We start from the raw sequence: 102,587 nt of genomic DNA, 5'->3' as shown, positions 1-102,587 counted from the left end.
ATCCTCTTGTCTCTCTCTCTTTCCTCTCTCTCTCTGTCTCTCTTCTCTTTCCCTTCTCTCTGTCTGTCTGCCTCTCTCTCTCTCTTTCTTTAACCTCCTTATAAAACTATCTGCCCTCTCTCTTATTCTGTTACAGTTGGCACAAATAATGAATGAATGATGAAAAGGGTAAGTCACGTTTGAGTGTGTGTGTGTGTGTGTGTGTGTGCGTGTGTGTGCAGTGTGTCTGTGTGTGCATTTGTGTGTGTGTGAGAGTGTATTTCTGCATATGTGTGTAGCTCACTCTTGTAAGTATGGTGAGGATGTTTATGTTTGAATGTATGAGCAAACCCACTAAAAGCAGCTGTTGTTATAAAAGCAAGTGAAAACAAGCTTTAAACCAAATGTAACATTCTTCTCTTTGCTTTCAAAAGAAGAGAAATGGGAGAAATGTAATGTTTGTAATTTTGCCTTCAGCACAATTATCTCCATCTAAAACGTCCACATGACCATGGCCATAACCTGTTTTATGCCTCGTTTTTCATTCGGTTTCATACATTCACACAACGAAAGGAGTGTCATGATGTTTTCATACTGTAGGACATAATGTCAAAACTTTTATTTTGAAAGGGGAAGGGGGTAGAGTAAGGCGAGAGGATGTGGAAGTGATGCAGCGTTTTTTTGTTTTGTTTTGTTTTTGAGTGGGTGCGGATTGGATAAAGCCTCAAAATCCATGCTTGAGATGTGTTGATATAAACGTGATTTTGTATCCTTTATAGATAAATAAACCTAGACAGGGTAAGTGGATACCAGCATTGGTGAAGTTGACTGTGAGAATGCAGTACAACGTAAAAATGATTATAAAGTCACAAGATAAACAGTAGTCAGATCAGGGTTTTTACTGGCAAATATCCACTGTATTTCTACTGTTTCTACAATAATCAAAACTTCTCCCTGGTTCCTCACCGGCTCTGTCTCTGCCCACCAAATGTTGCTACTCTTTTTCCTTGTAAAACGTAATTGGTCCGTTCTCATTGACATCACACTTTCCCCCCAAAAAGCCACCCGTACAGTGGAGGGAGAGCTGGAGAAAGCCATGCATGCTGTAGCCATGCTGGGATCAAAGAGGCCAAGAGAGAGAGAGGGGACCACAGGGTTCCCACAAAGTAGCATTAATCCAAAATCAGAATCAGTCGGAGTCTGGACTGGAATACGACTGGAGCGGCCTGGGAGTGTGAAGCCATGCAGAACACTAACCAAAGCTCACAATGTCAATAAAGCCATTTTATGCACAAAACAAACTCTTGAATGTGGTCTCACTGCAAAAAAAAGTAGAGTCAACTTGGCTCAATTTGAACTAAACTAAATCCAGATATCTCAAACTGACCAGATACGTCACATGTCAAGGCTTTATGGTCCCAAAAGGGAAAATTTGGTTGCAGTCAGGACCAGACAAAAACCAACCGACACGTTAGAAAAACAATAAAACACAATGAAGACACAAAAAACAGTAAGAGACGATAAAAAGTCAGACAGACAGTGGGGCAAAAACCGAACATTACCTGAGATCACTAAAAATGCAACTAAGATTAATAAAAACAATGAACCAACAGAGTTTAGCCATGGCTAATAAATGAAAAAGTGGGAATAGCTATGCAGGCATCATGTGAGCAAATTCAGCATATCAATAGCTGTGCAAATGAAAGAAACTCCCAGTCCAGATATCCGAGTCCTAGCACAGAAAAGATTTAGATGTGTCAGCACTGACCTGGGTTGACCTGCGATGTGACGCCTCCTAACAGGTAGAGGAGGATGAGCAGGGGGAAGTGAACGTCCCACAGGCGCTTCATCCCAAACACATGCACAGAGACAGGCTTCCAACCTGCAAGACAAGGTGGAGACAAGAGGTTAGATTTATTGTCACATAGTTTAATCTCTGCTAAAACAATAGAGTCTAAAATAGGTCAATATGTAAGCTTGTATTAGGCGATGAACACATTTTATTCAGTATTTACTCTTCTGTGCTCATGGGAACCAAACAATTATTTGGATATATGGGAGGAAAATGGGAATTTTATTGGAAGCATGTTTTTAATTCACTCAATAAAACACACAATAATTGCCACCTAACAGTGGAATTTCCATTTATTTAGTACTTTCTGTGAGAGAAGGCCTATTAAATCCTAATTGTGGGGATAGTTCAATATTGGCTTTACAACTGAGAATCATATCTCATTTCATATGCAGAGAAATGAATGGCACTTTTTTATTGTATTTATTTTATAATTTTACATAAAATTTTAATTGTATTATGATAAAAATGTGAGGTTTCTTTTTTAACGTTTGAAGTGATACATCCACACGGTCGGCGTATAGGAAGGACTAAATGGAGGGGTGAATGAGGGATAAACAAGCGAAGGAGGGAGAGGAAGAGAAAGAGAGAGAGAGAGAGAGGGAGAGAGAGAGAGAGAGAGAGAGAGAGAGAGAGAGAGAGAGAGAGAGAGAGAGAGGTTGAGAGACTGACTCACAGACATGACTTCAGCTGGACAGGAGCGCCAGCAAGCCGCCTCCAACTGACCGCTCAGTCCAGCAGCAGAGAAAAACACTAAGACTAGTTCCCGTCTGCATTTCAGTTATGATGTGACTACACAAAATGTAGAAGTACAAATGGACAAATAAGGCAAAGCGGGAATCCTAGGTTACTTCACATTAACCACTGTGCTTATCGTTATCGTTTACGTGTGCATAGTGTTTTACAAGGACGAGTTTACTCATACACATTTTTCACTGTGGAAGTAATGCTCTTACATCCCACTCAGCAGAGCACTCACACTCCTCACACATTAAAAAATCAGAAAGCAGAAGAAGCTTCCACTCTCTAGTTCGTTCCACTCAGACAGCTTTGCTTCGGCGGTTATCTGATCTCACACCATCATCATGGCCTGGTTAAGTGTTTGGAGAAACCAGTCTTAGGCACATAAACGCTTTACTGCTCCTCTAAGTCATCGTTACATAAGTGAGGTTGGTTTTTATTGTTCACCGTGTTAATTGCTTCTTATGTAACACAATGGCACATCAAGTGAGAAACGAGACAAACGCTATACATCTCTCATGTCACTTAATGTGGAAAATCTACAGTTTGAGTCTCAAAGGTTTTGGAAGCTTTTCTGCTATCTGATGATTTTATATATTTATTGTCGTAAAGGCTGTATCGGCTTTATACACAACTCAAATAAAAATACAAAAACACATATCCAGAAGCAGGGATATCTAAGACCAAACACACACTGCACAAAGCAGAACTACACTGTATACTGTGGGACATTTCACAGAGAAACACCAGTGTGTGTGTGTGTGTGTGTGAGTGTGTGTGTATGTATCAGACGTTTCCTGGTCTTCATCCCTGGCCAAACACAACGTTCTCCTGATGTTTCACCATTGGAATAACAGAGGGATCAGCCGTGTGCAGCTCAGAGCTACAGCAGTCTAGTCCAGTCTGTGGGTCAAGACTGGAACTGTACAAGCCAGTCTACTGTCCATGACTGTACAGTATCCTACTATAACTATCCTGTACAAACGGCATCTCTATGCTCCTTTCTTATCGCTTACATTCAATAGGGAATTTCCACAGGCAGTGACTTTGTCACATTTTGTAAAACTCTCTAAAGCTCCAGTTAACCTCGATCCAAACCTCTGACATATATGAAGTGCAGGTTCACATATGCTGCATTCTGACTATGGGAAACAAATCCAGATCTGTTGATTTTGAGCTGCTGCCCAAATTCACATTCTCTCTGCCCAGCAGGCTGGGTTTTTCATGATACCTGATATTAAAGAACGATTTCCTCTCCACACTGCCTGGCTATTAGGATTAGACATTCTCCGCTTTTGGAAATAGGGAAAATTACTTGTAAACAACGTCCCTGACAATTACAGCTTGATGATTGCAGCTGCGTTTCCTAAGTGGTGTGGATCAAAAGTGATTCTGCCTCTTCAATTAAGAGCCGAATGCTCAAGCAAACCTTTCAAGCCGTCGCAGAGCAAAAAAACAACCTCAAACTAATCTAGTCTGACTGCCGTTAATGTTCCTCCCATTGAATTTTGCGACACTAATCACAGTCTTTCATTGTGCCTTCACTCATAATCTTATTGCTTTTCTTACTTCCATTTCCTATAGCATTAGGTTACAGCCACTTCCCACTAAGACACAAGTTCCTTTACCAAGCTTAACTCCTCTTGGCTTTTCGGAGTTAATGAATTGCAAACAGCTGATGGCTTGTGTGTGTGTTTGAAAGTCACAAATTTGTTTACCATGTGCTGGAGAACATTTATGTAAAGGCTGCCTGTGCTGTGTGTTGCTTCTATGGATGGAGACTCATGAAACTGAAATGAGTTGAGCAGTCCTTTCAACCCAGTGTTCAGCCATTTTCAAACTTAAAAGAACTTTTCTAAGACTTCAGGCCCTGTATCAATTGACACAAGGTTTAAGATGTTTTCCTCTGGGTCTAGCTGCTTTGTCTTCTTCACACAGTGAAAGCTGCAAAAAAGAGATCCAAGGAAATCTCATACTCCCATATCTTGAGTTATTCCACAGTTTTACAGTGGAAACCTTCTGGATGGGCAGCCTTCAGTGACTGTTAAAATGTTAAAGTGGATTCCTTGTGTATCAGTTGTGTTGCTCTCCCCTCTCGTTACAGTTGTGTTCTCCATACCTGTGTCAAGCGAACAGCTGTTATTCCATAAACTGGCCTTTCCTATGGTAGCATCAGATCAGTCAGCCACACTAGGGTTACAGGTTCACAGCTATGGAAACTTCTCTTCATTCTCGTCTTACAGGAACACAGCAGGAAAAACTTATTCGTGTCCTATCTCAGTTTCAACAAGCATCTCTTCCAGAAAATCAAGATAGGGTTTTTTCCTTTTAACTTTCAAAGACGTATGTGAAACTTTTGAGGGAAAGATTGCAGGAAAAAGCAAAAAAAATGTCACTACATTATGAAAGCATTGTAAAACCATCTGAAGGTTTTCATCGATTTTAAAATTACTCATTGCCTGAAATTCATTATGCAGACAATTCAAACATTATTATTTTGCAAACAATAAAATTTAAGCCAGCTAATTTCATGATGAATTACACTTTATACCAGCAACAATTTAATACAAGAAGATGTCACTTTTTTTCTTTTTTTCAAACAGTGGACATTTCATTTCAGAATGAATGTTTTCATTGCAACAGTCAGGTTTTGCAGTAACACTCATTTTTCTTAGATGAAACACAGAAGGAGTGAGGGCAGCAGAAGCCCACAAAGAGAACCAGCTGCACAAACCCCCTTCAGCAGAGAATATATTCCCAGAGCTCCTGAGAGAGAGAGAGAGAGAGAGAGAGAGAGAGAGAGAGAGAGGAGGAAAAGAGAAGGAAGAGATCTGATCTAGGTCATCGTGCCGTCTCTACCTGTGTCAGAGGAGAGAACAGAGAGATATAGGTTTGACCTCTTGGCCTCTGTCATTCAGCATGCTGTACACATACAGCTTAACAGCTTACAACGGTGTGTTTCAAAAGCCACACACTATGGGCTAATGAATGAGTAATGCTTCAAAGCTTTTGGGAAATTCTCCTCTCATTGAAAAAAATAAAGACACTGACTTAACCATGAATCAGAACCAGTAGCTCTAGCAACAACAACAACAAAAAAAACCCAACGCTGAGTCAAAAATATCTCCTCGCAGGTATGTCAGGTATTTTCCTGCTGATTAAACAACATTCTGCAACTGCCAGCAGAGGCCAAAAGGCAGTGTTTGGTTTGGATATTATTCGTCTGAGGTAAAGTCTGCTCTCTCCTGCGCCTGTAACCATGGCGCCCAGGTAAACTGGGTCTATGTACTTTTCTCAGGAGAGTCCAGATCAACGGTTTGTCACAAGCCTCTAACCGACGGACCACAGCAGGTCGTCCAATGTAAACAGGTACAAGGAGAGTCATGGGGGAAAACAGGAGGGGAGGAGAGGGAGAAGAAGTGCAGGGTGTGAGGAGGTAAAGATGGATGGGGGAGAGTGGGAGTTTGGGGCACAGAGGAGGGAGGGAGTAAAGAGGCCCCTCCGGGCTTCAGTTGGGGGGCTTTTAGAGTGAGGGGCATCAGTTTGGATACAGACAGACTGTACTACAGGTCACAGCTCACACAGCCGCTGCAGTGAAGCCGAGAGCGAACTGTAAGACTGTGTTTGGCTCAGGAGTGGATTTCATGTCCCTAGTGGTTCTCAAAGTGAAGTCTAGGGACCTCCAGGGATCTCTGAAGGAGGTTTACTTACATGACAATTTGATTACTGATAATAGTTTATACACTAAATTCTGCAAAATCTACTAAGATGCGAGTCCCTGGTCAGATATGTCTCTATTTAGGGATGTTTGGCATCAAGTATTTTGGAGGTCTTTGCAATAAAATGGTTTGCTTAACTTTGTTATCAACATTGCTTAATTAACACTGTTAATTACTCTGGCATAAGGTGTGCAATATATCCTCAGTTTAGCCTGATGTGAAAGCCTGTACTATCGAAATGGCTTTGTGTCGTCTCATCTTTAATATAGGATGGCTGAACCTTCAACAAAGTCTATGTGTAAAACACCACACAGTACATAATACAGAGAGCTTCTAATGTATGTCAGCATGGATTATTGTCACATTTAGGAAAACAAATCAATGTCAGGTCCACTGACACTTCTAAAAGCTTTCAGAATAGGAACGAAAAAATAACCTAACCTGAAAGTGTGTGAATAAATCAAACAAAATCCATCCCAAAAAGTAACATGTTTGTCACATGTTCAGTGGTGCCCAGCGGAGCATTTCCGCATGAAACACAACTTTAAGTGTCACTGGTTATGAGAGCTAATTCAAACTCATGCACTTCAAAGATAATGAAAGTAAATGAAGGAAACATTACTTCAACAGCAAAGAATGACCGGAGGTTTGACTCAGTGCTTGTTGAGTTCCCAGCAAGTCCCACCTTTACTGTGCTGTCCTGCACCTCCAGAGTTATAAACTGGGTAAAGTTAGCCTCACATATTTCTACTCCAGAAGACTCTCCTGTCCCTCGATGAAATATTTTTTTCCATCAATGGCTCATTGTTAACAGTAACACATCTGGTTAATTAAAGGAAGGCAAAGCACATGGAGAATATGTGTGTGTGTGTGTGTGTGTGTGTGTGTGTGTGTGTGTGTGTGTGTGTGTGTGTGTATTACCTAACTTTCTGGGAATATAAGCATGTGTGGCATGTGTATGCATGTGCATCCCCCCCCTACACACACACACACACACACACACACACACACACACACACACACAGAAACCTGGTTGATAGGCTGACTTACAGGCTGTAAAACAGACTTTGTGACTTTATCAGGTGATGGTGTGACCGCTAACACACTACCTGACCTTCAGTAAAACTGTAGTAAAACTCACAAAGCTAGGTAATACTCTTTTTACACTAAACTGACTTATTTACTTGGGCCACTGCATTACACAGCAATCCTGACTGTGAGAATATCTTCACAGTTTACAGAAAGTCAATAATCTAGAGGAGAAATCTATCTGAGCACACCTACCTCTAACCATTTCAAGTGTCTTTATGTATGCATCAATACTTAATATTTAGAGCTATTTCTCTGTATCTCAACATCTTTTCAAAACTTACAGTACGCTTACAGCATGACAGCCATTTCACACATTCTGTTATGTTCCCACAGAAAGAAAATCAAATGAAAACAAAGCCATACATGCCAAAGGTTCCTGATTGTGGTGGAAAAATATTTTATGTAGGAGTGGGAGGTATGGTTTGTCATCTCATGATATAATCAGAAATCCTCTCAATATCTAAAATGTCAGTTACTGGCTATGACTAATATCTGTCTCCAGATGTATTCATAGATACATTAGACTAGAGAGCTCAATCATAGCAGCCATTCAGACCAGACAGACAGTATTTCACAAAGCACAACCTTCATCCACCCTGACTTGACCTTTGTTTGATTTCAAACAGGTTTGCATAAACAGCTAACACCAAATGTTGATAGCCAGCAAGCAGAGTTTATTGTATCAACTCAGAGCCGGCCGTTCCTGAATAGGACGACTATTGACTTGGATTTCTACTGCTGGGAAAAAGTCGGCTCCCCATAAATATCAGTTCCCTGTTGGCTAGTTCAGGAAGTGGTGAAGGACAGATACTCCCCTCCGAAAACCACAAGCTCATGACGCCCAGTCCAGCTCCAGATAGCATGAGAAACACCTAGCATACTGCAGAATTCAGAATCAGATCAACAGACTTATTAATAATAAGGGAGACACTATCATTGGGGGGTTTCCAGTGTTTTGCACAGGCCATAGAAAAGGCCATAACTAACAATACTAACCACTTTAATGAGTATAGACAATTCACTCACACATGCACACAAGTCTACGGTTGCCAGCCCCAGAAAACCCAAGTCCAGAGAAACCTGAAACAAACCCTCACATTCAGTAAGGGCGCCTTACCATGTGATCCTCCAAAGCTCTCACATTGCAAAGGCAAACAGGATAGTGGCTTTATTTTGTTTTTCCAGGCTTTCTTGTTTGCAGAAACAATCAGGTTTTCTTGGAAGGACTTCCTCCGCTCCAGGCCCGGCACACAGAGGAGCGTTGGTGCAGCAGCGGGCCGTGCACCCTGGGAGACCCCGTAAAGTCAACAACACACAGCTTCACCTGGCTCTGCTCTCTGTCTCTGTCCCGCTGGCTGTCTCTCTCATGTACACACACAAACACACACACACGGCAGTGTCAACACCCGGAGCTTTACCTGGGCTCCTTCAGCAGAGGCTCGGAGGGCAGAGAACAACTGAACACTTCACTACCCAGCCACACTGTATTCATTTAATTATGAAACTTATCTAACCCCATATGGATCTACTGTCAACAGGCCTCCAATGGAAAGGGAGAGAGGAGGGAGGTGCAAAGGTCTGAGGCTGGAGAGCTACTGGGTTTCTAAAAATGTGTTTCATAGCCATACCACTCAAACACAAACATTGGTCACAATCTCTATCAAACATGATACAAAACATGAACACCAAGCATGATTTCATATTGATAAAAGGCAAGTGAAATGTAATCATGATACTGTCACATAATCAAAATAGCATTTTGATGAGTTAATTTGCCTTGCAAGTTCATCAAACTGCTGGATGTTTGATGCATGTTTTTTGATTCACACACGACACATGTTTGTTGACTGTTGATTCATGTAAACTATAACCACAGCAAAATAACAATGAAAATACAAGATTCTGTCTATCATCATTGTCATCACTGCAGTTTAGCAGCCATTAATTTGTGTTTTAAACCCATCATATCTATCCTCGCCTAACGTCGCAACAGCCTCCTCAAAATCATCAAATCTAAATCTAACTCTAAATTGCATACTGTAAAGTCATCTGGCTACAAATCCAGAGGAACATACAATATAATGGAGGCTTACACAGCGACTGCAATGTAGGATATTTAGTTACATAGCACTGGAAGTGTACATCTCTGTAACGAACACCCTAACCCTATAATACATAAGGTTAGAAAATCAAATGTAATCCATCCATCAATTTTCACTACTTGACAATTTGGGGAACAAATGCTTGGCTGCTGCAAGGGTAGGAAAGTATGCCACATGGTTGCTTGTATTTCTTAGCAGTAAGAACAATGCACTGGGTATATGAGCTGTTAAAATCAAGGCAGGCCTAATTAGCAAAGAGCTAGATGATGCCAGCAACATTTTACTGGGCCTGTATCTACTACTTAAACCCAGTGCTCATGCTTAGGGCTTGGTAGATATAAAGTGTGTGTGTGTGTGTGTGTGTGTGTGTGTGTGTGTGTGTGTGTGTTTGTGTGTGCGTGCGTGTGTGTGCATGCTGCTGGTGCTGGGCCTGATTGCAATACAGTGTGCCCATGTGCTATGCACCATAACCAGTCACATGTGCTTTCTATTATATCCTCTTGTTTCTCCCTTAAGGCTGTAGCATAGCATCACAGATATTTTATTTTTATGGGAATGCATGAAATCCGAATCAAATTTCCAAATCAGAGCCAGGTGGAGTCATGTAAACAGATGGCAGTAAAATCGGAGAACGTGACACACTCACATGCATGCTTGCATGTGGGCTTACATTACTTTGGTGTGCATGTGTGTGCGCACACATTTATAATTAAATTTTCTTGACTGGAAGAGAAAACACCACAGACAACAATGCTCTATTGTCTGGGTGTGACACCCTGGGAGAAGTGTTTCATTCAACACACTCACATCATACACCACGTATACACACACAGTGATACACCACGCAGATTTAGAGCGTTGCTCTATGATGAAGTGGATAAAAACAAGACTCTGCTACATAAACAATGGTTTTACAGAAATATGAAACCATCTCCAAAGCTGAGGCCCTGGGACAGTCTGTTGGCTCCACAGGCTCAGTTGCATACCATGTGCTTGCAATTCATTAGTTCAAATCCAGCTGATGAAATTTGTTGCACGTTGCCCTCCTCTCTCTCTCTCTCTCTCTCTCTCTCTCTCTCTCTCTCTCTCTGTACTCTTTTGTGTCATTTTCAGCTGTATAATAACTGGCTTGTCCCCTACTAGGGAGGTCAGAGGTCAGGATCAGTGACAGAGCAGCACACCCAGAGCTGATAGGGATCTGTCTTCCTCAAGGACATTTCAGCAGGGCGGATGCTTGCCAACATGGGGGCTGGAAGCTGGTAGAGCGACTATATGACACTCCCCCACCCATATACTATGTAATAAAGCAGAAATTCAGTTTTGGGAGCCGTGTTTGACACTGGAGCTGCTTCTGTTTACTTAGACATCAATCTCAAGCTGGAGCACATCTGCTCCACTGGTGGTGCCATAAGGGACCCATAGTTACCTGAGGACATTTACTGTGCAAGCCAATATGCAGGCCCTCGTAAAGACTACCAGCTGATCTTAACTGCCCATGAGGGAGAAAGCAAGTGAGAGGCTGCGGACCTGCTGACTTCACCTGTAGACGCTCACAGACAGATCCAGGCCTGTAAATCTGCACCATATTTTATACACCTGCAAAATGTACCAAATATTTCAATGAAAGACTCGTAACTGTTGAATGTAAATACCATGCAATGAAATGAAACCAAACTCAATGCTGTCTTTGTTATGTAAGGAGAGAAACCTACAATCTTTGACTGGAAATCCATTTTGATTGAATATCCAGGGCCTAAACTTTACAGCGACACTGTCAGAGTTAAATCAAGCACCACAACTTTACTCGCTGGAAAAACAGCAGCTCAGGCCAAGAACTTATTTTTTTCCATTTCCCCCCCCATTAAAGCAGAAGTCCATCCCCAGTACGCTGCTTAAATCAAGAGCATGCGCCTCTCAGAGCTAAGACCGAGCTTACTTTCTTTAATTTCAACTGAAAAAGTACATTTAAATTCTAAAAAAAAACAACAAAAAAAACATATCAATGTCCGTACAAATACCGGCACTGAATTATCACACTGTGATAAATATACGCTCACCATTTTCCAATTTAAAAGAGAGGAATAAGTCTTTTAAATTACCTTTGTAATAGACAATAACACATTCTATTCTATTCTAATTCTGTTCTATTCTATTCTATTCTGTGAGGAGTGAGAAATAAGGAGTTAAGCATTTTAAGTTGAGCTGTCCAAGCAAAAGAGAGTTGAACAGATATGCGTCACTAACCTAAATAACAGAGAACGTCTCGCTCTGTCTCTCTGTGGACATTCAGATGCAGATCGGTTGAAACAAAAGAACAGACAGTAATGGTGCTGCAACAAGACAATAGCGCTGGTGCGGGAGAGTAAATCAGCAATGACAACTCTGTCTTCACAGCCCAGGCTATCATTAGAACATAGTGGTGGGCTGCCGAGCCTCATGAGGTTCGTGTCATGTTGAAATATGACCTCAGATCTTCTCTGACACTCTGCAATTAGGAAAGACGGGGAGTGAGAGGCAGAGCGAGAAAGATAACGAACATCAGGAAAAACAGACGAGCAAGAAGAGAGTGCCACATGTAAACAGGATGGAACGATGAAAGACGTGTGACAGCGCGCGAGGATGAAAGTTCCCCTGTCATAATCGTAATGAGAGATAGCTGATAATTGAGGAAAATTGTCAGAGGTCACATGTGCAAACAGAGAGAAGGCCTTCAGCACTGACTACTGTGTGTGTGCGTGTGTGTGTGTGTGTGCGTGTGTGTGTGTGTGTGTGTGCATCCGTCTGTTTGGCACCTCTACAGTCCTTTGGTCTCCATGATGTGTCTCTGTTCAGAGTAAGACTGCTGACCATCTGCCTCTCTCTAGATCAAAGCATCGCCATTCCTTTACTGCCATGTACTATTCTATATTGGGAAATGTCACAGAAGAATTTAACTTTCTGTCATATTTACCGTCACTAGAGCTTACTCACCGCCCCCCCGGCCTTGGAAACAGACTTCAAGTCAGAGAGAGACAAAGAAGACATCCAGTTCGAGTCTAGAATAAAGTGAGACAAATGTGCGCTCTCGTTTAGACTCCATGTAACCTAATCTGCCTCAAAGAGTAGGTGCAGGGTGGGGTGCTGGTTAGGGCAGGGTCGAAGTTCAAGCACGTGCGGGATACAAAATCAACAGCACGGTATTTAAGGGATGATGTTCTCTGAAATGACGCTATTTATACCAAATTACAGCATGCACCTCAGCTGCAGAGCGTATATCTGGTTTTCTCCTGCCAGAAGCATTGATTTGAAAACACTTCCAATCAAACAAGGCCAACATGGAGTTACAGCTAACCTAAGTAAGCATCGGGTGCCTCCGCTGCAGTGTTTTGAATGTGGGGTTGAAATTACAGCCTTTGCTGTGGTGTGTGATGAGGGTCGGTACGGTCTGTGCGCGAGGATGTCAGTCAGGCTCCGAGCCCCGAAGGGCAGGGAGGCTAATTGAAATGACATGTGAGAGAGACGCAGTGATAACACACTCCTAATGTGGTTCCACCAGCTACCGCCACAGACATCTCTCTCTCTCTCCCTCTCTCTCTCTCTCTCTCTCAAACATAATTTACAAAATCATTCTCAATATTTACATTTTCTTTTTATTTGGTGACATTTAGACACAAACTTTGCAGCAAGATTGATAGTTATTTTCTTTTCTCCCAATAACTCCTTTTAGCTTTTCTTTCTCAGTCAGTAAATGAAATGGTGGAGTCTCTCTCTCTCTCTCTCTCTCTCTCTCTCTCTGTGTGGGTACATACATATGTATCAAATATAAATTTTTTACCTAAGGTGTACCCTGATGGCCTGGGATCAATTCCTCCCATAACTTTCTCTGTTGTGTCTCCATCCATACTTTCCAACTGTCTGAACAAATAAAAAAAACACTAAATGTGGCTCGACTGTCCACTCTCCACCCAAGGCATTTCATATATTTTCCTCTCATAAGCAATAATTACTGCAGAGCTTTGACAAACAGCTTATTAACATTGATCAAGATAGTTTCCTATCCACCCATCCGGCTTAGCAAACTCTACTCTAATACCACAACAACACTGGAAAAGCCTTAAAGGAAAAATCCACCCTCTGACCCTTATTACTGTCATATATCATAAATCTGTGGTGTTCAGTGCGTTCCAGGAGTTATTTTGTGATGAAGTGTTGTAATTAAATTTTTTGGTGTACCCACTTTCCTCCAACCTGCCTCATCTACTTCTACTTCAGTTAGTGATTTCCTATGTTTCCCAGAATGCCTTTCAACAACCCCCAGAGAACGGGCCTGAACTTGTATTCAGTATGTGTAGGTGAGGAGAGCAATAGTGGGAGCGTAGTAAGAGCAAGAAAGTGAGTCTCTCCAGTCGAGAAGAAGCAAGAGTTGCACCCCATACTCAAAACTCAACATGTCTTGTGGCTGCATTGCATTCTGGTCTTTTGAGGCTGCTGTCGGTGGAGAAATCTGTATCTCTCCCTCTCTGTATGATTGTTGAAAGTTGAGTTCAAAATGGTGAGTCTAGAAGGAAAGCCCTTGCTCTTTGATTCTAAGGGACTGACACCAAAACCTGACGTTTACCATTTTTGTTTTAGATAGCTGAAACATTTTCTGAAATTAAACTTCATTGTATATATTGTATAATATCTCAGTGTGACGTCATGTTGTCTATGTTCAACCACTTATGAATAAGAAAAATCCACCACCAAACAACAAAATGGGCACAGAAATGGCCATTTTGAAATGTACATCACCAACAGATGTTTTTAACAGTGTTAAAGTGTTTTAGGGGGGATTTTTTCTTTAAATGTCAGGGACAAAAGACTGACTGATCAGTAGTTCCAGCTCGTCTGGCCATCAGGAGCCAGTGTCTTTCTCAACGTCACTGGTGGTGAACCTTTCTGAAACAGTCACCTTTAAATTCAGCAGGCCTTAGCTGAACTACCTGCTGTACATTCCTCTGATAACTTAAAGCACATGTGAAGAAGTCATCGAGGTCAGGATCAGCTATTATCGAGAGTAAGGTTACAACCTTAAGACAAATGAAAACATAGGGCATCCATGTGTACAGAGACATTAAGAAACACATAAATGTACGTACATAACACGTACGTGCATAACAATGTTGCCTGCATACTGCACACACACACATACACACATACACACACACACACACTTCCCAGAATGCCGTTAGGGTCACATAACAGGCTCAGCACCTTGACCTCTCCATAACAACTGCTCCATTGAGTCAACGCCATTTTTCATGAATCTGCTCTTTAGACTGTTTCAGGTCGTTGCTGTGAGTCCACACAAACTCTTAAAAACTCTTCAGATAACTGCTTTGTGTAGAGCCGTCTAGCGAGTGACCACATTATCAAAGTGTCACCACTCCTACAAGGCTGAAAGAGGCCTCTGTGTGGATATCTATCACCCACATACCACAGGAGGACACCTGCATACCACCTACATACCACCTCTGTAACACCTACATAACACTGAAGCAGATACGTACTACCTCTGTGACACAAGAGGAAAATCTGTTCAGCAAGCTTCTTTTTTTTTTTTTAAAGCTGATGCACATGAACATTCACCATTTGATGTGCTCAGTTGATAACAACAAACTTTAAGAGGATCCAAGCAGCCACGAATGAGCAACCAGGAATTGCTTTTCCACAGTTGCTTAACTTTTCCAAACCACGGTACTAACTATGTTGCCACAACAAAGCGAGCGAAATTTGCGTCTGAATGTGAAGCAAGACTCAAGTCTAAAATGAGTCACACAATTTCTACATTAGTTACGCTTCTTCTGTAGACAGTAAGGAGAATGCTCAGCGTCATTCAAGGAAGAAAAACAAACAGCACTGGCAGAATATGTTTACTTATTTTTTCTAGGCTTTATTCGGATGGTCTATTGTTTAACTTATTGTGTATTAATCTATCACTATTGTCACTTTTGATAATTCTAATTTGTTGGTTTGTGCTTTACTGTCTATGTCATTCAACTGCTGGCTGCTCCAACTGTTTTAAGTTCCCCTTCCGGGAAAATAAAATTTATTCTATTCTATTGTATTCTGCACAATAGGAAGGCATTTGTAAAACACAGTTATACAAATACTTCATTATAGCTCAGACAAGTCTATTATTTGAACTTATTAGGGAAGATTTTAAATTTTATGTATGAATAGAATAAAAATAAACTGCTTAAGTGTTCAGGAGTTGAAGAGATTAAATTTGAATTCTTTAGTTGTATGGACATTGAGAAAGAGAAGCTTTCATCCTATTTTTTATTTCTTAAACTCCAACCATTATTTAAAGTGAAAAGCTGTTTAAAGGGAAGAATGTGCATTAATCACATTTTAAGTCAACCACAGCAAAGTCAAACACTATGTAATGGCTTCTGTGTGAAACAGCTGGATTTGCAGCAGAGCAGAGTGGAGCTGGCAGGGCATTGCACTCTGCTGTCCTCTATTTCAATCCTGCCATGCAAACAGCAGCCACTTCACACAAAAGGTACATGGAGTTCAAAATGTGTAACTTGTGCGAACATGTTGAAAATCTCAAAAGAAAACCTTAAAGTATGGACAAAAGTTTCAAGAAAGCAGAAGCATCCCTCTGATCCAGGAGAAGTCCAAACTTTACAGTGGAATAAACAGACAGAAAAGGACAAAGTGTTAAAGTGGACAAACTAAGGAAAGAGGCAACTTACTTCTAAGATGTTTCTCCTTTCAGACCATTTGTTCAGATGTGGCTGTAGAGTATTCCAGTGAGAGTCTCTTTGTAAGACGGCTGGACGGTAGAATCCGAGCCCGTCTCTCTCTCCCTCTCTCTCTGTCCGTCAGTCGCCTTCACCAGGTCTCACTGGGCTGATGTAAGACACCCCTGCAAATAGGAAAAAAGAGAGGGAGAGGAGAGGAGAGAAAGAGGCAGAGAGAGGGAGAAAAAACCCTTCGCATTCTGTGGATTCTTGGGAGCGTGCCAAAGTCCCAGAGTTCCACATGCCACACATAAGGTTTCAATTAAGGCAGAATCCAATGCCCAATCAGAAAGCCTTTTTCCTCTTGAAAAGAGCCTTTCTTTTGACAGCTAGAGGCTGAAGCAACTCTAATTCAAGGTAATGTTTGTACTGCTGCGCTGTGAACCTGCAGGCTGGCGTTTTTGTATCATATTATGGCAAACTTGTCAGACACAAATTGTTTGTTGGTCTTAGAAGGTATCAAATCAAATATGTGTTATACGTTTAAAACATGAATAACTACATTAATTTAATATAAAATAGGCTTTGCTCATACACAAACGTTGATATTTGATTGTTGTAAACGTAGAAGAAGCAACATTATATTCAACTCAATGGCACCAACACTAGAATTTGCCATAACAGTCTTAACAGTCAAAGCTGATGCATGTACAGTATGAGTCAAATGTCAGAGAGAGGTCATCCTCCAATGACATCATACACCGAGTGCGTTACTGCTGATGTGGACTGCAGCATGTGACTCAGACTGAGAGGAAATCAAAGGGCCATTTAGAGCCGTGAAGGTTCGGTTCAACGTGTGACATTATGATCACAGGTTTGAATTGGCCTTTAAATTCCTGTGTCCTTGAGGTGGAAAAGTATAGTGTTGCCTGATGAGGAAACCACACTGTCCTCCAGCCCGGGGCGATGCACTCCGGGTTTTGTGCGGATGATTACTTGAAGGAATTTATTGCAATTGAACGGAGGACAATTGTCCACCTGCATGGAAATATTCCCTTCAGCTGCCTTTAGTCACATTCAGATACAGAATATAACATGTAGAAACAATGTAGTGTAACTTCATATACTTGCAGTTATGAACATCTGTGAAAAGATGAGGACACTGACAAAAACACCAGTGTAAGACTTTTTGTTTTTGCATGAAATTGACTATACTGCAGTCTTCCACATCATAATGCAGTTATGGAGTTGGAGAGTGCGTAAGAAAGGAAAGTGAGTCAGGAGAAGACTGAGAGGAGCCACAAAGCATATTTCCTGAATAGCTGCAGCAGTGTAGCATGCTGGCCCATCTTAAACATAAACCATGTGCTGGAAACTCTGATTCAAGTCACCAGGAGCTCTAATGCAAAAAACACACTCCGCAGGCACCAAGTCCAAGGGAAACTGACACATTCACATACTGTACGCCGATTTGTCAGGAAAGATTACTAATACCCGTTCTCACAAAACAAATGTTTCTGTGCACAAGTGTATGCACACAATCACAACAAATAAATAGTCATGCACACACAGATGACTCAAACAGTAGCTCTTCCAAGTAGGAAATTTCTTTAATAAAGATGATAGAAAAGAAATCATGGTGTCTCTTAAAGCTGAACAGTATCTTATTTTCACTGATTACAAGCAGAAAAGAAGCCGATATTATAAATACCCCCCACAGCCCGTACCATGTACCTTCATTACATGTTAGTAAGAAACATCTTTCTGATCTCAGCTCTATGTTGTAGCTATTTTATCCCCATGTATAAAAATCACTAGGTAAAATGAGTAGGTGGCCATTTCCACCTATACAGCATCTATCGGTACATATAAAAATAAGTCTCATAAGCAAAATAAATAGATGCGTCTGAAGACCGCTTCATCCAGTCGGCACAACAGGGATTTCGTCCTTCATCTCATGCTGTGTTCAAGTGCTCTTCAAAACAAATATGAACTATAAGAGTTAAGTATGACGTCGACATACAAAGCAAGCAAACTTGGCGCTAAAAATGTAAACAATACACTTCAGCTTCAGCCATTCATTCATCTTGGACACGAGAGCCTCCTTTCATCAGTTATTTAAAAGAACACATGGACGCAGCATTATTGCACAGCGATGACATCACAGTTTCTCCCTACAAAAACTCGAGAGACGAAGTGAGGTTGATCTTTGGGCTGTCTCTCTCTCTCTCTCTCTCTCTCTCTCTCTTTCTCTCTCTCTTTCTACACTCCATTCTTCACCAGCTCATGGACTCCAGTCTCGTCGATCATCAGCGTGGGGCGAAACTCTCGTCCCTTCACCAACTCTTCCAGACCCTGGAAAAAAGAAAAAAGAAAAAAGGATATTACATAATCAGGACATTGTTACTGGGCATCCAAGTTGATTGTTTCCACCCGATAGCTTCTAACAGTTCAAGAGTAGAAAACAGGAACAGAAAAAGCATCTGGAGTTTCCATTCAGCGAGTCAAGCCCCGCCTCCTTACCTCTCCTCCGTAGGACACCAGTGGGGAAATCTCACATTTGATTGGCAGGTCTGTTCCATCCTTCAGGCTGTGTTGAACGGGATGAGTTTAGGGAGGAACAGAAAAAAAAAACAACAAAAAAAAACAGGATGAGTGATTGTCTCATGGAAAGACAGGGGGACAGCAGTTGAAAGAAGCAGCTGTAAATCCTTGACCCAGCTGTTCTTCTACTGAGGCTTGTGATTAGAGTTCAAAGGCAAAGCATTAGGGCTTCATCATTCCCATACATGACCAGTGATTAGACCTCTGACCCAGAGAGACTTCCTCTAGAAGAAAACAGATGAATGAGAGGTAATGTGGTTGCAGCTCCGCCCAGTCCTTTGACTAACTGGGAGAACTTTCCACCATATTGCCATCACTCAACTTGTTTGTTTCTAGATACTGATTACAGACAAAAGGCATTAATCACACAATAGTTGCTTAATAGAAATACTGCTGAGCACTTCTGCCCACACAGCACACAACTATGTCATGTCAATAGTTTGAGAATGAAGGAAAAGTGATTGAGGAAGAGAACACGCGTTACTACAACTTCTTACACCCTTTCAGAGCAATACAGCATGAATAAAATTCATGGTACCCATGAATGTTATTGGATCGCATGCTCATTTAAGTCATTCTTAAACAAGCAGTGGATACTCAGTTGAATTTAAACAAATAGAGTCAAAGGTAAACTGGCAAGCAACAGATCTGTAAAGATGATTGGTCTACCTCGCCTTCAACATCGGACACAGAAAATGATCAACAGGTGCATCATCTATTGCAGAGTCGTCAATGTTCGCAAAAAAAACAAACAAAAAAAGCGTGCCTTGTGCCCATTACCCAGCATGCAATACATTCTGTGAATTAGTGGCGACCGTCTGAGGGGGAAACAGGTCATGACTGTATGTCATCTGACCTGGACTGCTAAAGAGGACTGTGTCTCCCAGTAGTCTAAAACTGTGATCCTCACTTCACATCCTCATTTCCTTCATTGGCACTGACTGTAAAGAAATAGAAAAATTCCGGGCGATCGGGATTCACCCGCCCAGATTCTCTCCTCTGTTCAGTGAAAATGAAGGAAAGTGGAACGCAAGGATCGGAAGCAATGATATACTGTTGACACTAGTGAGCGAGAGTGAGAGAAAGCCAAAACCCCATCACCATGCACTCAGTACCACAGGGGGATAATTACTTTATGTTGCCATCATCTGTGACACTGCCTGCTGCTCCGTCTCTGGAAACATTACACGGGACACACAGGGGCAAGACCAAGCATGAGAGAGGGGGGAGTGAGAGTGTGAGGCTGAAAGAATTCAATGTCCATAAAAACAACAAGTAAAGCCAATACATACAGTATGTACACAGACAAAGTGTGAAGAGTGCTGGGAAAGGGGGATGGCTATGAGGAACCAGTGGGAACACAAACAGCCACTTCACTCAGCACACATGATGTTTGCGTGTTCATGCCGATGCGTGTGTGACTTGACGTGTGCCTCGTGTGTGATATGACATGCGAAACATTGTGTGACTCACCTGGGTATGGCGGGCACACGCGTGCCGTTCTCGTCGATGAAGTGTCCCCCTGCGTTGAGGACCCAGCGGTGGTGGAGGGACATGAGGGCGTGTCTGGCGGTGCTGGGCGTGTCCTTACCGTCTTGGCTGTCTGCGTTCTTCAGGGGAGAGAACTCGTCCTCCCGCAGCACCTCATACACAACAAACGTCCTGTTGGAGACACACACAAACACATGAGCTCTCACAACACACACAGACAAACACGCAATTTGCTGACAAAGAACTGACATTGGTAGAGAGCACATCGGTATGACAACATTGCTTTCACTATTATGAGGAAAATGGCACTTTTTGCCTTGAGCGGCCCAGTTGTTTGTTTGTCTGTCTAGTAGAGCTGCAACGATTAATCGATTAATTGATTAGTTGTCAACTATTAAATTAATCGCCAACTATTTTGATAATCAATTAATCGGTTTGAGTAATTTTTTAAGAAAAATAAGTCAAAATTCTCTGATTCCAGCTTCTTAAATGTGAATATTTTCTGGTTTCTTTACTCCTCTATGACAGTAAACTGAATATCTTTGGGTTGTGGACAAAACAAGACATTTGAGGACGTCATCTTGGGCTTTGGGGAACACTGATTGACATTTTTCACCATTTTCTGACATTTTATAGACCAAACAACTAATCGATTAATCGAGAAAATAATCGACAGATTAATCGACAATGAAAATAATCGTTAGTTGCAGCCCTACTGTCTATTTGACTTGTAACATATGGTCACCATTAAGCTTTTACAGAAAACAATGTTGTATTTGTCATTCATCATTAAACTTCTGCTGCTGCTGTGAATCTAAAATAAAATCAAGCATTGTTTTGTCTGCTCAACAATTAAAGAAAGCTATGTTCTTTGTGCATGCCGAGAACTATAATATGAATCGAACGCATTAGCTACGGTCAGTATAACCAGGACAAGATACACATCAAGTGAAAGCCTACAGCTGGCACCAACAAAAGGGCACACTTACAGGTTATCAGAAAAATATGATCAGTTAATAAACAAGCTATAGAGAAGACATCGGCATTTACAGGCTTTCATGAAACAACAGCCTACAATAAACAAATAAATGAGCTATACAGAAGTCGGCATCCAAACATACTTACTTACACAAGTCCTACTTCACAAAATAATTAGTCAAAAATGATGCATCATACTGGATCCAGGCAAAATATGTATTATCTACATTAAGGTTGGTGAAACAACAACCACATGTGCGATGCCTATTTGAAACAACGTCTCTCTCATCCTCTTCCCGTTATTTGCTCACTGAACACACCCACAAACAGGCATAGAATAGAATAGAATAGAATAGCATAGATATATTTTTTCAAAAACACCTAGTCCTGTGGCTGAAAAGTGAGTCAGCCCATCTGGATTCTGCCATAACTGCCAGACAGTCAGTCCGGGCGTGACGGTAATCCAGTTCCTTAGCAATAGCAATACGCATTTGTCAGAATACATAGAACAAAACCGAGAAGGAAGCTGGCCATGTCTACTGCGTTTTTCCATCGGTCAATCAGTGCAGGAATCCTTTCATTAGATGTAAAGTTCTATTAGTAAGAGCGTGACTCAGAGGTGATGTCATGCAGCTCTGGAGGAGGAGGAATGAGGGGGAACAGCTCATAAACCTGCATCCTCTCGCAGAGCGCTTGGCAGGCCGAGGCTCCTGGACCTTGGAGCCACGGCAGGGCTGGTGGATGGGGATGGGGATCGGAAAAAGAGGTTGCGTAATGGATGGAAGGATGGATGGACGGATGGGGGAATGGGTCAGATTGCAGGGAGGGAGGCCTGTCAAAAGAACATATGCAATCCAGCCACCTTTCAAATAGGGCCAACAAATACTCATTCCATTCGTCTTACTTTTATGCCTGAGCAAGCACCTCTCAGTTTATTGGAGGTGAGATGCTGTCTGCTAATAGCACACACGCTAATAACCTGTATGGAAAAAAAAACCCCACTGCAACTCACTTGGCAAACTGGAAGATGTCAAAGACAAACTTTTCCATTTTAATCCCGTTTGGTTTCTCTGGCTTGATTAGCCGTCCCTGTGTGTCCACAAAGGGGATCTTCTTCTGGGCCACATGGTGCTGCAGCTGAGGCTCGTACTTCCTGATGGAGACAGAAAGAAAGAGGAAAGAAGGAGAGGAAACTGGTTGCTCGCTGCACATTTATGGTTTACTTAGTCTTCTCATTACAGGTAACCACAAACACAAAAAGACAAATAAGCAAATTCCCAGGAAAAAGAGCAAGTGTGTAAAAGCAGAAAAAAGGTTCAGTGCCTATCAGCCTTACTGTACTATGTCTTTGAGGAAGGACGAGGTGAAGAAGTGATTGGCTACGTTTCCCGCGTTGAACATCAGTCGGCCGTCGGCGCTGCGCTTCTCAGCGGTTGTCAGGGTGATCTCACTGTATTCCACCACCTGATAACGGCCGTCCACCTTACACACCACACCCACCGCCTCTGTCGGATTGGTTTTCTCCACCACCTGTAAAACATTTTTTTTGGAACAATGTAATTTCAAGAAGTAAGACAGCACCCTGTAGACCAGAGACTGCTCATTTTGATGGTGGCGATGACCAAAAAAACTTTGGGAACCTTTAGTACCAATGTGTATGAAAAGCAACATTTACAATCACTGTCAAACTTCTCAAAAGACCTTGGCTAACGTTCAGAAAGTCATAATAAATCTAGTAAAATAGGATTTGCCATCTTGAAAACAGAGAAATAGCAGCAGTAGCTTCTGTGTCCATCCAGCGGAGAGGAACACAAGACAAGATAAAATAAAATACTGAAAGTACATGAGAATTCCAGATCCATGATTAAGGAACGTTTAATAAAGTCTCTTTCTATTACTAGTCAGGACAAGCTGTTTTCTATTACTGCAAAAGGTCACTGCAGGTTTACTTAGCGTGCTTGAAAAGAAAACTAATCTATCAATAGAGTTACTTTGCACCAGATCATACTAGTTATCCTAAGGTAAGATTCAAAAACTGCTATGAACGGATGGGATTTGCACAAGAGAGTGTATTCCACTTTGTATATCCAGCAAGTTAAGTCTGCACTGAATGAAAAAAAAACCCTCTCCCCATCTGTTGGTTCCTAATGATAGAGTGTAGTCCTGATGAGGGGGTTGGTGAAAGAGGAGGGGGGGGGGGTGAAGCCACATGAACTGTAGCAGAGCTCAGTAATTTATGATGGGAGGGTGGGTCTCTGCTCTCCTCTGATCCGACCGTCCCTGCTCCACCGCACCACTCATAATGTCAAGCAGGAGTGGCTTCTGGATGATCTTCAGTTCCACACAGTTAAATATTCAATTTAACTTTGATTCTATAGCAGTTGGAAAATATAATATACTCAGCATGCTAAAATTTGTTTCTGTGTGGTATTGCAAAGAACTGGCAAGCTTAGACAAGGTCAGTGTGAGTCGGCTCGTCGCTTCAGGTTCATGCCCCTGGCACAATCTTCAAACAGTGTCTTCAACTTTATCTCCACCCATCGATGACTGCCATCAATGACCAACCAGATTCAAACTTTATTCAAAAATGCAGACTTAGACTTATATTATTTATCTTAGACTTATCACAGAAAAAACTTTTTTTTCAGAATACTCCATAACGTTATGGTTGAATTTGAGGAGGAATCAAACCATATACACTGGACTTACGTCCTAGCCTCTGATGATCAGAATAATTCATAATTTATGTGATTTCTTTATGGATGCCCTTAATGGAATTAAGGGAAATTCACAAAAAAGTTAAGTACCATAAAAGAAACCGTCTACCCTGCCTAGATGAAGAGTTATGGAGCCTTATGAAGAAAAGAGATTTTGCCCTAAGAGAACCAGCAGGAGGATATTCAAGGATCTGCGAGAAAGTTGTGAGTGAATTAAGGAAAGCTAAAGCCTCTTTTTAGCCACCTTAGACATAATACTATTCCATTCAATACAAGGCAACCACATTTGGCCAAATGGCCTTCTCAGTTAAAGCGTGGCACATGTGGGATACGTTATTGATCAATATCAGACAGTGCAGTACCTTGGCAAGCTTCCCAGCAAATTTTTTGCTTACGCGAAAACAATCATGTGACCATTAGATATCCCTGGCACATTTTTAAAACAATGTGTATTTTTTTTGAGAACAATACACACAGAAGTACTTCTTTTAAGTATTGCTTTTATATTGTAGAAAAAATGAATGTATTGATACATTTCTAATGCTTTCTTTTTTTGGTCTCTTCTTTCTGTTTTTGTGGCCTGTGGCCCAGGGACCGCATGGAAATTAGCTTGCATCAGCTTATCAGCTGGTGCAATGCTTTGTTATGCATAGTCCTTGTCTATTAAATAAATAAATAAACACGTGAGAGAGGCTGAATGAACACAGACATTTTCTGGTAAGAATTAATAAGCACTGTAACAATAAAGGACAAAACTGACAAAAACTGACTCGGCAGGATTTAAGCTACACATGCAGATCCAGTTTCCTAAACTCACTCCCAGCTGACAGACCTGTTTTTTGTGAAGTGGATCCCCACAATTTTGAGCGTGTGTGTGTGTGTGTGTGTGTGTTCCTGTTTGTACAGCTCAGAATGGTGTCTCCTCTTTGCTGTGCTGATGCATATTACAAAGTATCCATATAAAAATGGAAGGTTTGAGAAAAGAAGAAAAACCCAGTTTAACTGTTAAATAAATAACTGCCTTGCCCTGCCGCAGGAGTTTAAGATGTGCCATAAAGGCAATTTATTTGCTCAGAGAAACCAGTTAAGTTTCCTATTCAACCACTGTACCCTGCTTAACGTTTTTTTCTCCTCCTTGAAGTAAAAGTACACTCTGTCCAAAGCAATTGTTTAGGAAAAAGGGGGAATCTATACATCAGACTCATGTTATCTGACACCAGGAGGCAAAGTGGGCCAACATTCCCTGGCTGAGGAGAGACTCTGGGCAGAGATTTTAAGTGACAAACCAAACCCAGATTCTGCATCGAAAGTCGCCAAGCCTTTGTCTCTTGTCCATCAATGAACTAGGTCAATACAAAGTTATTTCAAGGCGAGTGACTGAATACATTGCCTGCCTAAAGGGGAAAATCTTCACATTTCCTAGAAAGCTTTATTGAATTTTATGCACAAAACTGCAGTCAATACGCCCATCATGGAACGGAACGTTCCAGTAGGAAACAAAACGGCCGACATCCCCACCCAGTGGTGCGTTACAGTAAGTGCAGTTGTCTATAATCAATTCCAGTGTGTTGACAGCACACTGACCACACCTATTCATTCAAACACAATATTCACACACACCCAAAATATCAAAAACAATATCTGACACACAACAGGACGTCCTGGAATTTAAAGGACTAGCCTGACCAGACCGGATCATTCAGCCTTCATGGCTCGATTCACAGTGTAGTTTGTTCACTTGCATATAAAGCTCAAATACACTTAAATACACTTAAATATTGTAATATGACCGGGATGAAAATCTCTTGACCCCGTTTGATAAGCTATCATCTTTGCATACACGCATCCTTGCAATAATATCATCTTCCTGGTGTGATGAAATAAAACTCTGGGCTCATATCAGCGTTACAGCTGCACACAACTGAGGGATCGTCATCATCAAATAATTGGAACAGCAGGAACAGGAGACCTACTGCTGAACCTGCTGCTGCTTCAACGTTTAAGTTTGATTTTCATAAAATCTGGCATGTGATTGGGGAGAAAGCACAGGACATTTTTAATGCCAGGTAGAATACAATTTTAAACCAATTTTGTCACAAAAAAATGTATTATTATATATTAGTGAACATATCATAATACAGGCGTTCTGACCAGGATGACTGGTTTCTCATGAGAAAAGCAGCACAATACAAAAACAATTTTAAGATCTGTGAAAGTATATTTAAGGCTTAAAGGCTACATTTGACTGTGTCTAATATATCTAAGGTCTCAAACTAAGCTAATTTAAGATATGTTAATAATTCAACTTAAGACAAACCTTAAGACTTTTTAAGGTCCTACAGAAACCCTGAAGCAGCAAAAAAGGGAGGAATAGAGAGAGAGAGAGAAAGAGAGAGAGAGAGAAAGAAAGAGATAGAGCGAGAGAGAGAGAGAGAGAGAGAGAGAGAGAGAGAGAGAGAGAGAGAGAGAGAAGTAAGAGAGAAGAGCTGTGAGATTGACTCACCTTCGCTCCACAATCCGCTCCCTTCTGCACACAGAAACCAACAAAGGCCGGGTCGGCCACTTTGACCAGGATGTTGTCTACACAGTAGACATGGATGAACCCGATCCCCCTCCGCTCCATGTCATCCATGATGCCCTGGTTCCCCAGCGCTCTGTAAAGGCCCCCATTGCCATCTGACACACAAACACACACACACACACTTGAAATACAAGAACTCCATTTGGCAAGTACGGTAAAGTCGGATATTCACACCAAACTGCATTGTCAACGGAGCCAAAAACCCACGAGCTTACCAGGCGCCATGGAGAGCTTTCCTTTGCTCTCCAGGATGATCTTGCCGTTGTAGTCCATGGCTGGCAGCATGCCTTGCTGGAAGAAGATGACGTTGTTCTTGCTCAAGCCGAAATAGTTATACCGTGAGAAGAACTCCTTGGTGGAGTCCATAGTCCTGCCACTGGTCATGATGTACCTGAAGGGAACACAGGAGCAATCTGTTGTTGATTCATGTGTCGTTTGTTCGCCTGCAATTCTGTAATTCTTTATCATTTGACTGAAGTGTGTAAATGTATGAATGTGAAGAAGGGAGCTGGTGAAAAAGACCATGCAAACTCAGGAAAACCCTTCAATAAACTCTTCACATGCTAGAGAACTTATTCTTCAATACCTATTTACAAGAACTCCACAAACAACATAATTGACATCAACAAAGCCCGAGAGATATAAAGTAAAAGTATATGACAGACAATAAAAACATAACAATTTCCTCATATAATTAGATATCATCATTTTTTTTGTTTTTTACATCATCTCCAGTAACCGTAAGCCCAAACAACCCTGTCCTGAGTAGTTAATGCACTCCACTGCCTTCCTGGCATCTCCATCTTTAAAATGTTCTAAGCACCCTTAGATCTAATCCACAGGGAACTTTAATCCCTCTTCCTGGAAAACAACTTCGTTGATTGAGGTTTCTCTCATGCTGGCAGTGATTTGAACCAGTTAATCATCTCACAGACAAAACTGGGACATAGTGGTTATACTCCTCATCAAAAATTCAGCCAAGATGTGGCGCCTGTCTACCTTTCAGATTCAGCTGATAGGCGCACAAGCCAAAAAGGCATTAGTGAATACTTCCTAAATTTCCCTCTATAGTGTAATTTTACCTTTAGCCAAGAAGCCTTACCAGGGAATACAGCACTTGATCTTGTGCTTCTGCTCAGCCAGCTGTTGCAGCTTCAGGATGCGTTCAGCCTGGGTCTGAAAGAGCGTTTTGTGGGAGGGCAGCCCCACGTCGTACATGCCTTTGGGGTAAGAGACCCCCAGCCTGGTCCCCTGGCCCCCGGCCAGCAGCAGGACGGCCACTTTACTCTGAGAGATGCACTGCAGACCTACGGGGGCACAGAGCATGAGAGTTTATCACAAACAGCAGGGTTCAGATTAGATTGCTTTAGAATATGTGTTGTAAAAAAGTGTATTTTAGATAGTGAAACACATCTAGGCATACATATTCTTACGCTGATACAAGATGCAGATTTAGTAGCATAATATCTAATCTCTTATGATGTCCAGAGTGCGTTCTTATTGCCTTTGGAAAGACGCCTAAGATAAACAACAACAAACTTAGACCTCACCAAACCTTTTATGACTAGACCTACAGGACTTTGGCAATGTGGCATAATAAATTAGCACACTGACTCACTGAGATGAAATCTAATAGCCGTAAACCAACTTTGATTACCTTATTATGGTTTATCTTACATAAACTGCTGCTACGTGACCTAAAGTACAATGCTCTGTCTATATCAAAGTGCCAAAAGACAGAATACCAGTGGACTGGGTGGGTCTGACAGACTTTGACTAACCCCCCCCCCCCCCCTCACCCACCCACCCACCCTACTGCACCCTCACACGCCCTGCACACACACAGCCTGTGCGTAAGTCCCGACAGAGCAGAGTGACCTCATCAGTGAGGGTCAAGCAGCACCTCTATTTACGTCAGGCCCAAAACCAAAACCAGATGTGGTCGTCTTCCCTCGGGCTGAAACTTCTTAAACAGACCCGCTAAACGGTCAGAGCCCCCGCTGCGGGAGGGATTGCGCAAAGCATAATGAATAAGGCAAGTTGACTCTTTCATATGACACATCTATGCAGGAGGCTGGAACTGGGAATGGTTTGAATTCATACAACACACAGCAGGCTAATAGGCTGCTCTCAACAACCTATAATTTAGGTAGGCTGTATACTTTCTCAATAAACTACTACAATAAACCATTACATAAGGTTGAATGCGCCTATTTCTTGAAATTGACCGTCCAAAAATATCAACAATACAATAATCTGGAAGCCCACTTTCCCATTTCAGTGTTACAACATCTGGGTTGCCATGTAATGTTTTAACCCCCTCTAGGGCTTCCATTTGTCCCCATCTGATCCCGGTCAATCCTTTCTCTCCCCTCAGCTGCAGGCTATCAGTTGCACATTTGAAGTCGGTCAACACACAGACATAATTGCGTGGCTTGGTTTCGGTCTCTCTGGAGGAAATTGCCTTTGCAGTAACTAGGTGAGTGTCGTTTAACAACTGTCCACACATTCTCTCCTGCTTTATAACATTACAATGAACCCAATAAAACCCAATAATACCAGAAATGTCTCTCCCTTTTTGCTTCCTTATAGCATGTAGTATCCCAGTAAAAAAAGATGTAAATTTTAGGATTCAATCACCTGCTTCCTCCCAGTCTTTGAGGCTGTCCCTGTCCCTCGTGACGCTGCCCAGCACCTCTCTGGGCACCGGCTCCATGCGGGCGTCCATCTTCTCGTGCTTGCTGTTGCTGGACGTCTCCATGGCGCTCTTGAAGAATCCGTTTATCTCCTGAAAGTCCATGGGCTCCAGGTCGAGGGTCAGGCTGGCCTGCTCCTCGGGGCTCAGCTCGCCCCAGAACTGCAGGAGGTGAGACTGGCCGGCTTCAGCCAGCCTCTGGACAAGTCTGCTGCTTGGCTCCATGGTCAGTTTACTCTGTCAGAATGAAATCACACAACCGCAAAGAGACAGATGAACAACTGTGATGAGTGATTGATAGACAACAGTTAAGAGCTTGACAACATGAAGAAACAGCATTGTTGGGTAATTACCAGCATTCACATTCAGGGCTGGAATTGTAAAGTAAACCTTCACTGAAAGTAATTACGGGAGGGCTTATTGCTCTCTTTGTTTGAGCCCACACCCAGAAACAGTGGCTTGCTGGACAAGAAATTCATTACATTACATGAGGTGATCTCACAGCATCTGAATGGGATGCTGTAACCTACGCCCATCAGTCGCCTCCTCATAGATTTACATGAAATTTGATGGCTGTCAAATATAAACATGATTTAACTCTGATTCGTGGTTTAAATGTTGTTATTAAGTTTCTGACTTGATGTTACTATCCGGCTGATGGACGTCTTGACAGCTCAATAGAGTATCTGCTGTCACCCTGAATCATCATCCTAAAACACCTTATGGGTGCCCCTCTCTCTTCACTTGTAGCACGGCAGCATTAGCAGGATGGGATGAGACAGACTGGTGTTACTAAACTCAACTATTCGCGGTAGACGTTAATATTGTGTAAAGTATTTGTCAAGCAATGCAGCTATAGTTGCTATCTCCAGCAGAAGCAGCACACGAGTGACAAGCGGCAACCACTAATGCCAATACAAGCATTTATTTACAGGGCTAACGATGGAATAAATACATTTTATGCCGTAGTTGCCTAAAAGAAAAACAAGAAATAAAGGTAATATGAGTGAAATAGTAAAAGCTCACCTTTCACTACCGCCTTCCTTGGCTTTATGAGCATTAATGCCAGTCGCTATGTGGAGTTTCTAGTGCTGGACACGGAGCCTCCTCCTCCCCAAACTACACCTCCTGGTTCGTCACGTTTGACGTGGCAGTAGCAGCGCGAGAGGACGGCCAGTCTCACACGCACATACAAGGAGGGGACACTGACGTCACCACTGAGAGCGCTCCGGATAGCTGGAATGCTGCCTTCAGGTGCTGCTCGTAAATTTTGTATTTTTTGTATTAAAATTTGATTTTTATTCAATTGAAATTTTGAAATTCTATTCAATTTTCAGTTGAGTGCTATTTTCGATTTTGATTTAGAAAATTAAACTGAAAAATAAAGTCCTTCCCCAAGTTCTCGAGTTCTCATTACCCTTAATGTAATTGGCAGGAGGTTGTCTTAGTAGAGACTTCATAAGAAAAGGCAAGGAATCTGCATACTACTTAAAATCAAGACTAAGAAGGAGGCCGAAAAAGTATTTTCAGTGTGCATTTATTGAGCCATGCTTTGCTCACCAAAATGTGCAAAAGTGCAAATACTAGCAGACAAACGTTTGTCTTTGTAGGTATGTCTGCTAGTATTTGCTTTGCACATGAATTATATAGTTCATGTGCGTTCGTCATAATTACGATATTTCTGTCAGCACTTGAAGGCAGCATAAGCAGTGTTACCAATATTACAGCTTCCATGATCGGTGGCTATTCTTTATCAATTGTTTTTACACTCATTGATCTAGCTAACTTACTAGTTTAGTTTAGATGGATTATTTGTTGGCACAACTAAATTATAAACAGAAATACGAGAGAAAAAGAAAATAGGTGAGACAGAGAAATCTCATGAGGCTTTTAAAAACATCTCACCTCACGGGGAAAGATGACAAAGACACAACGAAACTGGATAACTGAAACTACATGACAACAAACCCCAAGACGGATGATAACAATAGACTATAATACCAACAAAATGCATAAAAGGCAACTACATGAACTGAACTCACAGGGAAAGTGGGTGAGAGTGTTGTAAGCACTGTGTGGGTGTTCAAAAAGAGAAAGAATTTATGTGCTGCTCAGGGAAAACAAGCAGTTTCAGTAATTTCAGTAGCCTAAATTACAGATTCAATAATATTCATGATGAAAACAAACTGCTATAATATAATAGCCTGCACAAATCTAACATGATATGGATTATGTGGAACTGATATGGAATGGATCAGGTACAATGTTCTGATGAAACATAAAACAGGCATGCTTGAATATTTACAAATGAATTGTATCCAAACCTGTCTTCCATGATTATTGTGAGTCATGATGCAAATATGTTAACATACTAATTTTATCTTAAATAATGCGACAAATCTGTTCAGGTTTTACAGTATCTTACAAGAAGGGTTATGTTGTTCACACAAAATGACAGGAGTAAGTTTTCCCTGCATTTTCCGAGCTATAGGCCACAGGTGAGCAGTTCCTGGAGGAGACTTGCCAAAAAGGCTAACAGAGAAAATAAAGGTGGGGACATCCTTAATCACAGAATACAGACACTAAACTTTGATCCAACCAGTGCATGAATCTCATAATGAACAAGGTGCGTGAGTGAGTGAATGAGTGAATTAATATGTGAGTGAATCTAAAAATTTAATCAGTCATTAGGGACCCTGGAGTCACTATTTCGGTGTTTACGTACTCAGTTTTGAACCCAACCACAAGGGGGCGACTTGACACTTAGGCGGAAGCAGGTTTAGTCTGCTGTCAGCTGAATTATTTTTGTTTTGGTCCTCCTCCTTGTTGCTAACGCTAGCTAGCTGCTTTTCACCCATTTGCGTTTTCGCGGGCGGTATTTTCTGTGACAGTTAAAAGAAATGAAGAAGTTTTTTGATGACATTAAAAAAGACATGAAATTCAAATCCGCAGGGCCCGGGAAGAAACTTACAGAAGAGACCAGGCAAATAACAAACTTTCTTAAATTGCTCTAGCGCTACTTAGCTTTCTAACGTTTGCTAATTTAAGCTAGCTAGCTAGTAATGTTTAGTAGTTGGTTGTTAGCATGTCGGGAAGCTAACTAGGGCAGTACTGTTATGTAGAGTTAGTTCAGTAGCTAGCGGTTAAGTTAGCTGTTTGCTACCGTTAGCAGCAGGTTATATAATACTTAGGTTAGCTCGCATAACGGGAGGCGCCCTGTGATTCCAGCATAATCCCTAAAGAAGATAACGTTAAGACTCTAAAGTAACGTTAAAGTGATTGTACCGTTAATCACCCACCCACTAGAACAGAGGTTTGCCAGCCCATATACGTTAGTTGACAGTGTCCTAGCTAACCGTACCGTTTGCGTACGAAATAGCTGAGCTAACTAAACTAGCTGCTTGACAGACAACACTTTTGTGCTTTGGTTGTTGGGCTAATATAAAGCCGCAGCCTGTCTCCTCAATCCCCCTTCTGTCTTCTGTACACAACATTGTAGACCAGACCCTCGTGTGCTGCAGAGCAGTGTCAGTGCCAAGCCTCGCTATGCTCCCACTGAAGGGGCCCAGAGGGCAGGAGCCGCAGCCCTGGCCAGGATTGAACAGAAGCCGCGGCCAAAGGTCCACACGTCCCAGGACGCCATCAGGAACCAGGGTTAGATATACTCTCCAGCCACAGCAGTGTCTGTAATGTGGCTCGTTTTGTGTGGTACCTATAAACCCCTGTACACAAACTTACTGAGTTGAAATGCATCCCTATCTTCACATTGATATTTAATTGTTTATTTGAGAGTACATGCCCCACTTCAATATGAGGGCTTTTGGTTTTGTGGTGAAGGAGGCATAGTCCTGATAGTGTTGAAGTTGTAAATGCTTATCAACACATGTTGTACAACCAAGTCAAATTTTAGTTTGCTACCTTGCTACATACATGAAGAGAGTAGAGATTTGCTATGAGACCTGCCATGGTTCTCTGTGCTGTTGTCCCTTTGCTGTTTATCTCCCATAACTTGAAATGCATGGAAAGTGTATAACGCTGTTGTGCATTCTCCAAGTATATAGGCTAGTAAGGGGATCATGGCATCAGAATGTGTTCATAGATAATATGCATTGTCTAAGCACCAAGGTAAGTGCTTGGTAAAAGGTGCACAATTGCGCCTCATCTCTTTAATAATTGATGCAGCAGTAATGACTGTGTTGGTGTGTTAAAGAAATGGCTTACTGGAAAAGACATGTAATTGTCTGATTTTCCATATTGGCTTGTAGTGAAAAGAGAGCTGGAGGCAGAGGCTGCTGCACTGGCCGGAAAGGAAAAGGCTGCCACAGCCGAGGTACGTATGGGGTGATGAAACCTATCATTGTATCACCCACTCTTGAAATATAATTTATTGTACATGCTAGCTAATGACATGATGGCGAAACTAGGTTTGACCGATTGAGCAAAGAGTGTATGTAGGCTAATAATGTTGTTAAATTACTTTGTTGAATAACTTTCCAGGGATCCAGAGTGCCAGTGAAGGATCCTGCCTGTCTCTCAGTGTCAGGTGTGTATTTCACCTGTCCACTAACTGGAGCCACTTTAACTAAGAGTGAGAGGGAGGTACACATTAAAGAGGCCATTTTCATGGTAGGTTTGATAATAAAGATATTGTCACGTTATAATTTTAGCTCAAACTAGAATTTTTTTGCAAATCTTAGCAGCTCATCAATTCACTGTAAGCCTTTTGTGACCTGATCTGAATTGGATTGATGGAAGCTCTAGAGTAGCTTTGATGAAACGTGTGTCCTTGTTACTGTCAGCGGTTTGAGGAGGATGCAGTCGAGGCCTCAGTTATGATGGTCCACACCTTTAACAAGGACAGAGAGAAAGTGAAAGCTGCTGTGGACATCATAAGCAAGTAAGACACTAGATGATGATAATACTAATGATATATTGTATTTTCTATGGGGCTGATGCGCTGACGGAGAGAACGGAGGGATGTTCGTCTTTTTTACACAGCGTTGTCCGTATTTTATGTCAAAAGTTGAAACCATTTGAAGTTTTTTCGGACTGAAGTGTACTGTTCACTGGCCTGTCAGAGATGGCGAAGGCAGCCCCCTTACAGATTATCCACTTTTTTCACAAACGCCCCGCCTTCGTTTTGCGTTTCAATTGGATAAAGAACAGAAATGACGGACCCATATAAAAATTGTATACGTTTCATCCGTTTCTTTCATCTGTTCCTCCTGACTTAGAAATCTTGATTTCGTCTTTAATCTATCTTCATAGACTTGAATATTTTCATTAATTTTAAATTTTACAAACAAATACCATTATTTAATGTTTCTTCATTGTATTGCCAACAGGTACGTCGAAAATATATGTAAGAATCCCACAGAGGAGAAATACAGGAAGATTAAACTGAGCAACAAGGTGTTTCAGGTATGTCTGAAACTGGAGTCTCTCAGTATTAGTGGCCAACCATACAGTATTTATGTGCTGATTGAGATTTACTTTTGTGGCATAATTTTTATTCAACATGCTTCATCATTTAAACCCTGTATGAACCAAATTCTCAACTCGAAGATGCATATTTTGATACACATTTATTTTGGGGATTTTGTTTAGAATCCGTCTTTCTTCTTATGGATCTTGTGTACATTAAATAATCATAAATTATTGCACCACAGTCTAGGCTGGTGCATTGATATATTGCTTGAGCTCTACTAAATATGAAGCACAAAGTTCTCTGTCCGTTCGTAGCCTTCGACCCTTTCCCTGTCATATTAAATCATGGACTGTGAACGCTTATCACAGATTTTATGGCACCTTTTCAGAAGAAATACCATGAGGAAATAAAAAAAAGACTTTAACATTTTTATTATCATTCCCTCCTTTGTGTCCTTCTCCAGGAGAAAGTGCGAAGTGTCGAGGGCACTAGAGAGTTCCTGGAGGCCCTGGGCTTTCAGAGCAACATGTTCCCTGTAGAGGGACAAGGTAAATTCACCCTGATGCTTTAAACACACAAATCCTTTATTGATAAAGTGTTGTTCTCTGCACACTTCATGAGTCATCTGTGTTAGTCTTTTCTTAAACCTGCAGTAAGCGATATCAGACCTTATAACCAATCCTGAACCTAATATGTGCTATGTGGAGATTTCATTGGGACATGATGGTATAAAACAATATCCAGTTATTACAATGTAGAGTCCACACACTAGAAATGGCTCACATGGTGTTTATTACCACCACATGAGACGTTTGAGCGTAGGCCTGTGCTCTTCTTCAGACATGTCTAAAGCGCAGTGGGCGAGTGGCTTTGCTGTTTACAAATGTTTTGCAGTTTCTGTCGCCCTCTAGTGGTCAGAAAAAATCACTTATTGCAGCTTTAATATATCACTGTTAACAGACTGTTAAAAAAAAATGGCAAACACAATAATTTTGTCAAACACACAATCAGTCAGTCGCTCCCTCGTCTCACTCTCGCCCGTCTTTACTGGAGATCAGAGGAGGAAGAGGAGTTCCTGGTGCTGCCGGAGCAGAACGCCGACGCCCTGGAGCTGATGAAGGAGAGGAGGGATCGTCTCCAGAGGGGAGAGCCGGTCAGAGCTCAGCTGGACCGGCAGCCTCAGGTCTTCAGACCCTCTCCTGACGCCACACGCTTTGAGCTGCCGCCCGAGTTCTACAACCTGACGGCGGAGGAGCTCAAGCGGGAGCAGCAGCAGAAGTACAGACTCTTTGGCTTTCCATGTTCCACCCTAAATTATAATAACGACATTTCTATATCTCTTTCACACACACACACACACATAAACACAACCGTGCCTTCTCTATAGGCTGTCACTTTACAGCATCATCAAAGCAGACATGTTTGCATTCTGTATCCAATACAGCAGACGACATGACACAAAACTCTTGTAAACACCACCCTTGTATTGGGTGTCATTTATATAACATTTAACCCAGTCTCAATCTTTCACACTGACTTTTGAACTGCATTCTTCCCCAGTTAATAGTCTGGTGTGAAAGGTGTAATAGGGAAGAGATAGAATGGAAGGAAAATATAAGATAAGATAAGATTTCTTGTAGAATCTGTTAATTAGTTCAGCACAAAGTTGCTGTCATAGACAAATTTTCTTAATGCGAGTGCTAGTCTTAAAAACAACGCTGTAATATGGATTTTAATTTGTGTGGGACAGCTTCTTAAGTGGGACTTAATCTTAACAAACTGGTAGTGTTTGTCAAACCTCACAGGGAATGCAAACATTTTTAGTGACCCAGCACAGGAATGAGCAGCTTGTCTTGTGTGTGTGTTTGTCAGGAGCGAGTTGGTGGAGAAGAGCGCCATGCTGCGCACCAAGGCCATGAGGGAGAAGGAGGAGCAGAGGGAGAGGAGGAAATACAACTACACTCTGCTGAGAATCAGACTGCCTGATGGGAACCTGCTGCAAGGTCAGGATCTGCATGTTTTCTAAAACCAGTCAACATAAACAAAGTACAAACTGTCTTTTTTTGTTTATTTCCTTTAATAGGCCTATATTGAGTAGAACAAGAAGCAGTTTTGTCATTGTTTTGATGAAATTGTTAATGGAAATGAAAATTATCTGTGACCCCAGGAACCTTTTATGCGTGGGACCGGGTTCCTGTGCTGTTCGGGTTTGTTCGGGACTCCCTGGTGGACGGCTGGCAGCCCTTCGAGCTCATTGCTCCTGGAGGTCAAAAACTACAAGAGGCCGAAGATGTCGCCCTCGCAGAATGTAACTTGGTGAGTTGAAACCAGAATCCACTAATGAAACTGTCAACACAACGCAGGGTCCCTATTAAAAGGTATCATCTTTTAAACGACTTCTTGAAACATTTTTATACACAGTTTGAACTTTTTTGTGCTGTATATGACTTTTTTTTCCCTTTCTAACTTTGTTCTTTTATTGTTTATGCTATTGGCTTTTATGTATTGCTTTATTGTCTGTAAAGCACCTTGTAACACTGTAACTCTACAAATTAGGGCTGGGCGATAATCAATATCACCATAATCATAAGGATTTTTTTTTCGATGTTGATATACATCAATAATAATATGGCTCACATATGCAAAATCACATAAAATGATCAAATCCCATTGAACCGAATTGTAATGTTAGGTGTGATGTCAAACAAAACAAAAATGTTCAAATAATATCCCTTAAAATGTTTCATACCTCATTTTATCAAATTCTTTAAATAAAACTTGCTTGTTATCGTCAATTTAGACAGCAGAATTGTGTCAGGATATCCCAAAATCACCATATCGTCACGAAACGATTCCGCTGAAACAATGAAAAATATTGAATTATTGTCCAGCCCTACTACAAATGTATCTGTGCATGTGAGAAATACTGTATTTGTGTACCTACTGCACGCACATCTCGTTGAAATATCTTGTTGAAACAGTGGGGCAAATTCCCAACAGTTTCCTTTAGTATGATAATCAGGTACTGAATAACAAAGTGTACCTGTTTCCCTTCGTCAGGTCCCTGCGGCTCTGCTCACGTTTTCCTGGGATGCGGCTGTGCAGGCGGACATTGCAGCTGCTGGCGGAAAAAGCCCGGCTCTCCTCAAACCGGAGCTGCTGGAAACCATCCGGACCCTCAGCTGAGCCGAACCGCTCTGACCCCGAACTCTCCCCGCTACCTCCCTCCCCCGAAATTGCTGGGGTGAAATTGCCCCTTACCATTGACTAGTGATCCGTTTCTCTTTACAAATACTAACACTAGTCATTAGCAGCGGTGTTTCCAAACAGACTAGGGGCAACTTCACCCTAGCCCCCCCCTCCTCTTCCTCATTATCCTCTCTTTCCACTGTGGGGATAACATCATCCTCCCTGCAGCCTATCTCAGCAAACTGTTGAAACACTATTCTGTTGAAGGAAGCGCTACTAGCAGTTGTCAGGAAAAAGCAAGGGACAAGTGTTGTTTTTTTTATTTTATTTGTTGCATCCTGAATGTACATGCTGTATATTAAACTGACTATGGAAGCAGTCCTCTATACTCTACGCAACTGTCAATTAGTCAGTTATGTATGGCATATGGAGAGACCTTGTTTTAACTGTGTCGCCACTTCTTACCTTGCTCCAAGTAAATCATGCACAATGCTTACACAACAGTTGGATTAACAGAGATATACACTCCAGGGTGTACAGTTATGTAAAAGAGAAGGAAGACTGGTGGTGGTGAAGGCAATTAATCTGACCAAACACAATTATTGACTTGTATTAAGTATCGTGGGTAAGATTTATTTTTTTTGTTAAACTTCAAAGACTTTAATAGCTTTGAGTTTGGCTCGGCAGTGCTCAAGGTTAAGTCAGTGTTTTGTTGTTGACGGATCTGATTTAGTGTGATAAGAGTTACTGTAAACATGAGCAGTGGCCTTGTACTCACTGGTGTTGTACAACAGGTTTTTCTTATCTAAATCTAATAAATAAAACCCCAATATGTAAATGAAATATGAAAAAAATAGTGTGTCAATTATGGGCATGTACACAAATTTTGAACCATCAATCTGTCAAACATGCGTTGTTTGATAATCTGATTTGACTTTGAGATGCAACATTTTCAACACAACTTGAGAATGTAAAGAATAAGACTCTTAGGACTGAAAAAATATCAGTCGCACACAAATGAGTTGTACAATCCCACTGGGTGTAAGGGTTTTTCTGTTGTAAGAGTCCTAGCCAGGCGCAGACAAAGTAATGGTGATGCTATTATAATATTATAATATAATAATATAATATATAATACTAAATATTGCATTTCTCCAGTTTTAAGAAGCACTTTTCAGGAGCAAGCATTTCAAATAGGCCTAATGTATTAAGCACTGTTGGTGTACAGTCAGAGCCCCCTGAATGGAGAATGAAAGAAATAGTTGGAGGCAAAAGTTTGATTATATTGCTTTGTCCATACTAAACAAATGATTTAACTGCAGAGGCTCGCTGCAAAAGCTTCATGTAACCACCTTACTGTAGCACGCAAGCTGTCGTTAATTACAATTCTGATGTTTGTTAAATCTGGCAGCATGGAAACTGTTGTAGTGGTGGTTGTGCTTACTTTAGTCTTGTATTTGTTTGTATCAAACACATTTCCTTGTGAGATAGAAAAGGGTCTATATTTCACGTTCAGCAAGGTGGGAGCATAGAAATGGATTTCATAGAACAGAACAGACCACTGAATTCAATGAGAAATTGTGGAACAAACGGCACCATCTTTGGTGTACTTGGCCCCACATTTTATTCTCTACTGGGCAATGTGTTTTATCTGCACCCTTTCCCCTGAGGTGTCCTTCAAGGTTCACACACATTTCTTTTGAAAAATTTCCCATACATAAATCCATGTCGGGTGTATGTGCACTTTCTAGTGAATCAGTGAAAGGTGAAAACAATGCACTAAATGAATTCTATAGATGGGGCAAAGTGTCTTTTTGTGTTTGTCGTGCTTGTGGTTGGCTAGGGTGACAACGACCTACCTCTCATCACTCATTTCATCTCTCCAGTCTCTCCGACACTGGCCTCGAAGGCCCTGGGGTTGTGTCATTAATTTTTGTAAACAATGGTAATCAATGTACACCACTTAAGATTAAAACCAAAATTAGCTGGCTATCTAAAATGCAACACATTACAACTGCTGAGTGTTCAGAAACAAGTGAATGTCAAGTGTCAAATATCATTTTCATGCATAATTTGATGTACAGCCCCAGTGTGCATGAGGCCCAGTCAGCCATAACATTAATATTCCCGCTCAGCTCGGACACAAACTGCACTGCACTCACCTGCTGTCTTGTTCAGCCTGTCCACCAGTCGCCCATAGACTTTCTATACAAGGATGTAAATGTTTTATTGGCAGTGTAACCTTATTTAGAATGAATAGTGAAGAGCAGTTGTGATCTGTCCATACAATGAAGTCCAGTTGTGTTCTATTGCTTTTTAACCTGCCTGTAACAAAAATAAAGACTGCATTGCATCTTTTGTTTAATAAACCTGATTACAAGGTTAGCCAGTGTCCTGGACCTCAATCTGCATCTGGAGGAAATCCTCAAAACTTCAAATACAAAATCCATCTGTCAGAACCATATCATGTATTTCATAGAAAGCTCCATACATAGAAATGTTTTTTTTTTTTTATTCTAGTGTTGCACATAAAGGCAAATCTTTTTAAATAATGCTTTATTGAAAGACAAATTGAGACCTTTATAACACCTGCAGATCAAAACAGTTGAGGGCTCAGAGCATTCATAATGTCTCTGCCACTTCAAATGAAACGAGAACAGCAATGTCTTAATAATGGACGGCTATTTTACTACTCCACCTCTAACCATAATCAAAGAACATACAAAATGGAGGTCCAGAGTAGTAATATAAGCACGGTTGAGCAGCCTGAAAGACTACAGCATCTGCTGTATCCTTAAACATCAAACCCTTTACCAAAACACTACGGCTCTTGATAAGAATAATAATTAGCAACTGTCAGTGGTGATGGTGGCGGCATCATGTTGACAAAGGCACCCAGATAGAGGGGGAAAACAAAAGGAATATAAAAGTGCAGTACATTTAATCATATTATGTTTAATGAGTTCATCCTGTTCAAGTTTTCTTGAAAAAAAAAAATTGGGAAAAGAAAACAAATACATATTTATAAAATTGTATGACACTGGGCCTAACTGTACAAGTACAGATCTAGCAAACAGCAACTACTCCAGTGAGCTCTCAGAATTAGAAATCGCAGAATAATTGCACCCATTGAAGTCAAAGGGGAATGTCTGGATGGACTTTCAGCCTCTCATTTCCCTGCTTTAATTGCTGGTAGACTATATACACATTTAAACCATGACATGATAATCTGAAATCCAATAATGTCATGAATATAATAACAGTTCAACAACTGTCTTCAATGCCAATTCTTCAAACTCTGGATGCTAGTTCTTACGTCGACTGGACATATCCGTTCTGCTCTTTCTCCATCTGTTTAACCCAATCTGCTGTAGCCGAAGGCAGTGCCAGAGATACTGCCACCTTCCACTTTAAAGACACCCGCACCGAACATGCCTGACCGAAACTCCAATGGAAAAATCAACAACACAGTTAATGAACATTTGATCAAACCTGTCCTTAATAATAGAATCAGACACTTTTACTACATTTTGCAGGTAAGATGTCTCCGGACACTTTAAGAGTGAGGTGAGAGGAGGAACATAATACTGTGTAGATGCCACGCGGCCGGCGGTGAGCCACCTCTACCAGAGTGCAGTGCTTCATCTTGCTAGAAGACCTGATTCTGTCTTGGACACAATGGAGTTCAGACCCAGGAAAGGGGGGAAGTACGAGGGAGAGGGGACGCCCTTGGGCAGTGGTATGGGAAGGTGCAGGGTCCCAGAGAGGACGAAGGAGGGCTTGTCCTTTCCTTAGGCAGTGGCAAGTGTAGGAGCAGCGCTGGGCAAGGGGAGAGCAGCTGTGTCTGAGGGAGTGACTTCCATCTGGCCGTCTCCTTCGCTGGCGATTACGGGGTTGCTGGAGGAGTTCGCTCTGGTTGAGCCTGCAGTGTAAACATTTTGTTTAGTTCTCATGTAAATGTGAAAAAAACAAACATGAAATATGTTGAAATTGGATGTTCGATGCCAATTTGCATTACATATCTGTAATTTTATCAAGATCTGGCAAGAGGGGTATGATGCATACACCCAAAACAAAGACAGAAGCCAACCAGAGGGGTATTCCAGAAAGACGGTTGAAGAAATCCTAAACTAAATCCTGAATTCTGACTTGAGTGAGCTAGACACGGCATAGCGGGAATTTTCGGTTCCACAATAACTAATTCAGATTTCAGTGATCGGGCTTGATCAACTCCGGATAGGTTGATACTGAACTGTGCGCGTTCACGGTGAACTTATAAAGCCATCCTCAATCGAGGACTGAAAATAGGATTAATGATGGATTCAGAGGCGACAAGCAGAGCAGAGCATCATATTTCACTCCAGCTGAACAAGAAATATTAATGACAGCTTGTAGTGAATTTCAGCATATTTAAAACAAATAAATACACATCAGCAACACTTGTGAGACTTGGCATGGCAAAAAATTGTAGAGAGTTAATGCGTGAGATAACTATAAAGTTTAATGCTTGTTTTAGTCATTCAACATTTAACAGACTTCTATAAACTGTTTAATTAATAGGAAGGATGCAACATAGGCTATTGCCTGAATTGTACACTCTTAATTTTTTTAAATATTTAATTTAGGTGTAATCCAAGCGGTATGAAATGCACTTGGCAACAAATAAAAAACATAATTCAAACTCGTAGGATTTTATTTGCTTGTAACTATTTCATTTTCTTAATAGTAGCGTAAATGTAGGCCTAGACTTAGGCTATTTGACTATTTGAAAACAGCAACGCTCACGTCGCGATGATATGCTACAGGTATATCATCAAAAATATATAAATATATCGCGGTCACCCTCTCGACGTAAAGCCCTGCAAATAATTTAAGCTTCCATGTCAACAGGATCTCCCATGACAGGTTTAAAGCCATTTTCAGGGATGCAAACTCATGGAGAGTGAAAAAGGTGACAGATACCAGGGCAGACACAAAACTACTCAGAAATCATTCACCTTAAGTGCCCTATTTTGGGATCAAAAAGGCGACTGTCACCTAAAGGTGACTAGTTTGCATCCCTGCATTTTCCAGAAAAGTTGAACGAACTGACTTGTGTGATGCTTAAATGCTGCAGGCTCAGTTGGGTTTAACTCAAGTCAGCCTCAAGTAAACCTGCCACAGAGCAGGTTAGCTTGAGAACATACGTTGCCATAATAACTGATCTAGACTTACTCTGATCTCAGTTTTTGGAACAGAAAATCCCAGATTTCTGTGAATTCTGAGTTAACAGATCTGGATAACTTGCCAATCCTGCTTTCTGGAATACCCCTCAGGGTGGAAAAATAACTTTTTGATATCCATTATGTGGCAAAAAGGCAATGTTAAAGGCTAAATATAACAATATGTTGCCACATTCTGCTTCCAGTTTGACAGTCTGATCTAGCCTCAGGGTATACAAGCTAAAATCACGTAGCGGGCAGTGAGGCTGCCCTATTTTATGTTTTCCTTGGTAACAATATTTCATATCAAAATAATTTGTTTAAGTACGGTGCCCAGGAATGGTCATGGCAAGAAAAACAAAAACAATGGACATAAACAGTGGGCAGTGCATAAGCTTCACTGTGGAAAAAAAACAAACATATATAACCCAAAGGGTTTTCTCCCCCCAGTTGGGGCAAACTTTGTTCACCCACGACAGTGGCTCATGGACGAAACAAATTTTCCACCCTGAAGCCAAATTTATTACTCAACATTACTGCAACTGTATCCACCTCCATATCTCAATAAAACTAAGTTACATAGTTTCCACATACTCTATTTTTTCTGTAAGCAGCAAACATTTTTACAACAAAGCTGGGAAAGGTGAATACATGGTCACAATGTCCTAACCCATCACCAGAGTGACTGAATTATCTGTTTTTAAATGCATCTCTGGTGCATTTTTACACATATTTTTATGTGTATAAAATGTGTCCAGATACAACTTAACAAGCATGTTAATGCAAATGTAAAGTTGACAGTGATAAGTGTTTTTATGTCCTGTCCAACCCACCGCTCTGTGTAGAGATGATGAGGCAGTCATCCTCATCGTCATCCTCGGTGTCAGCTTGAAAACCATCCGTCTCCATCGCTTCCGTCTGGGGAAGACAGGGAAGAGGACCATTTGAGAAAAAGCTATTCAAGTAATAGGCTACTAAAAAAAAATCATCTTTTGAAAAGCATGTGAAGGCAATGGAATTGGATAGAGATGGAAAAGACCCATCTGTGAAAAAGTACCAAAGCAATGGATTAAGGGAGAGGTTTGTGTGCAAGTCAGAAATAACTTTGTTCCATGAGTGAGTAGTTGGCAGACTAAGCCAGGTAGAGGAAGAAATAAAATGTTATAGTGAGGTCTTAAAAAAATAATTACAAAGTTGGTAAACAAATAGAAGACAGATTAATTCTGTCCGAGTGCCTTTTCCTACCCGCTCAGGGTCAGAACACTTCTTCATGAATCTGGTGATTGACATGCTGCCTGTGCTCTTCCTTTTGTTGGAGGATGAAGGTGTGGTGGAGGAGGTCTGGGGCGTGGTGGGAGAGTTTCCCTGTGAGCCGGTGGCGGCCTGAGGCTCTTCGCGGGACTCTTCCCGAGCCCCGCTGGTGAGGTAGGTCCACTGGCAGGGCACTGGGAGGGCCTCCTGGCTAAAACGGGACAGGACGTCTGTGTGCACGTACCAGCAGCAACGCCTGTGGAGTGAGCGCTTCTCATAGACAGCACTGTTCTTGATGAGGCGCCTCAGACGTATTCTGATGAAAGAGGGGGGGGGGGAAGTCTTATAAGATGGAGCAAAACTGTCAAAACAGCATCTGCAACACAAACTCTCACCACTGAATAGCAGAATATTAGCGTCTAGCATAGCTGCATGCATAGATTTTCAAAATAGTAAATTAAGACATCAACAAATAAATCAGGGTTCACACTCAAGGATTGCCTGATTGTCTGGGGCCAGAAGGACGTTATATATTTTAAGTCTATATTTTTATTTTAATATAAAAAGTCCCTGCTGGGCTAGTGAAATGTGTTGAACCCTGTAAAACATGATAAAAAATACACACGCAAACTCTATAACCAAATACTGTTGTTTCACCTGGTAGGAATGTTGTCTACTGAGTTCAAAGGGCTGGATAGGCTGGGAGATGATGAAGATGAAGAGGAGGAGGTCTGCTGGCGACAGAACTCCTGAAACTCTGTGATGATCACTTTGTTGCTGTTGACATTGCCATGCAGCAGAGGCAGCAGCTGACTCAGCACTATGGGAGACAGGAGAAAGAGCATTACAGAGCTGTCCGAGTCATTGGTTAATAGATCATGGCCTTCATAATCATCTTTTAAATTTAGAAGTAGATTCGTTTTATTCTGATTTCTTAAATTTCAAATATGTATATTTTGATTTGTTTGCTGGAAACACAAAACGAATCTTATGTTCCCTGAATGTAAAATGCAAGCTGATAACACGTTTACTAAACAAATCTAAGTGTACTGAATTCAACTTTTATAATTACAATCAATACATTTTCAAGGAAGCAGGTTGAACTTAAATAATGCTGCTAAATATTTCTGGTCCGTTGCAGAATAGGAGAATGGGCGATGGCTGCGCAACTAAAGAGAAATAACCCAGGCATGCCTGAGGGTATTTACACTAAAATCTGCAGTGAATGTAAGCAACAAGGATCTGGAAATGAAAGCACGTAAATGACATGGATATTCCCGTCAGCCTTGCAGGCTAACCAATTCATGAAAGCAAATACATGTTGCCAGATTAATGAATAGATATTGACTTCCACACCTGAGTAGGGCCCTCTTACGTTTTAACATAAACTGTACATGGTTAGGAGACAATTAGACCCTCCAGGACTGTGCCTAAAATGAAAAATACTTTCACCCATGTATCCAAGTAAATCAAGTGACACACACTCACATTGTTCATCTCCCTGGCGTTTCCGTGACGTTTCCTCGGGGCTGGGGCTGTTGTCTGGCTTGGGTAAAGGCTCGACCAGACACACAGCGTAAGGCTGGAGGAACTCCAGGGTTGGGCCTTCTCCCTCCCAGACGCAGCCCCTCACCACCGCCTCCAGCACCTTCACCTTCTTCTTGGTAGACATCAGCTCGTCCCATTCCCTTGCTTTCAGCTTCTGACGCACTTTCTGCTTCTCCAAGTCGCCACCCTCCTGGGAGGTCACATGTGTAAATGAAGGCACAGACAGGAAGCAGACACTGTTTGGCACATATAGTCCTCATATAGTATTCTGGGAGGTTTAGGAAAGAGGAGAAAATGAAATTAACCGACAAAAGCAACCAAGAGACTGCAGCAGCCTTCATACCTCTTCCTCCAACGCCCCCTCCCCATCCGAGAGGTAACCATGTGGAACAAAGAAGCCGTCGTCGTCATCATCGTCATTGTCACCTCCCTCCTCCTCATCCTCCTGAAAATGATAACCAGGTCAAACTGTGAAGTTCTGACTATTTTGTTTGAAGAGAAAATATAATTGCAGTCATGCTACAATCCTTATAGACAAGACCAGTTTGTCCAAAAAAAAGTACAGGTTTTTTTTTTTTTTTGCTGAATTACAAGTAGCTAAAGCACAATATGATACAATAATATTGGATACCATTATTTGGATTGATCAGATTTTATTTCATTTGACCTCACTATAAATGTATAAATTAATATAAATTTGATTAAATCACGCCCTTTCGGCCAAACAAAGTATTGTAAATAAAAAATACAGTACTTATGAGCAAAACGGCATGCATGTATCACTAGACCGCACCGTTTCAATTTAAATTTCCATTTTGAAGACAGTGTGTATTAAAGTGTGTATTAAACTATGATACTGGGCATCAACGTATCGATACATCATTGGGCAAAGTGTGAAAATCTTACATCTCCAGTAATCACATTTCCTAACCCTCCAGTGAGACTCACCCCTTCACTGTGTGACAGGGACTCTCCAGGTTCCTCTTCCTCCCATTCCTCATCGCTGTCCACCTCATAGTCCAACAGATCCTGAGGTGACAGCACAGCTTTTAGTGTCACAGCTACAACATGAAAATATCAATATCTTGGACACAGAGCAGATATTGAGAGTAAAAGTTTAGGAGAGGCAGATGCTTTGTGTTTGTTTGTCTATCTATTTATCTATCTATCAAAATGAAGCAATGCTGAAATCTGAAAGATGATTTGAAAGCATGACTATGTAATGTGGGTTCTCCATTTGATGTAGAAGTAGGCAACTGACCCAAGCCATGTTCTGAGAGTATGACTGAAAATATCCATCAGTGGTTACCTTTACATATACACTTATATTCCATTAATATTCTGAATACTCAAGTAACCCGCTTATGAGCTGGTACAATTAAATGCCACATCCTGTTTACAATAAGCTCTTCTCCCTGCTATGAGAAACTTAGTTTACTGCTGGTTACCACAGTCTGCGCAGACTAAATTCTACATAGAATTACGATAAAGTAATTCAGTCAAAACATGGCAGCGGGGCTTCAGGACCTCTCACTGCTGGAGTGAAGATGAAACTAACTGACGATGTTTCTCCGAACTATCACCTCCTGTTACTGATGACTGCCAACAGTAGGACCAGCTGTAACATTCTATTATTGCTTACCTTGTCCTGTCGGAGAGGGCAGCGGGGTGAGATGTGTGAGCTCTTCTTACTCCAGGTGCCCCAGTAGGCTGGACGGTAGTTCTGATGGAACTGCAGCAGCTTCATGGGTCCGTAACGTTTACGGTCCGGCACACCGTCTGGTTTAGGCCCTTCCACCATTGCACACTCCCTGGGGAGAAACACACAAGGTGGAAACAGAAAGAGAGCACAGATGGTTAGCAACACAGGAATGTTGACAAATTAACTGAACTAGAACAAGTTAAACTACAATTAACTGCAAAAAAGAATCTTAGTTCCATAGGACAATAGAGCATCTTCAGTACTCCTGGTTTGTACAAGGATCTGGTACATATTCTAGAGATGCAACATCATTCCTCTACAACAAATTTAATCATCTTCAGTTTTATGGATAATGGTGGAAAATGCCATCTCATGCACTGTTCCACAAACTCCCAGTAAGTGTTCCAAGTCGGTTGAGACAACCACAGACAGATATGATCTACTTCAATTCTATGCTCAACCATTCAGTGACTATTGCAACCTGTGGATGAGCACAGTTATCCAGCCTAATGCATGAAAATGCTTTATCATGGCAAGAACTTGATTGCTCAATGGTTTTGGGGACTTCAGTGAGCCATAACAATGCCAAAAAACATATCCCACACACCTGACACTTATAAACTTTACATTTACTGTTATTTTTTCTTTTTATTTGTATTATACATCATGTTTGGGACATTCCTAGACCCGGCTTAGCGCAACAAGCAACTGTAATTGGCAGGGACAGACATTATAGCTAGTCTCACCTGAGTGGGTCTGTCTGTCTGGGTTTGGTGGGGCCGGATCGGCGGGGTTTTTTCCGAATCCAGTCGTCTAGACCCTTCAGGTTATCAGCAGGTTTCAACAAGTACTGGTCCAGCTCCTCCAGAACAGAGTCCTCACACTGGACCCGGCACAGTGGTGCCAGGCACATGTTTTCTTTGATCTCAAATGGAGCAAACTTCCCACAGGCAGCTGCAAGGGTCTGGAGGGGGAGAGGGATGTAACAGTTATTTTATTTGTACTTATTGATCCGGTTAACTTATTTCACGCTAGGAGTTCAGAGTGTGTTTTGCAACACGCTCATACATGGGACCTGCGTTGTGGGTAATGATATAGATCATGCACTAATGATAAGAGATGCTAACTAAACCACTACAGCTCTGAGGCAACAGAATAGCGCTATGATGACAGTACAATTCTGAGAAAAAAAAACAAAAAAAACAAACAGTATTTCACTGAATGTTTTAGCCTTGATAAACTAGCCATGGAGGGATAACCCCAACTGAATGAAAACACAATTTCAAGTGGCACAGTAAATTCATAATTTCATCGCATCATTTCATGTGAAATCTCCCACCTTTGGAGCCTGTTGGATCTTGGGTTTCTGTAGAAACCTTGTAATCTCTGCTTTCTCGGCTTTGAGACGCTGTAAACAAGATACAGATGGGACAAAAGATGGGACATTAGCCGGTGTAATTCCTCATTGCAAATCTGGGAGGAAAATGTTGTAGCATCTACACAGCGTCAACTGACACCTTTCTACATAAACTCACATCCTTCTCTTCTTTCAACCGTTTCTCTTCTTCTTTCACCCGCTTCTCCTCTTCTTTCTTCCGTTTTTCTTCAAGTTTAGCCCTGAGACCAGGTTTGAGCAAAACAAAATATCTGTTGTAATCACATTTTATTTGACAAACACTGACTTATGGCACTGAAAGTATGTCAAAGTCAAATTTGATGAGAGAAAACCTCACAGTATAAAGAAATTGCATGACTCACTCTTGCTTTGATTTCCGTTGCTCTTCTTTTGCCTTTAACCGATCTGCCTTTTCTTTCTCCTCCTTTTCTTTTTTCTCTCGTTTCTCTCGCTCATCTTTTTCCTTTTTCTCCCGTTTTTCCCTTTCTCGCTCCTCCTTTTGTTTGCGAGCCTCTTCTTTCTTTTTCTCTTTCGCGGCTTTAGCCTCTTCCCTCTGCCGTTCCTTCTCCTGGCGCAGGCGAAGCCTCTCTTCTTGTTCTTGTAAACTCTATAGTTGCAAAAAGTTCAGTGTCAGTCTTTTCTTTCTACAAAATCTATTAGTTTCTTTTATTGAGTGGGATAATAAATACAAAAGATACTAGAGCACAGGCTGTGTTTTGAACCCATGCAGTGGGTGACTTCTGGATTGACAATTTGGGATGTTTGGAACAAATTTCAAGCCCAGCCAGCAGTACACACAGAAACAGCCTTACCTTCAATGAGCGTCTTTTCACCTTCTTCTCATCTGCTGGTATCTTGGGGGTCGTCTTTGGCTCCTATGCAGAAAAACGAACAAAGCCGGCAGTCGTTATGAGAATGTGGCATTAGGAATATTGTCTGCTGTGTTTCATAGACTTTTCCACAAAGCCTTTGATCTATATAATATACAGTTGAGTTTGACAAGAGCTTGATACAGACACAGATTCATCCAGCCTCACCTCAGATTTTATCAAGCCTTACTGAAAATAAGCTCCTTCCATTAAAAGTTTACATGTAAATAATGGTTTTAAACAATAATACTTCAGCAGTCTGTGCTCTACTTGTCTTTTAAAGTGAGTGTGATTAGGGCTGGGCAATAATTCAATATTATTATTTGAAAATTAGTTTTATCATACTTCATATTACCATGCAGTTCAATGTGATAAACTTAACGTGATTTTGCATGTATTAGCAGATATCATTATACATCAATATCTAAATAATACCTTAGGATTGTTGTAATGTTAATTTTGTCGATACTGCCCAGCGCGAAGTGTGATTATGAGACAGTAAAAGCAAGACATGGGAGCTGTACTTACTGTAGGTGTAGTAATGCCTTCAGTCTTGGCCTGTTCTGGTGAGCTCTCAGCAGATGTGGAGCTGGCTGATGAAGGCGACAGCATGGACCTGTCCCCCAGACTGGAAACATCGGCATTTACCGACTCCTCCTGCTCCTCTTCCTCTTCCTCACTTTCAGAATCCTGCGTTGTGTCTAGCTGTGAGATAGATGCAGCCTCCTCCTCGTCTTTTTCCTCCATCTCCTCTACCTCCTCATCACTCTCTGTTTCGTCGACTACTTTGCAGTCTAAAGCATGTGTCTCAGGAGTGCGATCACTGTTGCTGGATTTCCCAGTGGAGGCCCTTTTGTCTTTGCCCTGATGCTTGTCTTTTGTTGGGAGGCAGGGGGAGGTAGAGACAGGTGGAGCACGGCGCTTTTTGGGAGCTGTTTGGTCATCCTCAGTGAGATCTATAACCATGTTCTCATCTGAGGGGGCAGGGCGGCTGCGACTCAAGAAGCCATCGAGGGGTCCACGCCCGTTGACCAAGGCTGGTCCGTTGCGCACAGGGAGCGGGGAGGACTCCGTTTCATTCTCCCCATCTGAGACCCCTGGTTCAGGGCAGGGGGGGGCGCGGGGACGTTTAGGCTTTTGATTCTCCTTAGGTTCAGGGTTCAGGCGCTTGAATGGGAGACGAGCTGAGGACAGAATATAGAAAACTGAGTCACCATCAGTGGTAGTTGTACCTGTCCAGAGGGCTATAACAAAGTCGTTAACCAAAATGGCAATTGTAAACTGAGCAAACTGATCAATATTTAAGTTTTTAAGCAAGGTGAATAAAGTGATGTCATAATTGATGTAATTTTTAATTGTTTGTAGAGTGTGTTAATTCATACCTCTAGGGGGCCATTATATCAACCTGATTGAATTATATGTAATTCCTATGTTGATTGGTAGGGTTGTCACAATTTCTAAACTTTACCAATCGATACTATACCAAGTAGTATCTCAATATTATGAGTAAAAGGGGATTTGGTCAAGAACACACAACAACACAGGGAATAATGAAGAGAAAAATTAGTAAACTGGAACAACACAAATATGTCCCATATAGACCATGTTGATAACTATGATACTTCAGAATCTTTCATGGGTATTGTAAGGGTTTGGCATTGGTATTAAAATCATGCAACCCTCTGTGCTAGATAAACATCAACACTACTTGATAAAGGCTCGTTCTCATAATAAACATGCTATAGTGTGTAGAGAAAACATTATTTCCTTACCTTGAACAAGTTTCTTGTTGGCATGGTTACTGGGTTTGCAATCCATGCCTGAAAAGACCAGCAACAACACCAGATGAGAAAACAACACTTAATACCAAACTCAACTCAAATGCTTGTAATAATGAACGTCTTCCTCATAAGTGTTGATATCCGTAGTAAAGTAGAATCTTTCTGTCGAGATGAAATGGCATCAACTGTCTTAAAATGGCAAACATTGCAAATGAAGAGTGGAGTCTAGAACCAATGTGAACGACAAATAATCCCAAATTAGTTGACAATAAATACAAAACTATTTAACTAGTTGACAACTCGACTACACCACTTCATCTTTTAAGATTACGCATGCAGTAGTTTGCCATGGCAGTAATCACATGCCAGTTTAGCTTATGTTACTGCACTGTTAAAAATCCCAATTAGCCCGGCTTTAACGTTAAACTCTCCGATTATCTATCGAATAACATACACGTTGTGATAAAACCAATTTTGTTTAGCTGCATAAAATGTCGAACTTGGTTGAAAGGTTGGTGGACCATTATAATAAGCCTAATGGATGTGTTTGGTTAGCTCTCCCGCCAACCGGTGTATCAGTCGGTGCAGCAGGCCCGGTCGTGTCCGCAAAGCAGACACCTTGGGGCTGTCAGGGGAGAGATGGCTGTCCGACCACAATACTTAAACCTCGATAAAATGAATTCAACAAAAGAGTTGCATGTACTATATCCAGTACCAAACACATGTTCGAAAATAGTTAACTGGATAGCTGTATAGCTACATTTAGGAGAAAACAGCTTTAATGTGTGGTGCTAACCAACTGCGAGACTCTAGCATAACTAGCTTGTCTGCTAGCGCAGATCCAGTTACTACTAGCAACTGTGCTAGCCAACTAGTGGAGTTAGCCAAGCAGCAGTAACATAGCGAGTAGTGTAGTGAAGTTTGCTGTGCTAATGTTACCAATCACTACTTCGTTACGTTAGCTGGGGCTCCCTGCAAATGCTGGAATGGAAAAATTACTTTGAGGTTAACTTAACGTTAGCTGCGTTAGAAAAAAAGGTTTTTGGTCTCCAACTGACGTTAAACCAATGTTCCTCATTAGGTAATAACATTAGCGATGCTGGGTTTCTTACATGTTACACAGCTAACGTTGGCTAGCGTTTGATTCTTATAAGAAAACCCATTAACCTTTGCCAACGTTATATCGGTTACTACTGCAATACACTGTTGACAATGCATTGATTTGTTTCTAATAGGGAAGACTAACCATTACTGACAGATTCAACTTAACTTAACGCTGGGTTGTTTGATTTGTCCTCGTATTATGCTCGTTAACGTTAAGTACTACATACGAAAATGTACCCAGAGTATTGTGTTAAACATTTTGGCAAATTGTTAGTTAGGACTAGCTAAAAGCTTGTTCGGTATTGTTACGTTACCTCTTCTCCGTGGGGCAGATGCTGCCAAATGCCCGTCCACAGATGGGTTGTCCGCCGCCAACATCACCACCACTATCCGAGGCTCCCCTCTCTAGTGATATTCTTCAGCGAAACCAATTCAGAACAATGGAGGAGTTCGTATAACGACTGATGAATGCCCCAATAACGAAGCGAATATTATCTTGCTACTTAAACACTATATATATATAATTTATTTAACTTCAAGTAAAAAGCCTGCTCTTTCCGCATCTCCCACACACTCCCTCTATTCCCCCGCTGCCTGCCTCGCGCTCCTCAGTCAGAATTGGCGGGAGTGCGTCAGTTGCACCAATAACCGCCGCTGATTGGTCAGAGCCAAGGCAAGGCTTAGCAGTGGAGGCGTTTGTTTTGTAAAGCAGCGTTGCGCGTTTGCACCACCCTTCATATTATGATATGGAATAAAGCATTTTGAAGGAGCTTTTATTCAAAGTAGTGTTCACAAAGTTCCATAATATGTAATCATGACTCAGAAAGACGTTTTTTTTTCTGTTTTCCAGTTATTCCATAATCAAAATAGCCTATACTATGCAGCACATTCCCGGACCCGCTTGCGCTTTAAACCGTGCGACACCAGATTTGTCCCACTGGTCACGCCTTCTGAATTATGTTTCGGGCTTTATGATAGGCCGCGGCCACTGTCTTTCAGCGGTGTCAGAGCCTTCAGGGCTGCCATGTTTATGGTTTGGGTCACTGGAATGAACGGGACGGAATAAAGTAGCAGAAACCGGTAACAACAGAAGTACACTTTCCAGAAAGAGCGCCGCTTTGTGGGTCACTAATCACTCGCTGCGCCCCAACAGTTATATTATTTAAGCCCAGCGCATGGCATATTCCCGAAACATTTACAGATTGTTCATTACATTGTTGCTCTTACACCTTCCAGCGTTTGAATGATAAAATTATCCTTTCTCACTCACTCTCACTACACACTGTTTTGTTGGTATCAGAGTGAGAGGAGGAGTAGGAAATTAACAAAATCAAAGTAAATACATTTAATATTGGTTCCACCCGATAATACTTCCATGGTTACATATAGAACCTCCTTGGTTACACCCCTTTGCTCCGATCTGTAAAAGCGATCTGTAGTTGTCACGCGTTTCCCGTTTACAGTATTAACGAATGCTGGGAGTTGTAGTTCCGCACTCGGCCTAACGCGTTGAAATGATGAGGCGGTAAACGGTTTGGAACTACAAGTGCTACTATGCAGCGCAGCTATCTTTCACGGGACCAGGGGATCCCGATTACCGAAAGCGCATCTCGAATGATAGGAGAACTCCCGTAGTGGCGCTGACAAGGTAAGCAGATAATATTATCCTCAAAATAATCTTAGCCTATCTATAAAGTTACAAGCATTGTTGCAGTGATTACGTTAGCTGTAGCAATGTTTACTCCCCGTCAGTTTCCACCCAGTTAGTCAAATGAAACAGATAGAGCCGCTAACGTTAGTTAACTGTTCATCATTGCGTTTGTTTGTTGGACGGGCCAACTGCCTAACATGCTAGCTTTAGCTGTGGTTATTACAAAAACTATCTATAACGGCATTTCATACATAGCTAAAGTGAACATGTGCTAACATTAGATAGTTACATTACAAAAAACAAGCTATTGAGATGGCGGGTTGTGCTAGTGTGGCAACAGACATACATGTAGCCTACATGGAAGACATGAAAGTAAACCGTTTATTTACAATTAACGTTAGTGCCTTTTGCCTTTATCCCTTTCCTGTGTATTTAAAGAGTTAGGCTGAATATAATGTTAATAACAGATTGTTTTCGGGATATTCATCCAGTACCAATCTTAACAGTCAAGATCAAAGCCGATCTGTGGAGAGCAACGAGTAAGTTGTAGAAAAAATGTTCGCGGGGTTCATGAATCACTACTAAAAAATCAGGGGGAGGCGTCGACACTCCATAGGTATGTTAATTGTGGTCATGATATGCTTTTCTGCGTTGTTTCCAGTAAGTAAACGTCGGCGGTGTTGCCAAGCTAATATGACACCAAACACTCAAAGCCCAGCGAAAGACAGACAGTGGGAAGACTAGAGAGTGAAAAGTGAATAAGAAATCTGTTCCCTCCAGGCATGAGATAAAATGTTATCTGGAATGACCATATGAACCTTGGTATCCAACACGATCAGAGTATTCAACTCAAAACAAGTATGACGTATTGTTATGGGTGTTGAAATGCTTAAAACTGCTGATTTCTATTTCTCTGTATTCCTCTTAATTTCCAGGAAAGAAGTAGGATTTCAAAATGGCAGGTTTGTCACTTCAAAAAAAGTTTAAAAATTTGCAACAATACTGTTAAAATGTGCATGTTGGCTCACTCTTTTTTTCAATCATTAATAACACTGGTTACTTATTGCTTCAGGACAGATTCATCCTCAATGTAATATGACTTCTTTGTACCTATAGTCCCTCTACTGTCATTACATCTCACTCTTTGCACCCCAATCTTCTATTGATCTGGAGAAAGTTATCCAATCTTTTATTTCTTAAATCTGATTCAGTTAAAACACACTGCTCCACATTATTAACTGGTGCTAAAAGATAAGAGAGGACACCACTCTAGTTTTGATGTCTTTATTCAGTATTTATTGGGGATTGCTTATTGATTGTTTGATTGATTCATGCATTATTGTTTACTTTGAAATTATAATTATTTCAATTATAAAGTCCAGATATATATTATAGTGATCAGGCCTTTGGCATCAGGCCCCCTAGAAATATAAACTCTCCCCAGAAAGAAAATACAGTGTCATCATTAAAGTCTTTCATTTTGTTTCATTTTTATTAGAACGGGTGAATAATTTCCCTCCACTGCCTCAGTTCCTGAGAATCAAGCCGTGCTTTTACCAGAACATTGAGGAGGAAATCCCTGCACCTCACCAGCAGTTGGTGCGCAAAGTCTACATTCTTTGGATGAGTGAGTGATTTCCCATGCATTTTCTGCCTTTGGCTTTGGATGTCTATGAATTTTCTGTGTAGAAGACACATTTTTCCTCTCCACTGTGAAGTCTCAAAGAATTTTCATTACTGCCATTGAACTCCTCTCCTCTCCTCTCCTCTCTTCTTCTCTTCTCTTCTCTTCTCTTCTCTTCTCTTCTCTTCTCTTCTCTTCTCTTCTCTTCTCTTCTCTTCTTCCCTCTCTTCCCTCTTCCCTTCATCTCTCACCTTTTCTCCTGTCCTCTGCAGTGTATTCAGGCACACTGTGTATGAATGTGATCTCATGTATTGCCTGGTGGGCTGGAGGCGGCAGCGCCAACAACTTTGGCTTCTCCCTGCTCTGGCTCATCCTCTTCAGCCCCTGTAGTTACACCTGCTGGTTCAGACCACTCTACAAGGCTTTCAGGTGAGTGACAATACAGTTAATCTTGTTACCCAGAATAATTAATCTCATTACTCTCAGCATTTGTTTGCTTAAGGCTTATGGTAGTAGAGTGTGGTTGTTTGTCAGATAGCTAAACATCTAATTATGCCTCTTCTGTGACAAACTACCCACCCATCATTTCATATCAGCTCAGGTTACTTTTAACTAAAGAATTTGTATTATCTGTAATCACTATTATTATTTTTTTTTTAAATTCAGATTTTAGATTAAAATTCCAGCCATCAATATCCTCAACTTTTCAAGTTCTAGCCCACCGCCTCCTCCCTGTTTTCATATCATATCACTCTGATTCATGTTTGACCTTTGCTGTAATGGGAGAACAGCTGTGCAAACGCTTGTAAATGCAGCTTCAGTAGAATGACTGGTCCTGATGGTGAAAATAGACAAAAAACAGTTTTAAAAAAATGAATAAAAATGATTGTTCTGTGCCCCGCGGCCTCTAGTTCCATGATCTGTGTTTGCACCCCTCTTGGTTAGTCAGAAAATTGTTTTCTGTGGTTTGATGATATGAGTACATCTTGTTCAGTTGTGGATGTGTTTCCAGTTTGACCCAAATTTGTATCCACATGTTAGCAACTGGTGGGAGGAAGCAAATTGCTCCTGACACAGTTAAAAACCCTGTGCAATCACTACTGTAAGCTTGTTTTCTTTTTTTATCTCTTTGTATCCTCACTTTCTCTTTTTGTTAATAGGGCTGACAGCTCTTTCAACTTCATGGCCTTCTTCTTCATCTTCTTCCTTCAGTGTATCTTCACCCTCATCCAGACTATAGGCATGCCTGGCTGGGGAACTTGGTGAGTTGATCCTCCCCCAAATTCAACTTCGAATTTGTGGCCATCTTGCCTTCCAGTTTATGTCAGGTGCTAAAAACAGCCAAACAATGCAACAAGTGGCTGAAAGAAAAGGACACCAGATGAGACCCAGACTATGGAAACCGATAGAGCCTGTAATTTATCACATGATGGCATTGCAATGGTAACAGGATTTGGGCGTCATACGCCGTCCACAGCTCTCTATGTGTAGGTGCAGCACCCATGTAATTTAAATTGTAGTGTAGGTCTGATGGGTGCTGAATAGGGATATAGAGGAGGGGGGTTCTGGGATGCCAGAAATTACTGTTGGAGGTAGTGAGTCTAATTCACTGAAACTCTAATAATCACATTGACACGCCTGCTCTCCCTCATCTCCCATTCCTCTAACTTCCAGGCCAGGTTTCTGTGTCGCTCATTTTAGTTTCATAGCACAAGAGATGAGTTTCTGCACGGTAGCAGGTGCTTTCTGTCAGGGATTACAGCCTTTTACATCGGCTAAATCAGAAGAGAACCACTATCCCTGCACACACATTAAGTTAAGGAATACAAATGCATTCTAATATGTTTACATTTGTGTAGGAGTAATATCTAAACTTAATTGTCGTGCAAGAGGTTCATGTTTTCTTTATGATATTTGTATTACTTTCTCAACCTTTTCTACCTTCTTGTAGAACACAGATCATCATAAGTTAAGTTAAGAAAGATAAGAGAAGTTACACTTTTATCATCATACGCTGTAAAGCATTTTGTCACTACATCAGTTTCCTCACTGCACTGCTTCATGACTTCATAAAGAACTTTGGATATTTGTATTTAATCCAGTTTGCTAATGGCATACAGTGCACTAACCCCTACTACCCCACCCCACTCTCACCCACACGCTAAAGCGGCTGGATTGCGACAGTGAGGTTTTTCAGCTACAACGTGGGCTCCGCTATAGTGATGCTTATCTCAACTCTGCTGTTCACTCTGGTGACTGTTTTAATGGGACTGATTCTCATCAGGGTGAGTCCAACACACACACAGCAAAGTGCACGCACTTAATCACACACACCCACACTTAAATTCTGTCCCTCACGCATATGAACGTGCACACACACACGTAGACACTTGAAAGCATATTGCTACACACACACACACACAAAATGAACTATGAATCTCTGCATCCGGCAGGTGCACAGACTGTACCGTGGTGGCGGCGGGAGCTTTGAGCGTGCTCAGGAGGAGTGGAGCTCTGGAGCGTGGAAGAGTGCGCCCGTGAGGGAAGCGGGGTTCAATGCAGTTGCTCAAACGGCCCAGGGCCCGAGTCTGCCCCAGTACCCTGCCGCAGTGCCCAGCTACCCCGACAACAGTCACTGGTGATACCTGCGAAACGCCTCCAGATGGAGACAGAGAGCTGGCCAATTCTGTGGTGCACAAGAGAGCTGAACACTTGTTCGCTATACTATAATTTTACAAAGTGCATTGCTGTATTTTTTGAGTGAGAAAATTTATAAAAGAGAGGAGTGCTGAAAGAAGAGAATGAAACAAAGAGCTTCTTCAGTGAAGCTTGTTTAAGCCTTACAACTGTGGAGGAGGGTTATCTTCAAAATATGCCATTCCATTTCACCTATGTTTACATGTAGCTCATCAAAATGAAGCCCATTCTTTCACTTTTACGAGAGGCACAGAGAGAAATACAATTTTATCCAAGAAGAAATTTGCTTAGGAAGATGTACTATTTTGTAAATATAATGCAATTGGAAACTATTAAAAAGAGTAGCAACTGTTTGAGGATACCAGGTTGTGTGTGAAAGGCGTGTGTGCCTTATGGACCTTTATAGGAGAGCAGTGCTTCATGTACTGCCACAACTGCATGCTAGGAATTGTAGTATGCTGAAAAAGGCTGAAGCCCAGGGATTTTCTTTTGCAGCTAGAGAAAGGAAAGTCTAAAAACTGCACGATTTTAATCTGGTGACAATTTTTTTCTGTGTATTATATATACTATGGCGGCACCTCAGTTTATTTTTGATACCTTATGCTTGATGTCTCAATGCTTGTCTGCTTTGGCTATTATTTCTTGAAATGCGCCTTAATATTGCGTGCAGATTTTGCATGTGGAAAATGTCTTGCTTGACACTCGCCTTAACAGATGCTGCTTTATTGTTTAACTGGACTATGCTTCAGTGAATCAATGTGTGAACACTTCAAAAGTAGATAGTGCATAATCCTCCTCCTGATTTCTGTGCACTGATGTGCCAAAACACTAGCCTCTTTCTATTATTTCAATTCTGCCAAAAGTCACACCCAAAGCAGATGCTTTGGGTGCTTTGGCTGCCTCAGTGTGTTTCTCACGCTGCACACTGACAGTTTCTCTACTTTCAAAGCTCCTCTGTTTGCTTTTGGTGGTCAGTGCCCGGCCGTGGAAGCACCTACTTATCTCTTGTCAGAGTCCCAGTCATTTCACTTTCCCCCCAGATAGACTGAAGTATTGTGTTTAGTGACTATGCTTACATGCAGATTTTACTACCAAAAATTGTGATGCCACATACAATTTAATCCTATGCCATCCAAGTCAGCCTTTTCAGATTGGTAGCGAATCCAGTGGTGTCTTGCATGTAACTGTAGTCACAGACTGTGTTTAAATGCAGCCTAATATTCAATTTACAGGATTAATTTACTCTCATTACAAATCAACTGAGTTGATTTACTTCTGGTCACTCCTATTAACAATCACTGGTTTGATTGTTTAAAGGAGTGACCAGTAGTAAAACCAGTGAATGCGACTTTTTGTGGAGGTAATGCAACAGGTCATCTAATCTTCATTTCAGCTCAATGATCCAGTCAAAGCTGGATCATTGAGGTGCCTGCTGTGATTTTTCTTTTCTTGCTACAAAAGTGTCCTTCATGGCTGACTGCCAATACAAGTATTTTGATTTGTTTTCTCTAATGTTTGTTATTTGATAAGTGACAAAATATTCATGGATATGTGGATGAAATGTCAAACTAACCTTTAAATATGACCGAACATTTCAGTAAACATTCTTATTCACACAGTGTGTCTGGCCTGGTTGATGAGTAGGAATGATTGCTCGTATAATAGTGTAGAATCTGGGCTCAAATTCAGAAAGAAAAGCCACAAACATACAGTATAAAATTCAATGATATATTTGACAAGATTTATAAACCCAAAGAGGCAACATTTTTCAGACAGTCCATATTACTATCCAGTCAAGTTTTTACAGTGTCAGCGAAGCCCATTTCACAGTAGCACGGCAGAATTTTTAAGGGTTAGATTTGCATAAATTTCCATACTATTATATACGAACATTAAGCTCAACTTCAATATGATTGTACCCTGGTCAGGAAACAGACTTTTGTCCAGTGTTCATCCACATTGACAGGTGGCTTCTGAAACTCACCAGCCACTTTCACTGTTTAACTAGCCGATTTCCTTTTTAGAATAACAAAGAACCTGGAACCTGGTTGGCTGGTGTTAATTTCCCGCTGTAAATAGGCTTATCCTGAACATGAAAGTTAACTTTTCAAAGTACAGTATGCTGGAACACAATTACAAATAGCATATTCTTTGCAATTATTCTACTCGCAATGTTTTATTAGCTTACCTGACAAGACCAATACATAACCCAACTTTAGTTCTTGACAACTCTACGCTTATAACTTAATACTGCACTGTTGGAAAAATTGGGGAAAAACCCACTTTAACCCCACCATATCTGCTTGGTTTACATGAAATAAGGCAGCACTGAGTGCTGTTGGTAATGACAGAGTTTGTGAAAAACACAGAGGAGATTCAGGCCACATTCCTGTAATTTAGTTTAGTCTCAGAGCTGCAGAGTTTTTCAACAAAAACAAACAGGTCAGAGGTAAATGCACAGTTAGGGTGTTTTTGTTGCTACATCACCCACACAGACCAGAGGAGTATCTGCTCCAAAAAGCATGATAATGAGCATGCCCAGTAGCCCTCTGACATTACTAAAAAAAATAGTTTCCTGGCTGTTCTAGAGAGAAGCTAATCATTACTGAAGACTAGAAACTCCTCAAGCTCCCAATAATGCTTTTCATCTCGAAGGAGAATAACACTCGCTTCACTTATTATTCTTGTGGACTTGGGCGTTCCAATCGGTATTTTGGAAAGTATTTCCTAAAGCTAGAAACCGCAGAGCCAAGACTCTTATCCGTGATGTCTCTCTCATGTACAGAGTTGATTCATCAACAGACTTGTACTCCCAGACTTCTACACCCAGATGAATTTTCACAGTAGTGCTATATGTCTGAAATCTGAAGTGTAGCTGTACACCCGGAAGATCATCCTGGTTACACTGTCACAGTCACCTTGGCAGTCTTTTCCAGTCCATTCCCTATGGTAATGTATATCAGTGACATAACACATAAGAGTGGAACGATCTCCTCTCTCTTATTTCTTGTTATGGGAGACAGAGGTCAATTTTCACTAACAGAGATAAATCTCTTGGGACTAGAAATGGCATTTAAATTGTGAAATTCAAAAGTTTTTCAAAACACCTTAATCCGTTTTTTTAACAGACGCCAGGAAAAAAGACTAGCAAGGGCTATTGATCATTAACACAGTCAAAGACCGAACAATGTGCAATCCATGACTGATGAATGTTGCCTTACAATAAACCGTCCATAAAATGAAATGTCCCTGGAAATTAGAGGTCAAAGTGTCACTTGTTCATTGCTGCTCAGCCTATTTACAAGACTGATCACAAGTACTTGATTGCTGAAATAAAAACCTCACATTAAGTCAAATAAATAATAATTGAAAAATGTCATGGCTGTACAGAATATATTACACAAATTAAAGTATATTCATAACACAAGTACTATACAAAAAAACATGTATATAAAAAAACAGACTTTTCCACAATTTCCTGGAGTGACTATCCAAGCAGAAATCTTCTAAAAAAGTATTTAAAGTACATCAGCTGCCTGATTAGAGAGTGAGGAAATGATATAGAAAGTGGTGGACCCTCGTGTAGGAAATTGTCAGTGTTATACTATACAGGGTAAGGACAAGCATGACACCATTCAAGGAGTTTATGAGGCGAGAACCAGGCTCATCCAGTTTTCGAGGCACTGCTCCCTATAGGAAGAAAATTTGTGCATCGTCGTAGGCCTCGGTTTAAATTACGTGTCTCAGCAGAGTCAAATCTCTGACTCATCGTTTATGTATCCCAGACCATCCAGACTTGAAATGTTGGCCATGGGTGTGAAGTGGTGCTCCCCGTTCCCTTTGAAGTCCACAGCAGAGTGATTATTGTTGGCACTGCAAGGTCTCCCGGACTCAGGCCCCAGGAGCTTAATCTCTGAAGTTCTGTTCTGAATGTGCACGTATTCAGCCGAGTGCCTTTTCCCCTCGCTTTCGCTGGAGCTCTGCGGAAACTTAAAGCATACAAAACGTCCTCTGCTCATGTTCCACAGCACAACAGCGGTCAGGGAGAGAGACAGCAGCGACAGCAGCACCACCGCCACCTTTAAACCCACAATGCTGCTGGCCTCGCTTTGATTCTCCGGAGGCAGAGGGTCCTCGCCCCCCGGGTCTGGGATCGGCCCCGGTGCAGCTGTATGCTGACTGTGAATAGAGTCTGAGGAATTTGTCACCTCATTGCCAACGGTCGTGCCGTCCCCCGCTCCCGGCTCAGTGTGGGGCTGTAAACGATAAACCGCCAAGGTCCGGTTGTATATTCTGCTGCTGACCTGCTCTAGTGAGTCGCAGGTATACAGGCCTGCGTCTGACTCCGAGGCGTTCAGAATGAGGAGGCCGCCGCTGTAGATGTAGTATTTGTTGTTGGAGTGAAGTGTTTGGTCAGAGAAACGCCAGTGGACCTGCGCCAAGTTGGAGTCCGGCTGGCAAGGCAGCTGAATGTTGTTCCCCGGAACTAGGGTAAAGTCTACAGCTGCTACTGGGTCTGAAACACACACACACACAAAGGTTGGTCTCAACGAGTACTGATAGAGGGTTGGAAGGCTGTTTTGGATAAGAACTCTACCCAGGTAAAACAAATAAATGATTCATTTACATGCAAATGCTGTAAATGAATTTACCTGGTTGAGGACATTGTGAGACATCGCCCTCCTTTAGACTCTGGATTGCATTTTCTGAGGAGGAGGCTAAGCTGTGGACTGAGGAGCACCGGTCAGCGGAGAAGTCCCAGGCACAGTAAGGGTCCCGGGACAGGATACAGTCCGCACAAGTGGCATAGCGGCTACAGTTGCTGACCGGCATCTGGACAGCACCGAACTCTGAACCTGCATACAGTTGGCCCTATATCCGCACGCACACACACACACACACACACAAGGAAATACACCAAATGAGTCTCACCTGTATTAACACTGAACCCTCTTTACTGCCTGTTAATGACAATTAAGTGACAATATATTCAAATTGAGACAAACTGAGACTGAAGCTTAATATAAAATATTTGCCAAGTGTAACACTGGCAAATGTTTATGCTTTAACTTGTCATTGATCTAGGGAAATCATTATGGTGATGTATACAGTATGAACGGCAGTCATAAGCATATCTGACCTGAATAGAGATGGGTTAACAAACTATTATGTCATACTGCACCTATCAATAGTTACCTTGCTGGATGAGAGGCGCAGGGTGCTGACAGGCTGAGAGTTATCATACAGCTGAATCTCCTCAATGATGAACATCTCTCCAGCGTAGTTGACGGCCTTCTGAACATAACCGTTTTCTATCAAGGGACGCATTACACAAACACATGATCACGGCCTTGATATACAGTATACCCTCTCATTAACCGTTATAACCACTGTAGTTCATATGCGTACAAATGAAAAGGTACTAATTAAATGAAGCTAGTGGTAGCTATTAAAAGCTTAGGTATAAGTTTATTTAACCAGAACACACACACAGCAAACTAAGCTAAGGAAGAAGCTCATTTTATTTTATCCCCACCACCAGTTCTGTTGGGTGTCTTCTTCCCCTGTTTACTAATTATTTTCACCAGACCTTCTTGGTAAAACTGCACCTACTTTGCATCAGATATCACAATACTTACCAGTGCCGATGAACATGACAGGATATCTCTCTCCGTCCAGCGCCAACACACTGTCCACTACGATGCGAGTCAGCACGGCCCCCTTCTTGACTAGCAGCGGCCCACCTGTCAGAGGTCGGACAGCCTCGTCCATGAGGGGGCGGTCTCTGATGAACTGGAGCGTTTTGTCAGGAAGGTCCAGAGAGCGACTCATCCCCATTGAACGTGTTGCATCGTTGATACACTGAAATACAAGACCACAATTTTGAACTGTGAGTTTTTCAAGGGTAATGTGCTTGTATTTACCATAGGTATGTGGATAACCAATATGAATTCTGTCTGCAGTGCTGCAGAAACTACAGTAAAGTATTTTTTAGACTCACAGTTCCTGGTCTGGGGACGGGTAGTTCTCCAGTGTACATCACCCACTTGACATGAGATGTCTCCACGGCAACAGGTGTCTTAAACTTCCCCTCATTGAAAATCTCTCTAATGGCAGACACGCTGTACGCACACACTCCAGACATGTCAGACGAGCCCCTGGTAACATCAAATCAATCAGTCATACACTGAGTCAGACAAATTATTTCATTTTGTTTGTATTATTAGAGCATACATTTTTAAGTCTTGAACTGATCAATCATTCTTATCAACCAAATAAGAATATTGCCTGTAAAATACTACCTTATATTGCGATCATCACAATGAAATAGACAAATGGACATTATTATTTCAAACTTTTGTACAGAATCATGGCACTACATTTTAGTGTTTTTTGAGCAATATTTGTATCTTTTCATCTCAATATGGGGGCATAAATGTTCCTTGTAACTTAATACCTATTAAGTTTATATGTAGATGCATTTGCGGTCATGTAAAATTGACAGCTCAGTTTACTTCCTATGTCACCCTGCATCAACAATCCCCCTGAACCATAAAAGCACAGGATTTGACTGTAAGTACGTACGACTGCGGAGTGAAGACAGCGTAGAAGACGCTCTTCCTCCAGTCCTGGTGCTTCAGCAGGAAGACGTCCTGGACAATGGCGGGTAGGCTGGGTTCAGGGAAGGAACAATCCAGACGAGCTTTCAGGAACGACGTCCATTTCCTCTGCAGCGTCCGCTGGCCGCCCATATCCCCCTAAACACAGAGACAGACCGCTCAGTCATATGCATTTCAGCTGCTGCCCATGTTCCCTAAACCACAACAACCAAACCAAATTCTTAGACAATATTCACTTTGTCTGGCCAAGATATTCAACCTTGAAAACAACAAAAAAACTCAATTAATTTACAAAATGTTTCAATGTCTCTGGAGATACTAAAAGTATTTAGTAGCACAGAATGTGGCTACTAGATAGTAGCTAGATACTAGCTACTTCTATTCTTATCATTTTTATCTATTACAAATACCTTGCAGACACGGGCCACTCGTGACACCACCAGTTTGCTGTAGAAGTTATACTCCATGGCATTCTCACTGAAGAACAAATACACCTTGTCGTCATCACCATCAGGACTGTCGACACTCTCTCCCACAAAGTCCATGTAGACAAAGTTTGGCTCTGAAATAACACAACATGAAATAAACACATGGGACAGACAATTCAAAATGCTTCCTTTTATCTACATTAGCAGCATTTGTATAATTCCCCCATGCATCTACAGGTATCTACTGTATCCTGCATTAGTACTGCTGCTGCCACTGCAGTCTATTCCCTCTCAGATGTTATAAAGTAGAACTAACTAGGCATATTACAGCACAAAACCCAAGTTAAATGGTCAGTTCCCACTGCACTGCCTCCATTTGAAGCAGGAGCTCTCACCATTGAGCCAAGAGCTCTTAAACTCGCTGCGGAGAGCCAAGGCTGAGCTGCGGAGAACCACAGGCTCAGAGCCCAAGAAGTTGATGGATGTAGCAGAATACAGGTCATTTCCTGTTGGATGGGAACAAAGGATAAGGTAAAATTACTGGAACTCCATTATTCAGATTCTGTGGGAACAATATCCCATTAATAATACCAATGGAGTGAAGCAATTGACTCTACTTGTGATTTATTAGTAGATACGTTGAGTAAGTAAGTAGCAAGAGCAAATAGTGTATCTTGGTGACGTTTCTAATGCATTTGGTGCTCAGGTCTTGTGGCTGTTCAAATCACACAGTTATCATGCACTAATCTTTTCTGTTGGTGCACTTTGCACATTAAACAGTATTCTGTGCATGGTTTCCTTGTTCCTTTGGCAGCGAGCTGGGATCAGGCACTCACCAACCATGAGGGAGGAGTATCTCTGGAAGGGATCAAAGGGACACTTCCCCTTTCCCTCCTCCTGCTTTCCCTCCAGACTCAGCTGTCCATCAGAAAACGTCTGAACAAGAAAGAAACGGAACAAGAAAGAAAGAAAGAAAGAAAGAAAGAAAGAAAATAAATAAATAATGAAAGAAAAAGAAAGAAACAAGAGAAAGGACGAAAGAGTTGTTGAGGGGGAGAGATCAAAGAACAAGCGTATTAGGATTCAGGACTGGAACAAACCAACATAACATTAGTTTAACTTAGATCATTCAAGCCAATGGCGTGTCATTTACCAAAGTAAATGTAAAAGGGCAAATGTCTAGATTACACCGCAGAAGACAGCTTGCCTGTCAAGATGTTGGTTTTGGACAATAACATTTGTAGCATCGGAGCTGTGAATGTGCAGCAACATTTTTCATTTTGAAAAGGGCAAATGTTAGCACATGATGTGAACAACACCTCAGACACAGGACACTAACAGAGGGACTGAGGGCAGGTGCCACGGAAGTATGCCTCAATACTATTTCATAGTAAATATTCAGAGAGACAAACACCAACATCCCAGCCATTCCTGCCTCTAGAAATAGCATTCAAAGTCCTCCCTACTAGCCTGTATGCTATACTTACCATATAATCACAGGTAGGGCTGAAAGCATTTGTGCCACACACGTACATTCTAGTGTCGTTCACCGTGTGCAGGGTCCGAATGTAGTTACGGCATTCCACCTGCAACAAGATACAGCCGAGAGAGTGCCAAGGTCAGAGCTTTGTTAGTTCAGCCACAAAAATACAAACATAGAGATAGATACTCTGCGCTAGCTGCATGGAGTCGAGTTGTTGACCACAGGTCAAGGCTGTGTATATGCATTTTCTTCTCATGCCTGTATTTGGGCATTCGGTAAGAAGCCGTGAGCAAGGCACTTCAAAGAGAACTCTGTGTAAAGACTTAAACAGGAAAAAGCACTCGTATATAAATGATTTACAAATGTACAGAGATAAACTGCTTTCAGTCAACAGTCATCCACTTGTTCTGTATCCTTGCACCACAAGTAGAGGTTGACGCACGGTGGAGTGTGTGTGTGTGTGTGAACGTTGTTATTAAATTACTTATTTCACAAACCTCAGCATGTTTTCCCTTGTATGTGCACTCTCTCTGTTTCTCCTCGGTAACTCGCCAGTAGGCCTGCATCAACAGAGGAGAAGTGTCTTGTCAAAGCATGCCAAACTAGTGTCTCACCCCACTGGAGGACAGTCTAGCTGTAGCCTGTTTACCCTAACCCAACTTGCTGTTTGCCTAACCTGTATAAGACTTGTCAGTACACTATAGAGGGGAGCACACCCTAGCTACGACATTAGTTTGTTTTCAGTTAGGACTGTTACCTGTGGGACAACATTTACTAACGAATCAACAGACAACTGTGTAGAGTCCAACAGAGCCACTATTCATCCAAATGCTTCATGCAAATGTGTACTGGCCAATTATTCTCTAGTCTTATCAAAGCTGTTGTAAAAGGCTGGGTGGTGTAAACACATATTCACCATTTGAAAATAAAATGACAAAAACTAAAACAAAATAAATGATTGCTGGCATGAAATTAAAGCACGTTATGGGTTACTATGAAAGTTACCAGTCATAAAATCATATGTGGTTGTTGAAATATTGACTGATGAATTTCAGCTACCAACTGATACTTAAGCAGCTGGATACTTAACTACGAGACATTGTTAGGCATGACATGAACGGCCTTGAGTGGCTTATTCCCTTTATGAAATGGCTATAACTCACCACTGTAATAAAAAAAAAGAACATGGTCAATAAATCATTTAATTTTAATCTATAATAATTAATAATGATAGTTAATAGTTCTTTCGCCAATCAACACAATTCTAGCAGCAGTGTGTGTGTTTGATTATCAGTTATCACATTAATATTTAACAGTATAACAGGTGTGTGTGCTTATCAGGTACTTTACAATAGCAAACATGACTCAGCCAATCAGAACTGAGTCACAACTGAGGTGTCCAATTACAAATGTCTTTCTGGGCTGAAACCCGTCGCCTGTTCTTACTGCGGCCTTCCTGATGGAGATGTTGTTGATGTCCAGGGCGTAGACGGCCTCTCTGGCCCCCAGCAGCAGCACACCCAGGTCCTCTCGCATTAGCATGGTGGAGTAGTTCCAGATCCCCTCCTCTCTGAACACCTTCAGCTCGTCTAAAAAGGAGACGCATCACATCTGCATTAGTAGTGTTTCTTTTACATTGATTTAGCTGCAGTGGCTCCCAACTGCTGGAAAATTGCTCCCACAGCCAGAAAAATGCAGATGCAATGAAATTTCATCATCTGGCCTTATTTCTCAGCCTGCCCCCAAAAAAAGCAAAAGCAATTACAAATGGAATATTTGTCTATATATCATGGTATAAATATCCAAAAAAGAACCATTCTTAAACTGCAACACCTGCTTGTACTGATCCTGGCATGGGCCCAGGAGGGAACCAAAATTACCCCTACCCCCCACATCCACAAAAAAAAACACTACAGGAAAAACTGGTACAGTGCAGGAAGTATGTGTCATGATGTATACGCCCACAAACAGTGAGGAAACAGTGAGAGTCAGGCGACTTACTCTGGTAGGAGACGGTCTTTCGTGGAACACAGTAGTGAGCGTTGAGTGCGCTGAATGAAAAAGGGAGGAACAATCCACAGAAAATGCTCAGGGCGCAGAGAAGAGACATGGCTTAGAGTCCAGATGTGTCTAAGTGTGGAAGAGCTGCACAGCCCAGCTCCGCCAACACAGCACCCGATCAGAGACAGAACATGGTCCGAGGCCCCTGCTTGATGATTCAGTCCAGAAGTTTTGTCAGTTGTCCTTTTTCACCCTGTGGTGATGCTGCTGTCCTGGACATGCACCGCTCTGGCACGGGGCATCCTTGTTTACAAAGAACAGTTCATGAGATTAGGGTGGATGTTCAGCTAGGCTGGTACAGCGCAGCTCAGCTTGGTTCAGTTCAGGTCAGTTCAGTTTGGTTGAGCGATGTGAAAACCCTCTAGGTGTCTGATGGCTATGTTGGTGTTACCCTCCAATGCAGTGCTAATGAGCCGCTGGTGTCCTCTCTGGACGGAGGTGCAGAAGCCATGCTGCCACAGCTAGTGGTGAGGGATGATGGGGGAGAGCTTCTTCATGCTGGTCCACTTCTAGGAAGGACATGAAAATATGTATGAAACACAAGTGAGAACAAGAATAAAGAGATCTTAGATGATCTGTCAGATCTTTTGCCAAGGCAATATGACTCTGCCCCTTGAACTCCTTATTATTGGTTGCTTATAATCTTGGTAAACTAAAAATTCAAGCTTGTTCTACTGTTGTAAGCAGGTCAAGACAACTAAATACCTAAAATGTAAAGATGTAGTGAGAATGACAGAGAGAAGAAAAGGCTCTGAGAAACTGAGGATGGGATTGCAGCATAGAGGAGTGAGCCTTGCTTGCCTGCTGATGCTTTTTGCTTGTCAAAAACACATGCAAACTAGGGGATGGGGAATATAACCTCATATTGTTAACATCAACAGAGACATCTAGCAACAAAGACAGTTACTGGTATAAGTACTAAAGTCACAACTGTAAACTTGAGAGAGGAAACTAATGTTTAAGTTCAGGAAAGAGTGCCACCCCCACTCTCTCTCTTCCTCCTCAACTCTCTCTCTTCCTGTCCTCCTCCCTGATAAGACCCTGCTTCCTCTGGGCTCAGTGGGGTGCGAGCAGCAGAGGGGATCTGCTCAGGTTTGGGCATGCAGACAAATCAGGATGATAATACACTTCTTCAGCGCTCGAACCCTCCCCTGGGACTCACGCCGAATCGAGACTTTGCAGTTATTCGGCGAGTTTCTTTCTGTTTTGACTGCACAAGTGCCGCAGCTTCATTCAAAATGCATTAAGTGCTATTCTCTCCCGGAATAACACAGACAGCGTGCCTAAGAGCAGACTCACAAAGTAAAAAACTACACTCTTATCTTCTTCGGATATTCACAGCTGAGCTCCAAAGCGCCGCCGCCACCACACAGCTAGCACAACAAAACACAGCATAATACATGGAGATGCACTCTTTGAAACACACCACAGAGTCCTCACATGTCGATATAGAGTCCAAATGACAGCATCCCAAATCTCCCGAGAGACAGCTGGGTGCTAACTCCCCCGTTGCCGCTCCAATTGCCTCCAAACAACCTCAGGTTTGACAGTGCGTTTTGCAGCTAACTGCCATGCTCCCACCTTGTTGTTACTTGACACAGCAGGACGAGCTGCTGCATGTATGGGATTGCTCATTTGTTGGCAGAGCAGGGATACCTTGCATGCTTTACCCCTCGGGCTTTGGGGGGGGTAGAGGAGGGGGGGGTAGGGGGTAGGTTGAGCACTACAGCTGGTTGGAATGACTGCAGCTTGTTATTCACAGTGTTTGACAGATATTTCCAAACAGTGCAGACAGGCAGGTATGGCTACAATAATAGAACAGGACGCTGCAGTTGTCCCTCTTTTCTCTCCCTTTGTTTTTCTAGGGTCGCACTCACACACTGACATGTGCACATGGGGTTGAGGTGGGAGTAGGGGGGGGGGGGGGGGTGCATAGCTGAAGTTTTTACCCGGCGTACAGCCTGCAGTAGGAGTTACTAGTCTTGTTGGGGCTGCTTTTCTTATGGATATTGGAACCCTTATGTTTGGTCTGTCAAGTTAATTGCATTTAATGAAACTACAAATAAAAAGAGGTTTTCTTATTTACATTTGACTGCACAAAGGACCCAAAATCCTACAGTATGAGTAAGATAATGAAATAGAGCAGCAATCTCTACTCTATTCAAATAAGAGCAAAGTTTCTCACTTCTTCTCAATTCTAGGATCTCAATCTCTCTCTCCCTCTCCCTCTCTCTGTTTTCTCTTTCTTCCAGCTGGAATCATTGTTTTCTTTGAAATCTTAGTTTCCATAATATAATAAACCAGCATCACCTTAGGTGTGCTTTCCACTGAGGCAGAAAGTATGTAAAAGGCACAATGGTGTGAAATCCAATGGTGCGTTTCTTTTATAGGGGACCAATGCTTTTTCCAGTACAGCCAGCAAAACCTGCTTAAGGATCAGGTCATTAAACACGCAACTGAGCAAGTTATACAGCTCTGTACATAGCTTTACATTGTTCTTTTGTAGAATTATATCAACCACACATCATTTAAGAAATTCATTATTTATGAATGATTTATGAAAATAAAAACAAACATTAGTGTAAAGGTCTGCATACCATGAAAAACACTATTAAATACTTTGCTTTTGGCCTACACTTGTTTCTCTTCAAAGTCAACTTGATGTTTGAAGCACCGGCTGCATTTAAATATAACCATGACAATATCACACATACAGTGTCATCAAAGAGGAACAGCTTCCACAAAACCAAAACAGACACAACACTACACTTCATAACTTAACTTAAGAAGTTTCTATAGATTTCCACACAGTTGAGTAGATACAGTTGAGTTCTCGTGCACATATCTAATCAGGATAGTCTAAGCAAAAATCCTTAAAAGGTTAGTACTGAGGGGGCTTGGCTTTTGTTTACAGCTAAGCAGCACAATGAGGACTAAAACAGTGAGTCCAAAGGCTGCTCATGCTCTGGCATCATACACTGAAGAAGCTCTGTGGCGATATCTGTAGACACCTAAACCTCTTGAAGCATGAAGATATTTATAGACCGCACTGGTGCCTCAACAATATCTAGCAGCACTGGCTACTCACAACAACTTAGAGTACCGTACAAAGCAAAACCCCAAACAACTGCATCTGAAAAAAAACCTGCACAGACAAGCACAGCTTTGTTATCAGCATGAGTCACAGCAGATCCAAATCCAAAAAGCGTGTGAACAGCCACACAGCTGGAGTGGGTCCTGACTTTATGGCTCTGGGCTACGATGTAGACTACCTCTTCATCTGAACCCAGTCCAAAATGTGTGACTGCACCACTCTGTGCAGCGGAACGGGCGAGGCCTCCTGCTTCTGTAACTGATTAACCAGAGTGGCAGACTGAGAGGAGTTAATGAGCTGACTAACTGGGCAGCTAGTTGGATGACTGATTGAGTGCCTGGCTGGTGGGCTGAATGGTATCTGCCTGTTTTCCTGCCTGTCTGTCTGTGGGACGTAAGCTGAGCAGCTCTCTGGCCGGCCGGCCGCTGAGCGGGACGGCTGGCTGTGACACAGTGTTCCATCACGGGGGCCTGAACAGGAAACCGGTTGTGGGAGGGTGTTCACCTTTGACACTCCTTGTGTCACAGACGCTGTTGTGAAACAGTCGCTGGAAAACACACCCCAGTTCAGCACCAGGTTATGTTTTTGCTAGCTCAGATGGCTAAAACAAATCATTCTTTTATCATAATGACAGTGGCCTGCCAGCTTTTGTTTTGATGTGCAAGAGAGTTGTAATTTGCTGAAAACAATACTTCAAAACATGCTGTGTGTATGGTTTTCAAGCCAGCTATGGCAGGTATCATTACAGCTAATCTAATTACCTACTGGGAGTATGACCGATTAATGCAAATAAAGATAAGACATTTTACAAATGAGAATACATACACCCTGCTCTGACAAATTAAGTGTCATCGATGAGACATGTCTGGTTACGTGACACACACACACACACACACATACACATACATATGGGCAAGTCCCAGCAGGAGCTGGGACACAAAGGGAAAATATGAACACCTTAAAATCAGCCTGCTCTGCCTGGCTCCTCCTGATTGTGACAAGTTCGCTGACAGATGGGAACACCCAGCTGGAAACAGAGCGTGTTCAGAAAACAAAACATTGACTTTGATTAAATTTGCTTTTGATTAAAACAGAAAACCATTTCAAAGCTGAATACAAGTGAGTATATTAATGATCCTAAAACTGACTGAAGCCATTTCATTCAACTTTGCAAAGTTGATACCAAGACCACCAGTGTATAATACAAAACACTTTCATCCAGTAATTGGTTGCTGGATGCTTTTCTCCACACCAGAGCAATAGGTCTCTTGCCTCATCTGGACATACCAAATCTTATATAGTTGCCTGCATGTGAATACAGAAGCTTAAAAGTACCATACAGCCTATATATATCATACATAGCCATAAAAGCTCTGAATGAATAAAACTACTCAGTTGGTGTCATGTATTTTCTACACAAAGCTTTTCTGCTCTGACCATTCACTGCCATTTTGTTTCCTGCTCCTATTCTGCAGACTCTTAATTTATCAAGCCTCTCAAAGTTAACCACTGATCAATATCAGAGTTGACTTGATCATGATCTCCAACACGAAACTGATTTATGGTTGGTGCTCTAGCAACATCGAGCAAACCCCTCATTCAAAAGGAAGAGAAGGTCCGTGTTAATATACAACATAAAGGAAATGTGCATCAACACCAGCTCAGACCACAGAATGCAAGTGTCTTATTTGTGGCCTTGCACTGTGCAGCATGCCTTGACACTGTGTGACCCCACTGAGCAAGAGCAGCATAGCTAAAATTGGGCAATCCCCTGGGCAAGTGTAGTGACAGCGCTGAGCCTCCACTCCCTAAGAGTCACACATCATGTGCTAAACTCAAAACTGTACACCATTACATATTGCAATGCTTAGTCAGAGAAAGTCCCATTAAATACAACCATCTCCAAAATACACACAAAATGAAAAAACAAGCCAATCCTAAATTTGTACAGGTGGTTGTTTACTTTTGTGGTCAATTTATCTAATAAGAGATTTTTAAACATTGAGGGCCAGTTTCGCAGGCATGTATGAAGTCTCCTGTTCAACATAAAAGTTCATTGGTTTTCAAAGGAGGAAACCTGTCTGTATAACCTGCCCTTTTTAAATTCAGTTTAGCTCATACGGTCCAACTGTGTTATTCTAAATATTAGGCGAGATATTTACAACTCAAGAGCTCTCCTGCAGTTATTTTTTTTACAAGTACACACTGTTCAAGCCTGGGCATTATTGGAGATAAACGAGATCTCCTCCAGTGTTACTAACGCTATCTCCAGTGGTTAGAGGTTATACTGCTGAATATGCAGACTCAACGCATATACAGCAGCGCTCAGCCAGTCTCTCAGCTGCTATTATTAGATTAGGATCTCCTATAATCTTAGATAAGACTGAGAATTTACAGTTGGCTGTCTGTGCGGCTATCAGCCCCACAGGTTGCCAATCCAATTCCCCACAGCCTGAGCTCCGTGGTAAAGCCTGTGGGACAAGCGCTCATCCCGCACAAACAACACAAGCCACAACACATCCTGTCGAGATCAAACTTGTTACTTACCGAGAGTTGGAACGTCAGCGTCTACATTAGAAATCGATACAACATTATAGACACATATATATACTTTTCCCCCCCCCGTCTCGGGTCCGGCTTGGTGTTTGCTGCTCCACCTGTAACGTCCACAGATCTAATTCCTGCAGGGAGCGATAATCTGCTCCACAGCAGTAGGCAGTACCTGGCTGGGAGAGCCGATCATGTGACGTTTGATTGGACAATTCTTCAAAAGCCCTCCTTTCGCTGTTATCGGGCAGCTGGAACTACAAAACCATTTTATTTGTCCTGTTTGGACAGTTTTTTTTGTTGTTTTTTGTTGTTGTTGTTGTTGTTGTTTTTTGAATTTGTATCTATTGATTCCCCCTGCTTTATTTATGCATAAATCAAATTGTGATGTTATTACAGTATCCCTAGATAGAAAGAAAAAGAAAGAACTGTGGTAATCATATTTAAAAAATACAATTATATTTCAGGCTACAAATAGTACAGCAAAACTACAAACTATACATTCCACATGGTAACAATTAATATACAATTTAAGAGCAAGCACACCACTGATAAACAATTTCTACATTTCAGATTCCAGCAAAATTCAAGCTTACCCAAAATAACAAATTTACCACATTTTACTATACTTCTATACAGTGGGTAGAATATTCAAATGTTATCAGGTGTTTAAATGATGCAGTCAAACAGTTTTGTCCCCAGTTTTCGAACAGTACATGCCATCTAGTGGATCAAAATGGAGTAAAGCAACTTTCAAGACTGACTTAGCCTATTGCCTGAGATACTGCTGTGTAGAGAAGAAATAGCATGTCCAGCACAAACATAGTCCCAGTCCTAAAAAAAAAAATATATATATTATATATTATCTCAGTTTTCCCTGCAGCTGAGAGGCGTTGAGTTCAGTGACTGGTGAGATCCACCCACTGTTTATGGTTTAGGGCTCCATTTGCCCTCCTGTCTCCTGGCAGGACTCGGCGTGCAAAGGGTTTTAGGAGGGGGATTGGTCTTCAGGTTGTCCAGCTGCATCCCAGGACGGGGCGAAGGCTGTTTGCTGGCACCTCTCACTTGAGGCATGTTTCCATAGATAGGACACTCTATACCTAAATTGAAAAGTAGAAAGAAAATACAAATGAAACAGTAATTTGGTTAGCGACTAAATCTCACAGTGCTGCCTGTGGTGTGTGGATGGATGGTCTCCTTATCTTGTGGGCCTGCTGTAGAAATGAAAATCTTGCACATCTTGACTTTAACCATACAAAAGCGAATGCAGACAGTCTTCTTTGCCCTACATCGCATCTGCTCCCCCGCTGTGTTGTTAAACCACACACACCACTTGCTTTCTCAGTATGTATTCACAGGCCACGAGATGGGCAAGCGTACCTGCAAACCCATGAACACTGCTTCCTCTCTCTTTATCTCGCTGTCTCACACACACACACACACACCCCCACACACAAAATCTGTTAGTCTCGCATTGCCTCTTTCGGTTTTTCTATTTGATTCTAATCAGTCTCAGACTAACAACTTTCTTTCAATGCAGATTTGAACTGGATGGGACTTTTAGACCATGACATTTTGACACCAACTATGTTTTTTTGTCACTTGCTTTCTTTCTCTCTGAACTAATTCATCACATTTTTGCGCTTTTCTTCCAGCTAGATACCTTTCTTGTATACAGAATAGACCAGTGGTTCTAAACGTGGGGTCTTCAGTGCCAAGAGTCCAACAAGGACAAGAAGAGTTCCTTCTGGACACAAACACCAGGAATTCAGGACAATCCTCAGTCTCTCTGGACCAACCAAATAATTTCAAATCAGAAAGAAAAGTATATCACCTATAGCTGGCTGTAGAAACAGGTTAACACAGGCAGACCTGGCAACTTAGACTTATTTTGAGAGGATAGGCAGAATTTACCTAGAGTTCAACCATCTGCCTGATCCTCTCAAACTGCCCTACCTGTGTGGGGAGAAAAGTCAGTGTGCAGCATTAGCTGCTAAATTTGTAGATTGCTGTCACACTCTAAGGGAAGAGGGACACACAGCTGGATGAGAAATGTGAAGAATAATATGTGAATGTATGTGAAAAGTTCTGTTTGTTTTTTTTGTTTTTTGTTTTTTTAATTGGATAAGATGATATTTTGCTGGTTTATGTTTCCTCAGAAACACAAGTGACATAAACACAGAAACAGTGATAGTCAGTAGACAGTGGAGGCACAGCAACGCACACGCACACACACACACACACACACACACACACACACGCACACACACACACACACACACACACAATAATACAGGGGAGGGGATTATTTATTTATTACTATTATTATTATTATTATTTATTTATTTTATTTTTTTTGTTATTTAATAATTTTAGTGATGATTAATCTCTTGTTACATGCTTTGGCAATATTGTTTGTTTGTGAACTGTCATGCCAATAAAGCACCTTGAATTGAATTGAATTGAATTGAATTGAATTCTGGACAAAATCATATCTAACAATAAAAATATTCTCAGATTTGGGTCAGAGAAGAAAGATCTCATCAAATGGGGGTCCGTGGCCCTAATGTGGACTAAATTATGGGTCCATGATATGAAAAAGATAGAGAATCACTGGATTAAATTGACAGTGTAAACCTTAAAAGTCTAAACCTTCAAACTGAAAAGAAAGACTGGTACCTCTGCTCCTACGTCTTCTTCTTCTCAGTGTGACACAGATGGCCACTAGTGCAATCAGGATGAGACTTGACACCCCCAACACAACCCAAAACCTCCAGTCCTGAAGCAGACCTCCGTCTGTAGGAAGGACGGGTTCTGTGGAAGAGAGAAAATAGCTTTGTTTGTCTTGAAATGTGACTTCTAGTTATCAAGAACTGGTAACACTTGCTGCTAACACACTACAATGGTCTTACTCCAGTTTACTAACCTGTGTATTAACCTATGGAAAAGTATTGTATGCACAGTTATACACAATACTGTGTTAGTACTGTGTTAGTACAGCCTGTTATTTACCACAAAAAACGTTATCACAATTTAATTTCATTTTAGGTACATACACAGCATTAATGTGCACTTACAATACTTCTCCACAAGTTACACATAGACGAACGCACATGAATAAGGCCATTGTAAAATAAAGTGTTGTTGGACAGTTTACTATGTAATAATTATAAACATGCACAGCAACATCGTCAGTGTTAATTGACCTCTGAGAGTGTAAGAATCAACACTGTGCCAGTGTTTGTATAAGTCCACACACATCAGAGTTCATTTAACACTTCTACATAGTTTTGACCGCTTTCACAGCTCTGTGAATGGATAAACAACTCTCTAATCAATACTTGGCAACTCCAAGTAACTGTCATTGAAATATCAAGAGATATCAACGCATATTAACACTGGAAAATTTGCTGTGTGTGCTTTGAGTTAGGATTTAAGAAGTTGTTTCAGATTGCATTGGGTCCTAAAAGTGCATGGTGCATGCTTGCACATGAGCACTGGGTATGCGTACACACACACACACGCTCTCTCTCACACACACACATATGCACATACACACATACACAAACACACCTTGTGTAGCTGTCACTAAAGCATTGGTTGTATGCTCCATTTCGCTTTCTGCTGATATGGACAAAAAAAGTGGTACTTTATGAAGTATTCCTGTATTCATAGCAAGCCATAATATTTGCAGTATTTATACAGTCATAATAGGCTTACAAGTTACATGTAATACTTACGAATAACTACTACTTGTGTTCCATTGCTAAAAGCGTGTTCATACATGGGAATCTCTATTATGACTTCGCAAAAGTACCATCCACTGTTACTGTATACAACGTTTGATAAAGTAAAATTGGAAGTCATTTCAGAATCTCCCCCTTGATCCTGCTTCACAGATTTGTTATAGACCTCAGTGCACAGTTTGTGAGAGTAGATTTCTGAGGATCCATTTGGGTTAAAACACCAGTTCACCCTAACTTTACTCCCTGCCTTAAAACTGCAGCCCAGAGTCAGAGAGGAACCAAGAGGAACTTCCACTCTCCCTGATGGTTCATCCAGAATCAGCAGATGTGGAGCTGACATCGGCAAGGCCGTTACTGTCGTTGTAGAAAGAAAGAAAGAAAGAAAGAAAGAAAGAAAGAAAGAGATGAAGCCGGTGGCATAGCTGAATTCAAATGCTTGACAGAGATATATTACATAGCAACACTCAAAACATTACTATAAAAGGTAAATTGAATTTCACACTTTGTTTATTTTGCAGTATCTATTCAGCAGTAACTACATAGAAACAAATGCTTTTCTTTCCAAAATAGCTCCATATACATTTCCTCTGCTTTCCACCTGGCTCACTTGACATTTCAGTCTGTTCATTCATTCACTTTATCTAACAACATCATGTAAAATCTGTATGGCTTTACAGCCAGTGCAGCGCTTTCTTTTGTTCTGCTCAATATCGAGGTAAGCGTCCTACCTGTCAGCAACACCAGAGTTGAGAGTCTCAGCCACATTTCCATGTTACCGTGTCAGAGGTGGTCGCACACTCATACTCATTCTGTCTCTGCTGCCTCCCTGCCTCTCTGAAGATGTGACAGAGTTAGAGGAAAAACCGTGTGGGGGTGGGAGGAGGGGTTTACCATGCACTGTGAGAAAAAGCACAGAGTCAGGTAGACCGAGGGGACTATGGTGGAGTTTGCACAAACAACTGAAGATGGAAATTAATATGCTCTAAAGAAAAACAAAAAAAAAAACAAAGAAACTCCCTGCCTGCATACACACACACACACACACACACACAGAAATGATTCATACATTTCTGTACAGTATGCGCTGCATAAGGAGGTCAGAGCACAACCCAAAGTCGATTGCTAAATGCTTTACCTGTATAAGAATTAGTTTCTAAACATGTGCTGCACATGTTTGTTGTTGTAGACACTTTATGTACACTACCAGTCAAAAGTTTGGATTGAATGTACTATGTTTTTCATTCTCTTAAAGTCGTTTTGATCTAAAGTCTTATGCTTAAAAATGCTTGAAATTTGTTTCTTAGACAAATATAAATAGTGAAGTTGATGCCTATGTATGAATTTCTTTCCAAAGCCTTTGCCTTTCCATCAAGGCAAAGGGCGGCTCCTTTAAAGAATCTAAAATATGATAGTTTTGATTTGTTTGACACTTTTTTGGTCACTGCATAACTCCATTTGTGTTATTTCATAGTCTTTACTATTATTCTAAAATGTGAAAAATAGTAAAAAATAAAGAAAAATGTGTTTGTCCAAAGTTTTGACTAATACTGTAATTTGATGGCAGACAGTGGCAGTGATCCCCTGTGTGTGGGCATGGTGAAGTGAGTGTGGTCAAATATAAAACGTGGCACACAAGCACAATATAGGGTTTTCCGAGCCCTCTGTGGGTTTTGGTGCAAGGGTGCTAAAACACATTTCACCTTGCTCCCACAGCGCTCTACCAGAATATGAGTATGGCTTCCTGTGACAAAACACAACTAAGTCTAAACGGGTATATGAACCTTCTCATTACAATCTCCGACCACAATCTTCTAGAAAATTGCTTTGAAATGAAAGGAAATATAATTGTGGCAAGTCTTGTCATGGAAGAGAATCACGATGCTTACAGAAATGCTGTGAAAACACAAATGCCTACAACTTCCCGTTTTGAGTTCATGACATTTTACCATTAGCTGTTTAAATCAAAACACTGAATCTAGAGTCACACCCGCATTCATACTCTAAGTAAAAGGATGCAACATGGTAATAAGTGAGAAGAGCATTCTGTATATTGTCAACTCATGAAAGTGAACCAAATGAAAAGAGGTTACAAAGAGAAACAAGGTATAAGCAGGGATTGTGTAACTTCTGAAACTTCAACCAAGATTTGGACCTTGTTCATTCTACTGAGACCGAAAGTAGGTCCTATAACCTGTTGGTGAAGTGTAGCCTCAATTTGGTTTTGTGACAGAGGTTTGCACAGAAGGAGGTTTAGCAAACATCTACGTTTTTCTTAATTAAAACGGAAGATACCATAGTTTTCATTTCTTACACTACTGGTGAAATAAAATGTAGGCCTACAGAAATTGAGCCAATGACCCCTACAAAAATGTGGTCTTATGCTGCCTTCAAATGCTCCAGAGTCTTGAGTTCAGTTGTATCTGTAACTTGTTGCACATTCAAGTGCTTTTGGTCAGAAGAACAATTTGGAGCCTGCAGCAAAAGTAGCTTTTTGGTGGCTGTTGTTTTATTTTAGAAATCATAAGCGACACAGAGCTTCTTTGTGCTGCAGCAACAGAATAAAGGCATCCATGTAACTGTGTGTTTTAATTAATCTATTAATTTAAACAACAATTTCAAGTAATAATCTAATCTAATTTATCGGCCAGTTGCTATTAGCATACATACAACATTTTCTTATACGTCTTTTGTCATAGCCTAATATGAATAAACTCTAAATTCTATTTGCAGTGGTTACATAGAATTGTAAATCAATAACATACAATAATACATACATATTTTTTTTACTATCAATAGACCAGAATAGAGTTGCTGTCATGACATTTTGATCCTATCTGTTAACCAGTTGTTCCACCCTCCCAAATAAGTGAAGCCATGCTAACAGAAATGGCACAGGATGAAGTTATCATATGTCTAATCAAATTCATCATTCTTAATCTTTATATATATATAGATATATAGCTAACAACTATGGTGCAGCACAAAGCCAATACAGGATGTTCTGCACTTTCAAAAGAAAGGCGTTGGGTCAGAAATAGATCCTGCCATCTCACTCACAGCTAGCAAACTAGGAGACAATGTATGCAGTTAAAGGGTGACACTCAGGTCATGCACTAATGCATGAGCAATTTTCTTTGTGGCTTCAAAACTGATCAAAATTCACCTTAACAAGTAAAGCAATCCATAATAGTGGAAACCTCTAAAGCGAATAGTCAATGTTAGCCTCAGATGTAATTGGAGCCAATCATGTTACACCCTTTAGTCTGACAGGGGGATTGTCTGTTGTTGACATGGCTTCCATGGTCTCTCTGCCCCCAAAATGTCACATTTCGGGAATTTGGCAATTCTTATAGAAAATTCCCAAGTTGTTTATATGAGCCCATTGCCAGTGTGCGTAGATATTTAAGCCCAGGGGGGATGGTTTTCATAATAGTGTTACAGTGTTGTTTTTATTCACAATTATACCCCAAACATTTCTCTCTAGCCTGGGATACAGTGTACATATTCCTTCCAATCTGACACACTGTGACCTCCAGATTTAGTGAAACTTTTTGATATAAAAACATGTTATTTGTTATTTTTGTACTCAAAGGCCTTCTATTTTATATTACTGTTCAGGGTAATGTAATAAACTACATTTACAAAACAAAAGAAAATATCTACTTTCCCAGTGTAGGCTAATTACCACTTTGATGGGTCGTTCAAATGCTCTAACACGTAATTGCAATACTTCCGACAGCACCTGAAGGCACCATTACACACACAGAAACATCAACACCCAGAATCCTCCTCTGCCGCATGCGTACAGCGCACTACGGCCCAAGGCGTTGGTGTACGAAGATGCATTGCACTCCAGCAGCATCAGTACCAGCTCAGTGGTGCAAATAAGCCAAAACCGGGCGACGGAGGAAAATAGCGACTGTGTTTCCAGTTTGTGCGGCGCTGGAGCTTCGGAGCGGCGGGATGGGAGACCAGAAGGTGAGCCCGGGCCGGGGGAACAGGTGTCTCTGATGGGGACCGCCGTCTCGGGGCGTAGCTGTACAAAGAAAGGAGGGGAGTAGTAGCGGAATAGTACGGGACTTTGTGGATGCCGTGGACACTTGCCTTTCAAAGTCGTTTCATATCAAAGTCGTTTGTCCGGTTAGCGGTGAGGTAATGAATTAAATAATGGCGCGAAGTCTTGAAAAGTCCTCGTCTTCGAGTGTAAGGAACCTGCCATTTTGACGGTTGTCCAGGTTACAACAGCGATAAAAACTGCGCCCGGCCTCGACTGATCCCAATTAAGATTGGTCCGTATCGAAACGAGCTAACTGGTCTCTACTGTAGGGTTTTATTTTAAAGGGATAGTCAGTCTATCTAATGCAGGCTTTCGATGAGGCAGACTTGGTTATCGGGATCGGGGATGGACCGGTTATCACCGACGGGGGCCTTGGCGCAGCTTCTCTCGCTTCAAGGAGCATTACAACCCCTCTGTATGAACTAGTGGGCTTCCACTGTGGGATAGTCAGGCCAAAACATGTCGGGACTGGCGTCGTATCCGAGGTTTGATTCGTGTAATAAGCGACTTGGTGTGTCATGGTCTTTGTGGACGGGTCTCCATGGTGGTGGAGCCGCATTATTAAATTATACATGCGCATCCTTCCGCCCATGAAGTGTCCTCCCTCCCTGCACTGGGAGGGCCGGTTGAACCAACTCAGAGGTGCAGTAGATCAGTTTGCTTCCTCGCAGACCACCATCCAGTCTAAAGACAAATGTTCAACCATGTGCCACGGAGGGCTGAGAGTCTGCAACCAAACACAACACCAGCTGATTCCACTGATTAGTCCCTCCTCTCTGGTTGAATGTGTGTTAATCAATGAAATCATCTGATGTGGTCTTTGGTTTGAATGAAATCCGGCATACCCTGACCTGGTTTGAGGTCACTGATGTAGAATATTATACTGTTTACTCTTTGCTTATTCTGTATAGAAGTGTCAGGTGTTGTCTTAATCTACTCAGGTGTAGCAAAAGCAGGATAAAAGAAGTAAGATGGTGTGTGTGTGTGTGTGTGTGTGTGTGTGTTCCAGGAATCTCTGCGTAAAATCACCAACACGCTGGCCTTGAAGAATGACGAGATCACAAACTTCATATGCAGTCTCAAACAGAGCCTCGACAACTTGGAGGTACATGTGCATACGTGGCTGAAATTTAATCTTGTTAGGTTTATTCCAGTCAGCAAATGAGATGAGCTTTATTTCCCCCTCTGTGGATGTATTCATCTAACTGTGTTGGGGGTGTTTACTGTGTTAACTCAGTTTTGTGTTTGACGCCAGGTGAACTCCAGCCGAGTCCAGGAGGACCTGGAGTCCGAGTTCAGTTCCCTCCACTCTGTGCTGGATGAGCTGAAGGAAAGCATGATGACACGCATCAAACAGGAGAGGGCCAGCCGCACATATGAGCTGCAGGTAGCTGCTGTTGCTGCAGCGTTTCTTTTAACCTGCAAAATGACAGCAAATATATCTTAGCTTGAACAACTGTAATCGTTAAAGATAGGATTTTTACATTCATCCAGTCAAGATTTTTGTCACGTTTCATCATATTTTCTCTAATTTCTGACCTTTAAACCTCAACTATTCCAGCTGTGGTGGATATTTTAATTCGATAGGCAAGTTGGAGTGGCACTGACATGTTATCAGTATATATTATGGGATGTGGGGGTGTTTCAGGTCAAAATGTCATTGCGTCATATCGTAACTTACAGTATCTTTATCGCTGAATGAATGATGCATTTTTGTTGCAATCACCACAAAATGTCATGCTTCATATTTCTGCAAGACGCATTACTCGTCATGCCCACTGTGTTTATGTGTACTTGGTATTTTGCCAATATGGCAATTATATAAGTGAAGAGATTGGTTAAAAAATGTGATATCCACCACTGGAGGAAGAAAGTATTCACTCATTGATGGCTGACAAAATGATCAGTTTTTACAGACTAGGTCCTCTGCATTTCAGAGATCTCCATTATGAACATCATGTAATTACTTTTTTCCTTCTCAAAATGGATATGTAGTGTTTGGAAATTAACTCTTAATATATTCATGGCATCAAATAGGCTTGCAACTCAGAATTGAGTGTTGTTTTCAGTTGTGTTGTCATTGCTTTTAAAGTTATGTCACCAAATAGTTGATTTCAAGGTGATTTGTGTTACTTGTTTGGTTTTTACAGCAATCAGTTCCCAATCAACTGTACTGAAATACAGTATTATTTTAGTACCGTTCAGGTCAAATACCAGTGACCTCTATTTTATTCTCAAGGTATTCTATTCCACCTATCTTTGTTTATGACTGTCTTGCTCTTTGGTACATGCATCGAAGCCTCAGGACCAAGCCATGACTGTCAAATGATGCAGCAAGCTCCACAGCCGCCACAGAGAACACAATAGTCCCATTATGTTACAGACGAATACGTAAGACGTTCCAGATTGAATCTTTTTGACTCTTACTCATCCTGGTATTTTCCTCAGAGTCAGCTGAGCGCCTGCTCCAAAGCCCTGGAGAGCTCAGAGGAGCTGATGGAGCTCGCCAACCAGACGCTCTGCTCCTCCGAGACGGACGGTTTCACACAGGTAACCGGCCGACTCATAACGCTGATGCAGCGTTCCCCCTGCTCACTGTTTTGTAACCGCAGTTTTGATGAACGAAGGTGGATTCCAGTGTCCATATACAATACTGTGCAAAAGTCTTAGGCACCCTAGATTTTTTATATATATTTCTTAGAAGTCTTAGATGTTTATTTGTTTTCTGCATTAGTGTGTCAGTAGTTTTTATATTCAGAAACTTTTTATTTCATTAGTTTTGAAAGCATCTTCGCTTTATGGATATCTTTGACATATGCCTAAGACTTTTGCACAGTACTGTATATGATTTTAATTGTTCCTCCTTGTGGTGTCTTACTACCAGCACAATTATTTTAACACAAACACCAGCGGCTTTGCGTTGTAAGTGTTTAATTACAACATGATGGAGCCACAACTCAGTTTTCTCTTCGCTCCGTATCTCTTCTCTCTTCCTTTCTCCTTTTTTCTTTCCCCCTCTGCTTCTCCTCTCCAGGCGGCCAAAGACATTAAGGATAGGTATAGTACTCAGCTATCCATTGCTTCTCTCTTTTTTTTTTTCTCGTAGCATCCTTTTAACCAGTGAGCCATCTCGTAATGTAGCGTGCATGCTTTCAAACAAGTAGTCACCGCACCCGTTTCTTAAACAAAAAGCACAATGGAAAGTTTTCCACTCGAGCCTTTTGTCTTTGTGTTTCCCACTGTCTTCTCAAGTCTGTACCATCCTGTGTCAACCCTTCCCTGTTTGAATGCCGTTCCCTCTCTAGCTCAGCTTTTACGTGTTGATCAGGGTGGCGTGTTGAGTGGTAGTAACATGAGTGTACTTAGTGGACTCTAGTGGCCTGTAGCTAGTGAACAGTATTAGAATTACCAACTGCTGCCTTCACAGTTCTGCCTCTGATTCAGTTGAATAATGGATCATGCTCGTTTCCACCCTGTGTGTTTGTGTTTTTGTGTGTCTCTTTTGTTTGCAGCGTGACAATGGCTCCAGCCTTCCGCCTCTCCCTGAAGGCCAAAGCCAGTGACAACATGAGTCACTTGATGGTGGATTTCAGCCAGGAGAGAGAGATGCTGCAGGGCATCAGGTTTCTCCCAGGTCTGGTTCAATGCAGAAATAAAGAAACAGAGCTAGAAAGGGAGAGTTGCAGTCTGTGACTGTGTTGCAGTACTTGCAACCAGCGTCCAAAATGAACACTCGCCAAATGCCAGTAAATATTGTCTTTGGTGGATAAATTGGTAAATGTCACCCGCCACACTGGCCGGTAATGTTTTGAGGCAATAACATTTGAATGCCTTGGTTATGTACAGCCATTGCCCGTTTTCAAACTTTGGGTTAGGGTTAAACACCCTGATTGTCAGTGAATCAAATCAGAGCAAAACCATGGCTCTGTATCAAACAGGCTGCTGATTGGCTACGTGTTTCACTGAAACACCAAACTCCTAACTAGCAAATGTTAGCGGAAACTTAACATTATTCCCATGTGGTGAATCGCTTCATGATGAAATATAAACTTTGTGTGAGTGAGTGAGCAACTTTTAAATTAAAACAATCTGCTCCCATCTCTTGATTGAATATTTCACTCAGTACCTGATTTAATAAGGAGCTAGTATTGAAAATGGGTAGGGTGAGACATTTCTATGAAAAATGTACTGTATATTCATTATTTTGGCTGCTAAAAGAAATTTCTTGGCAGGTAATTTGTTTTTTTACTTCACCAGGCCTTGGTAGTTGAGCCAAAAAGTTAATTTTGGCTCTGCTTGCAGCAGACAGAAGTGCTATGGCAGAAGCTGAGAAACCATCTCTCCTCTCTTTCCTCCAGTGCCAGCCACTCCAGAGATCCAACTTTCGGAGTGCCAGGTGTGTGACAATACAATCTCTGTAGTTTGGACCTTACCGGAGCCTGACAGCAAGATAGACCACTACATACTGGAGCATCGACGCACAAACCACGAGGGTCCGCCGCGCATCAGGGAGGACTATCCCTGGATGGTGGTGGAGGGGATACGAGAAATGGAGCACACACTCACAGGCAGGATAATTGTCAATTGGGGAGATTTGGCAGTTGATGCAAAACTATGATGAAGCTGAATTAACTGTCGTATTTTGTGTCTTTATTATCAGGCCTGCGCTTTGACACCCGGTACACGACGTTCAGAGTGAGGGCGTGTAACAAGGCCGTGGCAGGAGAGTTTTCTGAGCCTGTTACACTAGAAACACATGGTGAGAATACTGTGGAAAAACTGAACTGAGCTGAACCATTCATAGGGGAAATAATTACTGAGGATGTTTACTAGCAGGATTATCAGGCTGTAATAGTACAGTAGGAACAACAATGCATGAAAGTCTTTTGAGTTCCTTGTTCATAAGTATGTGACTTAATTGTGAACGTTGCTGTCGGGTGAAAACCTTGTATCTCCAAAATGTAAATTTTTCAGGATCTATTTAAAGAGTCACAGAATTTTCTCAACTCATAGAAGAGCATATAATCGTTCAAATTCAAGTTAACCTGACCAACGTTGGAGTTACGTGGTTTTCACATTAACAGCCATATATTTATCAGTTTTCAGTATGTTAATCTAAAGCCTATCTCCTCTTCTGCCTGCAGCTTTCCTGTTCAAACTGGACTCTGGTTCATCCCACCAGAACCTGAAGGTGGAGGACCTGAGTGTGGAGTGGGACAGCAGTGGAGGGAAGATACAGGACATCCGCAAGGACAAGAACAGAACCAACTCCCCTCTGCACTCCCCGGCCAGGTCTGTATGAGTGTAAACTGGGGTGTCTTTGTAACACTTCATAAGGCCTGTGGTCACGCACTCACTGTCATCAAACTCAGATTAAATCTTAGAAATATGGATCTTTGTAGAGTTAGACATTGTCTACCATCTGTCTCATCTGTTACCAGGTCAGCCCTGATGTCGCCTAAGAGAGCGCCGACTGCCCGGGTCGGCAGAGACCGGTTTACAGCAGAGTCCTACACAGTGCTGGGTGAGCATACACACTGTTACAAAAAACAGTCTACCTTAATACACACAGTGCAGATTGGAGTTTTAGTTATATAAACATTTCAAGAAAACAGAGCTGCTCTGGAGATTGGTTGAGTTAAAGACCTCAACAGGCGGAGCCAAAGAAACTATTTTGGTGGCAAAGTAGCTTTAGGGGGAAGAGAGGAGGAAGCTAATATTACAAAGCCCAGCACTCTTGCTGCTAACTGAAAAAAATCCAGTCTAGTAATACTAAGTTATCTAGTTATCATAACTGACCTTCCAACTTTAAACTAGCCATGCTAGCCTGTAGCTATCTAGGTAAGCTAGTTAGCTAGCCTGCTCATCTTCCAAGATCATGAATACCATGGCTAACACTGTGGTGTCTTTGGCCCCGCCTATTCATGTATAATTCAACCAATAAGATTATAGGAAGCCGGAGTTGACGTCATTCCCACCCAGCTTTGGTTCACTCCTGTCTATTCCAATACATTGCAGATTACATGATAAACCAACTAATAAACCATGCGGTTCCCATTCTGAAATATGACCAAAGTGATATTTGTTCCTCAGCCTGATTTCAGTGGAATTCAGTCGATAGAACTTATGAATAAATGTATTTACATTTACCACACTAGACTACCCAGCAGCCTTTCGATAAGAACAAGGCATAACATCCTAGTTTAAAATGTCCCAAATATGTAGCAGAGAATTTTCCATGCAAATCTAACATGTCAATGACAATCGCTCATTTGAAATCCTTTGGCGATAAAGCAAAACAAGACATCACTCAGCTTGCTAGTTAACCTACCAGCTAACGTTGCACCATGGAACTTTTATAGCTAGTGATAGTCATGGTCTTTTTATCTAGTGTACATTGTCACCCACTAGAACAAAGGTGCAATAATTTTGGTACGCTGCTTATGGTGAAACGAGGGACATGTAGTACCGTGACAGCACTTAGTAGTACACAATCTTGTACCTAAGCCTTTTCCCTACAAAAATGTGTGCGTCTTGTAATTGCTTATGTAGCTGTAGGTGCATAAGACAATTTTCAACACAATCTATTGCTGTGTTTAGTTGATGTAAGACATGTTCCCGCCATATCTATGGAAAATTGTGCTAGCCGCCTAGTGCCAGTGGGGCGGTCTTGGTTAACTTACACTTCAACTCTGTATTTCTGCCTCCAGAACAGCACTGCCTCAAATAAATGTTTATGTAGCTAAAACTCCAATCTGCACACTGACATGTATCTCAAACATTTCAAAAAACGGTGCAATATTGTAACTCCAGACATGTACATGCGTATTTGAGGAAAATGTGTCTCCCTTGTGAAACCCCAGCTGACACCATGATCGATGCCGGCCAGCAGTACTGGGAGGTGCGGTTTGACAAGGAGAGCAAGGCCTTCGCCGTGGGCGTTGCCCTGCGCAGCCTGGGTCGGTTTGACCAACTGGGGAAAAGCAGCGCTTCCTGGTGCATCCATCTGAACAACTGGCTACAGCAGAGCCTCACAGCCAAGCACAACAACAAGGCTCGAACCCTGGACTGCCCAATCCCCGACCGTATAGGAGTCTACTGCAACTATGAGGAGGGTAAGATGGATAGAGTCAGTGCTTGAATGATCACAGATCAGCAGTTTTGGTCCATTGAAAAGCTCTGTAATGTTTGAATTGGGGCTGAAATCATCAGTATTTCTCAAAAGTTGCACACACATCCAATTTTCTGGGCACTTTTTCTGGGCAAAGACAAAACTGCAGATATTCAAAAGTGTTCCTGTGAACAGTATTACTTGACAAAAATGTATTACAGATGATCAAGCAATGTTTCAACTTGAGTAGGTTTTTGTCAGGTGTCAGTTAAGGTCAAAATGTTGTTTGTCTGTCTTTAATAAGTCTTTGTGGAGCAGTAATGATGTGGTCCAGCCTACTTTTGAAGGTTTTTGTTTTTCTCAAAATATACAGTAAATATGTATGATTCACCTCCTTATTTCCCTCCAGGCACACTGTCCTTCTACAACGCCAAAACCAAGCTGCTGATGCACACCTTCAGAGCCAAGTTCCAGCAGCCAATCATACCAGCCTTCATGGTGAGAGATTATTCTAAACGTTTTCAAATAAATTCTATCGCTTATCTAAAGGAATGCCCCGTTATGTTATATTTACCGACAATCTGCTGCCCCCTGCAGGTGTGGAACGGTAGTTTCTCTGTTCAGACGGGCCTGCAGGTTCCCAGCGTGGTAAACAGCGGCCAGAGGAAGAACAGTGGCACCAGCAGCTCCAACGCCAGCCTCACTTAGTCCCATCCACCCAGCCAGCTGGACGCCTGCCCAGCTCTGCCCAGCCACAGTCACCTGCTGCAGAACATTACCTCTCTGCCCTGGCTGCGGCCAAAGCCATATCATGGAAGAGTTAAATCACTGGAATATGATGGCTTAGGCTGTACCAAATGCAATGTCTGTGTTGCATGACGGGAAAAACGGTTTGGGGAATGAGTGAGTCATCTGACCCCTCAGTGACAGAATTCTTCAGTTTTATGACTCTTGGCTGTTGTGATGCTTGGGACACATTAAGTGTAGTCTTACTTGTTTTCTGCTCTCTACACATTCGGTTAGCTCTGTCCCACTGCTACTAGAGCAATGATTTAGCGCTGGCCGCTGCCCTCCCATTCCATCACCAAAACTGTTACCATACCGTCATGCAGCCAGCTGCAGGTGTAGGGTCACGCCCTGCCTCGTCTAACTCTGCTCTCTCCCTGTGCCTTCCTAATCTCATATCCAAACTGCAAGGCCAAATCGGATGATCCATAGCAACATGCTCATATTTCAGTGCAAGAGATGGTCTCCCCATTTCAACTTAAAACAATGTATTGTGTCAGTGTCCATAGAACTCGGTTGTAATGTAGCTCAGTAGAAATAATCATCACATACTGAATCTTCTGCCTCTAACTTTTTTATATAGTACAAAGTCAACCCACTCAAACCTATGTAACCCAAATAACAACCTGCTTGTAGATGATGCTACTGTATAAAATGTAGTTCATTGCTGAATCAGGAATATATGAAACTCTACTTTGCCAGCAACTAGTGGATCATGAAGTTAGAAGTTAAGAGATGAACTGTAACACATATTGGAGGAGTGGTATTGCTTTACTTGCCAAGGATCCATGTAGAATAACAGTATGCGCTGCAGTTCACTTTGTAGTCAGGTCCCATACTACTGCGTGCAGCAAACTTGGCTCCACATCCTCCAACTGAGGCTCTGTTAGTTTTTTAAATCAGAGTTGGTGTTGACTGTTGGTTTTCATCAACAGAGCTGCTTGTATTAGGAGTCACAGAGTGTTTGGACATGTATTCAAGGCTTTGGAAACGACTGTCTGTACTGTACACATTCTATTCACCCTAGATCCGACTGTACTCTATTGCCTGTATGTATGTATGTGTGTGTGTGTCCACCTAACGTCAGCGTTTTATTTCCTGAAGAGAGAAGCCATTATGAACAGTGGACTAGCCTGATGCTGTCTGTAGTCCTAATATAACAAAATAGCTAGCCAGTAGCTTCAGCCCACAAGCTGTATTTTGAGAGTTGTTAACCGGGTTTGGGGTCTACCTGGGTGAGAAGTGATTCTCTGGAAAGTGTTTACCGATGTTATAAACTCCCTACTTGTGCCCCGCCTGATCTCTGTATGGTACAGTCTTGATCTGTCATGTTGCTCTTTCTGTATGCATCCCCCCTAAATACCTATAGCCTGCAATGCTTTAAAGAAGCTTCCAGTTGAGAGTTATTTTACCTTTATTTCACATGCTAAAGTAATTACACAATGTATTGTAAATAGTTAGTTTAATTTTTCCACTATAATGTATCAGTCATTGAGGTAATAAAGGAGTAAGAGCACTTTGTGCATGGATTTCTGGTCCCATGAGTGAGTGAGATAGAGTGAGAGGAAATTGGTATGTCATTTGTAGAGTATAAAAAACAAGGGCGTTGTAACATGAAAGGCAGAGCAGCTGGCACAGAATAACAAAACAGACTGTTAGGATGACTGATTTCTGACAACATTCCTTGATTTCTTCTATTTCTGTTTTTACATTATTAAGCAAACAAGAAAAGAAGAACCTAAAGGCCAACTCTAAACCCTGTGATTCATTTTCTTTCCTTCATGGTACACTGCAGTAAAAAGAGAGACAGTAACACATTATGTACACAACAGCTGATGACACTACAAACAATAGAAGAGAACAACACTGAGAGGTATAGAAAATCTGATAACAAAAAAATCAAGCTGTCTTCAAGGTAAAAGTGCAAAATGTACAGGAGAAACATGGTGAGGATAATGTGACATGTACACCCCTATTTACAGTCAGTTAATTCGCTAGTGAGTTTCCAGGGCTGAGAGAAATCAATAACGTGTTTATCTTCTGAGAGGCTTTGCTGCTGACAGCCGGCTGACGACCGGCAGCCGACGCAGCCTCCATGCAGAGGAGGCGGAAAGCGGCAGTGAGTGGAAACAGAGCGAGTCCTCCCTCTGATTCATCTAGAGGGATCAGGAGATTCCCCCTCGCCAAGTCTGGACCTGACAGAGACAAGAATTAACAACATGACAGCATTGTGATTCTGTGCTGGTTCGTCCCCCAGGGAGAGACCGGGGCTTCTGGGAGCGGTCCTGTGCTGTCCTGAGCCCGTCGCTGTGGCCGAGCTTCACAGATGATGTTCCCGCCAGGAGAGGTCACTCTTGACACGCTTGCCTCTTTTCGAACTTCAGTTTCAGCTCCTCTGTTATATCTGAGGGCGAGAAAAGACTGGATCAAACCACGAGCTTTGACAGACCATATCCTTTAGAGAAATGCCAAACAGATAGATAGATCAGTGATTCTCAAACTTTTTGGCTTGTTACTCCTTAAAACAAAGCAATGCCGACTCATGATCCAAATCACAGGCTGCATATGCAGAGTGGTGAACAGTTGAACCAAAGAATGACTTTCCCTTTTCAGGTCATTTCATTTGATTATCAGAGGAGGCCGAGAGGCTGAAAACTATTCAGTATTTCACAAGAACAAAGCAAAAATTTGAGAAAAATCTGAAAAAATAGATAGCATTTGTACAGTAGAAATATGTTTTCTCCTATGCCATAAATCATCTCACACCACCCCAAAATTACCACCCCCAGGTTGAGAACCACTTGTATACAACACAAGGATGTAGAGAAACCTACAAAACCTTAAATCAGTGCTGCGCATGATTTGTCACAACAGTCAGTAACAACACAGTAAAATTACACATAATAATACATTCGTATAGTAGAAATATGTTTTTTTCCTATCACATAAATCATCTCGCGCCCCCTCCCGAAAAAATTATCTGGTTGGGAACCACTGCTTTAGTGCAATGGCAAATGAATAAAACAGAGGATAGCTAACAAAAAAGATGACTAGAGACGCCACATGTTGTATTATATGTGTACACATTTCTGTCCGAGGCACAGAGGTGCTCTGAAGTGGGTGAAGCCTTTTAGCATGGCCCAATGAAGCAGTGAAGAAGTAACTTACTCTGCACCAGAGGGTCGGCTGAGCCTGAAGACAAAGTGAGGCGTCTCATCCTCCCGTCCGGGTTGTCAGTGGAGGAGGGAGGGAGAGCGGAGGAGGTGGAGGAGGGGAGGGAGGAAGAGAGAACGGAGGGGCGAGGAGCAGGAACAGGAGGCATCATTGCCTGCCTTGAAGGTTTCTTCTCGGGTCCTGTAAGACACAGAAAAACACGATGAATGAGAAGATAGATAGATAGATAAATAGATAGATAGATAGATAGATAGATCAGATACATCAGGCAAAGAGAATGTTCTTAATACCTGAGAATAAATACCTGAGATAAAAATAAAAGAGCGGCATGAAGAGAGAGGGACTCAACTCACTTGGCAGACGAGGGCGCGGGGACGGACGCACTGCTTCTTCTGCTTCTATTTCTTTCTCCTCCGCTGTTGGGGCAAACACAATGGTAAGCAGCAGCCACGGAAAAAATGAAGTCACACCTGTTGCTTATGTTTGAACACGGATAATAAGTGTGAATGGCAGGAATGCTGATGGATGGATTGATGGGCGCAGAGCGGTTACTCACGCATGTCGTTCAGGTACAGACACTCTCCTGTGTCCGACTCCGGTACACGGACTGGTACAGGCTCTGTGAGACATATCGTTTGATTATTATTATTATGTGGGAGATACAAGATCCCAAGTGTAACTGTATGTAACTGAATGATTGAGAAGCAGTAGGTGTTGAAAAGGAGAATGCATTCTCAGTAAAAACCTCCCTGGATAAATGAAGATTAAAATAAAGATTTTTAACATTGAACAAGGATCTAAAAAGGAAGCATTGTTGCTAAAATGCTGGAGTTAAAACATCCAAATTTTGACATATTAAAACAGGATGTTGGGGTGAGACATAACGCAAGAAGGGATGGTTCAAAAGTGAGCAGTTTGGAATATGACAAAATAATAAAATAAAATAAATGTAGAGAAAAACTGAGAAAAAGAGATTCTGTGTTTTCCGTATATTATTGAGCTGTCACAAATTCCAGATTCTTCAAAATGAATAAACTCCAGCTGCTGGAGTCTTGTGTAAGGAAACAGAAAAATGTGATGGTATTATACATTGGAAATGTTATGTACACCTACTGGCACACAGTGAAGTCACCGCTAAAGATTTGCCATTTTCCAGGTAAAAGTAAATAGGATTTTGATAACACACTTTGATTAATTATTTGATTACTTTGATTAATTTGATTAATTAAACACTTTGGTTAATTTTGTGTTGTTAAGCTGTACATTATGGAATGGAGAATTAGCCATAACAAGGTGAAAAAGTAATTTTCACTGCGACTTTAAAAAGTCCAAAGCAAAGAAGTGCAAGAGGAGGAATTTCTTCCTGCTCTCACTGAAGTTCACAAATGGCATACCCCCATCCCAAAGTAAACAGGTTTGGCAAACAGTCTAAATATTTTAGTGGGTGCGTGTGTGTGTGTGTGTGTGTGTGTGCATGTGTGTGTGTGTGTGTGTGTGTGTGTCATATGGACAAGCTACCTGGTTTGGGAAGCACAGGGAGAGGGTTTGACGAGGCACACTGAACACTCTTCTCTCCATTTTCTTTATCGGACTCAATAAATGCTGTAGAGAGAACAAGGATTTGAATTGAATGTATTAGTGACAAAAATAATAGACTTCAACTATATATACAGTATAACCTAAGGTAGACAATTACACAGGGTAAGAGGTTAGCTAAGGTTAAAGAAGGAAGTAAGTGAGAGAATGAGTGAGCGAGTGAGCAAAAGAAAGGTAAAAAGAGAGAGAAGAATAAAGAGAGAGGCAGAGATAGAGAGAGTGATATGATTTCGTACTGATGTTGGTGTCGTACGTCCGCTCCATGATGAAAGGCGTCAGAACTCCTCCAGTTTTCTCCACCAGGGCGTCGATCACATCATGCAGCGTGGCGCAGGGGATCTGCATCCACAACAACGGCTTTTAACAACTTCATCACTTTTACAGGACAATCCAAGAAATAACAACAGAGATGTGACGGAATACCATGGGCTGCGTTTTGACTCTCTCCCAGTTTATAACAACACAGGATTCAGACTGACTCAACTATAATAGCCACAATATAGATATTAAAGATCTTACCAAAATTCGTCACCCTTTTAATAGATGTGTTTACTGAACTACTGTGTCAATAGGGCCAGCTAGGAAATCACGTACAACTATGCATAGGCTCGCACACATGCACGTGCAAACACACCTGCCAGTGCACACACACACACACACACACACACACACACACACACACACACACACACCAGGTTATGCCAGCAATTCATCACAAAGAGCAGAACTGACTCATGTACGCAGTGGCAGCTATAGCAGAAGTAAAGCCTCATCCACCACCGTCACACAACACCAATATATAGCAGAAATATGACTATGGTGATTGAATTTATGTCAGGAAAGGCATGTATGTCATGGTTTATTGCCCTCCTGTGTTTAATCAGTGTCTTCTTTACCACACAGTGATTTGTGTTAATTTGAGATCCATGTGATTTGAGATTATGGCCCAACAAGAAGGTCAACTATTCAGGGTAACTGGTCGTTTTCTTTGCTTTCTTTGCTGCCATGTGGTCGGTGTCATGCAAGCTTCATACAGGCAGAGGTCATTACACAAATCAGGCGCATACAGTAGGTTTCATAATGTGGGACAGTAGACTTTTTGACCCCCCAACATAAGTTTTGACAGCAAAGTCTCTTCATCCAGCAGTACAAATAATGTGAATACTTTCTTACTTTCTTGTGTAAAGTATTCAGCTGTGGTTCGTTACATTGGCTATTTTAATCTAAATGTTAAGGTTAGGCCGTACAAATTCTAGAAGGTGTTTAACGGATGCCCTTTTGTCCCATCTTGAAAAAACAAACAAAAACAAAACAACTGTCTTTCTGACAGTGTTCGCACAGTCTCACTGAACAACATTCCATTCTTTGATTGGACGCAGCTCAAAAATATGAAGATTGTGATTGGACTGATCAAATGCACGTGTTTCAATTCGCTGTCTGTCAGTGATAAACATCCAGTTCATCCAGTCAGTGCAACTGTCCATGGATTATTATCTTTGTAGGTCTTCCATATTTGTTGTCTGATTTGTCATGATCTGATTTATGAACTTAACAGTGTTTCCGTTGTTTTGTCATTGTTCCCTATTGTAGCACTTGAAATGCAATGTGTTTGAAACAAGCAGACATTCAATATTTTACATGACTAAAAGTTGTTAGAATAAAGAATGTCACAAGGAAGACTCCTCCATGTGTTTATTTATGTTTTCATCACCATTTGCATATTCTGATAATATTCAAAGAGCGAAAACCTGCATGCTGCTTTAAAATGTGCCATAGAGATTGATGACAAGTCCTTTTTTCTTTCGGTCGCTCACTTTTTTGAAACAGGAATCTATTAAACACCTAATTAAATTTGCATGGCCTTATGCTAAATATAGGTTGACAGTGTGCTGTGTGAAGTAGCCAAAATATGCACATAATGGTCCCACGGCCTTATGATAGGTGCTTCTTGCCTGGGTCATCACAACATTACCCAAGAACTGCAAAGTGTTGCTGGGACGTTATTGATAGTTTTAATTGGCTCAAGGAGACCAGAGATCAGTGTCTTCCTGTGGCACATAACATATTGACCAAGCCTTGAGCTTGTCTCTTTAATACTCACTGGATTGTCCACTGCGATGGTGAAGCCCCCTTCATGCTTACGAGTCACAAGGTAGTGTCTGACTAGAGGGCTGATGGAGAAAAGAGAGATGACATGACTGTACAAGTCAACACACTAAAAGTAGATTAATACTGTAGTTGTGTCGTCTACTGGGTATTGTCAAAGTTAAGGAAATATTGCATGCTATTGAGCCATGGGTTTGTCTTTCCTCTGACTTCACTATGTTATCTATGAGTTGCAGTAAATGTTCATTGCTCTGATAAAAATGACGTCAATGTGTTTGGGGCTGTATGGTCGCTGCGTGCGTGTGTTTTCATGTGGGTATGCATGTGTGTTAAGTCTGTGTGTGTGTGTGTGTGTGTACCCGTCAAGGTCCTGTCGGGTGGTGACAGCGAAGGAGTCTCCGTCCCTGCCAGGCCTCAGCAGCAGGTTTCCCCTCTCAGGTTGTCTCTCCAGCATCAGCACCGCCTCCATACGGGACACATGGTGGTAACACCTGCAGGAAGTCAGCAGAGACGGCGATGAGGCTTTTGAGCGGCAAGCGTATCACAACAAGACGAGAAAGTATGAATTAAAACCCACAAACATCTTGTCTGAGCTCCAAGGCAGGATGAGTAAGCAGTACTCACGCTGGCATGTCCGCTTGGAGGCTGAGGTAGGGACTGGAGCTGCTGGCAGGTGGGGCAGCAGGACGAGAGAGGGCCTTTATTCTTTCCTTTTCTTTCTCCACCGCGTCTTTCAGCATGTTGATCTGGCCCGGCAGCAGGTTGAGGGAGGAGGGGACTGACAGCTGCAGGGAGACACACAGGCAGAGGTCAAACAGACACAAGTCACAGACAAAAATAACTGACACGCAGCCAACTGAGTGAGTTTTGCTTTAAATTCATCTTTCAGTGGAATTATCTACATTTGGGCTGATGTTATTTTCTCATCAAACTCTGGTGAACAATTAATAATTGCATTACATTACATTGTATTAAATTACATTATGTCATTTAGCAGACGCTTTTGTCCAAAGCGACTTACAGTAAGTGCATTTTGTCAACAGTAGTCAAACTAACTGTATATCACAGTCTTCATCAGCTTAGCCTTTAATAGGAATAAGTAGCATTTGTAGAATCAGTTTTTTTTTAATAAGAGTAGAAGAGGAAGAAGATTGTTACATGATATTATATTAATTGCAAGTATAATCATACTGTTATTTATGATACTAAAATTACTAAACTAAAACAGGATGCCAGTATGAACTCTAGCTGTTACAATCTTCCTGTGTGAGATAAGTCCCTTTAAGATATCGTACTTTAAACACTATTTTATTGTTCTGTGCTGATAACAAAGGCAGGAAACCAGAGCTGAAATGTTTTATGTTCAATAAAGTTAGAGATAATAAACATCAATGTGCCACAGACCTTGAGCACAGAATGGATATACGCCTTCCAAAGTTCCCGAGCCTCGAGGCTAGGCGCCTGCGGAAAGGACAGAGGAGAGGAAAACTATTAATTCTCTGTCAAAATAGGTGGATTTTTCTCAACTGAGGACAGAACTGATTTACATATTAGCCGTAGTTCCCCTTACAGTGATTTTGATATCTCCATCCTTCAGCCGCAGGTTGAGTCTGGCTGCATCTAACTTGCGGTCCCGGCTGTAGTCGTCTGTTATTGAGATGAAGCCACTGAGGTCCAGCTTCTCTACGTACTGGTGAAACACAAACACACACACGCACACGACGCACACACACACACACACACACACACACACACACACACACACACACACACACACACACACACACACACAAGACGTAAAATAACCAAATGGCTGGCTTCATCTAGAACAGCTTTAAAACAACACTCCAAACCCATTCCCTTTTCTCAACTCAATCCTCTACTGGGTAACTTACATTAGTGTCTTTGTTGTTGTTGAAGAAGAAAAGTGTGTTTCCACACAGGCAGGTCCACAGATTCCGAGATGTCTGCACAAACACACACACACACACACACACACACACACACACACACACACACACACAGAAAGACAAATAGCCCACCAGACACAGACAGGAAAACATAAGGAAGGAACACAGATAGGGAGAGAAATAGCATGTCATTAATTTTAATTTGCAGTAAACCCAATGATAAAGAGAGACAAAAAAAATGCATGATACCCATCAAGGAAATAAAGTGTTTGTGGAACAATGCAGATAAGTCCTGTAACTCAAGGATTAGACTTGATGAGTCACATTAGAAAACAACAATGTGGTGTTAGAGGCAGTGACCTTAGTGGCTGAATTGGTGGTATAGATTTTAACCTGAAGAGAATCAGATATACTGTATGTTATATGTGGTACCAGCATTTCCCAAAGTCATTTTATCAACTTTCTGGTGTCTGCAGCTTAGTTTGTGTGTTAGGAGTGTGAGTTGCATGTATGAGAGTGTCGCCATTGTCTGTTCAAGGCCAGTATCACTATCAGGCCAAAGCCACTGCCACCGCTGTGTGTTTAGAGCCTATAATGGAAATTGAATATAAAGAACTGAAATAGATCAACACTTGTGTAGCTCATACAATACTGTTCAGTCTGTATGGGACTGCCTTGCCTCTTTATGGCACCTTGAGCAGAAAAGCAGTCAGACCAGTTAGAGCGAGAAAAGTGACGCTGTACTGGAAAATCAAAGTCCATACAACAGCCTCATACTTACCAGAAACTATTCATCAGGTCGGGCTACTCCGCCCATGGAAAACAACACTTAAGTCAAGAGTGACACTCTACATGCTTGTGCTATCTGGAGTTAAGCATTAAACCAGCCAGCTCAGGTCTGTGGCTGCACCACTGCACAATGTTTATCAAAGCAATAAGCATTTCATCACTCTGCAATCACGCATTGATAAGCGAGGGCCAGTGTACATAAATTACCAACAAAATGAAGCTTTTCCTTAAAACACCTCCAGTCACCCTTACTGAATGACGTTGATGCCCTTTGTGAGACAGAAAATAAACACACTGTGTGGTGTGCTGCTCTACTGCACACCACACAGTGTCATTTATTTTTTCAAATATGTTTTGAATGCCAACATTTGTAACAAAAGATTGAACTGCACTTGTAAACAAGGGAATTTCTGTCTTTCATTTTGCTGTCAGTGCTCCCATGTTGGGCCAGGTCTGATGTTTTCTGACAAGTGCGTTTACACACTTTCAGGCATGACAATTAAAACTTATTAGACTTTATAGGCACTTGGACTGTGAAGTGGATTCTATTCCTAAAATTGGCCTGGCCATTCTTTTTTTTATTTATTTATTTATTTATTTTTACAAACTCCTATGATACATTTATCTATTGCTCTAGATACAAGAATAACTTCACTTGAGATACAGAACACATGAGCCTACAATGGAAAAGTGAAAGGAGGGAACTTTTTTCAACTTCACCTGCTGCAGTTAAGATCAGTCAAGGATCACCTGACTGTCTTCAGCAAAAACAATCACTACACCCCCTGGCTTTACTTTCATGTTATTTTTTGTCTGTTATGAGCATACTGTATACTATTGTTGTATACTATTTGTATATACCTCAGTTTTCCTTAATAAAATGTAGCATATTATAAAAAAAAACAGCAACCACTTCCTCATTTCCAGTGGGTTACCTTATCTCTGAACGACCTCTTCTCCAGGTATCCTTCATAATAGCAGTGTGGGAGTTGTATCCTCTGTCGCCCCGGTCGCTTAGCCATCCTGGTGAGTGTCAGCTGGGGACAGGAATTATCTGATCACGAGATGAAACCGTCAAAATGTAAATTAATTATATCCGATAGTTCAACCAGCCTGTGCGGCAGAATGTCCCGTCAACCCAGGCTGCAGGCTCTGCTTGACCGGACTCCCTCTGATCTGACAGGGCAGGGGGACAGTACCTGTACATCACCTGTCTGTCACCGCGGTGACGACAGGGCGCCCTCAGCATCCTCTCTGCTGATTGGTCGGTTCCTTGGGTGGGCGGGCGTTTTCAACCTTTCAGGTGAGCTTCTGACGTGTTTCCCAAGTGCTTCGTGTTTCGCAAAAATGGAAATCACCTTCCAGGGTGAACCCGGACCCACTGAGGCTGATACCATCATGCCAGACACATACTTAGGAATATCCCTGGAGATAAGTTTCAAGCTATACAGGAAATGGAAAATATAAATAAAGGCATATTTGTAGTAGATGACATTGATTCAAAAACATTCTTGATCCTGGAAATACATTTTCTCCTCCTCTGCTGTTGACAACATGTATCTGCAAGTGCATTTTTTGCTACTCAAAATATTTTTCAAATGCATGTCGTTCACATGTACAACTAGGCTACTGTAGCCTATATTTTTGTCCAGCTTTTTATAACCTGTTTTGAAACATCTCTCAACATATTCTGAAGTGAGAAATACAGCCTACAGCCCGTTTCAAAAGTAGATAAATTTTATAGGCTACATTATTAATACTCACTATTTGATAGTAGCCGATTTTTACTGTTTCCAGGAAAGTCATGTCTTGTTTGACAGCTGAGCAGAGGGAATGAATCTTGAAGCAATGGATCCTGAAAAATGACTACAACTATACAGCATTATTTCTCATTATTATTAAACATTGTATAGGCTACCTACTTCTGAAACACATAGTATTTTTTTCTTATGCCTATAGGCTACCTTTTCATTTCAAAGTAGATACAGCCTAAAGTATAAGATGGCACATAGGAAGCTGCTCTATATAGGACTTCTTCCCTTACAATGTAGGATGTGTAGTTAGTCTTGAGAGAAATAAACTTATTAGTCTTACATTTTGTGGCATACCCTTTTACCAGATTTTAACGAGCCAAATCCACCAGCCTCCAGTGGTCAGACACTAACCTGGTAGCTAACTTGCCTGCTGTAGGTAAACATTCCCAGGCAGGTTAAGAGGCTGGACCCCAGACAAACTGCTGGTGGTTTGCTGCCCTCCGCAGGCTGCGCCCCGCTAATCTGCTGCTCCTCCGAGATAAAGAAGGAACATCAGGGGGGGAAGCGAGGAAAAGCCACAATATAACACAGTCAAGTATGGGACAAGCACATGCACTTTACAC

At 41.6% G+C, this 102,587-nt stretch overlaps 7 protein-coding genes and 1 long non-coding RNA gene across 14 annotated transcripts; 3 read left to right on the top strand and 5 right to left on the bottom strand.

Moving 5' to 3' along the window:
* Window positions 1-17,797: 17,797 nt before the first annotated feature.
* Window positions 17,798-30,389, bottom strand: uap1 (UDP-N-acetylglucosamine pyrophosphorylase 1). Of its 2 annotated transcripts, XM_071516786.1 has the most exons (11): window positions 30,288-30,389; window positions 29,207-29,498; window positions 27,669-27,873; window positions 26,782-26,957; window positions 26,489-26,661; window positions 22,605-22,798; window positions 22,281-22,421; window positions 20,273-20,461; window positions 19,932-19,973; window positions 18,719-18,785; window positions 17,798-18,550 (listed from the first exon to the last, which is right to left on the bottom strand). In XM_071516786.1, exons 2-11 carry the CDS (start codon window positions 29,484-29,486, stop codon window positions 18,458-18,460), a joined length of 1,560 nt encoding a protein of 519 aa, XP_071372887.1. In that variant the 5' UTR covers window positions 29,487-29,498; window positions 30,288-30,389; the 3' UTR covers window positions 17,798-18,457. The 2 variants fall into 2 exon arrangements, with proteins under 2 accessions (XP_071372887.1, XP_071372895.1); XM_071516794.1 differs by lacking the exon at window positions 19,932-19,973.
* Window positions 30,390-32,066: 1,677 nt separating this feature from the next.
* Window positions 32,067-38,721, top strand: ubxn6 (UBX domain protein 6). Of its 2 annotated transcripts, none has more exons than XM_071516807.1 (11): window positions 32,067-32,244; window positions 32,761-32,915; window positions 33,527-33,591; window positions 33,759-33,887; window positions 34,061-34,158; window positions 34,607-34,682; window positions 35,153-35,237; window positions 35,748-35,967; window positions 36,562-36,692; window positions 36,857-37,005; window positions 37,750-38,721. In XM_071516807.1, exons 1-11 carry the CDS (start codon window positions 32,162-32,164, stop codon window positions 37,873-37,875), a joined length of 1,317 nt encoding a protein of 438 aa, XP_071372908.1. In that variant the 5' UTR covers window positions 32,067-32,161; the 3' UTR covers window positions 37,876-38,721. The 2 variants fall into 2 exon arrangements, with proteins under 2 accessions (XP_071372908.1, XP_071372916.1); XM_071516815.1 differs by having other exon boundaries at window positions 33,527-33,595; window positions 33,769-33,887.
* Window positions 38,722-38,869: 148 nt separating this feature from the next.
* Window positions 38,870-53,304, bottom strand: chaf1a (chromatin assembly factor 1, subunit A (p150)). Of its 2 annotated transcripts, none has more exons than XM_071516767.1 (16): window positions 53,045-53,304; window positions 51,618-51,665; window positions 50,374-51,029; window positions 49,789-49,851; window positions 49,339-49,583; window positions 49,116-49,197; window positions 48,920-48,988; window positions 48,327-48,544; window positions 47,521-47,689; window positions 46,827-46,907; window positions 46,222-46,323; window positions 45,819-46,068; window positions 44,988-45,150; window positions 44,325-44,646; window positions 43,913-43,997; window positions 38,870-41,800 (listed from the first exon to the last, which is right to left on the bottom strand). In XM_071516767.1, exons 1-16 carry the CDS (start codon window positions 53,106-53,108, stop codon window positions 41,670-41,672), a joined length of 2,748 nt encoding a protein of 915 aa, XP_071372868.1. In that variant the 5' UTR covers window positions 53,109-53,304; the 3' UTR covers window positions 38,870-41,669. The 2 variants fall into 2 exon arrangements, with proteins under 2 accessions (XP_071372868.1, XP_071372876.1); XM_071516775.1 differs by having other exon boundaries at window positions 45,819-46,065.
* Window positions 53,305-54,299: 995 nt separating this feature from the next.
* On the top strand, window positions 54,300-60,318 carry scamp4 (secretory carrier membrane protein 4). The gene is made up of 7 exons (XM_071516949.1): window positions 54,300-54,378; window positions 55,317-55,343; window positions 55,880-56,008; window positions 56,278-56,434; window positions 57,166-57,267; window positions 58,173-58,290; window positions 58,459-60,318. Exons 2-7 carry the CDS (start codon window positions 55,337-55,339, stop codon window positions 58,645-58,647), a joined length of 702 nt encoding a protein of 233 aa, XP_071373050.1. The 5' UTR covers window positions 54,300-54,378; window positions 55,317-55,336; the 3' UTR covers window positions 58,648-60,318.
* Window positions 60,319-60,433: 115 nt separating this feature from the next.
* Window positions 60,434-75,070, bottom strand: LOC139642142 (semaphorin-4E). 3 transcript variants are annotated; one of them, XM_071516890.1, is made up of 15 exons: window positions 74,936-75,070; window positions 73,346-73,415; window positions 69,235-69,803; window positions 68,680-68,822; window positions 67,731-67,793; window positions 67,238-67,336; window positions 66,587-66,686; window positions 66,146-66,256; window positions 65,733-65,884; window positions 65,288-65,460; window positions 64,704-64,860; window positions 64,342-64,564; window positions 63,899-64,014; window positions 63,355-63,574; window positions 60,434-63,218 (listed from the first exon to the last, which is right to left on the bottom strand). In XM_071516890.1, exons 3-15 carry the CDS (start codon window positions 69,341-69,343, stop codon window positions 62,455-62,457), a joined length of 2,430 nt encoding a protein of 809 aa, XP_071372991.1. In that variant the 5' UTR covers window positions 69,344-69,803; window positions 73,346-73,415; window positions 74,936-75,070; the 3' UTR covers window positions 60,434-62,454. The 3 variants fall into 3 exon arrangements, with proteins under 3 accessions (XP_071372991.1, XP_071372981.1, XP_071372999.1); XM_071516880.1 differs by lacking the exon at window positions 73,346-73,415 and having other exon boundaries at window positions 74,936-75,065; XM_071516898.1 differs by lacking the exons at window positions 73,346-73,415; window positions 74,936-75,070 and adding an exon at window positions 70,721-70,814.
* Window positions 75,071-75,407: 337 nt separating this feature from the next.
* LOC139642205 (uncharacterized) lies at window positions 75,408-79,523 on the bottom strand. Of its 2 annotated transcripts, XR_011695008.1 has the most exons (5): window positions 79,410-79,523; window positions 78,676-79,035; window positions 78,509-78,559; window positions 77,615-77,749; window positions 75,408-76,035 (listed from the first exon to the last, which is right to left on the bottom strand). It is a non-coding gene; the product is annotated as an uncharacterized lncRNA (long non-coding RNA). The 2 variants fall into 2 exon arrangements; XR_011695009.1 differs by lacking the exon at window positions 78,509-78,559.
* Window positions 79,524-82,541: 3,018 nt separating this feature from the next.
* fsd1 (fibronectin type III and SPRY domain containing 1) lies at window positions 82,542-91,099 on the top strand. The gene is made up of 13 exons (XM_071516910.1): window positions 82,542-82,659; window positions 83,748-83,843; window positions 83,994-84,125; window positions 85,187-85,288; window positions 85,773-85,795; window positions 86,251-86,372; window positions 87,097-87,306; window positions 87,399-87,497; window positions 87,883-88,030; window positions 88,180-88,262; window positions 89,602-89,853; window positions 90,259-90,347; window positions 90,447-91,099. The coding sequence occupies exons 1-13, from the start codon at window positions 82,645-82,647 to the stop codon at window positions 90,555-90,557; spliced, it is 1,482 nt and encodes a 493-aa protein (XP_071373011.1). The 5' UTR covers window positions 82,542-82,644; the 3' UTR covers window positions 90,558-91,099.
* A 929-nt stretch (window positions 91,100-92,028) lies between these two features.
* On the bottom strand, window positions 92,029-101,368 carry LOC139642164 (signal-transducing adaptor protein 1-like). The gene is made up of 13 exons (XM_071516925.1): window positions 101,146-101,368; window positions 99,407-99,478; window positions 99,082-99,201; window positions 98,916-98,972; window positions 98,136-98,296; window positions 97,871-98,002; window positions 97,507-97,576; window positions 95,642-95,744; window positions 95,328-95,411; window positions 94,366-94,428; window positions 94,163-94,225; window positions 93,804-93,989; window positions 92,029-93,039 (listed from the first exon to the last, which is right to left on the bottom strand). The coding sequence occupies exons 1-13, from the start codon at window positions 101,230-101,232 to the stop codon at window positions 92,984-92,986; spliced, it is 1,254 nt and encodes a 417-aa protein (XP_071373026.1). The 5' UTR covers window positions 101,233-101,368; the 3' UTR covers window positions 92,029-92,983.
* Window positions 101,369-102,587: the final 1,219 nt, after the last annotated feature.

This window comes from Centroberyx affinis, unplaced genomic scaffold (genome assembly GCF_046629955.1).
Source record: "Centroberyx affinis isolate AG114_WGS23_722 - 3 ecotype Tasmania unplaced genomic scaffold, CSIRO-AGI_Caff_v1 ptg000038l_1, whole genome shotgun sequence".
Classification (NCBI taxonomy): Eukaryota; Metazoa; Chordata; class Actinopteri; order Beryciformes; family Berycidae; genus Centroberyx; species Centroberyx affinis.
This window is presented reverse-complemented; position numbering and strand designations above follow the sequence as displayed.

Excerpts from the sequence above, each read along its gene's own strand:
- LOC139642164 (XM_071516925.1), bottom strand. The coding sequence starts at position 101,232 with ATGGCTAAGCGACCGGGGCGACAGAGGATACAACTCCCACACTGCTAT. Across the intron at positions 99,202-99,406 it reads ACAACAACAAAGACACTAAT|TACGTAGAGAAGCTGGACCT; the intron begins GTAAGTTACCCA and ends GTGTTTCACCAG. Across the intron at positions 94,429-95,327 it reads CCCTGTGCTTCCCAAACCAG|AGCCTGTACCAGTCCGTGTA; the intron begins GTAGCTTGTCCA and ends TATGTCTCACAG.
- fsd1 (XM_071516910.1), top strand. Across the intron at positions 84,126-85,186 it reads GCCGCACATATGAGCTGCAG|AGTCAGCTGAGCGCCTGCTC; the intron begins GTAGCTGCTGTT and ends TATTTTCCTCAG. Across the intron at positions 85,289-85,772 it reads AGACGGACGGTTTCACACAG|GCGGCCAAAGACATTAAGGA; the intron begins GTAACCGGCCGA and ends TCTCCTCTCCAG.
- scamp4 (XM_071516949.1), top strand. Across the intron at positions 57,268-58,172 it reads ATGCCTGGCTGGGGAACTTG|CGGCTGGATTGCGACAGTGA; the intron begins GTGAGTTGATCC and ends CACACGCTAAAG. Across the intron at positions 58,291-58,458 it reads TGGGACTGATTCTCATCAGG|GTGCACAGACTGTACCGTGG; the intron begins GTGAGTCCAACA and ends TGCATCCGGCAG.
- chaf1a (XM_071516767.1), bottom strand. The coding sequence starts at position 53,108 with ATGTTGGCGGCGGACAACCCATCTGTGGACGGGCATTTGGCAGCATCT. Across the intron at positions 51,030-51,617 it reads CAACAAGAAACTTGTTCAAG|CTCGTCTCCCATTCAAGCGC; the intron begins GTAAGGAAATAA and ends TTCTGTCCTCAG. Across the intron at positions 47,690-48,326 it reads AGACAGACAGACCCACTCAG|GGAGTGTGCAATGGTGGAAG; the intron begins GTGAGACTAGCT and ends GTTTCTCCCCAG.
- LOC139642142 (XM_071516890.1), bottom strand. The coding sequence starts at position 69,343 with ATGTCTCTTCTCTGCGCCCTGAGCATTTTCTGTGGATTGTTCCTCCCT. Across the intron at positions 64,565-64,703 it reads CCGTCCCCAGACCAGGAACT|TGTATCAACGATGCAACACG; the intron begins GTGAGTCTAAAA and ends CTTGTATTTCAG. Across the intron at positions 64,015-64,341 it reads TGTCATGTTCATCGGCACTG|AAAACGGTTATGTTCAGAAG; the intron begins GTAAGTATTGTG and ends GTCCCTTGATAG.
- ubxn6 (XM_071516807.1), top strand. The coding sequence starts at position 32,162 with ATGAAGAAGTTTTTTGATGACATTAAAAAAGACATGAAATTCAAATCC. Across the intron at positions 35,238-35,747 it reads GTTCCCTGTAGAGGGACAAG|AGGAGGAAGAGGAGTTCCTG; the intron begins GTAAATTCACCC and ends ACTGGAGATCAG. Across the intron at positions 35,968-36,561 it reads AAGCGGGAGCAGCAGCAGAA|GAGCGAGTTGGTGGAGAAGA; the intron begins GTACAGACTCTT and ends TGTGTTTGTCAG.
- uap1 (XM_071516786.1), bottom strand. The coding sequence starts at position 29,486 with ATGGAGCCAAGCAGCAGACTTGTCCAGAGGCTGGCTGAAGCCGGCCAG. Across the intron at positions 27,874-29,206 it reads CAAAGACTGGGAGGAAGCAG|GTCTGCAGTGCATCTCTCAG; the intron begins GTGATTGAATCC and ends GTGCCCCCGTAG. Across the intron at positions 26,958-27,668 it reads ATCAAGTGCTGTATTCCCTG|GTACATCATGACCAGTGGCA; the intron begins GTAAGGCTTCTT and ends TGTTCCCTTCAG.